The sequence below is a fragment of the Silurus meridionalis genome, chromosome 21, assembly GCF_014805685.1.
Source record: "Silurus meridionalis isolate SWU-2019-XX chromosome 21, ASM1480568v1, whole genome shotgun sequence".
Lineage (NCBI taxonomy): Eukaryota > Metazoa > Chordata > Actinopteri > Siluriformes > Siluridae > Silurus > Silurus meridionalis.
The window spans coordinates 11,930,811-12,042,488 of NC_060904.1; the positions used below are offsets into that span (position 1 = coordinate 11,930,811).

At 36.5% G+C, this 111,678-nt stretch overlaps 4 protein-coding genes across 10 annotated transcripts in view; all 4 read left to right on the forward strand.

The window, feature by feature from the left end:
* erfl1 (Ets2 repressor factor like 1) overlaps positions 1–14,942 on the forward strand; it is a 45,956-nt gene extending 31,014 nt beyond the window's left edge. Inside the window, exons 4-8 of the mRNA XM_046833803.1 lie at positions 7,068–7,144; positions 7,450–7,684; positions 9,874–10,060; positions 11,246–11,369; positions 13,761–14,942. Coding sequence (XP_046689759.1) covers positions 7,081–7,144; positions 7,450–7,684; positions 9,874–10,060; positions 11,246–11,369; positions 13,761–14,602 — 1,452 coding nt within the window. The 5' untranslated portion in view covers positions 7,068–7,080 and the 3' untranslated portion in view covers positions 14,603–14,942. The remainder of the gene's footprint in view (positions 1–7,067; positions 7,145–7,449; positions 7,685–9,873; positions 10,061–11,245; positions 11,370–13,760) is intronic.
* Positions 14,943–26,245: 11,303 nt separating this feature from the next.
* On the forward strand, positions 26,246–73,151 carry arhgef1b (Rho guanine nucleotide exchange factor (GEF) 1b). Of its 6 annotated transcripts, none has more exons than XM_046877391.1 (33): positions 26,246–26,581; positions 38,444–38,508; positions 39,936–40,022; positions 40,191–40,304; positions 44,582–44,680; positions 45,263–45,305; positions 45,540–45,645; positions 47,366–47,506; positions 54,320–54,349; positions 54,698–54,797; positions 54,992–55,049; positions 56,162–56,188; positions 56,636–56,830; positions 59,115–59,268; positions 60,207–60,218; positions 61,100–61,255; positions 61,577–61,758; positions 62,416–62,562; positions 62,650–62,732; positions 62,888–63,013; positions 63,412–63,526; positions 65,087–65,187; positions 66,155–66,229; positions 66,314–66,389; positions 66,478–66,645; positions 66,725–66,812; positions 66,914–67,033; positions 68,451–68,509; positions 68,906–69,049; positions 69,203–69,313; positions 69,469–69,635; positions 70,085–70,186; positions 70,665–73,151. In XM_046877391.1, the coding sequence occupies exons 2-32, from the start codon at positions 38,482–38,484 to the stop codon at positions 70,157–70,159; spliced, it is 3,186 nt and encodes a 1,061-aa protein (XP_046733347.1). In that variant the 5' UTR covers positions 26,246–26,581; positions 38,444–38,481; the 3' UTR covers positions 70,160–70,186; positions 70,665–73,151. The 6 variants fall into 6 exon arrangements, with proteins under 6 accessions (XP_046733347.1, XP_046733349.1, XP_046733350.1 ...); XM_046877393.1 differs by having other exon boundaries at positions 69,472–69,635; XM_046877392.1 differs by lacking the exon at positions 26,246–26,581 and adding an exon at positions 37,390–37,444.
* A 140-nt stretch (positions 73,152–73,291) lies between these two features.
* On the forward strand, positions 73,292–84,118 carry cd79a (CD79a molecule, immunoglobulin-associated alpha). The gene is made up of 5 exons (XM_046877397.1): positions 73,292–73,387; positions 79,563–79,913; positions 82,301–82,416; positions 83,030–83,089; positions 83,414–84,118. The coding sequence occupies exons 1-5, from the start codon at positions 73,348–73,350 to the stop codon at positions 83,531–83,533; spliced, it is 687 nt and encodes a 228-aa protein (XP_046733353.1). The 5' UTR covers positions 73,292–73,347; the 3' UTR covers positions 83,534–84,118.
* Positions 84,119–84,297: 179 nt separating this feature from the next.
* Positions 84,298–107,339, forward strand: lipeb (lipase, hormone-sensitive b). Of its 2 annotated transcripts, none has more exons than XM_046833940.1 (13): positions 84,298–85,116; positions 97,643–97,875; positions 98,067–98,351; positions 98,957–99,047; positions 101,419–101,564; positions 101,677–101,862; positions 102,075–102,218; positions 102,949–103,093; positions 103,258–103,485; positions 103,584–103,730; positions 105,693–105,949; positions 106,035–106,295; positions 106,629–107,338. In XM_046833940.1, the coding sequence occupies exons 1-13, from the start codon at positions 85,011–85,013 to the stop codon at positions 106,941–106,943; spliced, it is 2,544 nt and encodes an 847-aa protein (XP_046689896.1). In that variant the 5' UTR covers positions 84,298–85,010; the 3' UTR covers positions 106,944–107,338. The 2 variants fall into 2 exon arrangements, with proteins under 2 accessions (XP_046689896.1, XP_046689897.1); XM_046833941.1 differs by lacking the exon at positions 84,298–85,116 and adding an exon at positions 93,803–93,983 and having other exon boundaries at positions 106,629–107,339.
* The last annotated feature ends 4,339 nt before the right edge of the window (positions 107,340–111,678 follow it).

Genomic DNA, 111,678 nt, shown 5'->3' on the forward strand with positions numbered 1-111,678 from the left:
CGTGCGTGTGCATGTGCGCGCGTGCGTGCGTATGTATGTGTGTTTTTCTCCGACTCTGGTCGAACCAAGCTCGAGCTTTTTCTCTTTGCCGCGGGACATGAAACAATGAGGCTCGAGCCAGTTTTAATAAAGCGCGCTTTCCCCGCTTTCAACTCGGGCGCGAGGCGGACGAACCGGCAGCGGAGAGCGATCGATAATTAATGACGATGAATAATTTAACCCTATCGATTGATACTTTTTTCTTCCCCCCTCCTTTTCCTTATATCTTAAGGCCCGTGTTCTGTAAAATAGAGAGAAAAAGACTGCTGGTACCTCGCGCTCACCCGCTCTATCAGCTCGTGTTTTATTTCAGCCAGACTCCCTCCATCTTCCTCAGCAACTCCGCAAAACTTCACTTTTTTCATCGCAGTGTCACGTTTATAATTTAATCACTCACTCCTATATAAAAAAAGGTTTAACACAGGGTTTCATTATTACCAAGTTTGAAGCACCCCATGAAGTTCATGCACCTGTCTCTGAGGCATCAAGGCTACACCTCAACTCCTGTAGACTTACCTGTAGCACGGATTTTTATACCTACACAAAGTATAAGATGCATCATTTGGCCTAATATCCAAACTCAAGCTTTAACCTGAGATAAAAGATATGGGTGCCAATCAGAGTACATTTTACCTCTAAGTTTGCATTTAGTGAAACTTTTACAAACTAACTGTAAATAGGTGATTAAAGTTACAGCACATGCACCTTCTCAGGTCAAAAACATTTACCCCGTACTCCCTTTATTGACAAGTAAAAATACAGTTTTGGTAACTTTATTCCAGTGTGTGAATCGAAAGGGGTTTAAATCTGATACTGGATAAAAAGACAAAACGTTAAACTTGAATTAGAACTGATCCAAACCAGGTTTATTATTAAAACTAGCATCTTGTACAAATAATATGGACCACATATTTATTCACTGTATCTATCAGTATGTTTGGATAGATTACAATCCAGTTCAGTTTTATTTTGTATAGCTCTTTCAACAATTGAAATTGTCCCAACTCATCTTTACAGAGATCGATAGGTTATGAAGTTGGTATGTAAAAGTTTATCATCTATGAGTTTATTCCTTATAAGTTTCTATTAATTCTAAGTTTATATTAATTACAATCCAAATCCATCATTAACTTTTACTAAGGCCTACGAAGCATTTTTTTTAACAAGTGCAACAAATTCTGTTACCACAACATTAATCTACCTGTATAGGTTGATCAGAAATGCAATAGTTTTGAGAAACTTGTACAAATGTACAAATTTAGGATTTAGAAATGCTATTTTGCTGATTATAGAACACAAACGACAGTGATTGCGTGATATAAACTGTGTATTTACATTTCAGTCAGATTGAATGTGCTGTGCTGCTTTAAAAGCTGTGGATAAAAGTTTAGAGAAAAATGCTGATCAAATAACTTTCATGACATGCACTGAAGCGTTTCTACTCGACAGCGTAGTACAATTTCCTTCTTTAAAAATAAATTAAATAACTCTAATATGCCAAGAAATTTAATTGAAAGTAAAAGTCAGGAAAGGTTAGAGTTAGAGTTGCAGACGAGGTGTGTGTTTTTCTTCAAATGCTCATTTTGCAAAATTGAACACAATCCAAGCACATCACCCTCGCTCAAACGGATTCTTCATGAGATCAGGTTGATACCCTAATGATGATGTACTGTGATTTCTGGCCAACTCCACTTGTGTTTTCACATTTTGTCTGACATGTCCTCAGCTTCTATCTCCACAAACCCTCACTCCCTCCTACTCCTTCTCTTCATCACTTCTAACAAACACCACACCAGCCAGTCTCTCTGTTCTTCGACCCTGGGGCTGTGCAGAGGAGTGTCAGAGCAGACAAGACAGGGAAAGGGATACATAAAAAGTGAGATGGAGCAGAAGGAAGGAAGAACAGAAAAGAGAGACAGAGAGAGAGAGAGAGAGAGAGAGAGAGAGAGAGAGAGAGAGAAAGAGATACAGTTTGATGAATTGCGAACAGAGTAGCTGCATAGAAACAGTTGAGTCCAACACATAAAGATTGGACAGATATTGAGAATGTTCTTCATGCATTGGGCACCTTCAAAAAGCTAGACCCATTACTTTCCTCTTGTTGTTACTTTTTCACTCAAAAGTCCTTTCTTCTTCATTCTCCTTATGCTGCTGGATACAGTGTCACCCATATGTCACCATTTTCCTTGTATTTTTTCCTTCCTGAATAGTTTCTGCTGAACCACATTTGTCCCCTGTTTAGTTGAATCATTGTAACATTGCATATGAATAATTGCACAAATAAATATGGGATTTTTTGGATGAATTTTCTTTCATTACGAATATTTGAAGTAGATATTTAGGTATGACTTAAGTCAGGTCTGTAATTAACTTATAAAAGTGCAATTATTTTAAAAATGCTTCATTGGCAATGGTAGACATTTACAGAATGGTGAACATTTATAGAAAAAATAAACAGATGAAGAAATTAACATTAAATTATACACATTTTTTGTTAGGTTTTAAAAAAAACATATGTATGAATATGTATAGTAGAAATATTTATCTTTTATACATAGAAAGTTTCTATGTATAGTAGATACATAGAAACTGTTTAAGTATAGAAGGTAAATGTATCTACTATACATAACCATACATATGTTTTGTAAATTTAAACCAAAAATTTGTATGGTAGATGTAAATGTTCACCATTCTGTAAATGTCTACCATTGTCAAAGAAGCATTTTTAAAATAATTGCACTTTATTAAGAAAAGCACATCATGTACTGTAATATAGGTCTTTTGAAATTGATAATTTGAAGTAGAGCTGCTGCTGAAGATGGCCCCACATGCAGGGTCCAAAGACATATCAGATTACTGTGGATGGTACCACTTAGAAACCATATTGATGTAAATGATCTGAATTGCTTTGCTACAATGGGTACAAGTGCTACGATATCTTTAGCACTATAGATGTACTTTCGGATCATATACCCCACAGTTTTAGAGGAGAATTATATATAATCATAGGATATGATGTTACCCAGATGAGCATTAGTCCTTTATTAAGTTGGTACCTCTAAAGTATTATTCCTCATATCATCCCTGACATAATACCTTAAAGTTTACATCCTCCAGTAGTTTTCTTTCTTTTTTCACTTTTTTTTACTGTTGCTGCAGAATGTTGTTGTCCAAATATGGGTGCAAATGAATACTAGTGTTTTTGTGCATGTTCATGAACAAAATGGTACATGGTTTATTGGTACATGGTAAATTATTTTCTAACATTTTCTATTTTTTTGTAAACGACAAAATTAGATACACAAGCCCCTGCTGTAAATGCAACAGGAAGATTGATATATTTTACAAAGTAAAAAAAGAATTGTGTAAAAAGCATTCATATTTTGATATAAATAAAGCACTGAGTCTAAATAAAATAATTTAAATAGCTCCAAAACTACTAATAAATAATTTACATTAAATGTATTTTAATAAATGTTTTATATTTTTAATATTGTACTTGAAATTGTAAGCATGCACAGTGCTGTTTAAAATAATTCACTAAAACCATGTTTGTAGCTCAAATTTAGACTGCTGTATTATATATTATTTTATTTTTTAGCATTAGTAATTGCACAATGCATTTCCATGCAATGTGCTAGTGTGTTTGTTGTTGTACATCACTGTGTATCTCCATATCTAGAAGTGTGTAAGGAGATGTATTCCCAGGGCTGATAGTTATAATGTTTCTGGGGGTGATGGGAGGAACTTGAAAGCCCTGTGCTGCCCAAATCAAAACTAACAAGGAAATGATGGGGGCTCCTTTATCTCTTCACCTGCCTGGGGGGAAATGAGGGGGGGTAAGAGAGGGAGATTGGGCAAAAGTAGTGGGGGGTGGACTGGCTTCCTCTTTGATTTGTAAAAAATGCATTACCTCCGAAATCAAACGGAAAATTACTGAGTGGGAGTAAGAGAGGAAAAGAGAGCGAGAAAGAGAGAAAGAGAAAGAGAAAGAGAAAGAGAGAAAGAATTGGCTTGTTTACTCTGTGGCTGAGGTGGTAGAAGTGTTAAAAGTATGTAAAAGCATGTAAAAAGTCATGCTGTATGTACAGCTCTATTTTACTCAAATTGTACTCAGTTTGAAGGAAACCACAAAAAAATGTTTAGTGTTTGAGAAAGTATTAGTTGAAGAAGTAATAGAAGTATTTATTTGTCACATATACATTACAGCTAAATGAAATAAATGTCTTCAAATACCCCAGTTTGTTAGAAAGCTAGTTTCAGACAGCAGGGTCAGCTACAATACAACACAGGGTTAAAGGCCTTGCTCAAGGCCCCAACAACTGGCAACATGGTGGTGCTGGGGATTCAACCTCCGACCTTCTGATCAATAAAACATCAAAAATAGGAAAAATACTGTGACTTAAACCAAACAGTGATTTCAGTTATCATTAATATTTCAGTGTATATATTTAGTAGTACATTAGGCCATAAAGCACTTTCCTCCAGATGTGTTGAGCTGTAGTGTGATTCAGGCTGAGCATCAGCTTAAAAGTACATACTCAATTGTCTTCATGTGTACAGGATGAAGCTTTCAAATTGTCTTGGTTGGTAGCTGACGTATTAAAAGGCTGGTGGATGGTTGATTATTGAATTTCCAAATGATTTTGAAATATGATCTTAGTAACGAGTCAACCATAATTCCTTGCAACCTTCTTTGAACATTAGGAAAATCTTTTGCTCAAGATGATAATATGTGCAAAAATAAACAAAGATGATCAAACAATACTTTTCAGTTAAACATAAAAAAAAATATTTATTGAGCAGTTCTGGAAGTCCAGGATGTAGTGCCAGATGTGTAAGCTTACACCATAAAGAAAAAGATGTAAACTTGAATCTTGAAGAACAGAAAAGGCCAAGTACTTGTAGGATGTACAAAAAAAGGCATGTAGAATTCTGGGATTTAATCATGTGACAAGAGATGTATATAAAAAGAGAGGAGGGGGAAACAAACATCCTACACAAATATCCTAAGCAACCTGTCTGCTAGTAGAACTGTCTTGCTTGTCTTCATGATGATGATGTGACCATAGCGCTCATTTGAACCTGTGTCTCGTGATGGTTGGACTTTTCAGCAGTTTGCTTCAGAACTAATGAATAGGTTAGAATAATAACAAGAGAAAAAATAGCATTTCTATTTACAGGTCGATGTATAGATAAGTAGAGAGTGTAGATTTAGGAACGGGCTAATAATAAGGATGGTGTATTTTCTCTTGTGATTTCAACACACATGACCTTAAGAAATATATTATAATTACCGGTATATATTTTTTAATTATTAGAATTATGAGAATTATGAGAATTATGAGAATTATTCTCAGATCATTTTCACCAAAAAGCAGTAATAATATGTGGTTCTAAACATTATAGCAAAAAAAAAAAAAAAGATGCATAGTTCATTATTTCTAATAGCATTATGTACTCACTATGGTTTGTGTGTCTAAAAAAACAGAAAAATACATGTAATTAACTACTTAATTCTTGGTCAAGATTGCACTGGATCTGTCCACACACTCATTCACACCTACAGATATTTACAGTACCAAGTCTACATTTGGAATAATTTAGGGAAATTGTAAAACTAGAGAACCAGTTGGAAGCCCGTATGCTGAACGATAGAAAATATGAAATTCCATACAGACAATAACCTAAGATAAGGATTAATTTGTGAACCCTGGAGCTGTGAGGTGGCACCTGGATAACTACAGTGCATTTAAGGTATATCTGTATTAAAGATACAAACAAAATAAGCAAAATAATTGTTTTGATTTCATTGTGAATGCTTTGGATTAAATTAATTTGCATTAATTGGCCAATACCAGAAGGAAAGTGTGTGTGTCAGAAGAAAAAAAAACAGATAAAGAAATGGAAGATGAATTAAAAAAAAAATGAGATCAGAGAGCAAGAAGATATAGTAGAGATGGAGCAAGTAACTCTGTAACTGGACATTTCTAAGACTAAAGGCAAGAGAGAGAGAGAGAGAGAGAAAGAGAGAGAGTGAGAGAGAGAGAGAGAGAGAGAGAGAGAGTGAGAGTGAGAGAGAGAGAGAGAGAGAGAGAGAGAGAGAGAGTGTTTGTGTGTATGTGTGTGCACATGCATCGAGTGCATGGAAGAGAGAAGTGCCTGGAGTTAGCAATAATAATTTATACAAACACACCTTAATAATTCACGTTCCATTTCAATGCTGGAGGGAAGATCCAAAATTCACAGAGCATAATTAAATAGTGTAGTAGAAGAGACGAGGGAAGAGAGAGGGAGAGAGGACTGAGGCAGTGAGGGAGAGACCAGTATTAAAGGTACCATGTAGTGTTTGTTTTTTTTCACCTCAGCATCATAAAACAACCTTTATATTATTGTGACATCCCACGTAAGAATGTATTTCCCCACTTATACGCGTCCTTTTTTTTTTTTTTTACTAATTCTGCCTTTGAAAATACACATATCTGAAATTTTTTTAGATTAAATATAATTCTTAGTCTTAACATATTTAATAACAGTTTACTAATGTTTAAATAGGTAATATTATTACATTTTAAAATAAAATACAAAACTTTTTGCATAAAAAAATATATTATGGCTCCCATATGGACACTAAAAATCACATCTAAAAATAGGCTTAGTTAATTGTTTGGAACGGTCTCACTGTTTGGTCCTACTTCATAGCTACAGATATATGAAAGGATCTTATTACACAAGTTCTTTGTAATGTAATGCTCATTGATCTGACACTTGTCTATTGGGGGTTAGCTTTCAGCACAAATCTTGAAAGATATCTATCAAATGAATATGTTCTAAGGAGTGTTTCTAAGGTCACCGGAATTATATTTCGTGATTCAGAACAACGGATGTGATGTGTAAAAACATATATTAATGCTGAAATTGCAAGTTTATAGTAGATGATGATTTTGAATTAAGGATCTGGCTCTTGCTATTGATCAGGAGTCTAGTTATTACAGAGCATGTGTGTGTGTGTGTGTGTGTGTGTACAGGTGCAGTGGAAGCATGGACTGTAACTGTGTTAGTGACCTGCTCCTCACTCCACCTGTCCCAGCTCTTTGGACACCAGGTGAGCAGAATCATATCAAAGACCACATTTCTTTAAAATGATTGAGGTTTAGAGTAATCAAAATGTTTATCAATCAAAAAATAGAATTGTAGTATTGAAATAAAAAATGGCAAAATACATTTTTATTGATTAATATGCTTATTATGCTTATTATTCTGTGCTTGTTTTAGAGCTAAGTTTAAGAAGTTTTATACTCAACCCCTATGTGCATACGACATTTAGACAGCTGTGCCCCCTAGCAAACATTAAAAAAACCAACACGTCTCATCCATGTCCTCTATCTTTCCTACGTTTGCTTTCCTCAGGCTTCGCCTTTCCAGACTGGGCCTATAAGCCAGAGTCTAGCCCTGGCTCCAGGCAGATCCAGCTGTGGCATTTCATCCTGGAGCTGCTGCAGAAGGAGGAATACCAGGGGGTGATTGCCTGGCAGGGAGACTATGGCGAATTTGTGATCAAAGATCCGGATGAAGTGGCGAGACTCTGGGGAATTCGCAAGTGCAAGCCTCACATGAACTACGACAAGCTTAGCCGTGCACTGAGGTGGGCTTTCTCAGTGTGTAGATTTAATGTGTGTACATAGAAAAGTATGTCTAGAAACTTTGTGTAATTCAGCTAACTTTTACTACATGCATTCACTAGACTCTTTAATAGGAACACATGTACCCCTGATCATTAATGCATTGTATTGAGCAGTCTAGTGAGCTTTTCAGCAAGTCCTGGGATTAAAAAAACATCCAGTGAGTGTCAGTTTTTGATGATAAGTGAGATTATGGGAGGTCACTGGTTTCAGCTAAAAGAAAGTCAACATTACTCAAATAAGCACTCTTTACCACCTTATTAAGCAGAAATGCATCTCAGAAAGCCCAGTAGTCCAAACCCTAAGGAGTCTGAGGCTACTGAAAGTGGACAGTTGAAAAATTGAATAAGAACAGATGTTTTTCCAATCTTTACAGTCCAGTTTTGCTGAGTCTGTATAATATGTGCCTCCTGTTCTGAAGCATTACCAAAATAATTGTTTTGTGTGTCGCGCTTGGGCACTTTTTTAAACATTTAAAACCATTCTACTTTTCTCACATATTGGAGAGAAACAACAAATGTAAAAATGTTATATAAAATAATCATTATGTCAAATTTTACAAAAGTATATATTGTTACATAGATATTTATTATCTGGTCCATATTTTCATTTTATTAATTTATTATGTGTCTTTTCTAAATGTTTCTCATTTTCATAGAGACCATCAAACAAAGAACTGAACAGTTTAAAAACAGATAGTTAGATAGATAGATAAAAAGATAGATAGATAGATAGATAGATAGATAGATAGATAGATAGATAGATAGATAGATAGATAGATAGATAGATAGATAAAAAGATAGATAGATAGATAGATAGATAGATAGATAGATAGATAGATAGATAGATAGATAGATAGATAGATAGATAGATAGATAGATAGATAGATAGATATGGATCCTTACAGCATGTATTATTTTTGTCAAAACCTTTATTGAACGATACCAAACTTTGAATTGATTTGTAGAATGAATCTTTAATTGTTTTGTGTATCAAACCAACCCCAATCTTTTTTCTTGCATATTTAAATTATTTACCAGACAATTCCATCTTTCAGACTTCTTCCTTTTCATTCTCCATCACACTCCCCCCCCCCATCCCTCTTTAATAGACACTGTCATGGCTGTTAATTGTTATGAATTGGTGCAGGCCATAATTGGCCTCTTTGATTAGCCTATTCTAATTGCTCAATTAAGGGACAGTGCTCAATTGCCATGCAAGCAAAGCGTACAAATCACTGGTGTGGCAGGTTGCATTATGGGCACTTGTGTAGCCTACTGAGCTGAACAGAAGGAACCCAACCATAAAACGCTTTGGAATAGGAAACTGGGTTTAGCAGGATTAAGTCACTGAAAACAAGCACATTATTTTTATTATTATGCTACTACTTTTTTTATTATACTAATACTACTACTACTATGTACAACCTGAATATACTCGAATATATTATTATACATATTTGTTATATATATATATATATATATATATATATATATATATATATATATATATATATATATATATATATATATATGTATATATTTATATAATTTTACTTTCTTTAGCAGAAAGTTGTATTACAGTGATTTAGAACTAACATATTTAGGAAGAAATTCAGCATTGTTTTAATGCTCCTATAATGCACACTTGCAGTCTCTGGCCTATTTTCTCGAAAGGAATATAATATTGCATTTACATATTTCTTGAGAGCATGTTTTAATGATTAAGCTATTTATAATAAAAAAAATCTACATTTAATGAAACAAATAGGATTTAAAATTTTCATGGTATAAAATATGTAATCAAATTATTAAACTGTTTTATGATATTGCTCATGCATGGCAAAAAATGAAACCGCAGAGAAAATGTGATCTTTTTTTGGGCAATCATGGTAGAATATTTTTGAAAACACAAACAGACAACAGTGTTTATTTCAAAATATTTAGATGTTCTATTAATGAGTCTACTTTGTTGTGATTGTGATTATTACTAGCATTTCTGCTTTTCTTACACTGCTTTGTATTTAACATTGTACTTTTTCCATTTTAGTTTATGTCACTAACCTCACCAATTCTCCTTTTCCTTTTTTCAAATTTTTCTCTTTCTTCTCTCGCTGTCTGTCTGCACTCTATTTACTCATATCATTCTCCAGGTACTACTACAACAAGCGCATTTTGCACAAAACTAAAGGAAAGCGGTTCACCTACAAATTTAACTTCAGTAAGGTGGTCCTAGTGAATTATCCTCTGTTAGACATGGCCAGCTCTCCTTTTCTGCTAGCCCAGAACCACTTCAATGGAGGGGCAGCTACAACAGATTGTAGCCCTGTGACCTCGGAGGTATGTGAGAATTGGTGGATGACCGACATATAATCTTCTCTGTATGTATAAAATAAAAATGTGAATAGGAATTTAAATGAGGTACAGCTGTTATGTATTTTAAATGATATGTGTGTTATTATGCAGATATATATAATGTATAAAGTGTGTACAGTAATCTACATATATGGCAGTATGGGGTTAAAGACTATGAAGCAGCATTGTTTAATTGACTGCTAATAATCAGTCATTAGAATTCAATCTATATGATGATTCAGTAAACACTTACAAAAATTAGGAAACTACCTATAGATTTATGAAGTATAAATAGATATATCCATTAGATTAGATTAGATTAGATTAGATTAGATTCAACTTTATTCTCATTGTGCAAAGTACAGAGCCAATTAAAAGCAATTAAGTGCATAAGCAGCCTATTTACAATAAATAGCAATATGTTAAATGAGGGTATGTCCATATGTACAGAGGTGAGAGTGATTAATGTGCAGAAGGTGCAGTAGGTAATAAGATATGGCATATAGCACTATAAGCACTATAAAATATAAATGTGCAAGATAGATAAGAGGATAAGACATGTCAAGAAGATAACGTTTAAATAACATTATATATAACAATTATATATACATTTCACAAAGATTAAAAAAAGCAGTTTTCAGACTGTGTCCTGTAATGAACAATGAACAATTTCTATACCATTTACAATATTGTGTGAAAGTTATCAAGACTATAGAGTCAAAAAGAGAGAAAGAATAAAGAATGTGGCGGTTCTAAAGTAAAGTGAAGGAGAAAGAAGAGTGAAAAGACAAAGTGGGAGTTAAGTGGCCTTAAAACCAAAGAAGATATTATCCCTGCCATCTCATTCTCACCTTGGCTGGTGGATTCATTGATAGTATTGATCCAAAAAAGAATATAAGAAATTAAAGAAGAAAGAGAGTAAAGGATTGCTCACCGGTGAATACCGGATAGTCACTCAAAAGTAAGAAGTGACAGATGTTCTTGATCATTGGATGGTGGTATTAAAAAGAGTGAGTTTCTGCTGCGATTCTCACTAACACCAAGAACTGTAGAAGAGTTCATAAAAAATTACTTCTGTATTTGGTTTCTTCCTTTTCTTTTTTCTTTGCTTTCCTTCACCTGTTTTCACATGCCCTTTTTGTTCATTTCTTTTTATTTGTAACCTCTTAGGCCTTGCAGTCTTTGTTTCCTCGGTTGCCCGACTCTGGCCGTGGAACTACTCTGTTTGACCGTGGCACAGGGGCCCCAGAGGGTGATAAGCTAAGATTGGACACTTTTCCGTTCCTTGGTTCAGGTGAGTGAGAAACATGTACGAAGAAATGTATGGGAAATATTTAAACGTGTATTATTATTTACAGGAATATACTTTAACATACAAATCATTATAACTATACATCAAATATTTTGAAATTATATAATGTAATTACAGCAATTTCATAATTTGTAATAACATTTTACAGAGTAACAACAATGATAATAATAATAATGATAATAATAATAATAATAATAATAATAATAATAATTATTATTATTATTATTATTATTATTATTATTATTATTATTATTATTATTATATGCTTCATATACATTTTAAATTTTAAACCCCAGGTTATGTAGTGTATTAGGAATAATAAAAGTAACAACGTATCTGTGTTTATGATAAATATACCTAAAATACAATTTATAACAATTTAGTATTATTAAGTTCAACAATGTTCTCATTCATAATCAGTAACTTACGTGTTACTAATAGAATATAAATTTTTTAATATTACGTTTCCCTAAATAAAATGAAATTGCAAACTATTCCTTTTAATCTTCTCATTAAAGTCAGACATTAAAAAGAAACTGAGGCTTAAAGGTATGTAATTATGAAAAAAGAAAAAAGATATCTGAGGAATCAAAAAAGGTCAAATTAAGGTTAAATTCCAGTGCCTTTAATCTGTGGTATCAAAGATTGTTTTTGTTTTCCTCTGTGTCCAGAGGTAATTCGGTCAGTGTGTTTTCGCTTACTCAAAGAAGCTCTAATTTATACATTTTTTGATTAGCTGTAACATGTTGGACATCACATGCAATCTATCAATTGATAGTGCATTTGCATACTATCTAATTAGGATTCTGGGTCACAGAGTTTTTTTGGCATTGGTAAGCAGAACAGTGCATCATATGTTAAACATATATCAACAGATATTGACACATATGTCATTCTGTCCATCTCTAGAACAAACATGTTTTTCTAACCAAATAACCATAAATACATTAAACTAAAAGGAGCACATGTGCAATAACATCACAGAGTAACGTAATTCATTATAAACTAAAATAATTGATTATAATTGATTACTATGTTAATTATTAAATAATATGATAAAAGGCATATCATATAAAGTTAAGATTAATATAGGCTTAGCAGAATTTGTATTTTAATCTTTGAATTAAATGGCTTAGAAAATAAACTGGCAGAGGTCAAGAGATTGTCTTTTTCTTTTAGATGATGATCTCATTGACCTGATCACCTGATGTAAAGTGTAAAGGAATGTCATTGGAGAAGAAAACATTTACCTCTGCAAACTCTACTTCTCATTCTTGAAAATAGGTTTTCATACAATAGGACTTTATAAAAAAGTGTTCTGTAAGGAGGGGGATTAAATTTTGGTGTGTGTGAGAGTGAAATATGTAAAATAAATATTTGTGCTGGAAGAGTCAGTTGTGTGTTTCAATCATTAGGTGAAATCAGATCCTAATTCGATCCAAGGCATTCGTTTGTCATGTTAATGCTAGTTTATATTTGCATTTTAGTAGACACATTTGAATTTCAAAGGACAAGTTTCAGCATATCCCTTGCGAAAGGTCATGCAGCAGTCAATGTATGTGTGTGTGTGTGTGTGTGCACTCCTTTGTCTCTAGTCCGTATTTGCTTTAAAGTATCAGTGCATCAGAATGTGTGTTGGTGTGGAGCACGTGTGTATTTTTGTGTGTATGTGTACATACCTCTCTACCCTGACTTGCCCCCCTTACTTTGTTTGTCCTCAGGTCCTATTCCTTCCTCCTCCCCTTTTTACCCTGATCTAGCTCCCATGTGTCCTCCCTGTCCTAATCCCTTCCCAGGCAGGAAGGTCCTAATTGAGGGTGCAGGCTTCAGTTTGTGGCCTGTGGGCGTCCATTACTGTGTTTTCATAAGCAAGCGAGGCCTGCCTGACTGATTCAATATTCATGTGTCTGCAAGCTACTCCTGGCCCAGAACACAGAAAGACTCTAGCACTGTCAAATTAGGAGTGCATAGCAAATAACAGGAGAAAGGGAGAGTGAGAGGAAGAGAGAGAGAGAGAGAGAGAGAGAGAGAGAGAGAGAGAGAGAGAGAGAGAGAGAGAGAGAGAGAGAGAGAGAGAGAGAGCCAGGAAGGGTGTGAAGATGAGGAAAGTGTAAAGGGAAAGAAGTCATGAGGGTGTGAGGGGAAATGTGGAGGAAGGAGTTTTGCCAATGTGAAGTAATTTATCCAACAAGTGTTTTAATTAATGCAGCTGCGTTGATACTTTCCAAACCTTTCCAGTTGAAAGGTTTTCTTGGAAAATTGATTTCTTTCTTTAATTTATTTGTTTTGGATCATTGCGTTAAAAAAAAAAGATAATATTTGTTGTGTTAACTCTACTTAATCCCACTTCTTCTCATCTTTTCCTCCCAACAGGAGCCCCCTGCTATTCCAAACCTCCATCCATGTTGGGTCCTTACCCCCGTAACCCTGCATTTGACTACTCTTGGGGTTTCAACCCATATCTCCCTGGGGCTTTATCCCTCAACAACTGCCCTAAACTGCCCCCAGGCTCGCTCTACCCCTCACACTTCTATCCAAATCCACTTCAGTCTAGCCTGGCACAGCTCCCTCATCCATTTTCCTCACTCCTGCCTCCTGGGGATACAGCAGGAGCAGAACGTGGTCAAACAGGAGGAGCTAACGGCTCAGTGGGTGGTCAGGCACCACGACTCTGCATCCCATCATACCCAGGTAGTTTACTTCAAGGCCGGACTGAGATGGGTATTTTGGGTTCTGGCATGGGTGAGAGGGAAAGAGGAGAAAACATTAATATTACAGGGTTAGCTGGAGGTGGGATTGGGGTGGGATTAGGTTTAGGCTTGGGATCACTGGGGTTAGCAAGTGGAGGAGGAGTGCAGAGTCCATCAGATCGACGTGCAGGAATGAAACAAGACCCAGGGTCAGATTCTGAGTTGGAAATCACAGACCTGAGTGACTGTAGCTCGGAGAATGAAAATGAGCCAGACTTCCATGCCAGCCAAGAGAAGGAGAACAGGATGGGAGGCCGACCTCACATTCCTGAAGCTAAGACAGCAGGTCTGGGTGGGACCTTACCTCAGCTCTCTTCTCTTCCTCCATCTATATCCCCTCATCCACTCAAAAGCCTGGTACCCCTGACTCCTCCACCACCATCTCTTCCTACATCTCTTTCTCCTTCCCTTATCCTGGTTGAGCGGCACAGAGAAACAGAGACTCTTAAACTTACCCATAGTTAAAATGCTTTGTTTAGATGCTGGTTATATTGAGCACTCTCTGCCTCTATCTCTTTGTCAATATACAGAATATTCTCACAGTCTTAATTTATACTATACTTTTTTTTTTTTTCTTTTTAGTCTGAATGGTTTTAACCAATCTTTAAGTTTTGTTATTTTCTGTTGCACTATTCTTTTTGCAATTCATTTTCAATTAGAAAGCATTTCAATTTTACCAAACAAAAACCTTTGAAATAAATATCCATTCCTTATTTATGACACATTTATATAAATATTTTAGTTTATAAATATCTAATATATGTCCACTGCTTGAAGTAAACTAAATATATATTACATGTGCCATGCACACACAGAATCAGAACACGTTTATGTGCTGAATTACTAAGAAGTTGTCAATTAACTGCATTCTTTTTTCATTGGTTTCAATGTGAATACAAAAGCCCAGATATTAATTTCATTTGATAGAGATCATGTAAAAAAAAAAAAAAAAAAAAGCTTCTCTGAAATGTTGCTCTCTCTAAACAAAGGGATCGTCTGTAAATTCATTGTAATGTTAAATTTTATGTTAAATTTTCCGTACATTTCTCATAACTTAAAAAACATTGTGGTAAATTATGACAACATTTACCAATACCATTTATTTTATTTTGTTCCAGAAATTTATAGAATTATTAATATCTACAGCCATTTTCCCCCTTTACATACAAATGTTCATTCCAGACATTGAACTGCTGTAAATCTTGGTCTGATTTAGGTGTATTGCATACATTCTACATAGATTTTTACTATAATAATTCAACAATTGTTCTATAACACAAGTACAAGCAACATAAAGTAAAGCTAATTGCGACAATGGAACTTAAATACAACTGTTTGAAAAGCAATTCACCGGTGCAGTGGGAAAACCACTAACAAACACGACATCTAGTGGTGAGATGTGATTTCTACAAATAAGGCGATTGTGAATAGAATTTCCCTTCTTTTCTTTTTAGGGAACGACCCCTAAACCTTAAAAATACGTGTTTTTATCTATTTGTTCTATTGTACATTTGTCATGTTCATGCAGTGCTAAAATGTCTTCTTATTTTAAATAGATATATGTTCTTTGCTCTATAAAAAAAAGAGATCGAGTAAGAAAGTGCTTAAATTTGCATCTATATATTTTATTATTGTATATAAAACATTTAATTTGTATTATTACTATCATATGAGATTGATGTACTGGTGGGATTTAATTCTGTATTTAAAATGATTATAGATGCTGGGGACTGTAGTTGCATAAGAACTATTTAAAAGAAAAAAGCACTTGTTTCCTGTGGTTTATATGTGAACAGAGATGAGAAAAATATAAAAACATCTCAACTCCCATTAGTTAACATTTACCATCATTTTTGCAGAGGTTCAAGAGTGAGACTATAGCAGAAGGTTAGTATTCCACCACTGCTTTTTTGATAGTTTATATTCCCCAAGGGATAGTTTGCAGTAATGTTAGTAATACTGGGGTTTTGCACTTTTTTTGGGAGAAATATTTTGACTAATGTTTATTTGTATTAATAGTTGCAGATAAAAACTTGAAAATCCGTAATGAAACCTTTTGAATGTCAGCGCATTGAATGGCAGAAAAAACAATTCGTTTAAGCAGACCATGCAATATGTAAAAAAAAAAAAGATATTCATGAAGTCACAGGTTTTCTCAACAGACAAACACAATAATATATCTGTAGTTTACATGAAATAAAATTGACTAGTTGCATTTCAAATTTTACATCACTGTATTATATGAAACTATCAGTGTACATAGGCTTTACTTTGTATATTTGTGGTGTACATGAAAAAACAAAAAAGAGAAATTTTCTTTGCGGTAAGGTTTATTTGTTGTTTGTATATTGTAAAACTGAAAAAAAAGAAAAAATGGGAAGACAACATGAAGTAAAAAAGAACTTTAAAAGCAATAAACATTATTCTGGAGGTGTGACTGAGATGTGATTATGAGAGTTCAGATTTGTCTTATGTACAGTTTAATATTGTATGAAATCGGGGAGAAGAAATAATACAGTTTGAGATTATCACGTCATTATTTTGTATTTCTTTCATTCATGCCACTGATACATAAATGCTTCTACCCTTCAAGCTATTTGCTCGACATGGATGTTGGCCACACACAGAAAAGAGCTCTTCATCTTCGACACCTCGTAGTGTCTCCATGTTTATAGAGATGAGGTCTATCGTAATGACTCTAGTTACAGGGTAAATGGCAGTTAATCAATATGCATATGAGACCTTTCAATTATTGGGAACATTTTCACAACACTTACCAGCTGTTCTTTGGTGAAATGGATTTCTGCTAACACTGTGTGTGATGGTCAGACTCAGACACTATGGCTAGTACAGTATTTTTTCGGGGGGAAAAAATAACTGTTTTGATAAATGGCTATTCTTTCAAAAACCAAATCTAAAAAGAAAAGATAAGTAAGACGGTATTTACAGTATGTACTTGAGATGTGTGTGTGTGTGTGAGAGAGAGAAAGTGTATTTCAAATATTTCATTCTTAACTGTTACGCAAACCAAGCCAGAGTAAATAATTCCTTGCCAAATATTTTCTCTCACCCACCCATGTCCTAAGGCTCTCACATGAAGATGTTACACATTTTAATGTGTACTTAGATTTGACACACTTGCATATTTTTAATTAAATTAAATTTATATAGCAATTTTACCAACAGACATTACCACACAGAATCTTTACAGGGTTGCAAATGTATATTTATATTTTCATCCCTAAAGAGCAAAAATGCCTATTAAAGGCTCCATGAGATGACATGAGGAAGAAACCATTTCCACCACTTTCCAACACAAAAATATAATTCCATCACAAACTGAATTTTGCTAACGATGACCTGATGATGACCTGAAGCTTTTTTATTTTGTACACAACACAATATACCATATATAATATATTCTATTTCTTTAATTTCAATGACATTTCAAGTCATTACCAATTTGTTAAGTGGTCAGGACATCGTTGTTGCTTTTACTATTTGTTTCCTTCGATTTTTCTTAAATATAATCAGTGCTGTAAAATCTTGATAATTTTACCGCAGTCCATGCCAAAGCAATCTTGACCTACCAAAAGTTCTACCATTCAAAGGGAAAACCCAGTCCACTATGTAGGGCTTGAAATAAAGTAATTTCATCTGAAGATGGTGTTTTGTTTGTTGCACAATCACTAAAACACTTGTAAAAAAAATGGCTGATGTGTGTGGCCCTGCATAGAATTAATCGCTTTGAAATAAACACACTATTCACTCTCATGCAATATTTAATTCCTACACCATACTGCTTATAATTCATAAATGGTGAACTATTTTCAGAGCATGGTTTAGCCAGTTAACACACAACTGTCTACAATCTACAACTGTATAAATGTTCAAAACTTGTCCAAATTTGCTGGGAAAATAACCATTGGATTAAAAGTGCACATAGAGATAGAGATACCCAGATACCAGCAGTGTAGATTTGATGGAGCAATATACCTCCTGATATTGTCCGTGAGAGGTAGACCATACATAGCTACAGTAATTCAGTAACTAACTCGGGACTCACACTACTAAATCAGTGCTGGTTGAAGTAGTAAATGACAAACTACTGGTTTTCCATCTCACAGGGTCTAATCATAGACATGGTATTAGCTACACACTGTATGTTTAAGCAATACCAGATGACAGACACCAGCTTGATTTTCAAGCAATACAAGATGCTGAGTAATTTCCTCCTAATTAATTATGACGAGACTATTTCACTGGGGACAGTAAGCTTTCTGATTAAATAGCTGCTCTCAGTGTCCTTTCAGTTGCATCATCCACCGCAGTGAAAGAGTGTGATTATCGACTCCAGTCTGTCATTTGAAGATCATATCGTGCAAAAGTCTCTGCTCATATGCAGTAAAGCAAAGATGCCATAATAAAATAATTGTTCTTTAAAAAAATTCTTATAAAGTACAGTAAACAGTAACAAAAAAATGTGGTTTGCTATTTAAAAAATGCATCAACCATCTTGTAAAGCATCAATTCTAAAATATATATTTTACACAGAGCTACTGCTTTCCAGAGTAATAGATTATGACTGATTATCAAAAAAATAAAATTATATATATATATATATATATATATATATATATATATATATAAAAGCAGTAGCTCTGTGGGTAAAATGTTGGATATTTGCACAGGATAGCAATAGTACACACATCCTTCACTGAAGTAGAAGTACATATACTCATGTTTTAGAAGACTCTGGTAAAAGTTGAAGTACTAACTACACATTTTCACTTAAGTTAAAGTAAAGAAGTTTGGACATTTACATGTACTTAAGTAAAAGGTAGCCATTACTACTAACTAAACCTCACATCATATTAATATATTGAAAAAAAAAAAAATGATGATGATGATCGGGTGATCAGGAATGTCTCTGTTTCCCTCTGAATGTCCCTCTGTCTCATCCACATTAGCCATACTTCTTATTGCCTTCTGCCTTGCTTGTTGTTAGCTTTGTACATCTGTGGGGAATGATACACCAGTAGTAGGTTAAAAAAAACTGTGTAAGGACACAAAATAGGTTTATAGGCTGAAAATGGCACCCAAAATAAAGAAAAAATATTGATCCTGTCACCAAATAGATTAAAAAAAAAGAGTAAAAATAAAAAGTTGTCCAAAAAATAAATAGTGCAGTAAAGTACTGATACCAGAAAAATCTACTTAACTACAATAACAAATTATTTGTACTTTGTGCCACACCAAACACACCAAGGTGCCACTACTGGGTTGTTGAGCAAGGCCTTTAATTCCTCAACTGGTTAGAATCAACACATTTTAGTAGACTGTAGGATTAGAACATACCTAATAAACTGTTCTCTCTCTGTCAGATCCAGACACACTTCAAATAGTGTGGCTTTTCTTACCGCCCCAATCTGCTACATTCTGATCTTTTTCCACATTGAAGATGTTCCCTTTCCAAAAACAATTTATGCCTCAGACTTGTGACGTATGTTTCAGTGGATCATCTCAGCTTGCTGTAGATCTGTACCTCAGAACAGTGGGTGTAATCATAGATTTTCCTATGTTCCTCCCAAGAATCTTACTCATAATATGCTCATAAATTGATCTTTTTTTTATTACAATTAAAATTTTTCAGATTTACAACTATGAACTGCATTTTATATGTCACCCAAAAGAGGATGGGGTTTATTTTGACTTTGGACCTTCTCAAAGTGTCTTCCTCAATAATTACTGTCATAAGATACACAAATAAATTTTAATAGATTTTTCTGGAATTGCGAGAGGGCCAGGGCAAAACTTATAATTAACGGACCAATTCATTAATAATTAAACAATATATAAATAAATTAAAGTAAATAAAATAAGTTTTATGAATTGTGATGTATCATATGTAATCATAAAGCATACGTTTCATCGTGATTACCCATTTTAGAGCGTCACATTATTAGAGGTTGTGGAAGATTTTTGTTGTGGTTAAATAAATGTTTTAGCTTTCCTGAAGAGGTGAGGACACTTGTAACTATAAGGAAATAGCTATTTTTATACAATAACTTATTTTTAAGGGGTTATATCAGTGACTGCAAAAGTTTTCCAACATCGTCTGAACATTGACTCTTGTGCATTTTACACATTTACATGTACAGCAAATGCCCTTATCCAGAGTGACTTACCTACAGGCTTTGTAATATTTATTTATTTATTTTATTTATTAATTTAAGAACCTACAATATGACATATTTTCAGTTCACTTTTTTATGTATATAATTCCACATGTGTTAATTCATAGTTTTGATGCCTTCAGTGTGAATCTACAATTTTCATGGTCATGAAAATAAAGAAAACTCTTTGAATGAGAAGGTGTGTCCAAACATTTGGTCTGTACTGTATATATAATATATATAAACTTTTGGTCTGTACTGTATATATATATATATATATATATATATATATTCCCATGCAAGTTCATCATCGTGCTACACTTGCTAAGCATTTTACAGTATATGATTATAACTTTAAGATCTTAGACAAGATTAGAACCAAGCTATAGTCCTATATTTTTATTATCATTATTATTGAAATTGAATTTTGTGCTCAATATCTCATAAGCATATTTTTTGTAATCATAAATTTTAACCAAACAGTGGACTGCCTATTGAGTATCCTAATATTATGATATCTCTACGAGTGAAAAAATTTTTTTTACCCAGAGAAAATTCATTTGTGCAGGTAGTATTTAATATCGCATTGCAATGCACCATACATCTTATGAAAAGAAATAAAAGGTTGATGAGTGCCCTCTACAGGAACAATAACGAATCTGCAGTCACTTAAATATGTTCACAAAATGTGTTTTGGATTAACAACTGCACTGCACCTCTGAGTGTTTTTCATACTCCTAACACACATCCAGTTAATCAGATGATACAGTTGAAGTGAAGCAGGAAAAATGGAAATATGCAGGGTCGGAAACCTGTGACTTTAAGAGAGATATTGTAATACAAGAGAGGGTAGACACTCGGAGAAAGGATTATAAACCTTAGTGAGATTACAAATGTGTGTATGTGTAGATGGCATGGTGCCCAGTGTTCTTAGGATAGGTTCCAGCTCCACTGGCACCTTTACCAGGAAAAAGCAGTTACTGAAGATTAATAAATAAATGACTATACAAACAAAATAACTTCATCTTTACAAATATGGATCATATATGAGGCTGGCCAGTTCGTTCACATTTTAATTTCAAAGTGATGATTACGCACATTAAATTTTTCCTGATGCTGATGTACCGAAGTCGTGTAAATGGGCAGATAGGAAATAGCTTAATTATAGTTAAAACTATTAACTCATTATGAAGTAAGTAATCACAGATCTGTTCCAGATATGCAATGATACTGTTTGCTTACAATAAATTCTGGTTCATCAACTTCTTACTAAATAAACAATTAAAAAAAATATTTTTTGAAAACTAGAAACTGGGCTTTGAGCAGCAATTCCTTGTGAGTGCCTGTAAAAAATGTCTCTAGTATAATGCAGAGTAATAGTGTTCATAAAAAAAGTCACAAAACAAATCCTCCTCTTATAGGTTGCATTCACCAGCAAAAGCAAACTGGTCCATCTCTAAAAGAAAACTGTGTGACTGGTAGAAAAGGCAAAAGGAACTATTTAAAATGTCTTTTAAACTCTTTTTATGAGAAAGAAATACAGTGACTGTCAGTGAATATATGAAGTGCTCCTAAGGCAGGGATGTAATCAAACGTATATATAGTGTTTGGATGGAGTGAAGATAATGAGTCCTAAACAGATATTAATACAGACAGACTACTGTTTTTTGTTTGTTTGTTTTTGAGACCAGTAGTCTCCTACTACTATAGGTGTATGCATTGGGACTGGAATCCCACAGGACAAAACAAAAATAATGTATGAGCTCACTTCAGTAAAAAATTCAGCACTCAACTACATCTGAAAAGCTATGAAAACCTTTGATTAAAAATACATTTTTCATCTCAGCCTTTGCCTGGGAAAAGTTAACAATAGTGCAAACATTTCTAATGTGTAGTGTCTGCAGTATGCAGCTATAGGACAAGGAAACGACGAGCAGTGTACAGGATAAAAGCCATGTTCGTTAACATAAAATGATGCACTATTCATTGTTTTCTTTAGTGGGTTGCTACTGTAGACTGAGCTATAAAAAATAAAAATCTATATTTCTGTACAAATAAAATATTCTTTAATTTATTATTATCATTTAATTAATGAAATTAAATGTAATTAAATAGTCTGTGAATTTTTTATTCGTAAATGACTGTTCCCCATTATTATTTAAAAGAAATTCTTGAAAAATTTAATTAATGGCAGTTTTATAATAAATTCTTTTAGCTTATTCGGCTAAAACATCTGATCATTTTTAGCATTCGAAATCATATAAAACATTATTGTACGACTAGCTTTATTGTTTATGTCAACTATAAATAACAGTGTTTCTGGAAAGATGTTTAAATGAAATATAATAACTTGCCTACACGGTCATAATTTTATTGATAGGAAGCTTGTGAAAATGTTCAGTGTTTCCCAGTGTTTAGTCCCAGGCCATAGTGGGAGGGTATTACATTAAAAACCAGAACACAAAGTAAGGTATTTAGACTGTTCCTTTTAGGTTGCAAATTGAAAATTGTAAAAACGTCTGTATTGTATTTTTTCACAGTTGTCCAGTTCAGTAAGTGTGTGTTCCCAAAGTCCTGTTCCTGGTTGACAGAAGTGGAACTTGATGTGCTCTTTGACTGTCATCTGCTTAAAGGTTCTGAGTGTTCTGCTTCCTGATATACTTCTCTACTCACCATGGTTGTCAAAAGTGGTTGCTTGGTTTTCTATAGCCTTCCTGTCTGCTAAAACAACGTTCATCAGTCTCCTCTAAGCTCTCTCATGAATAAGGCTTTTCTGGACACAGTTATTGTTGTTGTTTCTGACCGTTTTGTGTAAACTTTAGAAATGGTTCTGTGTGAAAATCCCTGGAAATCTGATATTTTTGAAAGACTCAAAGTAGCCCATCTGGCACCAACAACCATACTACAGTTAAAGTCCTTGAGATTGTTTTCCCTCATTCTGATGTATAAATGAAAACATTTTCACAATTGAAGCTCTTGAACCTGCATCTGAATTAACTTATTTATTGTGAAGCTGCAGCATGACATGGCTAATTGTATATTTGCATAAATAGTATACAGGTGTTTTCTATTTTATTGGCCACTAAATACAGTACAAGTCAATAGTCTGGACACTTGACCTTGAACTTCTCCTTCTGAGGTTTTCAATTATTTTTTATTGTTTTCAACATTGTACATTAATACTGAAGACATGTGAACTATGAAAGAACATGTATTGGATTATATAGTAAAAAAATGTGTTTGAGAAAAAAGAATATATTTATATTTTAGATTGCCCAAAGTAGCTACATTTAGCTTTGATAACAACTTGGCAAACTCATTGCATTATCTAATCAAATTCACACAGGTGTGCCTTGTCAAGGGTTCATTTGTGACATCTCTTGACTTTGTAATGTGATTTATACCATCAGCTGTCTTGTGCAAAGGAAAGACTGAGTACAAAGTCAATAGCTCAATTAGAGCTACTACAACTACTGTACGAATCCATATTATCATGAGAAACACACAGTTAAGTCAAGAGAAGAGTCAGTAATCATTAATTTGAGAAATGAAGGTCGGTCAATCCAGAAAATCTCAAGAACTTTAAATATATCCCCAAGTGTAGTCTCCAAAACCATCAAATGTTATAATGAAACAGGCTCTCAGAAAAGGAAGAACAAGAGCTACCTCTGCTGCAGAAGATACATTTATTAGAATTACCAGCCTCTGAAACCAACAATTTACATGAATGCTTTTTGACGTTCTAGTGGCAGATATATTTCAACACCCACTGTTCAGTTAAGACTGTGTGAGTCAGGCCTTCGTGGTCAAACTGCAGAAAATAAACCATTACTTCAGGAGAACAACAAGCAGAAGAGACTTGTATGGGCCAAGAAACACAAGGAATAGACATTAGATCAGTGGAAAACTGTCCTTTGGTCTAATGAGCTCAAGTTTGCGATTTTTTTGGTACCTGCTGTGTCTTTGTTGGACGTACAGAGGGTGAACAGTTCCTGTATGTGTGGTTCAAAAAGGTGGCTACTTTACAGAATTAAAAATATAAAACCTATTCTGGGTTATTTAACACGTTTTAATTTACTACATAATTCAATACATGTTTTTTATAGTTTGGATGTTTTCACTATAAATGTACAATGTTAAACATTAGTGGTGGACGAAGTATGCAAACCATGTACTTGAGTAAAGTAGAGATATACTAGGTAAAATATTACTTCAGTAAAAGTGCTAAAAGTCCATTCTCCTTCTTTTTCTTTTGGCTGCTCCCATTGGGGGTCACCACAGCAGATCATCCATCTCCATACTACTCTGCCCTCTACATCTGCCTCTACTGTAACTCAGTGTTACTGATCTTCTTATATCCTCAGCCATTTTTGTGGAGGGCAACATTTCTAATTCTCAAATCCTCAGAGTTCTTTGCCATGAGGTGCCATGTTGAACATGTTTTTGCGGTATGAGAGAATTGCACTGAAAGTACCAAATTTTAACTGCTCTAATACAAGATACACACATTTGTATGGTCCTGTCAAGCAGGCAAAAACATGCACATGATGAATAGGACATTTGGCTTTGCATGGTTATACGACACACAGCTGTTATCACTTAGGGTGTTCTTTTGTTGGCAGCTATTTTGACAATAATAGATGTATGTTGAGTTATTTTCAAAGGACAGTAAATCTGTACTGCTCTACAAACTGCACATTGACTAAAATATACCTTTTTATATAAAAGAGGAAGGCCAAGAAGGAGGTTCATGGATGTGGTGAGGGAAGACATGCAGGTAGTTGGTGTGAAAGAGCCATACCACCCTGTCCTCTACGTCTGCCTCTTTCACACCAACTACCTGCATGTCTTCCCTCACCACATCCATGAACCTCCTTCTTGGCCTTCCTCTTTTCCTCCTTTCTGCTGGCTCCATCCTCAGCATTCTCCTAGCAATGTAAAAAAATGTCCATACCATATTAATCGGGCCTCCGTCACTTTGTCCGCAAAACATCCTACATGTGCGGTCCCTCTAATACACTTGTTTTTAATACTGTCTATCCTCGTCACCCCAATGAAAATCTCAACATCTTCAGCTCTGCTACCCCCAGCTCCACCTCTTGTGGTCTCTAAACCATACAACATAGCAGGTCTCACCACAGTCCTATAAACATTCCCTTTCACTCTTGCAGATACCCTTCTATCACAAATCACTCCTGCCATTCCACTCCATTTCATACCTCCACCTCTCCAAGCTCTTCTTAATTTGCTCCCTACTCTCAATTCAAATCACAATATCATCTGCAAACATCATAGTCCACGGAGACTCCTGTCTGACCTCGTCCATCACCACTGCAAACAGGAAAGGGCTCAGAGCCGATCCTTGATGCAGTCCGACCTCCACCTTGAACCAGTCTGTTGTTCCTACTGCAAACTTCACTGCTGTCACACTGTCCTCATACAAGTGCTGCTAATAGAGGTGAAAGGACAGAGAGTCTGCACGGCGGGAGTTTGAATCTTCACTCGCCACACTATTAATAAAACTATACAGTTAATAGTAATAATACAAAGTTTTATCCACTAATGAATAAAAAGAAATGACTGATCTTACAGAAATGTAGTTAAGTATAAAGTAAGATGTTAAACTTTAAAATGTAGTTAAAGTCTCCCCAAATGGAAATTCTTGAGCAGAGTTACGTGAAAAAGCTACTCAACTATAGAAACAGATTATATTTAGTTTGTTACTGTTAACCACCAGTGAACATAATAAAGAATAATTAAAAAAAACACTGAAGAAGAGGGTGTGTCCCAACTTTTGAGTGCTATTATGCATGTGTAGAAAAATAAAAAAGAATGTTTATGAGGTACTCTAACCCTAGACTTGTCCTGCATGTGTTATCCAGCAGGCTAAACTGAGTGAAAGGGAACGCATTTCTTGTAACACAGATAGGAACCAAATGGCCAATGGAGATTTCAGGCTCGGGGTTTTCGGACGGAAAACAAACAGGAAGCCACGGAATGCAGAGAGCTTAAGTTTGTAAAAACACAAATCCAGTCGTAGAGATTGGGCCAAAATACGACTGTAAACGCATGGAATGTGCTAAATAAGGTGAACAAATATCTGCGTGTTCGGAATCGATCTCCGGGTTTTGAACACACATGTAGCTACGGGTTAGGTTCCTTCCACTTCCGCGTACAGCGCGTTTCCCCCCGTAGACCGACTCCAACTTTTCAACAGGACCATCTTAATTGGCGTCCGTCTCATTTTTTTTCCAACACCGGTTTCAAGGTAAGATTTCTTTCAAAAGAAAATGCGATATAAAATCCTAATTTTAGCAGGTTACAAACTTTAGTTCTCCGTTAATGGCTGTTGTTTTTCTCCCACGGAATGTTATAGTTTCTGGGTTAAAAGTGGAGCGCCTAGCCTGCGACTAGCACAGGGAACAACGGAAAGAAAAGAAATGCAATTTTTCAGTATTTACAGTGCAAAGGTCCTATCCCTGGTGTATAAAACCTATACATGCTGTCATAAAGCGAGTATTTTGGTATGATTAGTCATATACACGCTGCAAGAGTGTGCAGCTGCAGAACAAGATGAAAAATATCACCAGCTTTAACATGGGGCACTGAAGTGAGATTTGAAGTGATAAACTTGACCTCTATTAACTACATACAGAGCTTCAAACCCAGTATTTGATTCTCCTGTTCAGTGTTTAGGCTGTGCTTTTAGATCATATTTCATGTGATTTATTGAACAGAAATTCACATCAGACACATGACTCTTCACTGTGCTCAAAAAGCACATTTCACCTTTATTACCCCTTTGCAAAACATTGCACAAATCTCACAACTGTAATGATCTACAATCAAGCAACAGTGTGCAAGAAACAAATGCATCCTAATCAAGTGCTTAATTCCTTTTAACATCAACTTGAAGGTCCTGGATCTGTGAATCTGTGAAGGAACAGAAATATTTCTAGATCCGATAAGGACAGTGATTGTAGACATTTGTATTTATAGGGTTAAACAATGGTGTATAATGGCAATCGAACATTTTGATCTTTTGATGGACTCATGTGGACTGCATGAAGAGGGTGAAATGCTTTACCCGCTCTCATACCTGCATATTTCAGAGACAAACATTTGAAGTTCGTCCCATTAAACACACCATGGCCCAGTTTAGTGGTTTCTGTTAAGCAATGCATTTGAAAGATATTAGTGATCAGGGACATCCATGGACATGCAGTGATCCACTGTGGCCTTTTTTTTGTCTGTAAATGAACGTTTGTAATTGTTTACTCAGAGTTCAGTGCTGTCTACTTGTTTTGAAATGGACTTAGATATTTGGACAAGCCATGAAAGGCTTATTCATAGGTTTGGTCCACATAGAGCACTGTTGTGTTCAATGTCTGATGAGTTTTGAAGAAGTGATGGAAAATGTGACTCGTTTTAAGAGCAAAGCAGTGAACGTGGTCAAAACGGAGGAAACTGGTCAGGTTCAGGATGACTGTAGCGATATTTAGAGAGGGGATTAAAAATCCTGGATTTTTGGACATGGACTCATTCTCGTTCTAGGGGGTTTCTGTGTTAACGCTGCTAATCATGTTCGCTCTGCGGTCAGAAGGCGTGTTAAAACTGTTACCGAATTTATTGCAACGTTGATAGAGATATTTAAAGGAGGCATTCCTTAAAGATTAATTTTGTGGATTGGAGCTGAAGCATGCAAAATAGACGGCGTCACTTCCTTTTCCTGTGTGATATCGACACTGTTTTCTTCTCCTCCTTTTTCTCCCTTCCCCCATCGTCTCTCTGTACCGCTCTCTGACTCTTTTTCTCTCTCTCTCTCTCTCTCTCTCTCTCTCTCTCTCTCTCTCTCTCTCTCTCTCTCTCTCTCTCTCACACACACACACACACACACACACACACACACACACACACACACACACACACACACACACACACACACATGCATACACATGCATACACGGGCAAGCATAGGCTTGTTGCTTCAAAAGTTAACAAGTCCTTGTTTCGGTAGGAATGTGTACTTTTTCATTATACCACACAGTTTCATCTTTTTTTTTTTTTTTTTTTTTTTATATCGTTTCCTAATCTAATACATTTTTTAACATTCATTGCAAAATGCTGTTTTTTTCTTCAAGTTTTCAAGTTTGGAAGATTCTATTTCTATTACCATTTCTTTCCACATATCAGCCATATTCCCTAGATCAATACTGTAGTAAACTCGCATTAATCTGATTTGTTCTTCAGGCCAAATGACTATTTATAGGTCGACCGTCGGAATGATTTTTGCCACTATTTTTGAAATGCATTGCGTTGATGATTAATCTGAGGGAAACCACGAATTCCTCAAAAATGTGTTTTATTACCTGCATAGTGTCATCCAGCAGTTCACGTCAGAGGAGACACAATAGAGCGACAAATAATAAATCCTTACAGAACCACTGTAGTCTCATATTATAGAGGTGTTTCCCATGCAGATCGAGCCAAATAATTAAAGTAGGATAAAAAAAAATTACACCATACAAACCCCAGCTTGGTTATATTTGTCTGTACATTCTTCTTTAGTGGATATGCAAATCAAATTCCTAAATTATTTATATTTATATTATTCCCTAGTTATTTATATTTAATATACACAGACCAGGCATAACATTATGTCCACCTGCCTAATATTGTGCTATAGTCTGTTTGATCGGACCACACAGGGCAGCCTTCGCTCCCCACATGCATTAATAAGCCTCGGCCACCCACGACCCTGTCGCCGGTTCACCACTGTTCCTTCCTTGAACCACTTTCGATAGATACTGATCACTGCAGACCGGGAACAGCCCACAAGGGCTGCAGTATTGGAGATGCTCTGACCCAGTCGTCTAGACATCACAATTTGGCCCTTTTTAAACTCGCTCAAATCCTTACGCTTGCGCATTATTTCTGCTTCTAACACGTCAACTTTGAGGACTGTGTTCTCTTTTTGCCTAATGTATCTCACTAACAAGTGCCACGATGAAGAGCTAATCAGTGTTACTCACTCACCTGTCCTAATGTTATGTTATTCTTTATATTTATGCTGTGCTCTAGTTTTTGCAGCAACCGTTATATTTATATAATATGACACATTTGATCGTTTCTGTGTTATGTAAAGATCTGTATAGGGTAAGCGCTTGAATTATTGCTTTCTAGCGGTCAGAAACATGGTGAGCATTCCCAGGGATGTTTTGACTCATCTGCATAATGCATACAGTAAGGATCATTGTGACAGTATAAATTTGTGAATTCAGACAAAGCTTGGTGTTTGTGAAAAGCAGTACTACAATACAGTATATTAATAATGCAACCATAAATAATAGCGAGCATCATGATCCTTTTAATACTTGGGCCGTGGAACCATCATCTTTCTGCTAAATAAAAGATGACTAGGAAAAAAAAACAACGAAAAAAAACAGAGTTTGTCTTTTTGGCCCTGAGGTAGAACCTTTTCAAATCAGATGCTCAAGAAGCCCATTGAACGTTTGGTTTGCATGCTGTATTGTTGCTATTTTGGAGCATTGCAAGATGACTCGTCCTTATCGAGCGGTAAAGCGGCTGAGCAACTTTCGGGTTGTGCAGAGCACAGATCTTCCAGTTGCACGCTCTCCCTTTTCAGTTCTTCCACTATACTGAAGCAGGACGTGAGGTAATGTTTTTAAGAACACCCTGTATTTTTTTATATTTCCAGTTTGACTAGAAGGTGTGTTGTCACTCAAGTTCTTAGTAAGTGTCTCACCTTTTTTTCCAAGCTTGTTTTGCCATGCTGTCGACCTACTCCTATGCGAGAGAAAAAAAATCCTAGCTTTTGGATCACGATGCAGAAGAGGACAACGCAATGCAGAACTGAATTTACAGTGTTTATATACTGGTTAACTCCATAGAATGCGCCAAGTACACCAGAGAAAAGGAACGGCATCAGTGTAAACCAAATGGAGTGTGAGTGCACACACAAGCCGTGGGGCATTTTTCACTGGAAAAACGGTGCAACACACAAAGTACACACGCACATTGAACTGGGTGGAGGTGCAGGTCTGCGTGGCAGAAAGCAGGTGTGTGTTCCGTAAAAAGGGCTCTGTGTCCGAAGGCCGGGAAACGACTCTCGTTACGGTGAGCAAAGAAGGAAAACTGCAGTCAGATTTAATACGTACATGTGATTTTGAAAGGCTTTTGTATCATAGTGACTCATTTGGCTTTCTACATAGACTGAGAATGAAAAGCATTGGGAATTCACCGACTAGGATTGCCTTTTCTGTTCATAAGCGGCAGAGGAGTGGCCAACCCCCTCCCCTTCCCTCCCCTCTTCTCCCCTCCTCTCCCCTCCTCTAACAACTGTTCGTAATCACTCTGAGAAATCGTCTCGGCGTTGTTTAGGAGTATTTAGGATTTTGTAGTAATTATGTCTGTTTCTTTGGAAGGGAAAGAGTAGGAAAATAAAAATATGCCAGATTAGTCTGTAAGGGGAAGCAGACTAGGAAGCAACACCTCAGTGATAAATTTACTTAGAAAATGTGGTGGGTTTGGCCAAAAATCAGGATCTATTTTTTTTTTTGTAAGCATTAAAATTTCCTGTTCATCACATAGTCTGTTCAAACGAATTAAATTGCTGGACGGGTTTAATATATGCTGTTATGTAAATCTTTCGACACCGAGTGAAATTGGTGCAGCTTAGGAGCTGAAAGAGAAGTGACTCTAGTGGGATTGTTGGATTTTCAAACATCTGTTAAAGGCAAAAGTCTGGGTCTTGATCAGAGCCTTTTAAAGTCTACTCGCTCTATATTTTCTTTGCCTTTCTTAAATCCGTTTTGAAATTTAAGTTGTATTCATTTTATACTTAAAACCAACTTGATAAAAGATGAGTTCATTTTTAATCAGCTGTTACAGATAGCTATTATTAGTGATGCCATGTGGAGGAATGTGATTAGTAAGCAATCAGTGTGTCATATGCCTGAGAATACAAGTGGCCGGAGGACTGGGTGTTGTAGATACAGTTATAGACACTTGGTAAAGACTCTTCCGTCCATCACTATGTTAAGAGTTAGAAAGGCAAGTGTGGGTGAGCTCAAAGTCAGCTCGTTCTAAACCTTTTTAATGTAATACTGATAGCTATCAAAAAAAAGGAATAAACGAATAAACGAATGAATCTTGGTCCTGGTTTTTCAAGCAACAATATTAAACTTTGAGATTTTGTTGCGATTGCAGCTGATAAAGTATTTAGATTCAGGTATGACATGCAGTTATTACCGTCTTATTATCGAGAAGTAAATTGTTTTAAATCATTCAAAGTGAATTAATAGTAAATGGTCATATTGGGCATTTACACTCTGCCCTGAGTACCTAATGCCCAGTGGTTTTAATGTGCATGCCATTTAAAATAGACCGATTGGTTGAACAATGGGATTAAAAGGTCACAGAAGTATGGAATATATGAAAAGTCAAAAACGACCTAAATAAATATAACTAGGAGAGAAATAATAAAATGAGTAAAGGCAGCAAAAAAGAGGCAAAACATAACTTGAAATTTATTGTTGGGGTAAATATAAGATTTATATCCTTTTGTATGTTGATATTTAATATTTTCTTTAAAACTGATGAATTTTCTGTTTGTTATTCCCACAATCTCAAACAACAGAATTTCCTCATCCTCTAGTTCTGTGTCAGAGTGTTGCGGGCAGTTTCGCGATGTCATTCTTGTTTTTGTTTTTGTTACAGAACACTGTTGGTCACTCTTAATGCCTCTGACCCTAATGGTGTAAATCGTCTAGAAAAAAAAACGCAGTTTGGTGTTATAGACAATATATAATAACTGTTTTTTGTTTCAAAATGGATATGAAAAGAATTGCTTTTTTTATTCTTTATGAAGCAGATATTTCGTAGGGACACAAATGTCCTAATATATTTATATTTCATGATATCACATTTATATTAATGAAATTCCCCCACCAAACAATACAAGAATGTACTTTTGCTTCATGTGAACCTTTATCTAGCTGAATTTGGTCCTTTTTTTGCACACTTTGTCTTGTGAGCCTGTGGAAAATAGTAAGAAATGGTGGAGCTGCTGGTCAAAAAATTGTATTTTTTTTTTTTTTTACTTTGCTTGTTGTACATTTTTCTTTTCTCTGTTATTTGTTGCACATCTGGGGAAAAATGCACATATGAGAGCTAGCTTGCCCATACATACCAAAAGCACATGCCATCATGACTGCCTGCAATCACTTGATTTTGATTTGGCAGCAAGAAGCATAGTGTGGTGAAATTTTGGCATGGTGGCACTGCAGGGTGCTTTTCTGCCTCTCAGCTCCAGGGCCAGCTGTTCGAGACTGAGTTTGGGTTACTGTGTGTGCAAAGTTTCTTTGCATGTTCTCTTTATGTCTGCATGGGTTTCCTTCCTTTTCTCAAGTTTAATATCACCTCTCAGAAACATGTTGATGGATGAATTGGCTGCGCCACATTTCCTCTAGCATGTGTAAATGTGTGTGCATGATATCACTGGTGTCCTGTGGTGTATTCCTGCTTGATACTCAGTGTTCAGAGGCTATGCGCCAGATCCACTTTGGCTCTGAACAAACAGTTAATATGAGAGAGTAATTTTGTATGCAGATGGTTAGATCTACAAATAACCCTGATAATCAACAATATAATTCATTACAATTATAGGCAATTATGTACATTAGCATCTAAAATAAACTGAACTACAAGCCAGTCATAATGAAATTTTCTAACACTTGTATAAAGCATCTGCACGCACTCAGCTTTTGCTTATAAATCCCGAAGATTTCTCCAGATCCCAGGTAAATATCATCTTGCTCAATACCGTTTTATCATTTATGCAAAGTGGCCACAGCATATGTTGGGGTTTTTGTGATAATATTCTGTTTGTCTTTGTCTGTTCTTTTATTGGCACCGTTGCCACCATTGTTATACAGTCTGTGCAGCCTCTTTCTAAAGTAACGCAAAACTCTGTTGTTTTCGTGATACACTGAAGGCATTTAGGTTTGAGAGCAGAAAATAGAATTCAGTTTTTGTTGCCTGATGTTTAAACCCACCTGTTATTAAAAATATTGAAACATTTGATGACCAATGTTTATGGTTGCTTCATGTGTGCGCTGTTAGTTTGATTGATTGAATGACTGATTAACTAATTAGTTGCTAAATATGTATTCTTTGGTCATGAGTTTTGCCTGTAAGGACTGTTTATGTTGTTAAGAAGGATGAACCAGCATCAAGTCCATCTTTCCTGAAAGTCACCACTTATGTTCTGACAACCCGACATTGTACTCGGCAGTCGAGAAAAAGAGCAGCAGTTGATGATAAAAACAGTGATAAGTAAAACCCTCCCAAATACAACAGTTGGTAACATCTTAAACAACCTCCTTAGGGCAGGTATGAAGACAACACTATCTGTTATTTTACTAAGAAAGCAGAAATGTAGAGGTTATACCACAAGATCGACAGCACCGATCAGGAGTAAGAACGGTGAGGAAAATTGCAAAGAAATACAGATAAAAGCTACAAGATTTCCGGAGCCAAGATTAACTTGATAGAAAAGCTAAAACAGTTGAGCTCATTGGTCAAGCAAGGTTAAGGTAGTGTCATGGTATTGTTTTAGTGGTTGCTTCTAACCCCAAAAATAAACAAAGTCTATAAAAACATTTTGTCTGCTCATTTACAGAGAAATGCATCCAGGCTATTTGGAAGGAATTGTATCATTTAAACAAGACAGTGACCCAAAACACACTGCCAGCACAACTAAGTAGAAGGTTTTCAACTGTCCAAGTCAATCAGAAGCACCCCAACCTAACCTTATACTTCTGGTAGTATAGAGTAAGCAACATTTACATAAACATCCATCTATTGATGTGGGGGCATTTATTCTATTCTAAAATAACTTTGCTATTCATTAGGTCCAACTTCATAAAATTGTTCCTCCACAACCGAGTTTGTTGTTTTTCCAGGCCTGTTGTTCTGTATATGGTTGGTCTTGGAATACAAAAATTATTATTATTTTTTTTAATCATTCTTACATTCAAATGTAGCTATGTCTAATATAAATAGCACTAGCAATGATGCGTAATTTGACTTAATTTAGACAAAGTTCTGAAAGTTATCTAACGTGCTAGAAATCAACTCCAGTTTTACAGTTCATATCATTTAAACTTTCTTTCGGCTTCTCCCATTAGGGGTCGCCACAGCGGACCATCCGCATGTTTGATTTGGCACGTTTTTACGCTGGATGCCCTTTCTAACGCAACCCTCCCCATTTATCCGGGCTTGGGACCGGCACTAAGGCTTGTGCAACCCTAATGGCTGGGGTCGGTTCCCTGACCGGGGAGCGAACCCAGGCCGCAGCGTTGAGAGCGCCGCATCCTAACCACTAGACCACCAGGGAACCTTTTACAGTTCATATCATTGTTATTATCAATGTGGTATATGTTAGTTAGGTGATTTTTTTTTTTTTTTTTTTTTTTTATGTTTGATTAGCAATGTTTTATAAAGAACCACACAGTACCATAGAAAACCACCTGGAGCACATGCCAGAGTGTAATGAGGAACTGACACACCTTAGGACTGACTGAAAAGGTAGAAATGACAGTTGCACTCGCACTATTAACAGGGGTGGTGATGAACCTTTGAGCTTAGAAAAGCCCTAAGGCATCCCTGCTGGAGTAATAAGTAATGCCTTTGAGGGAGAGATGGTTGCTCAGCCCACCTATGAGTCATGGTAATGGCTTCCATCCTCCAGTGGTCCAAGCTCTGTTTAGAAAGGGATACAGACATCTTGTATCTTTTCTCTGGGTCAGATTACCAGTTGGCTTGATAATCTTAATGCTGTACTGTTCATGTACAGGACCCCCACATTAAAGCTTGTTAGATTCTTTAAACCACTCCAAGTTCAGATTGTTGACTACAGAAATAGAATATGGCACCGGGCAGAAACCTGCAGGTTTACCCACAAGGTCAGTATTATCTGGCCAGTAATGCACACAAGGCAAGTTTATCTACAGGGCATACAGTCCTCAACTCTTTTTGGTGAGGTGATTACTGCAAAAGAAAAAATCAGTTTTATAGGCGTTTGTTTCAATTTGGGTACTTGATAGGGCTCACATGGGGGTTCTTTAAGTACTCCAGCACAAGCAAGTGCTCCAACACCATAGTGTTCTAGCAGACCCAAAGTAACAACATTCTAACATCCTCAGTAGGGACATAGTGCACATAGTAACCAGTAACCTTTCTGAATGTTTTTTTTTCCCTGCAATACAATGAAATGCCTCTCTTTATTTGGGGAACAAAGTTGCCAGATATCTGAAGTGCCCTATACCTGTATGTTGCCTGGCATCCTTATCCAGATGACTAGAGGAGGGTCTTGGTAGGAAAAATATGTTCCCTTCATTGGAGAATTTATTTATTTTTTGGTACTAAGAAACAATGTACACATGGTGAATTATAATAGAATGAAAGTTTGCTCTGGTACTGTGGCACGAGACCTTTCAGTAATTTTTATATTGTGTTGTTAGTATTTTATATTGAATGCAATATTTTACTGGTTTTAGAGCTTCACAAACTAAATAAATTCATAGTCGATTGTTTTTGACTTGATCAGATAAATAGTAGCTTATATATAAGAATGGATGTAGCAGATACCATGAATGTTTACTGGTGTTTTTGGTAATATGATATTATGGGTTAGTCTTCATCGTGTAATAACATGTTCATCATCAGTGCATTTTGGTAATAGAAAGGCTGTTCTGGTCGTGTTATGACCATCAAAAGAGAAAATTGAAATAATGGTCACTCCACGATATTTCTCTACAGCACACAATGAAACTAAAGGGCCATCAAGCGTTGTAAGCTACATGGAAACAATCAAGCACAATCAGAATGCACCTGGGTGTGGTGCTGTGCTGGCTGCATGTCATGGAAGAATGAGGGCACATGGACGGATACCCCAGTTGTGTGTGGACTAAACAATTCTGCAAACATTGTGTGTTATAGTTAGGAAGGCTTGATGTAAAACAATGGTACATATGCAATAGCTTTGCATGTCACTGACCCACTGAAACTCGGAGCACAGAGACTCCACCTAGCAACAGACTAAAAAAAGAGGATGCATTATGCAGACTAGGAAATTTAACTCAAGGTAGAAATCACCAAACTGTATCAAAATTACACCCCCTGCAGCTGAACAGATTGTTTAAGGTGATCAGACACGTTGTGGAAAACAGGCTACCTGTAAATCCGTTTTTTTCCCCCATCTGGCTTACACAAATTCACCAAGCTGAATTCCTAGTACATGTAAGCATACCTGGCTAATAAAGTTATTCTGATTTTGGATGGGATCTTCGTTTAAGGTGTAAACAAATGATCTCAGTGAACTTGATCTAATGGAAACTGTTCTATTTTTCAAAATGAAATGTAGGGTATAATAGATTATCTGTTTTTTTTGTGTTTTTATTTATTGTTTTCTGTGTCTGTTCTGTGTAACATAATTTTCAACTGATTCTCTGAATGCTTGGAAGCATTTTTTAGGTGGAATGTTTATCCGATCCCAAAGTTCTTCTCAGCCTCTTAGCCTCTTGTGTTTTATTAATTCAACTCCTTGACTTAATACCTGGCCTGGACCTATTTTAATGCTTAATATGTTCAATTATATGTTTTTTTTTTTCCTCTGATTTTTCTCTTTTTTTTTTTTTTTTTTATCATTTCATGAGGTGTCTTCCCTGTTTTACATTAAGAGGGTCTTGGTCTAGGTTTCCACATGTCTTCTTTGTATCCTCTGTGGCCTGTGGTTACATAACCTTGGTAACAAAGGTTGTTGTAACTGGAAGCCGTGGAGCTACTGATACTTGCCCTTTCTTGAAATACACATTTGTCTTAATAAAGAGTTCAGAATTGTACTTTGGCCCCAAGATTAGACTTTTCTTTGTGTTTGTCATGTCTTCGTCTCTTTCTGGCATTTCGCACTACAGTTTTTGCAAACAGATCGACAGGAAATGACTCTGATCGGAAATTACACCCACTTCCTTCCGCCCTCTCCCTCTCTCTCTCTTCTCTTTCTCGTAACACAGACGACTCTGGAGACAGGGCATTGAAACTGATTAAAGTGAGTGATAAATTCTCAGTCATTACTAGCTACAGTCCTGTGCAGATGCATTGCAGTCAAAAAGTCGATTGTCAGACAGCTGAAAAGAATGTGCCAAGACTGTTCGTGCTGCTATAACTTTCTCATGTGCAATCTTACCAGAGCAAACCTCTGTTGCAGTTTTGACAGTTATATGTTTTCATCCACCATTACGAATGTTCCATTGAAGCATCAGTTAGATCCGCTAGATATCGTCAGTTGAACAAACGAACCTAGTACTTCTCACAAACATTACACACTTTTAATAATGTACTCCCTAGATGGCTAATGACCGTCCCGAGATGCACTGGGTATCGCAGGATATTATGCAATGTGCGTTCTCATATCTGTATTTTGAATACTCGAAATAGATCAGTGCAAGTTGACCAAAATAGAGACTCGTTTACTTTAAACAGTGAGTTACATCATGCTACAGAAGTGTATGTGAAATTAATGAAGTATTGTTTGCTGTATAGTTTTTTTTATCACACAGTGTGATGGCAGATCCTGTTCACGATCATGTGACAAATGGAAAGACAAATTATTACAAAAGGAATTTGTTAAAAATAGCCCCAGATCTGAATCAGATCTAAACTTTCTTTCGGCTTCTTTCATCAGCAGATCATCCGCATGTTTGATTTGGCACATGTTTTTACGCTGGATGCCCTTTCTAATGCAACCCTCCACATTTATCTGGGCTTGGGACCGGCACTAAGAGTGGCTGGGGTCGGTTCCCTGACCGGGGATCGAACCCGGGCCGCAGCAGTGAGAGCGCCACATCCTAACCACTAGACCACCAGGGGACCCCAGCTCTGAATCAGATCAATCCCTCTAAAATCCAGAACCTCACTGGAAACGCATCTGTTGACTGCTTTTGGCACCTTTTTGCTTTTGTGTGTATTTTTTTTTTTTACCAATGGTCTATTTTTCTTATTCTAAAATTGGTTTAATTGCACCGACGGTGCTTTTTATGTTTTGCAGGCACTTGATTGACGGACGTCAGCCCCGCCCTCTTTAGCATGGACTGTGAAGACGCCCACAACGGGGTGAGTGTTGAGATGATATTGTCTTGTGGTGGTTCAAATGTTGCTGTTGGTTTAATATGTGATTATCTGCAGTCATTAATTGCTTTAGTGTTTTTTTTTTTCTTCTTCAATTTGGTCAATGAAAAGGGGTGTTTTGACTGGAAAAGAGGACTAGCAGAGTATGGAGGTTGAATACAAGTACTGCTAGGATTTCCTTTGACCTCCATATACTCCTGACTTGCAATAAGTAACACTTCTACTCTAGACATTAGCATTGACTGTGTATGTGGTTGGCATTGTTACATGTCACAGCACTGTGAATGGCATCTCTCTGGGGGCTCATAAACGTATTACAACTTTTCTGAAAGCATGTCCAGCCGCTATGTTTTCCCAACAGCAGCATATTTCCCCCCCTGCTGCTGGAGTCCCATTAGGCCCCTCTTTACGAGCTTATGCAAGATTCTAAACTGATATGTTCTTTTTGAAAACTGCCTTTGTGTTAGCAAAGTTGGAGAGCGACATGCGCCGACTCTGCACTCCTCTTGTATGCGTCACTCGCCTACAACTGATAACTTTAGGGTGACCTTATGGTTAAGGCTGGGACGTCTGCCCGGTTTGTCCACAGTTAAATATTAAGGGTGTAAGGACATGGCATGTTGGTTACCACATACTGAAATGTTTTTGAGTCAATACATCTGCTTAGCCTCTGAACGAATCACACAAAAACCGTGCCAATGTTGTGCTTTTATGTTGTTTTTATGAGTATCGCCACTGGCTTTCTAGTGTGAAATGTTCACAAGCGTGTGCTATAGATTTAGAAGTGCTGGGGAAAAATAATGTTCAGGATTTTTGGTTCTTGACTCCAACTGCTTTACAGAATTTAGAACTTCGCCAGTTTAGAACACATCTGATCCAGCACATGCACACTAATCATGCACTCCTTCATGAGTTCAGTCAGGTTTATTGAAAGCCTGAACCTGTGTGGGAATGTTGCAGTCAAAGCTTGTCTGGTTCCTCTCAAGGTTTCTTCCTTATGCCTTCTCAGGGAGTTTTTCCTTGCCACAGTCGCCACCGGCTCGCTCATCAGGGACAAACTTACACTTATAAAGAACATATTAATTTTTTATCACCACATTATCTGTGTAAAGCTGCTTTGAGACAATGTTCATTGTCAAAAGCGCTATACAAATAAAAATTTATTGAATTAAAAGCAAACAAAAAAACAGTGCCATTGCTATGAAAATGAAGAAAGAAAAAAATCAATACGTACTTGAGCATTGTTTTTTGCTCAATTTTTTGAATAATATTTACTGAATATTAGAGCATACCATGGCTACCAATAAATTAGAATGGTAGTGACTTATAGAGTGTCATGAATTTATAAGAACACGAATACACTTTGCATAAGCTGTAATTGTGAATTGGAACCCTTTCTCTCTGTGTTTTAGCGGGCGTTGTTAGGAGCTCACTGTTCAAATCCAGCCAGAAATATAATAGGAGCAGAGGATGAGGACTTTGAGAATGATCTGGACCAGGTGAGGCAGTTACTTCTTTTTTTTTTTTTTTTTTTCTAGTGTACTGACACATTTATGACGAGGGGAAAAACATATTGTGTATTGTGAATCCTCCAATAAACCTTTGTGCGCATGTACTAATCCATTAATTTCTTTTAATCTTGTTGCTTTACTCCTGGTGTGTTTCAGACAGTGGATGATCAGTGCAGTCACTTTAACAGTATCGAGCTGTTAAAAAGCAAACCCACGCACTTGCTGGTCTTCCTGCATCACGTCATCCTGCAGTTTGACTGTGCTCCTCTGGTGAGAAACTGAGAGGCACATGACGTGCCTGATGTGATATGTGTGGTAGCATCCTTGTGTTATTAATAAACAAGCCACCGTTTTAGCACTTATGTATGCACGTGTGTATTTTTGTTAATGCACATGTCCGAGCACAGTACTTTTTAAATCATTGCCTCTTTGCTACATGCCTTATCCTAGTCCGTCTTTCATGGAGTCATAATATAACAAACATTAATATATCAAAACATTTACTTTGCAAAAAGTTGAAAAATCTATACTGAACATACAGAGTAAGTACTGAACTAATGTGTTCATGTGCTGTTAGGATTTTGTTCATTGTTTATGCAGTTAAGCAACATCTTGTAAAAACACATGAACCAGATTAACTCTTGCAGTTTTGATTGGCATATAGCAGCAGTAAAAATGCTTTTCATATTGTTTCTGCATGAGCTCCAGTTTCAGGTGTTTTGTCTGCATTTCTGGTTGCACACTGTTGTGATTATCTATCTATCTATCTATCTATCTATCTATCTATCTACAGGGAGTGCAGAATTATTAGGCAAGTTGTATTTTTGAGGATTAATTTTATTTGAGGATTTAATTTGAACAACAACCATGTTCTCAATGAACACAAAAAACTCATTAATATCAAAGCTGAATATTTTTGGAAGTAGTTTTTAGTTTTAGCTATTTTAGGGGGATATCTGTGTGTGCAGGTGACTATTACTGTGCATAATTATTAGGCAACTTAACAAAAAACAAATTCATACCCATTTCAATTATTTATTTTTACCAGTGAAACCAATATAACATCTCAACATTCACAAATATACATTTCTGACATTCAAAACCAAACAAAAACAAATCAGTGACCAATATAGCCACCTTTCTTTGCAAGGACACTCAAAAGCCTGCCATCCATGGATTCTGTCAGTGTTTTGATCTGTTCACCATCAACATTGCGTGCAGCACCAACCACAGCCTCCCAGACACTGTTCAGAGGTGTACTGTTTTCCTCCTTGTAAATCGCACATTTGATGATGGACCACAGGTTCTCAATGGGGTTCAGATCAGGTGAACAAGGAGGCCATATCATTAGATTTTCTTCTTTTATACCCTTTCTTGCCAGCCACGCTGTGGAGTACTTGGACGTGTGTGATGGAGCATTGTCCTGCATGAAAATCATGTTTTTCTTGAAGGATGCAGACTTCTTCCTGTACCACTGCTTGAAGAAGGTGTCTTCCAGAAACTGGCAGTAGGACTGGGAGTTCAGCTTGACTCCATCCTCAACCCGAAAAGGCCCCACAAGCTCATCTTTGATGATACCAGCCCAAACCAGTACTCCACCTCCACCTTGCTGGCGTCTGAGTCGGACTGGAGCTCTCTGCCCTTTACCAATCCAGCCACGGGCCCATCCATCTGGCCCATCAAGACTCACTCTCATTTCATCAGTCCATAAAACCTTAGAAAAATCAGTCTTGAGATATTTCTTGGCCCAGTCTTGACGTTTCAGCTTGTGTGTCTTGTTCAGTGGTGGTCGACTTTCTGCCTTTCTTACCTTGGCCATGTCTCTGAGTATTGCACACCTTGTGCTTTTGGGCACTCAGTGATGTTGCAGCTCTGAAATATGGCCAAACTGGTGGCAAGTGGCATCTTGGCAGCTGCACGCTTGACTTTTCTCAGTTCACGGGCAGTTATTTTGCGCCTTGGTTTTTCCACACGCTTCTTGCGACCCTGTTGACTATTTTGAATGAAACGCTTGATTGTTCGATGATCACGCTTCAGAAGCTTGGCTATTTTAAGACTGCTGCATCCCTCTGCAATATATCTCACTATTTTTGACTTTTCTGAGCCTGTCAAGTCCTTCTTTTGACCCATTTTGCCAAAGGAAAGGAAGTTGCCTAATAATTATGCACACCTGATATAGGGTGTTGATGTCATTAGACCACACCCCTTCTCATTACAGAGATGCACATCACCTAATATGCTTAATTGGTAGTAGGCTTTCCAGCCTATACAGCTTGGAGTAAGACAACATGCATAACGAGGATGATGTGGTCAAAATACTCATTTGCCTAATAATTCTGCACTCCCTGTATCTATCTATCTATCTATCTATCTATCTATCTATCTATCTATCTATCTATCTATCTATCTATGAATTTGAGTTTCTATTTTCTATTTAAATTTTTTATTTACTTTTTTAAATATTATTTAAAACAGCTTTTAACTATTCAATTTAGTATTTAGCCCTTATACAGTGTTTTTATATTTGTATTTATTTTATAATTTAATGGTTACAGGTTGTGGGGGTTTGTTTCGATTGTTGTTTGTAAACAGTATTAATTTAAATACAGTGTCAAAATTTTAACAAAATACTTATTGTGTGGCCCTGAGACCTCTAAAAACTGCCCGAATATAGCCTGGCACTATTAGCATGTCCTTAGACAAAGTGTGGTGCAACAAGCATTTTTATTTGTTTTTCAGTGTTCAGTTTTGACTGTTTGGCTGCTTTACTTATCACGATATTAACCTATAGTGTGGTGATGCTTCAGAATTTATATTTAAAGAAATTTACCATTTTAAAGATTAAAATTATTCCAAACCATCTTGTAAAGCATGAGCATCTCTCCCTTCATTTTGCATGCTGCCAAGTGACCCTACTGAGGTACTGTTAACTGACACAGCACACCCCAGCCACTGTCCATCCAACATTTATGTCAATCCTTTAAACACCATTCAGTTCTGTTATGGGTATACAAGAATGAAAGTGTCTTGAGTAATATTTGTTGTTTTCTTGTCCATTTCTTTTTTCCACTTCGTCAAATGAAACATGCAACATCAGTTGATTTATTCTGCTAGTGATAAACCTATTTCTATTTATACATGTATGCAATATTTTTCATGGTCATAGTTATAAATTTAAGGCACAGAATGTCAATTGGTTGTTACTCTTTTTGAAAGTCTGCTTTTATGATGTGCACAACACTGAAGAACATCTGCTTTTCTGGTTGAACTCAACAGGTCAATATTTTCCCTACCGACCCCACCATATCAACCCCCCTTATTTTTCACAGTGATAGATTTCAGGACTCGACTTTGCTTTGAAAGCAGTGCTGTATTTAATTACTCTACAGTGTAGATGCACAAATAAGGTCTTGGGTAGTATTAAATATTCTCAGATTGAACTTGCATAAAATTTTGAACTTGTGCATCATTTATCAAAGTGGATACAAATGATTTTATTGATAATTTAAACAAGACGCGTATTAATTAATTAGTTAAGAATATTTTTGTATCTTGCAAGAGTTTGCAAATGTATATGCTGATTATATTGACCAGTGTAGAAAACGAAATAGAAATGAGTTTGGTTTAAGTGATAAATATTTACACACAACTTGAGGCCCATTTGTCAGCGACTTTTACGTCAGTATCGAACTTTCATAATTTTTGATCCGGCAGCAATTATTGATGTAATCGATTAAGAAGAATGCCCAATTCAATTAAAAATCACCTGAATGATCCTAGAGCTGTTTTAGACGACATTAAATTGTACAATACGGACAAGAGAACTTTTCCAACCACGTGATTCTTTCCCAAATTGTTACCACGAAGTTGGAGGCACACAATATTATGGGATGTCTTTGGATGTGGTAGCATTAAATTTCCCTAGAAGATTTGAATCTGTTGACTGCACTATCGACCTCCTCATCCTGCAATAGTACCTGACTTTACTAATACCCTTGTGGATGAATGAGCTCAACTTTCCACACTCAAAAATATGTAGTGGTACATCTTACTAGAAGAATGGAGGTTATTATAACAGCAAATGGAACTTAATGTGTAATTCTCATAGATGCCATATGAATCTTATGGTCAGGTGTCCACAAACTTATAATATAAGATCAGATATACCTTTATTCATCCCACAGTGGAATCATTTCTGTGTTACAGCAGCAAAGAAAAAGAAATATGCAAAAATGTGTGTGTGTGTGTGTGTATGTATGTATGTATATATATATATATATATATATATATATATATATATATATATATATATATATATATATATAGTAGAAACATAATATAGTATATACACAACAAAATGTATAAATACAAAAGAAGAAAAAGAGACCACCAGTAGGTAGTTACGCTATCAATTGTAGTTGCATAGATCATGTAGTTGCATGTAGAAACAGACACAATTAGACAATTAGTGGCAGTCATGATTGTACAAGTTTTCAATAAATGTTAGTTTTGTAATGTGTATCATCTGTCTATCTATCTATCCACAGCTGTGCTACCTGCATGCTGAGCTCTTCAGGAACCTCAGTGCCAAAGAGACCAAGAAACACTTTGTGGACTTCTATAACAATTTCTTGGACAAAGGAGCAGTGAGTGAACACGAGTTCTGGAATCGCAGTGGACAGTGGGCGACATTTATGCCTGTTTATCATTGAATCTATTTTATCCGTTTCTCAACACGATTTCTCAGTTTCCAGTCCGTCATCATCTAATTAACTATCCTTGCTTTTTCATTTAGTCTGCAAGCTAGCTGTTTCTTTTTCTTTACTAGCCAACATCTAAATGAGGGAATGACTTCACTACATTGTCTTGTGTATCTTTCTTCAGCACCTGGGCTTTTAAATCTTGGTTGAACTTGCAGAATTAGAAATTTCCCTTTTATCATATACACCTGGTTTCACTCAGACCAGAACTTAATAATTAACTGAGCATTTGGTTCAACCCCAGGAGTTAGGAATCTCCTTTTTTATTTCATGACCTGTAAGAGCCTGGTTCTGTATATTTCAGGTAAAAAAAAAAAAATAGAAATTATGTTTTGTCAGGTGACGTAATTTAGGAATGCTAGAGCTTAGTGGTGCACTGCATACTAGTAAAAACAAAAAATAATACACATTTTCTGCTCCATCTGAACTTTCTATAATTCTTGCTTTGTGAATGATTATTTTTTTCAGATTCTCCGAGTACCTATTCCACCTGGTATAGCATACGAATTAGGTAAGCTGGCTGTCATAAAATGCTACTATCACGTTTTTTTACTATCTTTACTGTCAAATTAAAAACTGTTATATTTGTGCAGAAATTACTCGTACGAAAATGAATAACTAAATAGAGTTTTATGAGTTGATGCAAGTTGTTAAAAAGTAATTACTTTTGTAATTATTTAACGTTTATATTAACTATTCAAACTATAAATTAGAACATCTTAAAATAGATGTGTTTGTGTTTCAGACCGCACTCGTCCAGAACTCATCCCTGAGGACCAGCAGAAGCGTTATGCACAGGAAATGCAAAACATGCAAGTCATGGATATCCTGCGACAGCTTGAGGACTTCAGGTGTGTTTTATGATATAATAATCTTATGATTGGATGAGATGGCATGCTTACATTCTATAAAAAAATATTTCGTCTGCACGATTACGTCCATGTTTCAAAACACTGATAAGATATGGACCACTGGCAAATGAATGTGATGGAATAGTGGGCAGAATTTATTTCTGCATGTTTTGCAGACAAGTGCCATGGAGGGACAAATATTTTTCTAATAGTTTACCAGGGTGTCAGTTGGACAGACAGACAGACAGACAGACAGACAGACAGACAGACAGACAGACAGACAGACAGACAGACAGACAGACATGAGTACACCTGCCACATTTTAACAAGCATTTTAGTATATCTTTTCAATCGACAATACAATAGACAATAAACTTGGAAATATTTAACAATAGTCAATGTGCCTATAAAAAAAACAACATGCAGCCATTAATGTCAAAATAAGTGGCAACAAAAGTGAGTACATCCTAAGCGAGAACGGCTGTACAGCGTTTAACCATGCAAAGCCACATGTCCTATTTATCACGTTCATGTTTTTGTCTGCTTGACAGGACCATAACAATGTGTGTATCTTGTATTAGAGCAGTTAAAATGTGGTGCTTTGAGTACAATTCTCTCATACTGACCACTGGATGTTCAACATGGTACCTTGTGGCAAAAACCTCTGAGTATTTGAGAATAACACTTGTTGCTCCTCGGCTATAAGAAGATCGGTAACACCCTGAAACTGAGTAATAGTAGTCAATCAGATGATTTTCCAAGAAGGGTTCCTCTCGGAACAGGCCTCAAAGCTGTCCATCAAAAAAGTTGAGCCCTTATGCTGTGCAGAAGCTGCTTCAAAAACAGATGCATGGGTGCTACAGCATTGCTTTAGAGGTTGCAGAAGCGGATGCACTCAGATGGTGTCCAGCATGTGTGATGACACCCTGATAAGAAACAAGGGTGCCTTGTCTACAGTCAAACATGGTGATGGTAGCATCATGGTCTAGGTCTTCATGAGTGCTGCTGGTACTGGGGAGCTGCGGTTCATTGAGGGAAACGTGGATTCCAATATGTACTGTGACATTCTGATGCAGAACATGATGCCCTCCCTTTAGAATCAGGGTTTCTAACAAGAAAATGACCCCAAACACACTCATAACCGCAACTGTGCCATTTGTGCAGATTAGATTGACATGGCAGCACATAGAGGCTGAAATCTGATTGGACAAAAAATCCAAAATCCACATACACGTACTGGAAGCAGTGCAGCCAAGAGAAACACTACGCAATGAAGAGAATAAACTGTTGGGAATAAATGAATACAATTTCATGGAACAAATATTAAAATTCAGGTTTTAAATGTAGGTCAGTGCTTTTGCTAGTGTTTAGGCCAGCAGAGAAGGCTTTGCTGTCCCTGACTGTATGCCAGTGATATATACACATACATACATATATACATACATATATATGTGGGTGTGTGTACGTGTATATGGATGTATATGTGTACGGCACTAGACCCACGTTGGACTGATAATGGTTATACATATCCTGATTGTTGGGACATTTTTTGTGATCAGTATTTGAAATGAATGCTCATATATGAAATAAAGAAGTTTAACATTCTAGTTAAATCTGTCTTTCATTTAAATTCTGGGTGTTTTTTTTGGGTCAAGTTCTCTTAACATTCTGACACAATGTACTGTTTAGCTCTACTTTCTTTTTTGTCCAAACTTATTAGGCAGAAAAGAATGATGGGAATGACTCCCAATGAACTGGAGCTGGCAGAGGTGGAGAATCATTATCACTCGGACCGTGTTCCCAGAGATATGAAGGAGAAAGCAGTAGCTGAAAGACTTCTAGAAAAGTTGACTGAAACCAAGTGAGTGTACAATTTGATGCTAGACTGCTAAAAATGCTTTTTATTTATGATTTTTTTTTTTTGTGTTTATGTAGGGATGCATGAATTGGGGGAAAAATATGTAATGATAAATAATAATATAATGCATGGTATCATGAGTCCACTTGATTGGTTATCGAGGAAATTGCACACAGATTAGTGATAATGCTAAAATGTGTACAACCTAAAGGTTTTAAAATTTTTTTTAACAAAATGAAATAGCATATTTGCCATAGTGCAAAAAAAAATTTTTTTTTTTCCAAGGTACAGCTGAATTAAATAAAACAATAAAAAACATACATTTTCACAAAAGATATTTGAAATATATTGTCCAAACAAACCTCTGCCACTGCCTATTTAAATTATTTACCTGTTTTTTTTAGTTTAAAATACATTATTATATGTTTACATGCTTGAATTCATGCAATTTTGCAATCATTATTATTGAATGTGTTTAACCTTTTTTTTAAATGGAAGATAGTGGTGGGAGGGCAGAGTCATGGAGGGTGACAATATAAATCTTGCCGAGGTTTCCAAAAGGCTAGAATGAGCCCTGTATACGCAGGATGTAACAGCCACCAGAGAAAGAGAGAGAGCATGGGGATGTGTGTGGGGAAAGAGGAGGTTGCCAGGTGAAGGCACGCCAATCCGTGAGTGTGCGTGGGTTACACGTTGGCATCAAGAAAAGATGTGCGTTACCGCGAGTGGGTGTGTCCCAGCATGAGTACGAGAGAAGGAAAGCACAAGTAAATGAAAAATTTAAGAAAGCTCTGCCTGTCGTCTCTTTCTTCCAACCCGGAACCAGTAAGATCTGTTTATCTGATTTCTCATATTACGTAATGTTGCAACTTTTACCTCTCTCTGCTCAGTGGTCTTAAAGCTAAAATAACAAGGGTAGCATTTTTTTTGGCTACCAGTTCAGCGTCGGTCTGCTCAGCATCAACCTTCACCTGGTCTCCACGCTGCACACCGGAAAGTCACACCACCCACACACGCCACATGTGCACTGCCTAAAATGATGATCTGATCTTTTGTTTGTTTTGTTAGCGGCGCGGAAAGTCTGCAAACTGTTTTCAGAAATTGTGTCCATACATGCACCTATTTATTTAATTAAATCGCAACATTTGCCGTCATATAATCCCACAAGCTGACATCGCGATTGTGATACAATTCATGGTGCAGCACTGCTTTTATGTGTTTGTGTGCCTAATGCGTATGCTGTTTGTAGTAGTAGTGTAACTGTCTGAAGTAAACATATTCTTCAGGACACAGGTATCACACTGTATAGACATGTGAACTACTGCATACAAAAGAGCAGAATTCAAAATTTTGCACAATTGTAATTTAAATTATTTTGGAACGCTTACACATTAATAATATTCAGATTTTTGCATCGTAAGTGCATATGTATGCTTTTAATAAGAACACAATACAAAACTGGCAAGCTGAGTACTAACCACAACACATAAGCCTGGCACCAACTGGAGCAGGGGTCACCCACCTTTAGATACTTCAAGTGTACTGAGTAATATGAATGGCTACACGTGTGAAAAAATTTTGAATAACATAAAATCGCACGTTCACCTTTAATAATATTATTAATAGTAAAATTCATAAATTTGAAGAGATGCTCTGATCACATGTTATTGATTCCTCACAATAATTATTAACAATGATTTACCATGATTGGAAACAGGTGGGTAGTTAGCATGGAAACTTATGTGACACGAAGGACACATACACACTTTTTTAATTTATTTTTTTAATCGTCATAAAAAGATTAATATTGTAAAAAAACGCATCAAGTGCTCGTCTCAGCAGTGAGTTAGATGGAGGTCTGTCTTGTGTTCGAAATTGAACTTTGAGCCCAGTCAAGGTCAGAGTTTATATATACAAAAATTGAGTTTTTTAAATTTTATAATGTAATTCAATGCAAAAACGCAGCTGAATGGTGGATTTTTGTTTTATTGCATGGTAATGCCTAGTCAACAGTTAAATAAACTAAGTAATATCATTTTAAATAAGTATACTCCTTCGAGAAAGCTTTAATTTGTTGATACCCCTTATAACAGAGCAGAATTCTTTTTCACGTATCCACATATCTTCACATATTCATGGGTTGAAAATAGGAAGCTTAAGGTTTAGAGTCCTGGTTCACCATGACACCCCTGAAGCAGACCAGGTTAAGAGGTTTTTTCAAGTTGACCTTCTGATCAGTAACCCAGAGCATTAATCATTGAGCCACCACTGCTCTGTGTTAAATCTTCTTGGGTGGGGAAAATTTTTTTCTTTTTCATTTTACTGACTGAAAGTAAAGAGGTTTGTACATAGCTGACAGCATGTAGGATTGGGGAAGGGGTGAAGCTTCAAGGTAGTACCAGTTAATATCAGAGAGATCAAACCAACTACTTTTATAGCATTTCAGATTAATATGGCTTAATGATGAATGAATCTAACAGATGATGGTGTCTAATCATCTGTTATATGGAGAGCACTGTATAATGGACAGGGGGGAAATGCCAGCTTTGCCAACAGCACAAGGCAGGGAAGGATGGGGAATAAGGAGGGGAGGAAGAGGTAGAGAGCCGATGAAGTCAGCAGTGACACGTTGGCAGTAAGCGATTTCCTTTTGGCTGTCTGCCAGAGTGATGGAAAGGGTAAGCTAAGGATATCCAGACTGCAAGAAGAGGCTGTTTAAAACAGACTGGAGCAGTTTACTGAGGAACAGTATTCCAAAACATCTCACATTAAACAACTTCATGTGAACACACATAAATAAAATAGTAGTGCAGATGTATGTAAGGCTCTATGTGTAGAGAAAGAAGGATATAAAAATACAATATGTAATATGTACAATGTATGTATAATTGTACAGAAGTAATATACAGTGTTTATACAGTGATCTAACAGTGTAGTGTAGAGTTCAGTAGGGTGATGGTGGATGGAAAAAAAAGCTGTCCCTGAACCTGCTGGTTCTGGTGTGTCTGTTCTTGTATCTCCCTCTTGAAGGAAGGAGGTTAAACAGTTTGTGACTAGGTTGTGAAGAGTCCTTGATGTGAGCTCTGTGCAGACATCTGCTTGGTGAAGGTGCTCACTGGCAGGTAGTTGGGTGCCAGTGAGGTGTTGGGCCATTTTGACCACCCTTTGCAGGGCTTTACGTTCACACACAGTAGAGCCTCCGCACCATACAGTGATTGAGTCGATGATGCAGCAGTAAAAACTTGTTAGAATCCCTGGGAACAGATGAGCTTTCTTAAGATTCCTCAAGAAGTACAGGCATTGTTGTGCCTTCTTAACCAGAGCTGAAGTGTTCTGGTGCCAGGACAGATCCTCGGAGATGTGAACTCCCAAGAACGTACAGCTGGAGACCCTCTCTACCTCAGTTCTGTTGATGTAGACTGGGAAATGTCTTCTGCTGTTAGATTTCCGAAAGTCCATGATGAGCTCTTTAGTCTTCATGGCATTGAGGGTCAGGTTGTTGGTGGCACACCATGGGCTTCAGATCTCTTCCCTGTAGGCCGACTCGTCGTTGTGATCTGGCCGACCACAGGGGTGTCATCTGCATACTTGCAGATGTTGGAGTTATGCAGAAGAGCACAGCCATGGGTGAACAAGGAGTTGAGGAGTGTGCTCAGAACACAGCCCTGTGGGATGCCAGTGTTCAGAATGAGGGTTGAGGATACTTGTTTGCGTAACCTAACAGATTCTCTCAGAGGTCTGTTGGTTAGAAAGTTTAGAATCCATCTGCAAGTGGAAGTGCAGATACCTAGGTCATTGAGCTTAGTGGTCTGTACAGTGGGGAGGACTGTACTGAACGCAGAACTAAAGCCAATGAACAGCATTCTGATTTAGGTGTTGTTTTTATCCAGGTGGGTGAGGGCAGAATGAAAAGCAGTGGAAACTGCATCCTCTGTCGACATGTCCGGGCGATAGGCAAACTGGTGTGGGTCCAGTGTAGGTGGTAGACCCGCAGTGAGGTGAACCACTTTCTCGGAGCACTTTATAACAATAGAGGAGAGTGCAACTGGGTGAAAGTCATTCAGGCATTCTACAGCTGAATTCTTAGGCTTTGGTGTGATGGTTGTAGTCTTTAGGCATGTAGGAGGCATGGCAGGGGCCAGTGACAGGTTGAAGATGTCAGTGAAGACCTGTGCAAGCACATGCTCTGAGAACACGTCCCGGTATGCTGTCTTGACCAGCTACCTTGCGTGCATCCACTTTGGTAAATGCTGAACAGACGTCCGTTTTTGAGAGTGAAAGTGAACTGTGAGCAGTAGAAGAGTCAACAGTTGAGGTGAAATGTCCTCTGCCTTGATCGAAACAAGCATAAAAGTTGGTTGGTTGAGATTGTGGTGTCGGTTTGTAGTCTGTGATGGTCTGGATGCCTTTCCACATGCCTCTGGGGGCCAGAGTTGTGGAAGTGCTCTTCTATGTGGATTTCTATGTGGAGAAATTGAAACAAACTAACAAACTAAAACATATGTATGTAAAACAGAATGCTGTACTAACATAATAATTGGCATGGGCCAATGCAGCGTGGGAATGCAGCCTTAGTGCTCTAAGAATATAATTACCTGCTGCTGATTCTCAGTATTCTCAGTACTGTTTTCTCAGTATTACAGAAGTATTATAAAAATATACTCAGTCATGTGCATAGCTGTCACTAGGTGTAAGTTTTACTCTTATTTTAGCAGAGAGAGTTGCAGATATGACAATCAACCATCATCTGAGCATTTACATTTATGGCATTTGGCAGGCGCTCTTATCCAGAGCAACTTACAACTGAGCAGTTGAGGTTTAAGGGATTAGTTCAAGGGGCTCCACAGTGGCAGCTTGGCGGTGCTGGGATTTGAACTTGTGACCTTCCAATCCAGTTTCTAATGTAGGGCTGCAGCTAACAATTATTTTGATAATTGATTAATCGGACGATTATTCTTTCTTTCTTTCTTTCTTTGATTAATCGGATAAAACATTTTTTTTTGTAATTAGCTGTTATCATGTTTTCCATTTTCTGCACTATTTATCTCAGCACTTTGTGCTTCTAGATTAAGGGAGAAAGAAAAGAGGGAGCACGGACGTTGGTTTTTTTTTTTTGGAGCTGAAGATGTTGAGGTTTTCGTTGGGAGTGATGAGGATGGACAGGATTAAAAATGAGTTTATTAGAGGGACAGCGCATGTAGGACGTTTTAAAAACAAGGTGAGAAATGGCGAGATTGAGATGGTTTGGACATGTGCAGAGGAGGGACATGGGGTATATCGGTAGGAAAATGCTGAGAATGGAGCCACCAGGAAGGAGCAAAAGAGGAAGGCCAAGGAGGAGGTTTATGGATGTGGTAAGGGAAGACATGCAGGTAGTTGGGTTGAAAGAGGCAGATGTAGAGGACAGGCGGTATGGAGACGGATGATCCGCTGTGGCAACCCCTAATGGGAGAAGCCGAAAGAAGAAGACTTTTATGATGCATGCATAAATTGAATATACAAACATTGAAAACAAGTATTTGAACGTAGTAAAGCCGCAGTAAATCAAGTTTGAAAACAGAAGTTACTGTTGCAGACAAATGCTTTAAAAAGAGAATGGAACGGAGAAATGCTAACAAGTTTAAAAAAAAAAAAAAAAAAAAGGTTACAAATATATAGCAAATATAGCAAAAAATTATATAAGCATTTGCTTAAAACCAGAACAGTGACTCATATGTGATCATTTACTACTACTGTTATTTGCTGCTTTTAGATTTAGTGTTTGTTCATGCAGTTTTAATTTAAATCATCACAAAGTCTCGAGCGAGCTGATTGCGCAACCTGATGCTCGCGAGGCCCGAAGTTAGCAAACAAACAGTTTACACAATAGCACTTAGATAAACTATACCATTTTAAAAGAAAAAATAAGAATAAGATGATGCTGGAATTATTTTAAAAACACATTTCAATGGTAAATTGAGCTTGAAATGCTTGTTACTCTGACAAACTTTCTCGAATTCTTTTGAATTAACTTTTTTGTACAAAGGAACCTCGGTGTACGAGATTAATTTGTTCCTGAAAACCGCTCACGTTCCCATTAATGTAAAAGAAATTCATCCGTTCCCAGACCTCAGGCGATCGCTTATTTCAGTCTTTAAAAAAAATTTTAAGCCTTATTTAACACAAATATACTTGTAACTAAGTATAAACATAAAAAGTAATAAATGTATAAACATAAAGAAACAAATGACTTTAGAGTACTGTACCTACATGGGGTCGTAGTGGTTGATGGTGAGTAGGATGTGAGGGATAAACGTCAAAAGTACTGTAATACAGTAAATTACTGTATAAATATAAAGAAATGAATACGTATGAAATGACTTTAGAGAACTTCACTTACATGATGTCGTAGTGGTTGATGGTGAGGGTGAGATGTTGATGGGAAAGAAGTGGAGGAGATGCATTTTTGGAAGGGGAGTCCTCTTCCATGAAGACAGAGGGCAACTCAGAACAATGTCTGGGGAAGCGTCAATAGAAATGCTTGTCTTCCTGAAATATGCTCGTACGCCTACAAAAATGTGTAACTAGTAAAACCGCTCGTACACCGATATTCTCATGCTACAAGGCACTTGTACACCGGGGTTCCACTGTATACGGTTTGGAGGTTCTGTAGGCTTCTGTAGTGTTTATAGTTACTTTGTTGGTAGCTTTTTATGATAACATTCAATATACTTGTGATGGCAAATTACATACAGTAAAAAAAAAAACAGGTACTACACAATTAATACTGTTTTGTGTTTAAGCTGTATTTAAAACGGTCTCCTTTTTCAATTGCAGCCCTGCCATTGTTGCAGATGAAGAAAAATGGTGAGTTGTTTTGCTTTTTTTATTGTGATAATTGTTACATTATCACTATATTCATTATGGGTGCCATTAAATGGCATATATAAATTAATATATACATTTATTTATTCTTTATTTATTGTCTTCACTAAGGGACTCTTGTTTATACATTTTTATAAGAGCTATTCAATGTTAATCTTCTCTTTTTGTGCTTTTATCTTATAAAGTGTATTATAAGTGAATAATAACAGCTGTTCTGTTCTCTTTTTATTCTAATTGATTTTGTAGCACTTGTGCACTATAAATATACTACTACACCTAATGAGACCATATTGTCTCATAAATCTTTATTTATTTTATTATTTTTTTTAGCTCTGCCATCTTTAGCGCTATGGCTTACTACATGAAGCATCTGGGAGTTAAGAGCAGAGCACCAGACAGCAAAAAGGGCAAAGGATTTTTCAGGAGAAAGGTATAAAAAAGTCCAAGTCATCAAAAACATTCAAAGAAAAATAAAAAAATTCACTGTTGCATACATTTATTTGTAAAATATTTTTTAAACATTGAACTTTGACATTGAACTACATCTTACTCATATTCTGCATATTGTAGTTGGAATAAAACTTGGGTAAATGTTCATTCACAAAGTGCATTTATGTGTTGTAGATTCCAAAGAAGGAAGAAAAGTCCAAGGTTCTCAGTATCTTAAGGCTTGGCGGCGGCAGTATGTATCCACCCTCTTCTCCTTTGCATGGATCGGAATTGTTTGTCTTTTCTGCATAGTCATGAGAAGATTGTGCAAACTTTGTAAATTACAGCAACTGTTGGATGCAAAGACCAAATATCATGACTTGTCCTACTACTATTTTGTTGACACAAAATACATGAAAGTCATCACCTGAGTATAATGACCAGTTGTACTTTTGCTGATGTGGATTATAGGTGGATAGATAGAAGTGTGCATATACAAATTTGTCATTGCATAGCACAGATACAGAGCAACAAAATTTAGTTTTATCCAAAAGATAAATAAACAGGCTACGGCTGGTGAAAATATGCAGAAGCTGTTGAGCAAATAGCAGTAAGAATATACACTAAAGTTTTGGGACACCTGACCTTTTCTTGCATACGTGGCCACCACCAAGGCACACAATTGTATAGGATGCAGTATAATAATATTTTGCATTCACTTGAACTTGGGAACCCAAATCTGTTCCAGCATGGCAGTGCCCCTGTGCACAAAGCGAGCTCCATGAATAAATGGTTTTAAGAGGAAGATCTTGAGTGGCCTGCTAAAGAGCATTGATCTTAATCCTACTGAACACATATGGGATGAATTGGAACACTGTCTGCACCCCAGGGCTCCTCACTCTACATCGGTACCTGACTTTACTAACACCCTTGTGGCACACTCCAAAACCTAGTGGAACATCTTCTCAGAAGAGTGAAGGGGAATTATAAGAGCAAATTTGGACTGAAGGTGGAATGCAATGCTCAAAAAGCACATATACTTATGATCAGGTGTCCGCAAACCTTTTGCAATATAGTGTATATGTATATAAGGATATATAAGGAAAAAAGATTTGTCATATATATATATATATATATATATATATATATATATATATATATATATATATATATATATATATATATATATATATATATGACATTAAATGGTGCCTTAACTGCCTTAACTTGTTGCAAACCTCAATAAATACCTTAAAACAGTTACATATTGATGATCAACAAAATGTGGAAATATTAGTTTCTAGAATGATTTTAATTTAGAATTACAGGACCTAAAGGAACATCGCAATGTTTTCCCTTTTGCAGATGAGGTCAAAAGATTGGACAATGAAGGTACTCCGGTTTGATCGCTTTGTTTAGCCATTCCTCCCCCTCACTAATCAAAATCTTGAAATCAATGCATGCTTGCATGTTCTAAACACAGCAATAGTGTTTGGTTGGTTCTGTGTATTGACACCTGTAACTGAGATGAAATGCATTAACTTGTGCATTTAGTCAGCATTTTCAAATAGACATAAATAATCCATTCATATGTGTATTAATGGTTGTGTATTAACAGATGGTTTTTTTTCAGAGAATGACTAACACCATACATGCATTTGATTTCATCTCGTATTCCTTCTTAGTAGTGATCCCTTTCCTATTTTCCATTACACTAAAGCAAAGGGGACTGCATGCTGAAATAAACCCTCTGTAATTGGTGGAATTGCTGTTTTTTTTCCTGTTGTTCTCTTATTTAATTCATTGCAAACTATTTATATCGTTTAATCTTCTCTAAAGGCGATAGGGAAAAAAGAAACGAACGGAGCACTATCGGGAGCACCACAGGGCATCGTGGCTCCACTACAGACGGAAATGTAGCACCCATCCTGCGTCCCAAACCTGTGGCATCGGGGCCTTCCACAGAGACCAGTGAGGTGCAGCCCAGCAACAATATAGTTATCTGCAGTCCTGAAGCTTCCCAACCTGAGATGGGTAAGTGGTTTGAATATGTATATGATGTTTACATGAAAAATTCAGTTGACAAACCTGCACCAATGTTATGTTGATAAGGGCATTTTAGCAGGATTTTCTTTTTTGCTGACTGCATGTATACATGGTTGCCAGTTCTGTGTTTATTTAACGTTATTTTTTGCATGTGCATTTAAAGAAATGTACACGATATGTGTCCAAAATTGCATACTTATGTACTCTTCTAGATTTTTTCACTACTAATATTTTTAATTATTTGAGTTAAAGACCTCCAAATTAAACAAAGCAGTCTTTAAGTACTACTTAGCAAAATAATTTTAAATCGAACACCACTGTTTTTGGTTTGAGACTAATGATAATCACGCTCCAGGCGGGACGTTTTAAAAAGAAACCCAGCTCATCACTTCGCTCTTCATCATCATGCTTGAAATCTTCTTCTTTCTCTTTCGGCTTCTCCTATTAGGCGTCGCCACAACGGATCAGCCGTCTCCATACCCCCCTGTCCTCTACATCTGCCTCTTTTACCCCAACCACCTGCATGTCTTCCCTTACCACATCCATAAACCTCCATAAACCTCCCAATGAAAACCTTAACATCTTCAGCTCTGCTACCTCCAGCTCCACCTCCTGTCTTTTACTCAAGGCACTGTCTCTAAACCATACAACATCACAGGTCTCACCACAGTCCTATAAACTTTCCCTTTCACTCTTGCAGATACTCTTCTATCACAAATCACTCTGCCACTCTTCTCCACCCACTCCACCCTGCCTGCACACTTTTCTTCACTTCTCTAACACACTCTCCATTACTTTGCACTGTTGACCCCAGGTACCCGAACTCCTCCACCTACTCCACCTCTTCTTCCCGCAACTGCACCACTCCACTGCCCTTCCTCTCATTCACACACATGTACTCTGTCTTACTCCTACTGACTTTCATTCCCCTTCTCTCCAGCATGTACCTCCACCTCTCCAGGCTCTTCTCAACCTGCTCACTACTCTCACCACAAATAACAATATCATCCGCAAACATCATAGTCCACGGAGACACATAGTCCAGTCTTTCCTACTGCACACTTCACTGCTGTCACACTGTCCTCATACATGTCCTGCACCACCCTCACATACTTTTCTGACACAACTGACTTCTCCATACAATACCACAACTCCGCTCTTGGCACCCTGTGATACGCTTTCTCCTAATCCACAATGCAATTTCTCCTGACCTTCTCTATACTTCTCCATCAACATCCTCAAAGCAAATAATGCGTATGTGGTGCTCTTCTTCGGCATGAACCATACTGTTGCTCACAGATAGCCACCTCTTCTCTCAGCCTGGCTTCTACTTCTCTTTCCCATTCACTTCATGGTGTGACTGATCAACTTTATTCACCTGTAGCAGGTCTGCACATCTCCCCTGTTCTTAAAAACCGGTACCAGCACACTCCTTCTCCATTCCTCAGGCATCTTCTCAACTTCCAAATTCCTGTTGAACAATCTTGTTAAAATCTCCACTGCCATCTCACCTGAACATCTCCATGCTTTTACCTGTATGTCGTCGGGTCCTAACGACTTTACACACTTCATTCTCTTAATCGCTGCTTTCACTTCCTCTTTACTAATCCTATCCACTTCCTGCTTCACCATCTCCACACCATCCAGCCTTCTCTCTCGCTCTCATTTCCCTCATTCATCATCTTCTCAAAATACCCCCTCCATCTTCTCAACACACTCTCCTCACTAGTCAACACATTTCCATCTCCACCCTTTTTGCTCTAACTTGCAGCACATCCTTCCGAGCTCGGTCCGTCTGCCTGGCCAATCGGTACAAATCCTTTTCTCCTTCCTTAGTGTCCAACTTCTCATACAGCTCATATGCCTTTTCCTTGGCTTTCATCACATCCCTCTTTACCTGCTGCCGCATCTCCTTATACTTCTGCCTACTTTTCTTATCACTCTGTCGATCCCAACTAAACACTAAAGTGTGACATGGAAACCAGATGTTTTTGCTCTTATGTGCCACCTAGTGGATGCCATGTTTAATCCTCTGGATATGCCTAATGTACACAGATGAGAAAGTAAACAACGGTGCTCATGTAGCAGCTTCAAAAAGTTGTGTTCATGTCTCCAGTACTGTTCAAGAGACCCTTTAATCTGTTCTTGTGACTCATAGGACCTTTATGCTTTCAAGTGGTACATTATGTTTAGTTTTTTTTTGTTTTTTGTTTTCTAGGTCACCTGACACACCTGTCCTGTTATAACTAACAATTTCCTGTTTATGTTTTAGTTTATCCTACAGGCCAAACCAGCAGTCTTTCGGACCAACAGTCTTTATCAGATGGTGGAGACATATCTCCTGCAGGAACAAATGTTGCCATCACTATTCGGGACTTTCAGTCTGAAGCCGACAACCCTGTAGAAGAGAGCCATGAAAAGGAGAGGTAGTGTAGGAATAAAAAACAGCACTAAGCCTCTTAATATAGCCATAACCCTTAATTAGACAGAGAGCTAACATAGAGTAATAGTTTTAACTCAAAATAGATTTCAGAGTTTGAATAGAAAGAGATGAATTAAGATTCATAGCATTAGACTTTTTCTGTGACTGAGGGAGAATGGTAAAACACCATCACTCCCGAGTCCCTGCTGTGTGCTTTCCGTTGCTCCCGCTGCTGGCAATGCTATCTATGCTCCATGTCGACAAAACTGCACCAGTTTGTCCCACTCCTTTATTATGCTCGTATGCATAAACATTCAGTTCCCTACCTCCCTTCAAATTCCCCTTTGTGCTGTCTTTTTTTTCTATCCACATTTATCTATTTTTCATGTCCTTCTCTCACTTTTCCTTCTTGATATTATGTTTATATTGACAGCCTACCAAAGGCAATTACTCATGCTGTTTCGCTTTATACCAAGTGTCTTCCGTTTCTCCATAGAGGGAAAAAATTGTTTGTGGCTTCAGGCTTTGTTTGTTTGTTTGTTTGTTTGTTTGGTGGTTGAACAGCTTTGTCCAATATGCAAGAAGCTTAGACTATAATTACTAAGACCATCTTTAGCTGGTGAGCTCACCGATATCAATATAGTACATGTTCTTTTAAAGCTTTAATGTTTATACTTTTTGCCCTTTTTGTTTGTGGTTGCTTTGTTGAAGTTTGTTTTGCTTTGCTGTAATTTCGTTTTTTTGTCTTGTTTTTGCTGAAATTTATGGCTCCGTTCTTTGCTGAGTTTGTGCTGCCATTTTGTTGGTTAAATTTTCGCCGAGTTGTGGTGGCTGTGCAGTAGTTACGTGCGAGTTAGGTTTTGATTTAGGCGAGTCAGGTTGTATTGATTAGAACCTTGTCCATGAGAACTGTATTTTTTTTTTTACTCCTGTATTTTACAGACGGAAGACAAGGTGGGTCTTCATGACAGAGACATGGATATTCTGCCAGCTTCAGCCTGCTACTGATTCCACACTCATTTTCTGTACCACACTCAGGAGAGCATGTGATATACAACACCTATATAACTTAGATTATAACTTGCATATTGTGCCTGTAAAACTGTTTAAAAGTATTTTAAGTATATTTAAACACAACTTCATAGTCTTCCTTGTTAAAGTTTTACTTTACAAAAGGCCAAATTTGACAACTTTGAAATTTTCTGAAATTGAAAACATTTGAGAGAAGGCATTTGCTTGAACCTCTTGGATGTCATATTTTTCTGCCCTGAAGCCTTTAGAATTGGATTGTAGATACTGTAAGCAAACCTTTGACCTTGTTGTTGTGTCTTTTGAGCAGAGTTTAAGTGGATAATGGGGAGCTGTGTTTTTTTTTGTGCACTCTGCATAATTCGGAACAAATTTTTAAGAGCTCTAATGTTAAAATTACTTGCTCGTTCTACACAGAAGTGGCTATATGTTCAGTTTTATGCCAAAGATGTGTAGTAGGCTTGTTCAAGGGATTCTTGAGATGGGAATGAGACTTGGAATTTGCAGTTCTGTATCATTTTCTTTTTCATTATTTATGCTCTCTCTCTCTCTCTCTCTCTCTCTCTCTCTCTCTCTCTCTCTCTCTCTCTCTCTCTCTCAATATTCATATTAATTTTTGTTCCCTTCATTTTTTTTCTTTTCACTAATGCATGGTTTCATAATCCTTCTGCCAATGTATTTTAAACATACCCTTTTCCTTTCATGTCTTGCCCTCTCCCCCCCTCTTGCAACTCACATTGCACCTCTGTCAAACTTTTCTTCCCATACTTTTCCTCTTCCCATATCCCTAACTGGTATGTATTCAGGAGTGTGCGCCGCAGCGAGAGTCTGTGTGTGGAGCGCTGTCACGCTCGCAGAGTTGGCTCTGCTCGGGCTAAACAATCTCGTTCCCGTAGCGATGTGGACCTTCAGTCATCTGCCATTTCCAACCCCTCTTCACCTTGTCAACCACAACCCAGCCCGTAAGACTGCATGAAAACACAAATTTACATAAAAACTCAAACACTCATATAAGAAATGCTAAATCTCTAGAGGCAAAGGCAAATGACAACACGTTCATAAACATCCTGTGAGCGTTCCCTGGGAAGAAGATGCACAGCAGGGATTCAGCGACTGGTGGTGTTGAACATAAGAAACCGAATAATTGATCTATTTAACCCTAAACTTTAACTAAGTAATGTAAACATCAATATAATGAATTATAACAAATTAAGAGAACACATTGACAGGTGTGAATACCTTGTTTGTATTTCTCCCTAACATTTTGCTCTCACTCTCTCTAGTGTGGATGTGACAGTTTTGACGAATGATGGCCCTTTTATAGGCCCCTTAATCCAGCAAGAGGAAGTGGAGCCCCGGCTCCTGGAATTAGAGCAGGACCCACCCAACTGGAGAGAGCTTGCTGATAGCAAGATTTTGGATCAACTCAGTAAGAAGGAGATTAAGAGACAGGAAGTCATCAACGGTAAATGAATGTGTATTCCCAGAAGGCCAAAAACCAATGTGAATGGAATGTGGGTGGGAGTCGAAGGTAGAAACTTAATAAGTGCTACATTCTACAATATTATGGAAGACACCAAGACTAAATGAATGGATAAATGGCTGCATATGTATTGTATTATTGAATAATTAATGTTTGTATTAATTAATTGTATTGCTGATTGGCACAATGATTGTTTTTAATTATTTTATTTGTATAGCTCTTTAACCATGGTCATTGTCCTAAAGCATTTTAATTTACAGAGTGAAATGGATTACGAATATATATTGTAGCGTCATAATTGTATTAGTCCATATAAGTTTATCTTTAATGAGCGAGCCAGTGGCAGCAGTCACAAGGAAAAAGTCTCTGAGGGGGTATGAGGAAGTACCCTTATGAGGAACCAGACTCAAAAGGAAACCTATCCTCATTTGGGTGACACAAAGTCCATTCATTATAGTTTCATCAGCTGTTCACAGGAAGGCGCTTGATTGCAAAACCCCTCCAAGCCGCTGCAGCAGACGGTTCCTATTAATTACAGTCCAAATCCTTCTGGTTCTATAAACATGTATATCGATAAGACACAAAAAAAAATCTATAAAAATCAGTATTAATCAAATCTTTTTTCTTTTTGCCCTACAGAGTTGTTTGTGACCGAGCAAGCCCATGTGCGCATGTTAAGTGTGCTACAGACAGTGTTTTATCGTCCACTGGAAAGAGAGGCAATCATGGGAATTACCGAGCTGGACACAATCTTCCCTAATTTGGATGAGATAATAGAGATGCACTGTGAGTCCTCTCTTTAACCTTAACCTTGTGTTGAAGTATGAAAATAAACAAAGATCACCCAAATGTATTTATAATGTACTATTTCAGACGCTCTCTATGAGAATCTAAAGAAGCTACGCCAAGACAATGACTTTGTCGTCAAAATTATCGGCACTCCGCTGCTAAACAGAGTGAGTAATATCTATTTCTATAAATTATATTTCTTATACCATTTGGATAATTATTTCTATAAGTTATGCAAGATGTATTTGTGATATTCACACAATTTAGTGGTTTTGTATATACAAAAGCTTACATATGACTATGCTTTTACAATATCTTCCAGTTTAGTGGCTCAGAGGGCGAATGGTTCCAGAAGCTCACAGCTCGTTTCTGTAGTCATCAGTCATGGACTCTGGTTCAAATCAAGAACAGACAGAAGAAAGATCCCCGATTCAATGCCTTTATACTGGTATATACTGTACACCTTTCTACACAGCTTTGCACTCACTGGTTGAGGAGTATGTGCAGGGGTCATTGGTAAACAGATGCAAAAACGTTGCTATATTTTTTAAGATCAGAATAATTGGTTGATGTTTAAGCTGTTAAACAAAATTCCAATTGATTTATCTGCTTATTGGATTTAATAGAATGGAAATAGCACCAGCATAAATCTCTTCTTTTTTTTTCTATCTTTGATTTATGAATAAATTACTATTTTTAGACTGGTTAAGATTAATGGACAAATATTTGCAGGCATTTTATATCACTTCTTCTTTACTGTAAAGAAAAAGAAATTTACCTCAGGGGAACACAAAGTATTAAACAATGCATATCATACCAAATATTTTCATGTGATGTTTGTTTTAGGAGGCTGAGAGTAAGCCACAGTGCAGAAGATTACAGCTGAAGGACATCATCCCCATCGAGATGCAGAGACTAACAAAGTACCCACTGCTTTTAGAAAATATTGCCAAGAATACAGGTTTGTGATTTTTATTTTTATTTCTTTTTTTTATTATTAGTTTTTAAACTGGTTGAAACTTTTCTGTGGCTATACACTGTATTGCCAAACATTTGTGCATAACTGAAGCACACAGCAATATGTGATTCTGCCACAAAGTTAAAAGCACACAATTTTAGTCTAGAAAGTCTTTCTATGCTATTTTTACTGGAACTCAAATATGTTTGAAGACTCCTGTGCAGAAATCGGCTGAGTGAAGACATGGTTTGCCATGATTGATGGGTACTTCTGCAGTCCATGCCTTCAGTGCCTAACCTCACTAATGCTCATGTAGCTGAATAGGCAAATTCCCACACATGCACACTTGAGTAAAGCCTTCCCAAATGAGTGGATGTGGTTATAATAAAAAAAGAAATACTAAAACTAAATTAGAAATTAGATGTAAAAAAGCATGAGTTGTGTTGGTCAATTATCCACAGGTTTTAGGCCAAATAGTGTGTCTTTTTTTTAATAAGGGCGAAAACGGTTCATAGATTTTATTGAGTGAATAACTTGCAGTACATAATGCAGAACCCTACAAAGAAGCACCCACTATTCACCTTCAACAATGATGTTATCAACAGCGGTGAAGAGTAAAGAAGTAAATTTAATGTTACTGTACTTCAGTAATGTATAGATACATGAAAAAGCGAATTATTTTCATTTGGGTAGACATATTTTAACTTCATTACATTTTAAAGTCAGATATCTTACTTTTTACTTTTTACATTTTGAAAAATCAGTCCTTTTTTTTGCATTTATAAGTGGACAAAAACTTTCTCGGTCAAGCATACAGCAAGCCACCACTCAGGGTAGAGCGCACTCTGTTTTTAACTTGTTCTGATTGAAGGTATCTGCTTAGCACGTCTTTTCACATTAACCGAGTCGATAAAGCAAGAGTCTTGTAATGAAAATGATAATAGGAACATTATAGCCATAATAAATTACAGTACTTTGTATACTTAAATACATTTAAAGGCAAATACTTTTGTACGCTCACTCAATTGAAAGTTTAAAGGGAGTAATTTTACTGGAGTAATATTTTAGTACTGTGCATCATTTGTGTACTTTGTCCACCACAGGTTATCAAGGTAGCTTAAACAAGCCAGAAAATAAATAGACGCTAATGATTAGATAGACTACACAGATCAAATGCAAGCAAATGCTTAAAGCTTGTTTAAACTCAATGCGCACTGTAGTTTTTAATGTACTATATAAAGTGTGAGAAACATAGGGCACTAGTAAAACAGATTAAAGGACAAAAAAACTAAATTTTAATGGTAAAGCAAGCAAAAGCATTTACTGACTTTCATTTGCCTAACAGATCTGAATTTATTGCATAACAACTGACCACAGGTATTTGTTAACCACTAGCTGGTTTATATTGGCATTTTAGCTTAAAGACGTCAAGCAGTTGACAGATGAAATAAAATTTGTGGTATTCTTAAAAATACAGAGTTATGAACAAACTTGCTTATATCCAGTTGTACAGCAGTTAGCAATATATGCTGTTTAATGTATGCAACTATTTTCTTCTCACAGAAGCCAAGATGGAGAAAGAAAACATCCAACAGGCTGCTGAGTGTTGTCGTAAGATCTTAAACCATGTCAATGAGGAGGTGAAACAAATGGAAAATCTTCTGGTAGGAACATTTTTTTAACTAAATGTTTATTTTCCAAGATGTTAAGAAGGAAAATATATTAAATTTAAATGTAAAGTTTATCATAGAATACTATAAAAACTCTTTCAGGATTTCAGTAAAAATACTGCTGAGCTTAAATGACTTTTTTCCCCATTTTATGACATGGCAATGGCAGGGCTTAATAGTGTCCTATAGCAGTCTGTATTCATCAGGTGCAAAAAAATGTATTCTAAAATGACCGATGTTGAATTTTTCCATAATGCAGATCCACCTCACTCCAGTATGTCAGTCATATGGTTCGGGACCATCCCAGCCAAGCTTCTTATCTGTCCCTTCGAATTACAACGTTCCATGTTTTAAATAAGAACTTGCTTGTTTTTTCTTGCTTGTTTTCTTGCTTGTTTTTTCTTGCTTGTAAAATGGAGCTAACCTACACTTTTTTGTTTTTAAATATAATATAATATAATATAATTTGATATATAATATTTATTAGCACATTTAAGGTTTGATGCTGTAACCATGCTCATTTGTAGAAGATCTCATTCTGGAGAATGTATTTAAATAATATATCGAATAGCTGTTTAATCTGTGTGCATTGAGAATGTACCTTTCTGATGAAAACTAAGTGAGCGTAAATTGTGAGCAGGATTTGTTATTTGTCTACAAATTGTGGACAAATCTGCTTTTTTTAATGTTCAAATCAACTCAGTTTTATTTGTATACAGACTTTTAATACTTTCAATAATGGGCATTGTACCAAAGCAGCTTTAAAGAATTAAATATATTTCAACTAAGTATAAATAAGTGTATTTTTCTATATATATATATATATATATATATATATATATATATATATATATATATATATATATATATAAATAAAATGTGGGAATGTCCAATCGATTCAAATGTTTAATCACGATTCATCTATATTATATAATTATGTCTAATTAATCTCCCTTACAAGACTTTGAAAGACTACCAGCGCAGGTTGGACACTTCAGGGCTGAAGCCCAGCAATGAGCTCTACACAGAGTACAAGGTAAGAGATTGTCTCATTACTCTGTTTACCCAGTCAGCATCATGTAACAGTATAAATGTTTTAAAAGACGAGTCTCTCTTTCAGAGCATTGACCTGACATCAAGAAAAATGGTTTACGAGGGGCCACTTATATGGAGGGTCACTAAGGAAAAAGCTATAGGTAACTGCTGTCAATGTTTATTTTGTCAAATATTTAATTATCATTCTTAATGTGATTTTAACCTAGTAACACTGATGTGTGTGTCAAGATGTACAGGGTGTGTTGCTTGGAGACTTGTTGGTCCTTCTGCAGAAACAAGATGATAAGATGCTCTTGAAATGCCAAAGTAAGAGTATCATTGCTTCCCAGGAGGGAAAACAAATGCTCAGCCCCATCATAAAGCTGGATTCGGCTTTCCTCCGAGATGTAGCCACAGGTAATTAAGTGTGCACGTGTGTGCAGAATGTGAGATTGTTACCAGAGAGTGGCATTTATTTCCTTTCTTTTTTCTTCAGATCGTAAGGCCTTTTATGTTATCTTTACTTGGGAGAGTGGAGCACAGATCTATGAACTTGTGGCCCAGTCTGGTGCTGAAAAGAAAATGTGAGCAGGAACAAAAAAAGACATCAGAAGCAGTCACTGAACAGTAATCTGTACCTGTACTTTGTAGCTTATTCATGGTAATAAAACTTTGTTTTTTTTAGATGGACAGATTTGATAAAATCGTCAGTAGAGGAGTTGAAGAAGAATAGTGGTCACACGATAGAGAGAGTGAGGCATGGAAGCGTGCCAAGTCACAGCACTGCACTGGCATATACTGCCTCGTGAGTATTTCTCCTTTTTTGTTGTTGTCTTTCTGAATGTTTACCAAAGGCTGCTGTTTTCTGTTATAATGGCATTTTTGAACAAAAACGCAGAAATGTGAGTGTGCACCTCTTCTTGTGTCAGTCAGTGTGCTTGGTATTGTATATTGTTTATTGTTAGTCCGTAACTACTGCATTACTGGTACAGTTTTATGTTTTAACCCTAGAAACAGTACAGAAGACCATATTTTAAAAAAAGTGTTAGTTTTTTAAATCATATTATGTGTTTTAGATTAGGCTAATTAAGAAAAATAACAAATATTCACAACCTACCTGATGTTTACCAGGGGTGCAAACAATATCTTCTGACAATGTGTTATATATACATCCATCCCTTCTGTCTAATTTGTGTGTGTGTGTGTGTGTGTGTGTGTGTGTGTGTGTGTGTGTGTGTGTGTGTGTGTGTGTGTGTGTGTACGTGTACATGTACGTGTACGTGTATGTGTACGTGTGTGTGTACAGTGCAACCTCGATACTCGCGGGGGGTTACGTTCTATGACCCCTCACAAGAAACACAAAATCGTGAGGTTTTGACTCTCTCTTTTTGATGGTCCCTTTTTCAAGGGGAACTGTACATGTACTGTAAATTCAACAAGAAGAGTGAATTACTTGTCATAAATGTTTTATTTACTACTCAAATTAATAAAACAATAAATAGTTTTTCATACATTTGTCATTTATTAGTACAAACATTTGAATACTTTTGTTTTTAAATTTTACTCCGAACTTTCGAGCCACTCACGGCTTCTCGTGAACCATCAGATTTTTCGCAAGTTACTCTTAGTCTGGTTCCAAATTAAAAGTTGCGAACTATCGAGGTCGTGAGTGTCAAGGTCACGAATATTGAGGTTCCACGGTGTCTGTGTGTGTTTGTGTGTGTGTGTATGTATATGTGTGTGTGTGTGTGTGTGTGTATGTGTGTGTATGTGTATGTGTATATATATATATATATATATATATATATATATAATAAACTAATAATAATAAACTTTATTATACTTTATACTTTTTATACTTCACGTTTGTTTCTATTTATTTGTTTTTATATTCTCATTTTATTAAAATGTTTACATACATATTAGACAGTCGTAAGAAGCATTTCACTACATGTCGTACTCTATATGAATGTGTATGTGACAAATAAAAGATTTAAATAGAATTTTAGTTATTAGAATTTTGACCTAATTTTAAAGATTCTATGTACCCCAGGATCTGAGAATAATTTATTAATCTTACTATCTCTTATATTATTCCTATTTTTATTATTTACTCATCACTAGGATCAAGGGGAAAAAAGACATGCCAACCTTAATTTGGAAACATTTCTAAAAGACTCATAGGGTGCTTTTTTTCATGCATTCTCATTTCTTTACTTTAGACTGAATCCCCCTCTCAGCCCCACTGACAATGGACCAGACATACTTAAAAACTCTGCTGGTAAGAATAAATGCTTATTTCATATTAAGGGCATTTTCCTGAAATATATCCAAGACCTATTTATTTTGGCAGGGGCTCAAAAACATCTCTTTATGGGCAAAAGGTGTACCAAATAATTGCACATGTTCAAGTATTTATTTAGTAACACTTAATTGGGAAAGAACTGTGCTTTTTAGATTGTAATGTATAAAAAGATCATTAACTTTGTAACCTGACATGAGCTGTGAGTTTTTTCCACAGCTGAGCCCCAGACCACCTTTTTTCTTTTTTGTATTCTCTTGACCACTTCTAGAGTCATAAACACCTTTCACATGCTTCAGAATGTACTGAATTCTTAAGATCTTGAAATTTGTGTGAACACAATTTGTTTAACATATTTTATGCTCTAATTTTAAGGTCAGTATAAAGACACCCTTACAGAGGAAAAGTTCAGACACACACATCCCTCACTGATTGACTACTTGGCTCTCAATGGATTTGACCCACTTGGTTACAGCAATGCCCCTCCAGAGAGGTCAGCCACGGTGGCTCTGGATGAAGGTCGGTGGTCTTTACGATTTCCAAGTATAAGATCCCTCCTTGTGAATATGTAGATACTGGAAAGTTGCATTGATCATTACTATTTTTAAACTAATGTAATATTATGCGTACCATATTCACATGAGCAACACTAATCCATCAATGCCTCGATAGTTATGTCTTTGAAGACACGATTCGTCGGAAGTACCAGTCTGTCCAAGAATGTGCAGCCTGATGGAGAGAGTGGAGCAGAGCCAGAGAAGCAGGAGAATGACGGGACACAAGGTAACAATCTTATATTAGCACTTAAACTCTGTGGCTAACTTGATTTCATACTGCTTTTTTTTTTTTATTATTGTTTCAACAAAATCGTGAACTACAGCTGTGACAACTGGTAATGGTATGTTTTGTTTCTGTTTTGTTTTTTTGGTTTTTTTTAGTAGTAGATGAACAGAACATTGAGTCGCAGGACGATACGCAGGAGGATGAGAAGGCAAAAGCAGATGAGCAGAAAGCTGTAATCGCTCCTTTACTGTTCTCACAGGAGCAGGTGGAGGAGGTCGGCAGAAAACTGGAGATTCTAGAAGAACATGTGAAGAGATTACAGGTTAGAATGGGTTGAGAGATCGCACTTTGGATTGTGGGTGATAGGATGAGTGCTAAAAATGCTATTACAGAGTACAATGGTTTTCACGCAGTAGGCAAACTTAGCAGCGTGTGCTCTACCCTCTACTCACGAATTTCATGCGCCCACTGCCAGACATATACTGTATAGTTTATACAGTATGGTACAGTTAATAGCTTTACTGTATTTTGTTAAACTATTAACAATTCACAGTATACTACCACATACTGATCACCTTTCTGTAAGACTCCTGGGTAGACTAAGCCATGTCTCGACTTGGATTTTTTTCAAGTTACTATGGGAGTCATCAGAACCAATCTCCATCTTAAGTCTGGGATTACCTGTATTTTTTGACAATGTTAAGTTCTTCTTTCAACAGAACATAATAGAGAGTGATAGTTTGTGTAAGTGTAAGTGCAATGTCTTTACAGAATGTGGAGGAGGAGTATCACAGGCTACAAGAAATCCTTGCAAAGTTCACTATTCAAAGAGGCAATTACAACTGAGAATATTTCAACTCTGCTGATCAAAAGGTAATTTTACCCCCTCTGTGAGTTCAGAATTGTATATTACACTTGCGTTGCTGTATCCGCATCGATATTTTGAATTATATCGTTTGTGATATTTGCATCCAAAATGTTTCCAATCTTTTTCGAATTCTAATGAATAACTAGATGAAAAGGTGATTGGGGTATCCAGTGTTTATTTATTTATTTATTTATTTATTATTTATTTAAAAAAAACATTTTTACTCCCATTTTTCATGCATTATTTCTGAATTTTTGCCACATATTCGATGTCTAACTTTTAGTCAGTGTGTGCTGCATCATCCTCCGAATACAGTGAATTTTTTTGTCTATAAACAGATTACCCCAAATACCCAAACTCATTCAGTTGAATAGAAGGATGGCCTCAATCTTTACACTTTGATTTAGGCTGCAATGTATGGAGGTCTGCATTTACTGTTTTCCAAAATGTTCTTAAACTTGTATCCTCTTTTTTTCTCTACAGATTGTCTGTAGCCCCAACCAAATGATGTGGTGAATGAATCAACTAAAAGGAAAGGAGAGAGAAGTGTGTGTGTGTGTGTGTGTGTGTGTGTGTGTGGGTGTGTGTGAACCCAAATGAAGATGGTCAGGACAGAGTAAACTTGTACTCACCTACGTTTGCCATTTTGAAAGAAAAGCTCTTGATTGATTAAGAGTATTAAGTGGAACTGGGTTGACATCTGCTGATGTATTTATGCTATTAAGTGTGATATGGAGTCGGGAAATGTTTGTGTGGAGAAGTTCGTTACTCGAAGCGACAGGTTTTGTTTATATCTTAGTGCTGCAGCTATACAAGCATCTTAGTAATTGTCACATGGTCAATGTAGATATATTCTGTGTCCAGCATGTTGGAGCGAGTGTGTGAGTGGATGTGCATGCGAGTCACTTTCATGAAATCAATCTCTTGACGTTCAGCTCTTTAAAGGAACATCACTGTGTTTAAATGTCTATGCATAATAATTGCAGGTTTTTCTTTCACTTTAAACCAGTTTATAAAGCGTAGCATTGCTAGCCTTCACATGGATTAGTTTCATACCAAAGAGGACCTAAGAGGGCACATATACAGTATATCAGTAAATCTATTGAGTAGGTCAGAGAAGAATTATTTAGCGTTTACTTCTATAAGAATATGCAAGATTAGCATGGGGAGCAAAATGAAAATGCACTTACATCCCATTATGTTCTATACACATGTATGAATAACTATAACTAGTACGTAGTTACGTAAGAATGAAAACACAAAGCTGACACTGAAGACACTTCTTCATAAAACTTAAATAATGTCTCCTTTTTTTAAATCCACCTTAGCAACGATTGTTTTATTTTATCAATATATGTTTTTAGTTTTTTATAATTTTTATATTTTGCATACTTGAGATTATACTATAAAGGTCAATTTGCAATAGCTGATTAAAAAAAAAACATGATTATTGAGAATAAAGAATTTAACAGTGCTGTTGTACAAATAGATAGGAATTATAGGTAACTGCTTATTAATTGCACCAGTGATTTTAGTGTGGTCTGTGAAAAGAGTAACACACTTCAGACTGTGCTATTATACAAAAAAAAAAAAAATTTTATTTTTTTTTTTTAAAGTGTGAAAAGGATTATTTTCAGAAAACAGTCTGGAGTGTGTAATTCTATGTATACCAAAACAAATAAAAAATTTTTATTGATTAATGATTATTTAATTTTTACACCGATTTTATATTTTTTCTCACCAGCTCGGTGCCTCTTTTAAAAAAAAAAATCTTTATACATTTTTTTATTTGACAAGACAAGCAACTTGTTACCTAGAAACCAGAAAGAACAAAATCAGTTATTTCAATAAACCACATCAACGATTATATTTGTCCTTGTTAAAAATGCATTTTTATTAAAATCATGCTTTATTTTTAGGATCAGATTATATGGAGCGCCTACGAACTGTACGAGCTGTAACTATAGAAACAATAACGTACCAGAACAAGGACATGTAACACATTCAGACCAATCAGAATACAACAGCACTGTTTAATAAATATAAATAAATTAGCAAATTGTAAACTGTAATAATCATCTTTAGCTGTATTACTTTTAACCAGGAGTTTCCCCTAAATTGACTTTGCAGACTTTCAGATGGTTCGTGTTGAAAACTTGTCATTTATGTGTAAAGGAAGGAAAAAAAGAGTTTTGTAAGAAATGTTCGAAAGTGACCATTTCACCTATGTAAAGATTTTTTTTTTTTTTTTTTTTTTTTTTGCTCTGTCACAAATCAATTATGATGATAATTATGCAAATACCAAATATCATAAGATAAATATGAGTAAATAGTGCCAATCATTATTTTATAGCATTTGCACCACAATCTCACAAAGTAGTACTGAATTGTACATCTATCATGTACATCTATCAGCTGTACATGCATCTGATCTACAGCTAAGACACATCTTTTTAAATGTACAATGTTATTTATAATGCAGGGTGGATCATGCAAAGATTGTAGTCTTTTATTTCTTTGCTCTGGCTCAGTAGCTGTGTCGAGGACCTAGTGGGGACTCTTCCTCTTTCTCATTAGGCAAATATACTCCAGTTTCAGTTCCACATCAGAAGGGGGTCTGATGGCAGATTATTTCTGCGATTCACATTGTGCACTGTTTTTTCATTCAACTTGTGATTCCTTTTTTTTCTATGCTGAACCAAATATTCTTTTACCTACAGAGTTGTACAATGTAATTTTCATGACCATTTTAGCACAGTACGTTTCCTCTCTATCCTCAATGTAGTACTATGTATATTTTAGGGGTAACATGCCAAAGCCGCCCCTAATTAAAGCAAGAACTATTCTGTGTATTTGTGCTTTGATTTTTATAATGTAAGATACTTTGAAAGCATTGAGGTACATTTTATTACTACTGTATTTTTTTCCTGTTCTTTTTTTTTTAAATAAATGATCTTAGTAATTGCTAAATGTTGTTATAACTAATGTTATTTTATGTGTAAAGAAATATGGAGAGAAAGCAGTCAAAACATTTAAGAGACTGATGAGAAGTGGGCAGGGGGAAAAAGGAATGGGTGGGGACAAAAAAAAAAAAAACTGCTAATAAATGCATCAACAGACGTTAGGAGGCCATTTTACTGCACCTGTTCACTCCACTTCATAGACGATGGAGGCCAGAGTTGTGTTCTTGTTCTGTCTTTTGGCAAGTGAGTAATACATAAGTGTGTGTATTGTGTATTGTTTTTTTCTTTTTATATATATATATATATATATATATATAAAATATGCTTTTTTTTCTTGTTCAAAAGGTCACATTCTCGGGCAAAAATAGCAGTAAATAGTTTGAGTTTGTGCAGTGGTCTTTTCAAAAATGTTTAATTGGTAGCATTAATATTTTTGAACATATAAACATTAAAATAAATATAAACACAACAATAAACATAGTTAGCATTTAAAACCTGCCACAACCATCATTTTTCTGAAAGTTGTGTTAAGCTGATAAAATGGCATCTTTTAAAAATTAAGTCTTTAAAAAAAAATAGTATGCAAAGAAATTTGTATTTCCAAAAATGTATCTTTATATGCTTTTTTCCTGCAAATTACCACTTTCAATGTAACTTCAGTGTTTGCACAGTAAGCACTTGCCTTTTAAACCATACTTTAAAGTACTGTGAAGCGTATTATTTCAAAAGACAATTTCCATTACATTTCCTCATTTCTTACATAGCACTGGGGTGTACAGTTGTGTTCAAAAATAATAGCAGTTTAACATTACTAACCAGATCGATCACTTTTTTGTAGAAATTATATTTCTACATCGCAAATATTTTACTAGTAGGTGTAGTAGAGTAACAGAAAACCAACAGACCCAACAGTAATGACATGCATGTTGCTAATTCTGTGTAAATTAATTGAAAGGAAAGTGTTTAAAATAATAGCAGTGTGGAGTTTAATTAGAGAGAGAAATTATTCTGTGGAAAACAAACGTGTCAAACAAGTGTCCTTTTTTTAAAGGATGAAGGCAGCAAATGTTGTACTGTGCATTTCCCTCAGAAAATCGAAGTAAAATGGGTCGTTCCAGACATTGTTCAGAAGGACGGTGTACTTTGATTAAACAGTTGATTACAGAGGGGAAAACAAAAAAAAAGTGCAGAAAATGATAGGCTGCTCAGCTAAAATATCATCAAATGCTTTGAAATGACAACCAAAACCAAGAAGTCAAAGAAAACGGAAAACTACCATTGGAATGGATCGAAGAATAGCCAAAAATGGCAATGTTATCAAAGAAAGTCTAAAGCTACCTGTGAGTACTGTAACAATTAGAAGACGTCTATGTGAAGCCAAGCTATCGGCAAGAAGCCCCCCGCAAAGTCCCACTGTTGAAAAAAAAAAAACGACACATGCTGAAGCGGTTACAATTTGCCAAAGAACACATCGACTGGCCTAAAGAGAAATGGTGCAATATTTTGTGGACTGATGTAAGCAAGATTGTTCTTTTTAGGACAGTTTGTCAGACGACCCCCAAACACTGGATTCAAGCCATAGTACACTGTGAAGACAGTGAAACATGGTAGCGCAAGCATCCAGATATGGGGAAGCTTCTCATACTACAGTGGTTGGGCCTATTTATCACATTCCAGGGATCATGGATCAGTTTGAGTACATTAAAATACTTAGAGTTCGTGTTGCTTTATGCCGAGGAGGAAATGCCCTTGAAATAGGCGTTTGAACAACAACCCCAAACACACCAGTAAGCGAGCAGCATCTTGGTTCCAGACAAGATTAATGTTATGGAGTGGCCAGCCCAATCCCTGGATCTTAATCCACTTGAAAACTTGTGGGGTGACATCAAGACCACGAAATGCACAGGAATTTTGGTGTGTAGTGAAGTCGTTCTGGGCTGGAATACCTGTTCACAGGTGCCAGAGGTTGGAACACAGATGTGAAGCAGTTCTCAGAAATCGTGGTTGTACAACTAAATAGTAATTCTTCAAGCATTTTTTAGTTCATACAGTAAGTATTTGACTTTGTAAAGAAACATGCAGACAATATATTTTTTTAACAGCCTAATACATTTTTTCTTCAGTTTCTGTAGTTATAACAAATTCGATACATTTTTCTTCATATTTTGATTTAGAATTGAAAGTGCAGTGTCCCAATGCATTCCGTGTATTGAAATAAAAGTTATAAGGATTTTGAGCTTTACTCACTTTTTTAACACTGCAATTATTTTAAACACAACTGTATATACATTATATGAACAATGTATTGGGACAACTGAATTTCACAGCTATATGTGTTTTTTTGCTAAACTATCACCACAAATTTGGAGGCACACAATTTTATAGGATGTTTGGGTGCCCCAGTGCAGAAAAAGTCAGCTTCAAGAAGATATGCTTTATATGTGTTGAAGTGAAAGATCTTAAGGGACCTGCTATGGAGCTGTGAACTAAGAGTACACCTTTGGAATTAATTTGGAACGCTGACTGCACCCCAGGTTTCTTCATCCTACATCAGTACCTGACTTTAGTAACACCATTGTAGCTTAATGAGCAGAAATAGACCACAAGCACACTACAAAATCTAGTGGAACATCTTTCCAGAAGAGTGGAGGTTATTATAACAGCAAATGCGGACAATTTGTGTTTAAAAAAGCACAACATTATGCATGTAAGCTTAATTACAGTTTAAATACATTTACCATGTCATAGTGTTAAAGAACACATAAATGCTTATGAGAAGTAGGTATCACAGTGCTAAATAAAAATTTCTAAATATACTTTAAATCACATACACTTCAGTGCACAACTGACGGCTAAATAATAATATTATAATGATAATAATATAAAAGTATATTACTTTTGTTTTTTAAATCATTATTAATCTTTTATCCTTAATTTTTTTTCCACTGAAACGTCTAAATGATTGTTGCTATATTCACTAACATACAAAATAATTATAATATATTCATATACACCATAAACCGCAGAGCTAATGTCTTTATCTTGTTTGCAAAAGACACCTGTGACTGTTTGGCTTCACTGGAGCTTATCTCCTGCTGAAGCTAGCAGTTCTACTTCATATCCTCTGTGTGTGTATGTAAAATATATATTCTTAAACTCAGACCAAAATTTGTGGTATCTTTTTTAAAAATGGCCATTAAAAAAAAAATTTGCATGTATATGTATATATTATATATGTATATGCCTATATATTATATATATATTTTATATATATATATATGTGTGTGTGTGTGTGTGTATATATATATATATATATATATATATATATATATATATATATATATATATATATATATAATGTATGTATATATTCGTAATATACGGTAATCCCCCGCTTTACCGCAGTTCTAATCCTGTGCTCCGATTCATTGTGGAGTTGCATTTTCCACACAACTAATTTGTTTGGCTGATTTTCCCGGCACGATAGACCAAAAAACTTAGAGAGTTGTTTTTATGGAGTTTTATGTTAAAATCATAAAATTCATTAATAAAAATAGATTAATTATAAAATGTCAAATGTTAATATAGTACATTACTGTATACATAAAATAGCATTTTTTTTTTTTTTGGTGGCGTCCGTTTATCGCGTTTTTTTGTTTATCGCGGGCGGTTTTGGAACGTAACCACCTCGATAAACGGGGTTTACTGCATATACATATATATATACAGGGAGTGCAGAATTATTAGGCAAATGAGTATTTTGACCACATCATCCTCGTTATGCATGTTGTCTTACTCCAAGCTGTATAGGCTGGAAAGCCTACTACCAATTAAGCATATTAGGTGATGTGCATCTCTGTAATGAGAAGGGGTGTGGTCTAATGACATCAACACCCTATATCAGGTGTGCATAATTATTAGGCAACTTCCTTTCCTTTGGCAAAATGGGTCAAAAGAAGGACTTGACAGGCTCAGAAAATTCAAAAATAGTGAGATATATTGCAGAGGGATGCAGCAGTCTTAAAATAGCCAAGCTTCTGAAGCGTGATCATCGAACAATCAAGCGTTTCATTCAAAATAGTCAACAGGGTCGCAAGAAGCGTGTGGAAAACCAAGGCGCAAAATAACTGCCCGTGAACTGAGAAAAGTCAAGCGTGCAGCTGCCAAGATGCCACTTGCCACCAGTTTGGCCATATTTCAGAGCTGCAACATCACTGAGTGCCCAAAAGCACAAGGTGTGCAATACTCAGAGACATGGCCAAGGTAAGAAAGGCAGAAAGTCGACCACCACTGAACAAGACACACAAGCTGAAACGTCAAGACTGGGCCAAGAAATATCTCAAGACTGATTTTCTAAGGTTTTATGGACTGATGAAATGAGAGTGAGTCTTGATGGGCCAGATGGATGGGCCCGTGGCTGGATTGGTAAAGGGCAGAGAGCTCCAGTCCGACTCAGACGCCAGCAAGGTGGAGGTGGAGTACTGGTTTGGGCTGGTATCATCAAAGATGAGCTTGTGGGGCCTTTTCGGGTTGAGGATGGAGTCAAGCTGAACTCCCAGTCCTACTGCCAGTTTCTGGAAGACACCTTCTTCAAGCAGTGGTACAGGAAGAAGTCTGCATCCTTCAAGAAAAACATGATTTTCATGCAGGACAATGCTCCATCACACACGTCCAAGTACTCCACAGCGTGGCTGGCAAGAAAGGGTATAAAAGAAGAAAATCTAATGATATGGCCTCCTTGTTCACCTGATCTGAACCCCATTGAGAACCTGTGGTCCATCATCAAATGTGCGATTTACAAGGAGGAAAACAGTACACCTCTCTGAACAGTGTCTGGGAGGCTGTGGTTGCTGCTGCACGCAATGTTGATGGTGAACAGATCAAAACACTGACAGAATCCATGGATGGCAGGCTTTTGAGTGTCCTTGCAAAGAAAGGTGGCTATATTGGTCACTGATTTGTTTTGTTTGGTTTTGAATGTCAGAAATGTATATTTGTGAATGTTGAGATGTTATATTGGTTTCACTGGTAAAAATAAATAATTGAAATGGGTATGAATTTGTTTTTTGTTAAGTTGCCTAATAATTATGCACAGTAATAGTCACCTGCACACACAGATATCCCCCTAAAATAGCTAAAACTAAAAACTACTTCCAAAAATATTCAGCTTTGATATTAATGAGTTTTTTGTGTTCATTGAGAACATGGTTGTTGTTCAAATTAAATCCTCAAATAAAATGAATCCTCAAAAATACAACTTGCCTAATAATTCTGCACTCCCTGTATATACATGGGGTGTAACAGTGCACAAAATTCACTGATCAGTACATACTTTTTGTTTTTAAGTATTTGGTATGATTTCAGTATGTTAGGAGGAAGAAATGTAAAACATTTAATTGCTTGTCGTTTTTTTATTAATGAAGTTTATTATTTAACATTTGTAAAACAACAGTTTACATTTTCAAACAATTTTAAATCAAATGCCCACTTGATTAAATAATATATAAAAGTACTTAATTATATTTTATAAAAAATAAAATAGAATAAATCTAATTAATGTAAAAGTTTTTATCAAATTGATTAAATTTATTTATCAATTAAATTAGCACAAAATAAATTAATTAAATACTATTTAATAATAATACAGATTAACCAAATTCTGGAAGCTAGACATAAAATGCTAAAGAATCCATAGCGCCAGCGTTAGCCGCTAAACAGGAAGTGGCTAGCGGCTAAGGCTAGAGCTATGGATTCTTTAGCATTTTATCCAAGGCAGATACTAAACAAACTTGCAGTCTGCCACTTAATACTTTCCTGAGGGACCTCAGATTGTAACTATGTTCCGCATGTACAGTACAAAGGATTTGCATTGCATTTGGTACACGTGTTTATTGAACCGAAAGCCCTGTACCGAAAAATTTTGGTATGAATATGTGTACTGTTACACCTCTAATAAATATATATAAAGTAATTCCCTGCTTAAAAAAAGAAAGGGAAAAAAGCATTTTAGGGGTGGCATCTGTTTGTGTTTTTTTGTAACGTAACACCGCAATAAATAAAAAACTGCAATAAACACATGCCACCCCAAAAATGCTTTTTTGTTTTTTTGTTTTGTTTTGCAAAACATTTGCAAGAATACTGTAATTATATTTTTATTAATGATTTTCATTATTTCAACATAAAACGCCATAAAAACAATTCCCTATAAGTTTTTTGGTCTATCATGCTTTCTGTGAGAGAGCGGGAAAATCTGCCAAACTAATTAGTTATGTGGCAAATGCAATTTTGCAAATGGAAACCGGAGGCGTGACATTCGAACCGCGGTAAAGCGGGGGGTTACTGTGTATACTATCTTTTTAAAAACAATTTCTTACGGTAATATGATGTAAACTTGTCACTTTTTATATTTTTTATAAAGCTGCTGCCAGAGCTGCCAGTCCTTCCAAGTCTTGCAAAAATGGTTTTGACCCTCCCAGCATACGGCGTGCCATCTTACAGGATGCCTCTATGAAGTGCTGTTACACCTGTGACATTGAAGAGGAAGTTATATGGGCCCAGACTTTGATCATTTCCCCAAACAACAGCCTCATTATGGGTTTGAATCTAACTAACAAACGATTTGAAACTAATCAAGAAAAAAAGCCAAACATGCACTGCTCAAATCTGATAATAAAAAACATTGCGCTGCATGATGCAGGCCTGTATCAGTGCATTTTAACACAATCAAACAACAGTTTTTTTACACCTGGGACATTTTTACAAGTATACAGTAAGTGGACAGTTTTTATTTTTGTGTGTACACTTCTTTTCCTGCCAGCATTAAAAATTTAGATTAATATTTGTATATTTTAAATAGTAAAATGTAAAGAACGAATGTAATATTTGATTGAAAGTTTAGACACACCTCCTTCAGTGTTTTTTCATTTTTATTATTTTCAACATTGTACAATAATAATGACATCCAAACAGAATGTTTTAGATTTTAGATTGTCCAAAGTAGCTACATATAGCTTTGATGACAGCTTGGCAAACTCATGACATTCCCTTATAAGATTCCTGAAAATCTCAAGAACTTCAAATGTATCCCCAAATGCAGTTTCCAAAACCATCAAACATGATGAGGAAACAGGCTCTTATGTGGACCGTCTGAGGAAAAGTCCAAGAGCTACCTCTGCTGCAGAGAATAATTACAATCTTAATTTATTACAATTACCAGCCTCAGATTTTTATAATATGCTGATTTTTATATATGCTTCTCTGTTATATTTTAACATCCACTTTTCAGAGGAGACTGAGTGAGACAGGTTTCATGCTCGAATTGCAGAAAATAAACCATTACTTCAGAAGAACAACCAGCAGAAGAGACTTCCTTGTGCCAAGAGAAACAAGGAATGGCTATTAGATTAGTCCACATTTGAGTTTTTTGGTTCTAATTGCAGTGGCTCTGTTAGACGTTCAAAGGGTGAACAGACGGTTCCTGAATTTGTGCTTCCCACTGTGAATCATGGTGCAGGAGGTGTGCTGGTGTGGGGGGTGCTTTGCTGGTGACACTGCTGATGATTTGCTCAAAATTTAGGGCACAATTAAATAGCATTTTGCAATGACACGCCATCCCATCTATTTTGCACTTGGTGGGACCATCATTTGTTTTATAACGGGACAATATCCCCAAACACACCTCTAGATTATGTAAGAGCTATTTGTCCAAGAAGGAGAGTGGTGGAGTGGTGCATCAGATGACCTGGCCTCCACAATCCCCCAATGGCTTGGAATGAGTTGGAACGGAGAGTGAAGAAACAGCAGGCAACATTGCACTAAACACCTTTGGGATTTTAAGATTGTTAGAAAACAATTCTAGGTGACTACCATATGAGGCTGACTGAGAGAATGCCAAGAGTGTGCTAAACTGGCATCAAAGCAATAGGTGGCATCTTGGAAGAATTGAAAATAAAATATAGATTTTTGGTTATTTAACACTTTTTTGTTTACTACATAATTCCATATATATTTTTTCCACAGCTTAGATGGCTTATCATATTTAACTCACTCCTATTTACAATATTGCTTCAGTTCATTGAGGTTTGCAGGCATTTGTTTATGCACAGCTCTTTTAAGGTCCTGCCACACTGTTTAATCAAGTTACGGTCTGGACTTTGACTGAGCCGTTGCCATTGGATTCCGTTCTTTTTTCAGCCAATTTGTTTTATATTTTCTGGTGTGCAGTGGAAACAATGCATTTTTCCATGGCTCACCTTTGGCCAATCTTTAGCTGTTAGACTCTAAAATACTTTGATAGACAGAGGAGTTTATGGTCAGCTCAATAACCGCAAGTTCAAATCGTTACCTCTCCACCACCGTGCTTGGGGCTTGTATGAAGTGTTTTTTTGCTGATATGATGTTTGTTTTTCAATAAATGTGTTGCTATGCATTATGGCCAAACATCGTCACTCTGGTCTCCTCTGTCCAAAAGTCAATGTTTGAGGTCTCATGGTTTGTTCGAAGTCAATTTTGCAAACCTAAGCCATGTTCCTATATTTTTTGGGGGGGTCTCCTGGCAACCCATCCAAAAACATACTTGTTCAGTCTTTTTCTAAAGAACAAATTGAACTTGTTAACTGAGGCTTGTAGAGTCTGGGATGTAACTGTCTGTTGTTGTTTTTTTTTTAGCAATTTCTCTGAGCATTTTACCTTGCATTGAGTCGGAGTCTGACCTTGGGGTGATTTTGCTGAGGCATCCACTCCTGGGATATTGACAACAGGCATTTCATTAGCAGCACCTAGCTTTACTTAGCCTCTCAAATTCTGTAAAAGCAGTAAAGGGCTACATTGTTTTTCATCCATGACTATTTTGGCTTTATTTTTAAAAAAGAAATAATGACATGGTGTAATATGTTATGTGGTGGAGTTCATCTGAAGTTATATTTATCTAATTCTAATACCTGATAAAGACCAAAAGATTTTTTTATTATGTCCCCATACGTAAAACTAATGATTTCCACGACTAGGGTACTTTCATACATTTCTTTTATTCATTCATAACATGACTTGAAATATATTAATGATGCATCAGTTTTAAGATTGTTATGAATCTGAATGTCAAATAGAAATGTGCTCTTCAAAATATATTGACGTATAATCTAATCTGTTCCTTATTAGAGCCTGTACAAATGATCCTGAACATTAATGAGAGGACTAAGAACAGTATCATCACAGCTCAAGGTGTTCTCCTGTTGTTGGTTGTGCTGATTCCAGGCACAATGCTCATCTGCAAGGTCCTTTACACATGCACTTATATACAGTTATTATGTAAAAGAAAATTTAAGTTGTAAATTAAGTCAACTTGAATTAATGAGTTGGATTGAACCGTATTTTATTCACAATACAACATAGGAAACCTATAATAATAAAATTACATGTTTAACATGTTTAAAATAAGGACATGTACAATTTTAAGGGAAGAATAAGGTAAATTTGAATTTGATGGCTGCAACACGTCTGGGATGAAGACAACAAAAGGCTGGAAAAGTTACTAAAAAGTGACAAATTAGAAAATGTTTTGTTTTCCTTTTTCAATAATTTTTAAAAAAAAAAAGTGTATAATAGAAAGGAATAATAAATTAAATGTTACAATGCTTCTGAAAACATTATAAATGAATACAAATAAAATATATTTGATAGATTAAGAAATAACATTGCATAATATTACATATTTTTTACAAATATAATAATGTACAACATATATATATATATATATATATATATATATATATATATATATATATATATATATATATATATATATGTTCTACATTATAGAGAGATAGAGAAAGATAGAGAGCTCTATATTGATGTTAAGCTTTTTCTATCTTCTTTTCTTTCACACAGTCAAAGGGCTTGCAAGAGCTGGAGAAAAAGAAGAGCAAAGAGGAAGAAAATATTTATGAGGTATGTCATATTTTTCCTTTCTATATATTGTCCACTAAAAATAACAACATACAGCCATTACTATCTAAATACCTGCCAACAAATGTGAGTACTAAGAACAGATATACTAAAATGGTTGCTGAAATGTGAGGGGTGTACTTAATTTTGTGAGATATATATATATAGCTGTATATACTGTATATTTTACAGTTAACATCATACGAGCTCTAGAACTATACTAATTTAATTAGGTGAAAATGATCTGCAAGTTTGTAAAAATAACATTTAATGTAATCTTCATTGTTCTGTGTGTGTGTGTGTTGACACTCGTTTGTTTCTCTGTAGGGTCTCAACCTGGATGATTGCAATTCCACATATCATCAAATTCAGCGGTCTCTCGTCCAAGGACCGTACCAGGATGTGTGTAACAATGACGAAGACGACATTCAGCTGGAGAAGCCCTGAATGTGTGGCTGTGAGGAGTCGGGATCAATTCAACCACATACAAATACAATGTAGCTCTATTGCCAATGCTTTGTCAGCTGTAGCCTTTATAACAGTGGGTTGATTTTGCGAAGACATTGCTGTTTTGAAATAGTGTTAGCATGCAAACTGTCATACTTGGATAAAAAATAGAAAGCGCCACAGGCCAACTGGTTTCAGGAACTGAACTGAGTAAAGTTGATGATTTTCAGTGCTTCCAGGACATAGTGGTAGGATTAACATGACAACAGACCAGATAACTGCCATTTCTGGTTTAAATTTGCATACAAATACACAGTGAGATTGTGTTCCACCCTTTGTGTAGATATTACATAAAAACAAACAAAAGGCAATCAAAAGTTATTAAGATATGACATTAAGCTTGCAGCACAATTGTATGGTGTTGCAGAAGGTCTGCTACAAGCTTTAAAAGAATATATGTATTTCTATTCGACATTTCCTGTTCAGTCCTGCTGATATTCAGCACAGCAGCACATAAGCTTGTGCTATATTGCTTAAATGAAAAGCCTTATGTCTTTCTGTAATGCTTTCAATAAAGATTTTTTACAAAAAAAATTGTTTAGACACATTTTTTATTAGTTGGTGTCAATACCTCAAAGTACAGGCATAATAACAATTCTAATAAAATATATATTCAATATTGTTTTACAATGATCTATCTGATTATGTAAAAGAAGTGATTTAAAAACATCAATAATTTTCATAAAATGTACTGCATTTGTTGCTGAGTTATTTTAGAGTTAGTCTTGGGCTCATGGGGGAATTATCTGGCTGCTCTGTGGGACTACAGATTTCAGACTGAAATAGAGGGAGAGTGAAATGGTGTTTGGAGGAGTTTCAACAAAATGACTGGCAAGAGGCTGATCCAAACGCAAGGAAGCACGACAGACCAGCATTTTGTTTTGTGTTTTTTTAAACGTGAACAATCCAGATATCTATCCACCCACCCATCCACCCATTCATCCATTCTACTGCCCTGCATTTTATTGGGGCGATAATAAGTCATGCCAGGAATCACCAATAGGTGTCAGTAAAAGCTCATGAATGCTCATTATTACGCTCACGAAGAAGAAGAAGCAGCACATCATTTTTGCTCATGTTTGAAACAGAATTGCTTATTACACGGTAGAAAAATACGCATTTGCATATTGCCGTGACATTTTAAACCAAAATAGCTTTCTGGATATGCAAGACTAACCCAAAAGACACACACGCGCACACTGGAAACTCCACCTCGTCGATCATTGAGTACGTCGATTGTCATAGCGTCCAGTGTGTAACCCTGGGCAACGCCGGCTCACCAGTAGGCGGGTCCTCCGTAGAAAAGGAGGATACGATTGGTTTATTTGACAAACGCTGATCAGTGATTGGTTGCCATTGAGGCCGTTTGTGCGGGACTTTATGACAGGTATGAAGGAGCAGGAACAGAAAGGAGGCGATGATTCACTACAGAAATATGGCGTCGAGAAAGAAGGCTGGAACCAACGCTCAGGAGAAGGGCGCAAATGGAAAGCAGTTATCAAAACATAAAGACGGACCAATAGGTACCGGTCGTTTTTTTTTACTTGCATGTATTTTCCGCACTTGTTTTGTTGTATTGTGTTGTAGCTATATGTTGTAAGGTTTCTATAGTGTATGTGGATCAATTAAATGAAGAGTGAACTGAAAGTGTTTAGTGTTATATAACACACACTTCTGTCATGGGCCATGAGAATAGAAGCGTTTTATATCCATACACACAACCTTGTCAATCTCGATGTCTTCTCTGGGTCACATTGAGTGTAAATAAGACTAATGGCACGTGTCCAGGACGTGCGTCCGTGACGTGTCTGTGACGTCATTTTAAAGAACATGAACGAGGACAGATCAGGGAGAGGTTTTTATCTATTCCATCTATTATTATTATTATTATTATTATTATTATTATTATTATACATTCCAAGTATTCGCATTTCGCGCTGGTGGATCATAACGAGGTTGTAAGAACTGCTTCAAAATGTCAAAAGAAATAAAAGAAGCAAGAGTCCAAAAAAAAAAAAATAAATAAATAAAATTGAGATTGCCAATTTATTGAAAACTGCATTTAAACTCAAACAGGCTGTTCATCAGCTGATCAAAAGTTTAAGATCACAGCCCTAAAATACCCACAACAGAACTAAAAGTGTCAAAAAAGGACTCCATATTAAGAAGCCCCACCGTTGTTGTTGTTAACTTCAAACACTCGTTTCGACATGCTCGATGCAAATGTTTCCAGGAGACTGGTGAGATCATTGCTCCATGGCGTGACGATGGCTTTGACGCCCCTGCACCACCTGAAGCTCAATTTTCCCTATGAAGAAAAAAAGCACCCCAGATCACGATGGAGGCTCCTCCACTGTGCCGTGTAGCAAACATCTCCAGTGGGATCTCCTTGTCAATCCTGTATCGTTGGAATCCATCAGGACCATCCAGGTTAAATTTATTCTCGTACGAAAATAAAACTTTCCTCCATCTTTTAATGTACCATGTTTGGTGCTCCCTTGAAAATTCTAAACAGGCAAGTTTGTGGTGTGGAAGGAGACGTGGCTTTCAAAGACGTTTCTTGCTCTTTAAGCCCTTCCCTTGCCCGTGTCTTCACGGACAGCCCGTCGGATCCTCCAGCTCAGTGCAGTTGAAATCTTCTGGGGTCTACCACTTGATTTTTTTTGTCCCAAAAATCTTAGGATCTTTTAAGAAATAAAAAATTACACTTACTGCTCCAACCTCGGCAGCAATGGTGCGTTGCGAGAGCCCTTGTTTGTGCAGCTCAACTATCCTACCATTTTCAATAACAGAAAGCGTTTGCCATCAGGAGATCATGACAGTGTAACTATCTGAAGGACAATGACATGAAAGCCATATTTTTACACAGATTTTACTTTTAAAGGCTATGGTCTTAAAATTTTGATTAGCTGATAAACAGCAATTTTGAGTTTAAGTGCAGTTTCCAATAAATTGCCTAATCTCTATTTTTTGTCTCTTGCTCTTTTTTTTTTCCCATTTTGAAGAAGCCAGCGTGAAATGCGAATACTTTGAATGTTTCTACCGGTTTTAAGATTTTGTACAGAATTGTATATGATCTCAAGGGGCAATACTATAGAAATTAAACTTGGATATATTTTAGAGTAGTCAATGTGCAGCTTGTAGAGCAGTACAGATTTACTGACCTCTGAAAATAACACAACATACAGTTATTATTGTCAAAATAACTGGCAACTAAATTGATTACACCCCAAGTGAACATGTCAAAACTGTGTCTAAAGTGTCAATAGTTTGTGAGAGCACCATTGTTATCCAGCACTGCCTTAATCCTCCTGGACATGGAATTCACCAGAGCTGCACAGGTTGTTGCTGGGATCCTCTTCCACTCTACCTATTCCACAATGACATCAGGGAGCTGCTGGATGTTTGACACATGGTGCTTCTCCACCTTCAACTTAATGTTGTCCTTCAGAATGTCACAGAACATGTTGGAATCCAAGTTTCCCTCAATGAACCACTGCACCCCAGTACCAGCAGCACTCATGTAGCCCCTGACCATGATGCCACCATCACCATGCTTGACTAGGCAAGGCACAATTTTCTTGGTTCTTCTCACCAGGGCATCGCCACACATGCTGGACACTACCTGAGCCAAACACCTTTATCTTAGTCTCATCAGGTCACAGGACATGGTTTCAGTAATTCCTGCTCTTAGACAGGTTGGTCTTCTATAAACTGTCTGTGGGCTTTCCTGTGAGCCAGCTTCAGTAGAGGCTTTCTTCTGGGACGACAGCAATGCAAACCGACTTGCTTGTGCTGCGTATGGTCTGAGCAATGACAAGTGGACCTTCCGCTTCTGCAACCTCTAAAGCAATGCTGCTACACTCATGCTTCTGTTTTTTGAAACAGCTTCCGCAACTTACACACAGCACAAGGATTCAACTTTGATCAACACTTGCGAGGTCTGTTCCGAATGGAACCCGTCTTGGAAAACCTCTGTACGATCGGACCACTGTACTGTAACTCAGTTTCAGGGTGTTACTAATCTTCTTATATCCTCGGCATTTTTGTGAAGAGCAACAATTCTAATTCTCAAATCCTCAGAGTTCTTTGCCATGAGGTGCCATGTTGAATATTGAACAGTGGTCGGTATGAGAGAATTGTACTGAAAGCACTTAATTTTAACTGCTCCAATACAAGATACACACATTTGTATGGTCCTTGGAAGCAGACAAAAACATGAACGTGATGAATAGGACATGTGGCTTTGCATGGTTACATGACATACAGCTGTTATCACTTAAGGTGTACTTACTTTTGTTGGCAGCTATTTTGACATTAATAGATGTATGTTGAGTTATTTTCAAAGGACAGTAAATCTGAACAAGTGTCAATTTTATGTGACAAGTAAATAATAAATAAAAAAACTAATTTAAACCTATGTTGTGTGACAGAAGTCTGTGTGGAGATCAGTTTTCAGGTTAATAACCTATAACTGAGACATTCTGTTGCACAGATGTTTGTTACCTGTGTGTGTGTATGTGTGTGTGTGTGTGTGTGTGTGTGTGTGTGTGTGTGTGTGTGTGTGTGTGAGAGAGAGAAAGAGAGAGAAGGTTTGTTAATTGAATATCTGAATCTGGATTTCTTCACACTGTAAATGTTATAAATGGGATCAGTGTTGATTAGTTTTCCTGGGCAGCTGCTGTTAGTAGTGTGGTCTGTAATTCCGGTAGGGTTTTTTGCTTCACTGTGCGTTTTACATAATGTATTATTTATTTATGACATCATGTAGGTTTTATGCAGGTGGGAAAAACACTATAGAGAAGAATGCTTTTAAAAAATGAAAGTGTTCATATTTATTTTTATCAGTTAACAAAGTAGAAAGTAAATGAACAGGTGAGAAATCAAAATGAGATCAATCCTGACTAATACATTTGTAGAAACGCAGCCCCAAACTTGCAAGGAACCTCCACCATGCTTCACTGTTGCCTGCAGACACTCATTGTACTGCTCTCTAGCCCGTATAAACCTTTGCACATTATTATAAAAGTATTTCAAAACAAGTATTTGAAACAAAATGCTTATACTAGTTGATATAATAAAGACGTGGATGTAAGAAGATGTTTATTAAACTTATTAAACTTTCATGGAAGGAGTCAGTCTCAGTTTATGCAAAGCTCATGAGAAGCTGTGGTGTTATTTTTAATTGCGATAATCAGAGGAAAAAAAGGAGTCTGATGAAGGAACCATGATTTTGTTAACAAACTGTTATAAGCAAACAGGTACGTGTGTGTGGTTACTTTAAATCAGAGGTGCCCAGACGTTTTCTTATATAGGACCAAAATTCAAACTTGAACATTGTACTTTTATAGGAACAAATATTTAAAATAAATGATTTCATTTTTACCACGTTTTACCAAGGTACCCTGGGTCACCTCATAAATGATTGAAAAGTCGTTAAGCTTTCTCTCGATACTCCTTAACTAATGCAGTGTTATATTTTAATGTTTGTAGTTCAATAAAACTTGTATTACAAAGAAAGCAATTCAATTTATAGCTTAATAAATTTCGATGCCTAATACAGCCAATCAAGCTATAAGCAATACGGTCATATGCTTGTAATATCAGTGATCTCTAATGAGAGACATGAAGCTCCTCCTTATTTTTCATACGTTTTTTAAAATTGGGTTGCACCTGACTTTTTGACAATGTCAGGATATGAGTCAGGTTTCTTTTCGGTTTAGACTTGTTTAAGTTCATTAGACTGAAAGTCTGTTCACAGAGAGAGGTACTGCCCAAGTTTGTGAAGCTTAAAAATTTAACAAAAAAAATTTAATGTTAAATTAGAAATGAAAGATTTTCCCTTTTTCAAATGTAGCATGGCAGGCAAAGGTCTCCTCGGGCCAACTCTGGGTTACAGGCTCTAGTATGTGCAATTCTGCTTTAAATGTACTGTAACAATAAACAGTTGCATAACATAAACGTTCTAACGTTCTAATTGTTGCCAAATTCTGGTGATTTGAACAAAACACTTCAGGACATGCTGTTATGGGAAAATAAACGTCTGTATGGTAACTGTTACTCCTTTTCTTATAAAGCATGTTTAATTATAGGTTATCTGTAAATTTATGTAGATTAAGGTTACTTTAATTATACAGATTATACAGTGGGAACAAGACAAGTTAGAAGTAGGCTTTATATTGTCACATATACAAATAACAGCACAGTAAAGTTCTTTTCAGGGGTCAGAGACGGGTCATTGTCAGCCATGATACTGCACCCCTAGTGCAGAGATGGTTAGGGGCCTTTCTTAAGGGCCAAACAATTGCAGCTTGGTGGTTCTGGGGCTTGAACCCTTATCGGATATGCAAAGTGCTGTATGGAAAACTAATAATTTTTAGTTATGCTGCTGTGGGTATGTTTATTAAAACACACTTTGGTTAATGTATTTAGCTTTGTGTTATTTTGATGTTTGAAGTGTGAAAACGTACTTAGTTTTAATGTCTTTAAAAATATATTTTGTTTACGCTACTTGAACTCTTTTTATACACTGTGCACTGTGCAAAAAATCTAAATAATAAAGATCGATGCTAGGTGTTTTGTTGCTGGCCGATAAAATGTGGTGAATATCTGGATGTGAAAGGATTTCATGTGAAAATATTGGATGTCATGACCATGAGGTAAAAAAAGCAACGTCATCGCTTCTGGGATAAAATGATTACTTGCTAAAAATGTGAAGTGTTGATGAGGTCCAGTTGCATTGGTCATACAATTTTATAACACACCCATGTCTCAGCTTTCATATAAAATGTATATTACTAGAGGCTCATCTTTTACTACAGAACTATATATATATATATATATATATATATATATATATATATATATATATATATATATATATATATATATATATATATTTTTTTAATCATATTCAGTTATTAAAAGGCAGCATATGTTGAGTAAGGACCATCACATCACGTAAAACTGCCTTCTCACAGCTCCAGGGTCTATCAATCATTGAATCTTAGTTTAGGATTTTTCACGTTCTTCCTTGTGGTTTCCTTTGGGTTCTCAAATTTTTACCCACTTTATTCAAACTTCTGTGTGCATATGAAGTGTGTAGTGTTGTGTGCATATGCTACATATGAAAACGTGTATGAACAAACATAGGCATATAGATGGAAAACATAAAGATGTGTATGTGTGAGCATGTGATAGTTGCTCTGTAATGCTCTGGAGTGAAACGCAGGGTGTATTCCTGACTCTACAGCCACCACGCCTAACCAGGATAAAGCAATTACAGAAGACAAATAAATGTGGTAATTGAATGAATTAGTAATATAAACAGTGCACTGTTTCCCTTTTTTTTACACAAATCAAGCTTGTCTACAGCATCCTCCTTCCTGTGTTCAGTACACACTCGCAGTAGTTAATGCCTTTTCACAGGCTATAGAGCAGTGGAATGAGCAGGCATGGCAGATGGTCGAAGGCATTAGTTTGTTCTCAGCTTTGTCAAAGATAAATGAACAGATCACTTACTCCAGTTTTATTTTGGAGGTTTTTGCAGACGAGTGGGAGTCCTCAGTAATAAAATATTTGCATTGCTCCTCTATGATGACCTCATGATTTTCCAGCTAATCTCACCATGTGTATTTGCGTCACTTGTCCCAGCAGGAACACACAAATAATCTTTGAAACATTCCTAAAGGAATACCGTCCAACAGTTATTTTTGTTTCTACCTACTCATCATATTTTCGTATATAAAAATGCTATTTCATATGCTAGCGGAGAGACTTGCCTAAGAAATACATTTGGACAGTTTTGATGGAGCCATGAAAACTCTTGAATCCAAAAAGTCTTTCAAAAATCTTTTGGCACTTTCATTTATGTTTTCACTGATTGACATAGAAAGATGGACCTCGGTGTCTTTGTCGTTCTCCCTTTCCCCAACGCTGGCACAACTGCAGCCTGCTTTTTCACTAACTGGTGTGTCATCAGTGGAAGTGTTGGACAGAGATGAGGACTGTGATATTTTTAGTTTAGACATTACTTCTTATGCGGAAAGGTGAGTTTTGCTTTAACTGTCTGGTTATTTTGGCGCTTTAACTTAAGTGTAGGCGGCGCATGGGTCTCCGTTTATTACGTCTCGGTTTATTACGTCTCGGTTTATTACGTCAACAAATTATGTGATAGACCATTCCTCACAGAACACTTACATAAAAAAAAAAAAATAACATGCATATTATTCGGTCGTAACGTGAAAATGTATCCCGTCGCAGGTGATTTTTTATATTTGGTAGAAAATGCGACTATTTTAGTCGCAGTCTGGAGCCATGCTAATGCACACCTTTATACCAGTATACTAAATAGCAGACCTTAATCAATACTGTACATTGCTATAGCTTTCCTTTTACTAAATACACCAGTATACCAGTACATTTTACCAGTATATAGGGTTAGGGTCCCATTCCTAACAAAGATGTCCACCATCTCAAATTGGCCAATAATGTGTGAAAAAAGTGTATTTAACAACTTTGTTTTTAAAGCAGGAACAACTGTTTTTTGACATTTCACACAGAGGGAAGTACATGCAGTACATGAAATAACAACACACTACATGATACAAACACACACCTGGATCAAATCCACAATGTTAATATGTTTGAAGTGCTTTTAACTTTTCAAGTCAAGTCAAGAAGCGTTTATTTGTCATTTCAACCATATATAGCTGACACATTACACATTGAAATGAAACAACGTTCCTCCTGAACCTTTTGTGCTGAATGATGTTGTTACATTTTAAAGGATTTTGTAAACGTGAGCTTAGATTTATGATCTGTGAATTCATCATTTTCTCTGTGATTCTGTACCATTGTTGCACAACATAATAAATATTTCTGGTGGGGAAGGTAAAAAACAAAACAAAAAAAACCAAACATTTTTTAATCAATAAAATATTCCAAAATGAACCAAGAAATGATGTGGAATTATTTATATCATGAAGCAGCAAAATGTGTGCAGTAGATGGTTTAGTACATGTCAGAGCCCAAACGTCTTTACTTTAACTTGAGTAAAAAAGTGTAGTGAGTGTGTAGTCAGTGCTTAAATTTTTACCAGAGTATGTGTACTTTTGCCATCTTTAGACCCTTAGACAGTTAAACATTTATAGTCTCTGGATTGTTCACTACACACGGTGTCCAAATAGTAAAATAAATAGAGAAAAATCCACAAAGACATGATATAGCTTGAGGGTGAACATCTGGAGGATGTACAGTAGATAATAATTACTAAGTTAAATACCTATAATACATAAATGGTTGTAATACACTCTGATATACTTGAATGAAATAACATGGAAAAATCATCCATTTGGTTCCTGTTGTTTAAAAGGCAATGCATTAATAGAGAACGGTGACTGTCAGGAACTACATGTGTATTCAGCACACACCTTCCAGCCAATCACAATCAAGTATTCAGACTGACCATGGTAAAAGTATAATATAAACAATCGTGTGTATATATGTAAGAAAGTTTATGTATGTCCTTATTTTTGCATGTAAATATTCACTAGCATTGACTTTCCCAATTCATGTACCATAAAACCAGTGGAGCTCTAATGCACATCTCTTCATCACTAAAGTATTCCATTGCATAGCCATTTCTGTCAGCATGAAATGTGCTTCTCAGTAGGGATATCAGCAGATTTTCTAGTGCATGTGAATAGAAATGAAAATGTTTTTCAAGCAACTAAATGACTGTGCTTGACTTGGGTGGAGTTTTTAATTGAGCACTATAAATCAAATGGTTACAAATCAAACTGAAGCACTTTTAGGGTAAAGTTCATAATTAGAATAGGTAATAGACTGGAACTTTGTTGTGTCTGTACAGGGTTTGGGGATAGAAGTCATTTGGTCTTAGTACAGGACAAACAACTTCTCAGTGCCACTGTGTGATGATGTCGTATTTTAAATGGGTAACGAGACAAGATGTGCTCGTGCATTTGGAATGCATGGGCACTGTGTTTGTGTGTGTATGTGTGGGTGTGTGTGTGTGGGTGTGTGTGTGAGGTCTGTCATCACTGACTGACAACAAAAAATACAACAAGGGAAAGGTCAGGGTGTGGATATCCTAAGGGAGAGAGTGAGAGGGGGGGGGTTGATTTCAGAGAGATGGTTTATCAACATACCCAACATATTTTTTTCCTTTCTTAGTCTCCTTTCACACAGTTTTCCTGGCAATGATAAAACTCTGACTTCATTCCAGCTGTGTGTGCGCAATCTCTGTGATACATAAACAGCTGCTTTCAGCTTCGCTCTGTTAAACCCATGTGTTAGAAGAACTGCAGTTTTGCATTGTTCGGTTCGCAAAAGCTCTGGACGAGGACAAGCTCGACCTCAAATATACTGGGTAGGGTTTTTGGATTCATGAACTTCATTGAATCTTTTTTTTAGTGTGTAGCTCAACTTGCATTTTGCCTTACAGTTGACATTTTCGCTTGTACTTTTAGTCGTTGTGCTTGTGTTTAGATATTCAGCTGTGGTGTTTAAATGTTCCTGATTTGAGCAGTTCTGTGTAAAACTGTATTGCTTTGTTTTATGTTGATAGGTTTGGTCTCTGATGTAAAATAAAAAAAAAAAATAAGAAAGAAATGCCTGTGGATAATGTGAAAGCCATACGGCCAGTAGCTTTCACGTGGCTGCTGGTGATGTTTCATGTGGCAAGCAAAGTTATATGTATGGAAATATATATATTCTTGCTTATGTACGTCTGTCTTTATTCAATTCATTTGAATAGTTTCATTTGCTGCTTTTAAATAAGGACAAATGAGCTTTTTTAGATAATCTTTAGATAATTCACTGAATATTTCCCCAGGTTCTGTGGTCATCTACAATTTGTGATCAACAAATACATCTGATTATTAAGCCAAACGATCTTATAAAAGGTTGTTCAGTGTTTTACTATGAAGTACCAATGAGTTATATTGTCTATCTAAACAGGATATAAATACCACTCAAAGCCTCAATTGTTCATTTTCTTTTGTCCTCGCTTGTTGCCAGACTGCGGTGAGGACAGACTAGATTTTTGTTCTGATGACTGATCCTATTGTTAAAGCTTATGTTTGGGTTTCTTATTATTGCAAGAAATTTGCTTTTCGGCTTAAACAGTTTTATATGCATGAATGAATCAGATTAATTTTTCTAAACACATGCTTGCTTTGTGGCTCAAAGCATAAATGTTGAATCATAAAATCATGGATACTGGTGTGTTTATGAATTGAATGTGAAATACAGTTTTTGGCTGGTTGCCTGGTTTGCAGTTTTCAGATAAAAATTCCAGGAAGGAAAAGGTCTCAGTATGTAGGTTTTGGGGTCTTGATCATGTGTTATTTTTGTTGTGTTTTTTTTGTTTTTGTTTTTTAAGAGATGACATGAAATTTATTGATTTACAGTTTACAGTAATGCTTCATATTTAATATAATTATATTTGTGGCAGTCTAGTAACAGACAAGCACAGGTACTGTGCAAAAATAAAAAATGCTTCAAAAAAACTTTTTGTTTGTTGGTTGTGTGCTGAATACTGAATTTTTGTTGTTCCAGCTGATTTTAATGTGTGGCTGTGGAAATGTGTGCTCATTCAGCTGCAAGGGTGTTAGTAAAGTCAGGTACTTATGTAGGTGAGATGAGGAGAGGAAGCCTGGGGTGCAGTCAATGTTCAAATTCATCCCAAAGTCTTATAATAGGGTTGAGGTCAGAGATCTATAGCAGGGCACTCAAGATCTTTATCCACTTTATCCCATGTGCAGCATATCTTCATGGAGCTGGCTTTGTGCACAGGGGCATTATTATGGAACATTGTTTAGGTTTCCTAATTATAAAGGGGAAATTTAATGCTACCACATCCAGAGACATCCAATACAATTGTTTGTGTCTTTAGCTTTGTTTGGGCAAGAATCATATATGGCTGGAAAAATCAGATGTCTCTATAGCTAAAGTTAGATGTTTACCTCATCTTCATAACAGACTTGTGATTCTTTCTCTCCCTGTCAGTCACAGTGACAATAGCAATTGTATCTGTCTGCAAGCTCATGATTATGGAACATACCAAAAAAAATAATGCTCAAGTCCATGTTTGAGAAGGGAATACATGTGCAAGCACAGTAGAAACTGACTCATGGCAGGATTAAGGCTTGTTGAAGTTTGTAAGGGAGAGGTGGATCTTAAGTGTGTGTAAAGACACAAATCGACTCAGCAGGGGAAGTTCAACATGATCTTAGTACCCTTTTGTGCTTGTATCTTAAGACCAGTTATAGCTTGTGACATGAAGGGAAAACTGGTATAAAGCAGGGATTGACCAGTGTCATAATACAGGTGGCAGTTGGTCAGTTTTTGAAATCTGAAACAGAAACCCACAAATATTATGAATTATAGCTTACAATCTAAGGTTTCATCTTTCGAAGGCTGATATCTTTTGCCATCAATTTTTATAAACATTAAAGATGAAAAATAACATTCTCTCTCTCGCTCTCTCTCTTCCATCTTCTGTTTTGCAAAGTTTTACTTAAACACAAGTAATCCTGTTATCCAGCTGCCTTTCACAATTAGTGGTGAAGCAGAGACAAGGATAAAAGAAACTGGGAGAAGGGACACCGTTGACCTTTTTTTTCCTTTCATGTGGTATTTCCTGTTATTGTTTTAGATATTCTGTACATTGTCTTGCTGCAATTTTCTTCTTGGGCCATGTATACGAAAGTCCCCTCCAAAAGATTTTTGGATCAACATGCAATTCAAATATATTTTAATTGAAGCTAAAAAAAAAAAAAAAACAGTAACAGAATATAGATCAAATTGAGAAAAGATAAGATGGTATTGCCATCATCCTCCACAAGGCAGAGGTGAAGGTATCACAATATACCATTTGAATAAGACTTTAAGAGCAGTGTTTAAGAGCTACGATATTTCTATTCAAAATAAACCTCTTCCAAAGTGATTTATAAGCCCAAAGTGTGGAGAGAGAAAGGATCTGCTCATGATCCAAAACATAGAAGATCCTTAGTTAAGCATGGTGGTGGGTAATATCATGCAACGTTGATTTTGAAATAGGCTTGCTAGCAATTATTGATGAGGTAACTCAAGATGGAAGCATTGGGATGTAATCAGAAGCCTACAGAAACATTTGAGTATGACAATTGATCATGCATTTCACCTCCATAAATGCGATTGAATGCATGTATGTATGTATGTATGTATGTATGTATGTATATACAGTGGAGAGTAAGTATGTGTTCAATCAGTTATGGGCCGTGGGTCTACATGAGGTTTAAATACTTGCGTTGGTGCCATATGCTGTATTCTTTTTTGCATACGCAGCATTGCACAGCTCCTTGTAAACAACCTTATGCATATAATCAGGTCAAGGATTTCCTGGTATCCTTGGAAAGTATGGTATTTAAGGTTGTGAAATATTCATGTGTGTGATTAACTTAATCTAAAAGAAGTTAAAACTCTAATAGAAATGTTATTATTTTTAATGGTTGTGAACAAACTCCAATTGTAGCATGTTCCTATTGAAATTTGTTTACTATTCAAAATACATTGGTGTTTGTCCTTGGTGTATAAATATGAGGTGACAGAGAGGCCACATTTCCTCAGAGCGTTTACCCAGGCTTCCTTACCCCACCTCACTAATGCTTTGTGCATAAATGGGAAAATCCCCACAGCCACATTTTCAGAGGCGTGCAGGTTATTGTGTGCAATGGGAAGTTCGAAAAGCACAACACGAGTGTTGTCAGGTGTCCACAAACGTTTGGCCATATAGTTCATGTCCAAATCCACACCAATGAATCAGTTGCTGCAGCCTCAACCCTTTGACATGGCCATCCCGGTTTCCTGTTTTAAATCCAAGACGTCCCAACATTTGCATATGATTTTGTATAAATTTGCTTCAGTTGATGGTTGGAATTCTCTCATAGATTCCTTGAGCCAAATAACCACAAAGACACACTTTTACAAATGTCAGTGATTCTATATACTATCATGTTTCTTGTTCCATTTTTTTACCTTTTCCAGTGATGGACACTAAGGCCGTGTTTGCAGCCCTGTATGAGGTGTGTGAGGAAAACGCTGCCTTCTTTGCTGGCGCGCCAACGGACGATGCCCCAAAAAGGCTGGTTAATGCTATGGTGACCATACAGAACCACGCTCGCAGTCTCGAGCCAGTTATCTGTGGCTTTGCTGCCATCTACCATCACTTTGACTTTGACCCTCACATTCCTGCCAATGGATACCGCTCACTAGTGAAGGTGTGTGTATGCTTGTACACTGCTCTAGCAAATAAATTGATCGACATATATTTAATACACATGATGTATGTATAGATTTAGCCCAAATGATAACTTTGACACAGTTCTACTAACCATAGCCATACCATGATCTAGCAGATGCTGAAAAGAGGCTTTAAAATATCTATTTTGGGGATGTGGATTTTCCTCAGTTGGTGCGTTGCTGTGTTCTTCACATCATCCACAAGGCGCGCCACATTGCATCCAACAGACGGGGAATCTTTTTCCGTGCAGCTCATCATGCTGCAGAGATGGAAGCGTACAGCTGTGCTCTATGCCAGCTGAGGGCTCTGCTCTACCTCGCACAGAGGCTGCTCCATGAAAACAGTCACGGAAACCTCTTCTTCCAAGATGAGAATGGTCTCAGCCAGCTATTTCTTCGAGAGTATGCTTCCATGCACAAGGGCTGCTTTTACGGTCGATGTGTTGGCTTTCAGGTGTGTGTGTGTTTTAATGTAAAAAAAAATTTACATACCGAATACTGTTTGCAGCTGACATTAGTAGTTTCAGTGCAGTTTCACTATAACTGTTAACTGTATGCAAAATGGATTATTTTGTTCAGTAATAAAAGCACTGTGTCAGTGTGCAGAACATCTCAGTTTAACATTTTCTTTTTGTATGTAGGCTGTATATTTTCTTTCTCATAATGAATACAGTATCAGTAAATATCTTTAACTATAGTTTGTTGCTATTTGGACTGTAATATAGAGATGGGACAGGCTTCCAGTGAATATACACTTAGCTGGTTGCTTTTAATTAAGAATGTAACTGCAAATTGCAGTTAAATTTCACGTCTACCAATACAATTTACATTAATGCTATAAGCCTGGAGTCTTCCAATCCATTGAGATACACTCTAGGCTTTGTGAAATTAGTATTTTGCTTTCTAGGAATGTCTTGCTTGCAATATTAGTACTTCTTACTTATAAATTCATTATAATGTTTGATTAATTTTATTTTAGTTATACAGTCATTTCCATCTGTCCATATTTTTTAGATGAATTGTGGTCTTGTGTCCTCTCTTTTATTTATCATCTGTTAGTTCACTCCGGCCATCCGTCCACACTTGCAGAGTATTATCATAGGCTTGGTCGCATTCGGAGATAACTACAAGAAACATCATTCCGGCATCGGTCAGTAACTTTTTAATTACAACATTCCTCAGTGACCTTCTTTTCCCCCTCTTTTTTTGATTCAATATATATATATATATATATAGTCTATAGCTATTTGTTAAATTAGGAAAACTCAACCTTAGGTGTTGTAATGTTTGTGTCTGTGCTCAATTCTGCACCCTAGTGGATACAGGAGCTAGAACATCATATGGTGAGTCAGACTTCGCTCTCTATAGCCTTGAAAAGAGACACCCTTGAGACACCTTTACCTTAGTGTTTGTTTCCACACTTCTTAGGAGCTGATCTTAGATGTTATCTTTTAGCACTTTCTGAAAAGCTTATAGTGCTCTTCTAACTCAAAATGTCAAGCACAGAGGGGAACAACTTGTCATTAACATGGATAAACGACAAATGACAAAGGAATGTGTTGGTTCTTCACTTAGAATGCAAAGGTTATTTACACTCATGAATTATAGGGGCTGGTCGATTAAATGTTCACCTTTGTATATGTGCGGCTTGGTATCTTTAATGATTGCACATTCAATAAGTAAGAACAGAGTGCAAATAATGAATTAGCAAAGCATTGTGCTGCAATATCATTGCATTCCCTAGGCCTTCTACTAGTGTTAGATCAGCATGTCCCTGCCAAGGACTACTAAACTATCCTGGAGGACCTTCTGCACCCCACATGGTAGCCAGAAAGTGGTGCTGTGTATCAGGATAGCAATGCACCAGTACATACAGTATGACTGGTGAAAGTGTGATTTAATCAACATGAAAGTAAAGTTGAACAACGCCCATAGAATGCACAGACAACGGAACTGAATATTATTGAGTCTCTTATTTGGGGTGTTTTGGAAAATCTGATGTTTCCTTTCACCAGCATCACATTATGACTTGGTCCCCGTGCAAGATTTGTATTTGTCATTCCTGAGATGAATTGAAGAAGTATTGCCCCCAAAAGGAGGCCCCAACACACACACTAATAAATTATTGTGATCTAAATCCAAGTGTTTCCATTTCATTGTCTGTTGCTTTTCAAGACCTTTATAAGAAAAGGAATTAAGTGGGCCTTGGCATATTTTAGTGCATCAGCCCATTTCTTGAGTATAACAGTGTGAGCCTTCTTATACCAGCCACCTGTGACCCAGTCTAATTTTCAGCTGCCTCTGAGTCTGAAGCAGTCCTAACTTAAACATCATGTAACAATGAGTCTAAATCCTGGTGGTCACAGATGACCAAAAGATACTCTTTAAGTATGGTGCAGACTATTGAAAGTATTGTAATGTGGTGTAATGTTTGATGCCTTCCGGACAATCAGATCGCAATAATTATCGCATGCGTCTGCGTTATTTATGATCTAGTTTGTATGCAAAAGGACTATCCTCTTATATACAGTCTTGTCAAAGTAATGTGGGTGTTTCCAAGGTCCAGAATTTTCACACCTTGCCATACAGAATATAAAAGCAAGTTACTCTGCATTTTTTTTTCATGGTGTTTCTGAATTATTCAAACCAGCCTATTTGACACCAATATCTATGCTATGATACTGATTTAATTGTCAGATTATTAAATGAAGATAGGTTTAAGCATCTGGATCAGGACATCAATAAGTAAATTTTCAGGTGTTTTTAAAACTCCTCTTAGTGTGGTTCTCTGAGTGGGAATTTCAAGTTCGCCTGGGTCTTGATTCAGGAGAGTTTTAATAGAGCTCTTAAAATTTGTTTGGAGTGAGGGGAATAGTTGCCCATGTGTCTAATTGCGACTGCCTTCTTTTTTTTTTCTTTTTCTTTTTCTTTTTCTTTGATAAACAGGAGAACAAGCCTGGGTTATAAAAGCAGTCATCTAGAAAAAAGATGTGGTTAAATCCATATAGCACTAGACCAACAAAAATGAAAAGAAATGTAAATTATTAAAAAAAAATGTTCATATTCTGAAGTAGTGATAAAAATGAATCTTATTATCACTTCTTTAGAATATGAACATTTTTATTTAATGAATATGACAGAACACAACACTATGACCAAGACCAAGGAGTGTCCTGAGAGTCACATAGAATATAGATTAACATGGCAGAGGTAGAGCTGCATGTCTGTCAGAACCAAAGAAATAAAAACACACTATCTGTACCATATTGAATTAACAGAGCAATTTTTTTCCATTGCATCATATTGCAGTTTTCAAATTTAATCGAAACTGGATCACATCGGCCTCAGTTATGGAGATGCAGATCCCTATTCTGATACTTTTTTTTTGTTTTGGGTCTCTGAATCCTGACTGTCCTATTCTACACCCATTTTATTGATGGTTTATTGTATAAAGGTGGGATCAGAATGCAAACTGTAAATCATTTCAGAATCAGAATTACTTCTGTTTTCTTTTCTCTCAGGTGTTGCTGCAGGTTCCTTATTCACCTCTGGGAAGTATGCCATGGATCCTGAGCTGAGGGGCTTGGAGTATGAGCGAATCACTCAAAACTTGGATGTTCATTTCTGGAAGTCATTCTGGAACATCACTGAAAGTGAAGTTTTGGCAGTCAGTATAAACTTTCACCTCAAGCATTATAACCTTATAACCAGTTTTAAGTTAGCAATTGCTTAAAAGACTTCTTGTAAGTCAGAGATGATTTTTTGTTATTCCTTACTAGGGTTTGGCAAGTATGACCTCCACACAGGTAAAGGTGAATCGTGCTCTCAGTGTGCCACCTGATTCCTTTGACTTACCCATGGTGGGTGATTCAACACATACAGTTACAATCTCCTCCCCGGTTGCTCATATCGGCCTTGGCCCAGTTCAGATGAGACTCATCTCCAGTGAGCTGAGGGAAGGACAGGTAATGTAGGCCATGCACATCTCACATTGTCTGGTTGGTCTCTGTTTAATACACTCAGTAACACAAAATAAAAAATAAAAATATATATATATATACATACATATATTTATATATACACACACATACACTCAGTAACGTGTATATATGTATATATTTATAGTAAATCCAAATTCTCTATTTTGTATCTCAGTTCTTATTTTCTTTCTCAACAGGATAGTGAGAAACTTCTAGCAATATCCCGTGATGGAGGCTCACACTCCCTGACTTCGAAGATTAAAAAGAGCCCTCCATCACCTTGGCTGGTGGTACATTACCATGGAGGGGGCTTTGTTGCACAAACTTCTAAATCACATGAGGTACACTCCTTTCCTGTACTGACAGAGCTTGATATGATAATGTTCTTCCATATTAAGTAAATTGATCATCTTAGGAGAAAATAAAGATAATGGCCAAACTTGGATAAATACATTTTGCATGGGACGTGAAGACAGAATACCAAATCTTATGGACATTTTAGTAGCAAGGGTGCAAAACAAGTCAAGTAGCTTTTATTGTCATTTTAACCATATATACCTGTAAAATGAAACTACGTTTCTCCAGAACCCTGGTGCTACATTAAGAGATAGAGCTACACAACAGAACACAGAGCTATAGATTAAAAGTAAGTTGTCCTAGCCACATAAAGTGCATTGTGTGCAACTTAGTGCAGACAGTGCAAGAAACGGAACGATGCAGTACCGATACACAAAATAGCGCCGACCAGTATACATTCTGTATAATATAAAAAAGAGAACTGTAATGTGCTGTGATGTCATTAGGTCGTTTGTATAGCATAATAATCATTAATGTGTTTATTTATTGAAGTTTATTTTATACTCATTTACAAGCCATATGGTGTCGATTATACCCCAGTAAACTAGACTGAGCTTTTGCTATTCTAGTAACCAAAACATGGGACTAGCTAAACACATTGAAACTAGATAATTAATATAACAGTTGTTTATACATGATATGTAAACAGATGACATATATTTTATTCTTTGAATAATAACTGCATCCGTTTTCTCTTTAATCTCCTCCCCCCAGCCATACCTAAAAAGTTGGTCTCAAGATCTAAATGCCCCAATCCTGTCAGTAGATTATTCTCTTGCTCCTGAAGCCCCATTTCCACGTGCGCTGGAGGAGTGTTTTTTTGCCTACTGCTGGGCTCTCAAGAACCACACACTTCTGGGTAGGTCAAATGCGCCTGCCTCGTTGCATTTGATCAACTTGCACAAATTATTATAAGGAGCATAACCTCAGCATTTGTTTATACCATTTCATAAAGTGTACATTTAAGATGGTTGGAATGTTTTTGTTCTTCTCTGTCTGTATTTATTTTGCTGTATTATTCAGGTTGGACAGGAGAGCGAGTGTGTTTAGCTGGTGATAGCGCAGGGGGAAACCTATGCATCACGGTGTCAATGTTGGCTGTGGCACATCAAGTACGTTTGCCGGACGGCATCATGGCTGCATACCCTGCCATCATGCTCACCACCTGTGCCTCACCTTCCCGTCTGCTCAGCCTTATGGATCCTCTCCTTCCACTTAGTGTACTGTCTCGTTGCCTCAGTGCTTATGCAGGTCAGTGGCAGGATTTTAATGATGTCTTTTTTCCCCAAAGATTTTGCCTGTGCTTCATTCTGAATTGCTTCATTGTGGAGCCATTTATTTTTATGTAGGTTTGGATCCTCAGGAGGAGAAACCAGCAGAAAAACTCACCAATCTGGGGACAGTAAGGAAGGACACTGCCCAAATGTTCAGAGGTTTCAGACAGGGAGCCTCAAACTGGATTCACTCATTCCTGGACCATAACAAACCAAGTGCAGGTGAGCATTTAATGCATGTGTTTCATACTACCTTTTTTGGAACAATGCACTTTTTTTTCAATAAGTACAGTGGATAATGTTTTGGTTTGGCTAACTAATAATATATACACATTGCAGTGTCCAAGTGAGGGAAGTGAGAAACAATTAATGTCTGTCCTGCTTTCCTTTTTATTTATTTATTTTTTTATTATAATATTTTTACTCTATAGCTTGATCTAAATAATGACTATACAAACTAGGGGTCGCCCGAAAGTGGATTTAATTTCATTATTATATTAATTATATTAATAAATAATGAGGAAAACGCTCTAAAACTGTATAACACAACCCGGAAAAACTATTAGTTTGGATTTTTGGGTTAAAGTTGATTTCCTAATAGTGTTAGGGTAGAAAATCAACAAAAACCAGTAGGTTGCTGATTACTTGCAAACTCTGACTGTAAACAAAAACAGGAAAAGACTTACTTACTACACACTCTTAAACAACAGTTGGATAGTAGTATATTGCCGAGTGGAGGTAAGAAAGCCATTGCTAATATGGCAAAATAAGAAAAAGTGGCTTACCAGTTCCAGGAAACATAAAACATTTTTATTCAAAGTTAAATATGTGAAAGGTTAGTTTCCTTGGTGTGTGACACCAACTGTGTAATGGCCTGGGGCTCTTTTGCTGGATCCAGAGTTGGCAACTTGCAACAGAGTGATTGGCACCTTGAACCAAAACTATGACTACAGCATTTTGGCACCATGCGATACCTTCTGTTATACACATCGTTGGTCAGGGAGTCATCTTACAGCAAGATAATGACTTAAAACCTCCAGGCATACCTCCTGGCAAACCTTCAAGCTGTCTCAGAGTTACTACTAGATGGTAGGCTTTAAATCATGGAATGGTCTTCACAGTATCCAAACTTAAAACCCATCAAGCTGGTTTGAGATGAACTTGACAGAATGGTGAAAGCAAAGCAACCCACAAATGCAGCACATTTATGGGAGCTTCTGCAACAGTGTTGGGAAGAACTTTCCAAACAATATTTGATTTCCATTGTAGGAAGAATGGCATGAGTGTGTTCGACTGTTATATCTGCAAAAAGTGGCTACTTTGTTTGAGTCAAAAGTTCAACTTTTGTTAAACAAAATTATCCTACGATTCCTTTTGTTATGTCTAATGCTTTGATTTCAGAGTCCCTTGGGACATGAAACTGTCTAAATTTCAATAAAAACTGGAAAAATGTCAGTGTATTAAAACTTTTGACCAGTAAAGTATATACACTATATGTCTCTTACCTGCTTATTTGTACAATTATTCAATCATATAGCAGCAGCACAATTCATGAAAGATCATGCAGATAGAAGACAAGGGTTTCAGTTAGTGTTCATATTAGATTTCAGAATGGGGAAAGAACTGTATTTTCATTTCATGTTGTATTTCCCTTATCAATTATGGATTAATTTAGGGTGAAATATTACTCTGGATAACAGCATAGATTAAATTTGTGTTTTTCTCTGGGTCATTACTTAAACAAAAAAGTGTTACACACAGGTTTGCTATCTCCTGAACATTCGTTATCACCAGATACTGTAGCTGTATTTAGCCAAAGATGCACACTGTGATTTGGTCGTCTGAGACGTATTTTGAAAATCCTAAAAGAATCCTGTAATTCTAGACTAAAATCTGTAGTCTTTGATCGTTGGTTTGACATGATTACCGACAGCGGATTAATGGCTGTTGGGATCATTTTTTTCCTCTGATTAAATTCTGGCAGAGTCAGAAGATTTCAGAAATTTTTCTGCTGTTGTACAGTCTGACATTATGACAACCTACAGTTTGATATTGGGATCATGTTCGTACAGTCAGACAAGCAACAATCACAAAGTGTGAGCCCTGCATTAGTTGAACTCATTGTCTACTTACTGACTCACTTTACCCCCTTCCCCTTTTTTTTAATTAATTATTTTTATTAAGAAACCATGAGGTACAGTGTTTCTGAGGGGACTCTCAGTTCTGCCCAGTCTGACTCCCAGTGTGCTGGAGCATCCTCTGCATTCTCAGTGAAAAAGGAATCTATGAAAAGCCAAACGTATGACTGTTTGGTCACCCACGCTGCCAATACATCCACCAGCAGCAGCCAGAACAGCACCAGCTCTACTGCCAACCACAATGCCAACCTCACGCTTCACCAGCATCCTATCCTCAACACCACAGCAATCCTTGAAAGCAAGGTATGCATGGCATCATTATAGAGTTGCTCACTCAGCTGTGTCTCACACTCCCTCACACTCTGCCACTGCTCAATTTCTGTTCCAGCCAGAAGATATAAGTATACTTTTCTCCAAAGAGGTCGACCCCTCCGTGTCAAATTTAATCTCGTCTGTGGCTGTACCTCCACCTAATGAAGACGAACACTCTGAAAACCCACGAGGGTTTCCTGGGGACTTTGAGCCATTGCGCTCAGAGCAGCTTGCCAAAATGTATTTCGATTCTTCACCTGTCTTTAGGAATCCCTACATGTCACCTCTTCTGGCTCCAGACCACATGCTGAAGGGACTGCCTCCTGTTAATATAGTGGTAAGAGATGCTGTTGCCAGATATTGTGGTTTCCTATCTAATTAAAATTTACATTTGCATTCATTTGTTACATAATTTTTTAGATTTTGCTATGTGATAGTAAGTTTGTTGCTGATTATGTATTATGATTATCTCAAGTGATGTATCTGAGGTTGAGGAACTGTCAGAGTCAGAATTTACACTCCATACTGACATTGCTAACGTTTGCATCTCTAGTCCAGTGTTTCTGGTTTAGGCTACACCCACTTCAGTTCTAATTCTAAATACGGATGCATATATACATGAAGCACTAACCATTAATGAATATCTCTTTTAACCTCTGAATTTCTGCAGGCCTGCGCCCTGGACCCCATGTTAGACGACTCTGTGATGTTCGCCAGACGACTCCGGAACATTCAGCAGCCTGTGACTTTGTGTGTAGTGGACGACCTACCGCACGGCTTCCTTAGCTTGTCACAGCTCACTAAAGAGACCCATGAAGCCTCTAATGTTTGCATGGAGAGGATCAGAGATGTCTTTACTATGAAAGAGCTGCCTCCAGGCATAAATAAACACCGCAAGCTGGAAAGGACAGATCATTGTGCTTCAGGTGCATCTACCAAAATCTTTCAAATGACTAGTGAAGATAAAAGAGAAGGAGTTGTTTGAAAGGTGGAGAGTGGTGTAGTGACCAACGAAGGTGAGATTTGAGAACCAAAATTTAAGAAAAAAATATAACAAAAATTAAAACAGGATTTCCTTTTTTTTTTTTAAACAAAAAAGAAATATAGACTAAAGTTCGACTAAAATCACTGTGCAATGAACCAGCAGAACAAGATTGATTATAATAGTGAAGTAACGTCTCACTGAAGTAGTTTCATTTATACTTGTATTCTTATGTTAATGTTTTTCAGTACGTATAAAGTAGTCAGAGGGGACACTGCGCCTATTGTGTTAAAAAAAAAACTTATACTTGCATGTCAAATAGACATACAGTTGTGTTCAAAATTATTCAACCCCCAATGCTGTAAATGGTTTTAGGGAATTTAGTGTACATTTGTAATTGTATTCAGAATGAAATCCTACAAGGACTTCTTAAAGAACCATATGCAACTAAAATGACATCAATTAGTTTTGTAATACAGTAGTAAATGTTTCTTTTGTGAATTCTTCATTGACATAATTATTCAACCCCTTAAAGACTACCACTCTGAAGAACAGAGGTTCAATGAAGTGTTTTCAATCAGGTATTGAAAACACCTGTGGATATCAGGGAGCAGCAATAAAGCCTAATAAGCACCAATTAGGCAGCTTTAAAATGACCGTGATACTCAGCTCCTTCTAGACATTTACTGGTGTGGTTACAAACATGGTGAGGTCAAGAGAATGGTCCAGGAAGACAAGAGAACAGGTGATTACTCTTCACAGGAAGGGCAATGGCTATAAGAAGATTGCAAAGATGTTAAACATACCAAGAGACACCATAGGAAGCATCATTCGCAAATTCAAGGCAAAGGGCACTGTTGAAACGCTACCTGGTCGTGGCAGAAAGAAGATGCTGACTTCGACTGCTGTGCGCTACCTGAAGCGTAGAGTGGAGAAAAGTCCCGTGTGACTGCTGAGGAACTGAGAAAAGATTTGTCAGATGTGGGTACTGAAGTTTCTGCTCAGACAATACGGCGCACCCTGCGTAATGAAGGCCTCCATGCCAGAACTCCCAGGCGCACCCCCTTGCTGTCCCCAAAGAATAAGAAGAGTCGACTGCAGTATGCCAAAAGTCATGTGGACAAACCACAGAAGTTTTGGGATAGTGTTCTGTGGACTGATGAAACAAAATTAGAACTGTTTGGGCCCATGGATCAACGCTATGTTTGGAGGAGGAAGAACAAGGCCTATGAAGAAAAGAACACCTTGCCTACTGTGAAGCATGGCGGGGGGTCAATCATGCTTTGGGGCTGTTTTGCTTCTGCAGGTACTGGGAAGCTTCAGCGTGTGCAAGGTACCATGAATTCTCTTCAGTACCAGGAGATATTGGATGACAATGTGATGCAGTCCGTCACAAACCTGAGGCTTGGAAGACGTTGGACCTTTCAACAGGACAATGATCCCAAGCATACCTCCAAGTCCACTAGAGCATGGTTGCAGATTAAAGGCTGGAACATTTTGAAGTGGCCATCGCAGTCACCAGACTTAAATCCGATTGAGAACCTCTGGTGGGACTTAAAGAAAGCAGTTGCAGTGCGCAAGCCTAAGAATGTGACTGAACTGGAGGCTTTTGCCCATGATGAATGGGCGAAGATACCCGTAGATCGCTGCAAGACACTTGTGTCAAGCTATGCTTCACGTTTAAAAGCTGTTATAACTGTAAAAGGATGTTGTACTAAGTACTAAGATTGAATGTCACTTGGGGGTTGAATAAAACTGATAATGATGTGAGCTCAGAAAAGACATTTGTGGTTATTTCATTATAAATGTTATGTTATATTTGTCTGACCTACACGTGCCTCTTTGATTTAATTGTAAGCAGGATGACTGAATGATCATAATCAATGTCAAACCGACCAAAACAATCAATTTCAGTGGGGGTTGAATAATTTTGAACACAACTGTACATGTACCTAAAAAAAATATTGCCACTTTGCCTCTGCACTGTATTGTTTTGCTGAGATTCTGATTATAAATCGTACAAATACCAGCATGGAAACAAATACTTCCTGTCTTGTCCAGGCTTAAAAAAGGATTTTTGTAAATGTTGCTAAAATCTAGCTTTCTGTTGCACATTATTACTGAACTTCATGCATATGCCATAGACTAGCTTCAAAGACTCAATCCAACCAAATTTCTCTTTGTGCTATTTATATATATTTTTTAGTTGTCTGAATTCTTTATGTTTGTGTAGAAGTAGTAGTTCTGCTGAAACCGAATAGGTCAAAATAACAACCAATGTTTGATGCACATGGCTTTTCAGAGTAGATTTGTGTATACACAGTGCCAGGGTTAAGGTTCTGTGTTAGGGATCATAAGGAAGATTCCCAGGCCTTCAAATTACCACTACTGGGGCCTTAACCCTAAACCGTTTAGCTATAGGCTTGCCTCTTAGTTGTGAGTCAATCTGTGTAAAAGTGCCTGCTAAATAAATATATATGTAAATGTAGACATTGCTTATAAGATGTTTAGTAAGCCTATTACATGTGATTTTAAGTATTTTTGTAGTTGCGAAAACGTTGCTACTTTTGAGCTCGAACAATCTTACCTAAATACCTAAAGTTTATTAGCATTGCTGAGCTTTAAATACAGGAAGCTAAAACATGCAGAATTTTAATTCACTTAGCGTCAGCCATTGTTTATTTGCACACTTTAGCCCAATATTGTGAGTAGAATAACAATAAGATAAATGAGGAAATCTATTTGTATTCTCTGATTCTCTACCTACTTTAATCGTTTTTTGTCTTGGTTATTGCTGGGTGGCTGTCACTACCTTCCAGCTTTTGAAACGCTCTCCACACTGACCCATTTCTGGAACTCAGGAGGTATTTAGGGAACATCCTTCAACAACCTTGAACCAATTAGACAGTTCACTCAGCAGGAGTATGACTGTGCTGCCTCTGCAGATGTCATTTATGAAATCATTTGATTCACTAAGCCCTCAGATTTCACTCCTCCTGAGTTACACAACCGAATTATAGCAAATCGAATCAAACTTTCAGAGATGGACAAACCCTAAATGTATTATTTATTTAGTCCTTCAGGCAAGTGAACACTCCAATATGCGTTTCTTATGTCAAATAATAAAACCACAAAGTATGGTGAACTAGAAACATACGTCAATACGTGTATTAATGTGGAATAATATGTGAACACTCAAATTCCTACTGTATGGACAGGATGATTCTTTGTAACTATTGTTGCTGTTTGTATGTTTTCTTCAATTTCTCACTGGAATATAATGTAATGTGGTAATGTCTAGTGAGTATTTGATTTATAATAGTTCCTTTTTTTATGACCAGCATACATTCTTTGTTGATGTGTGTAGTGCAGCAGGTAGTGAGTATTGCCTGCAAGTACTGTTTCTCCACAATGAAGCATATGAAGTAACTGAAAAATGTTATATTTAAACATACATAGCTAGTTTCTAAAAGTGCTATGTGAAATGCATTTATTCATCAGAGAATTTAATTTTTTTTCTGGCAAGTAGAGAGGGGGAAAGAGACTGGAAACCACATCTAATTGAGTGACCAACAATTCTATTCAACATATGTTTCCATGCCTTCTGAGGCAGCATTAGCTCTTCCATGTTTAACTTGTATGTTTTTGGGGAACAAATCGAGCTGTCTTGAGGAATTGCCAAGAACTTATATTACAGGCTTGCCACAATTCACAATTTTACACCAGTTTAGGCAAGTCTGACATTCTTGGTGGATGCTGCGATCTTGTTTTATAGCAAACGATTGTTTAAATACAGATTGATGATCTCACTTCAAAAAAAAAAAAAAAAAAACCAGCAGTGTTTTAGGTACAGACAGTGTGTCTGTGATGTCCAAATTAACTTCTATTGTAATATATTCTGGAGAATTTTAGAGAAGGAAAGGTACATTTATGGGATGGAATGTATTTATACATGCGAAAAGGCGTGTGCACTACGATGTCAACATAAGGGCTTAGAAAAAACCTGGCAGCCCTGGTTATTATTATTATCATTGTTATTATTTTTGAACACATTTAAGAAAACATGCAAGATTCTAGACTGTATGCTGGATGAGTATATGTTGGTGATTTATTTTAAAAAATGCACTAGACTGTGTAAAACAGATCTCGAATTTAATGTTGTTTGACGCTATTTCGTCATGTCGTGTTCCACATAAATCAACGGTGATGAGTTCCTGCTGCACCCGCTAAACCTACTTTTATTTTTTTTTATTTTTAAGTATTATTAAAAAAAAGTAATACCCTGGACAATCTGCTTCCCCAGGCTTAGATCTAAAATGCTTGCTGATGAAACCATATTTAAAAAAAACTAGTATTCTACCTTGTATGCCTATTTGTATTAGACAACACATTGCTACCTCATATGCATTCATCTCATTATGCAAATGAACACTAGAAAAGTATTACAAAGTGATCTTTTTAGAGTATTCCACTCTGATTCCTCTGTCAGTTGATGATGTTTCTGTGGTGTTATCTGAGACAGTGTTGGACCATGATCTCTGTAAAAGGTCTGCTTCCGATACATGAGCTAGTATAGTATGGCTTATACAGCACTCTAATAGATTATTTTTTTTAGAATATGCATTCGAATTCCAGGTCAATGTGTTGAACTTCTGGTCTTGTCTATCTTCTCGTTAATTCTCAAACTGTTCTGTAATTGTTTGTCAGGAGTTACTGTGCATTTCTTCCATTTATAGAA

Excerpts from the sequence above, each read along its gene's own strand:
- lipeb (XM_046833940.1), top strand. The coding sequence starts at position 85,011 with ATGATTCACTACAGAAATATGGCGTCGAGAAAGAAGGCTGGAACCAAC. Across the intron at positions 101,863-102,074 it reads GTGAGCTGAGGGAAGGACAG|GATAGTGAGAAACTTCTAGC; the intron begins GTAATGTAGGCC and ends CTTTCTCAACAG. Across the intron at positions 103,486-103,583 it reads TTGCCTCAGTGCTTATGCAG|GTTTGGATCCTCAGGAGGAG; the intron begins GTCAGTGGCAGG and ends ATTTTTATGTAG.
- arhgef1b (XM_046877391.1), top strand. The coding sequence starts at position 38,482 with ATGGACTGTGAAGACGCCCACAACGGG. Across the intron at positions 54,350-54,697 it reads GTTGCAGATGAAGAAAAATG|CTCTGCCATCTTTAGCGCTA; the intron begins GTGAGTTGTTTT and ends TATTTTTTTTAG. Across the intron at positions 69,050-69,202 it reads CACGGTGGCTCTGGATGAAG|TTATGTCTTTGAAGACACGA; the intron begins GTCGGTGGTCTT and ends ATGCCTCGATAG.
- cd79a (XM_046877397.1), top strand. The coding sequence starts at position 73,348 with ATGGAGGCCAGAGTTGTGTTCTTGTTCTGTCTTTTGGCAA. Across the intron at positions 73,388-79,562 it reads CTTGTTCTGTCTTTTGGCAA|CTGCTGCCAGAGCTGCCAGT; the intron begins GTGAGTAATACA and ends TTTTTTATAAAG. Across the intron at positions 83,090-83,413 it reads AGGAAGAAAATATTTATGAG|GGTCTCAACCTGGATGATTG; the intron begins GTATGTCATATT and ends GTTTCTCTGTAG.